The sequence below is a fragment of the Triplophysa rosa genome, linkage group LG15, assembly GCF_024868665.1.
Source record: "Triplophysa rosa linkage group LG15, Trosa_1v2, whole genome shotgun sequence".
NCBI lineage: Eukaryota > Metazoa > Chordata > Actinopteri > Cypriniformes > Nemacheilidae > Triplophysa > Triplophysa rosa.
Window position 1 is genome coordinate 15228218 of NC_079904.1, and position 121115 is coordinate 15349332.

Sequence of the window (121115 nt, forward strand, 5' to 3'; positions counted from 1 at the left end):
GACAACCTACACTGCAGTCTATATATTAAGGAATCACATCAATGTTTTACCTTACACATTAAAGTATTATATTTTGTGCATAATATGCTCTTTGGAAAATATTCAGTAAAGATTTTTACGGAAATAAACAAGTAAACTATTGGTCATACTGGTTATATAATATTTGAACCACGAGAACAGATTGCAGTGATGATGGCTAAAGGGCACAAACTAATGGGTTAATGAATGCCAATGCAGTTATTACACTGTTGGATTGTAATTGCTGTAGGGTAAGAGGTCAGGGTCTCTGTGTTCCTTACACTTCAGGTGACCTGAACTTTGTTCGGGAGGTCAGCACTTTTTATTCATGTCCAATGATTGTATCATTTGACACTTGCGTTTTGCAATGCTTTGTTTTTATCCTTTATCCTGAGACAGATGTAATTCCAGATATGTTTTAAAACAGCTTTGTTATGAGCTTGTTGCAGTTCTGATAAAATCTTCATTCCTAATTCCAGATATCAGCATATATCTCATGCCTCAAGATCAATTTACTGAATGAAAACCGAAAATACTTTTGAAACGGAAGATTACTGAGATGTCTGTATATTACAATTATTACATATAATTATCGTTTAATTTTATATATTAAGATTGCAATAACTTTGCTCAAAACTGCAATTACACAGACAAAAACTGCAATTCGAGTAATTTGTAAATTCTCCTCAATGATTTGCCTATGTGATCAGTTTCATGTAGTATTTCACATGACAAACTCAAGCACACACATGTACATAGATGAAGTCTGACAATGAGATGATCTTTCAGTGTATCCAAGCTCCTGATGAGGTCAGCGCAAGCTTGCTCCCGGTGTCAATCACACAATGACGTCATATATCCCAACGCTTCCGGTGCGAGTGGGCGGGGCTTTGCTATCCCCGGGTCTGGAATCCTGATTCTTCGTTCGTTCGGTAGCGCAGAACGATGGCTGAACACGAATGCAGCCATATTCGGCTTCACTGAGAGCCACACCGGCTAGCACGCCAGGTTTCTCCTACTTTTTTGATAAAGCACCCACTCCCAGTTTTGGGGTGCTCATTTGTGTAGGTTAAAGGTGTCTAATTCTTCATTAGGAAGTTTATTATTGGAGATTTCCAGCCGATCGGAATGAGCGTCCGGTCATCCTGAGATTCGACGGGAGAAAAAGCCCCGACACATCAAGCAAAGTGGAGAAAGTAATGTTACAGATTTGTCGGGATTAAGGCGAATGGAGCCGACAGGGCCCCGAGACTGAGGAGGGGGTGGAAACTGTGGACACCAGAGCACAACAGCGGGGTCGAGCGCCTTAGATCATCGTTTATCTGAGCACTATGTTGGGCACATTTTGCTAGCTGGCTAGCTGGATGGCTGGCTAGCAGTTGGAGTCTGGGACTTCAGAGCTCCACAGAAATCAATCACGCCATAAATACGGTTTCTGTTTGTTGCTCTGCGGGCGCACGATAATCTCCGTTGTATTACATTTGAACATCGTTACTTTTAATCGTTTCTGGATCTGGGAGTGGTGGTCGGGCCGCAAAATTGGTAGAAAATGTCTGCAAAGGTGCGCCTGAAGAAGTTGGAGCAGTTGCTGCTGGATGGCCATCAGAAGAACGAGAAGTCGCTAAGTGTGGAGACGCTGCTGGATATTCTCATATGTTTATACAACGAGTGCAGCAACTCTCCCCTAAAACGGGAAAAACACGTGACTGAGTTTTTGGAATGGGGTAAGTTTTACTATTTGAGCATATTTAATTAATAAATACTGGGCGTCCCTGTAAGACATGTTTGTCAGAATGACTGGCATGATGTTGTCTTGGGATTCTTGGCCTGGTAGATGGAACAATACTTCATGTCATGTGGTAACGCAGCGTCAATACCCTTCAGCAGATATTGATATGTTTCTAGAGAGATGCACTTCACCAATGTGAGGTTAACAACGCGTTTTAATTGTGACTGTTTCAGTTGTAAGTTTTTAAAGGGCATTTACTTAATGAATGTCTCCTGTAATCTTCAAGTGTGTTTGAACAGACACTTGTGTAGGGCTATGTTCCCCATGTCAAAAATATCAACATGGGTGTAATTCATGTTTGCTTATTTTGGTAAAGTCACCAGTAAATGCATTCGAATATGGTATATAACCAACAGGTTCTTGTAAATCTAAAACAAAGATTTGGATACATGTATGTAACATTTGCATGAGGGTAAAGCTGTTACTGTAGCTCAATTGGTAGAGCATTGCATTAGTGGCACAAAATCATGGATTTGACAGAGAACACACAAACTGACCAAAAAAGTATACCTTAAACCTATTATCCTATCCTTCATTTAAGGTGATCATCTCTTAAATTAGTAGATTCAGATTAAAGTGTAAACCGGAGAGAAACAGGAACTAAGGTGGGAAGTCCTTTTGTCCGACCCTTCCTGGTCGCATTGGTTGCGGTTTGGCCAGCATAGTTACTGGATTCAGTCCTGAGTGTTTGGTTGACGTCAGTAATGAGATTACACCCCAGTGTGTCTGCTCCTCTAAAACTGCCACTGTCCTCGAGAAACCCGTCACGAGCAGGTGCCACCTCACATCCATCCCATCACTGTGAGTGAGCTGTAGTATGACCCGCTTTCCAGTCGTAAACTGTTCAGTCTTACTACAGTGTTGGTAGGCCACACGCTCTCTTATGATTGTGGATGTTAATGATTATCATGTATGTACTGGTTAAACACAGCTCTAAGTGCTCTATTGGCAGGGTGGTTGCTCTTTCTTTATAAGTGTCTCTTAAGCATAGATCTTTAAATTACTTTTCAGCAAGCATTTCAGGCGTTCCATAGTTTAATTTCATCTGGCCACCAGATGCCAACTAATTTTGCAAAAGCCATATTCAGTTTTTAGTTATAAGCACATTTTGTCTCTAAGATCCCTAGTATGAGTTTTACACCTCATTATCGCCGACATACATATTGACCATGACACATACTGGTATTGACTGTATCCGTTAGTTCACAGTCCATTTCGTCTCGCTAGGGCAGTTTTCCAAGTTCTGCGAGGACGAGCTCAGACTGGAGAAATTCCTGGATGGTGTTGCACAAGAAATGCTAATGAATCTGAATTAGTGTTGTTGTGCATGAATCCATTTTGTTATCCGTAGGAGCATAACAGGAAGTCAAGCTCGGCTAGTTATGAATTTATTACTTTATATCTCCAAATAAGTTAGCGACCTCTTGCAAGAAGCAAAACGCTTATTAATCGTTGCAGTTTTGTTCTTATTTTGCCAGTTTAAGGGACGTGTCTGCTTTTTTGGTTTATTTAAATAGCCAGTAGGACCTCAAAGCCGTAAGCTACTTGTTAGTCTAATGCAGTTTTGTTATTGGTGGAGGGGCATTCTCATTCTAGGAAGCATTTGATTGGACAAAAATCTGTTTTGTACAGTACTTCAAGGTTCTTCTTGAAAGAGACTTTGAATGTGTTTAGGGGTTAGTGATGTAATAAAAAAAACCTATACCTTATATAAAGGAGTTATTGATGACGATATATACTTTCATTTAGTTGTATAATAAGCTCCGCCTCCTGCTTGGGATTTGTTTGATGTGCGTTTTTGTCCTTCTGCAAGATTCATCACTTCTGCGACACTCGATCTTAGGTGCAGGAGACAAGACTAGTAAGGTTGCCACACCCACTCGTTTACATACTGCCATGTACATGGAATAGAGACATCTGTTGTGATTTACATATTATACCTTTATACCGTCTGCCTTACACGCGACGCGCCTTTATAAAAACACATTTGTCAACATTTTGGATTACAAGCATATAATTTGCCTCAAAGCTAACATGAGACTTTAATATTGATTTCCTCAGGTTTTCAAAAGATCCCACTGAGTCCTATTCGTGTGAACTCATAGATGTGGCATAACGGTAGGGCTTAAACGATTCCTCGAGTAATTCGAATACAAAAAATCATTGAGGCAATTTTTGTTGCCTCGAAGCTTTGTTTAATCCATTTAACTACAGTACATACTGAGCACGGACCATTATTACTAACGCACAGCCCACTAAACTCTGTTCATGTTACAGGGCTCTTAAGTCTCACGCATTCACCATGAGACACACGCATTTTAGTCTGTTCACACGCTCACACGTATTTCTCATGCTGATAAATAAGTGATTAGCTTATTGAAATGGTGAACTGCTATTTTACTTAGTTTTAGTCTATTTTGCGAGTGAAACTTGTTTTCCGGCTGCATTGAGTCCATAAAACTAGATTCAGACTAGTGGATGACAAATCCTGTTATTTACACATGCCATCTTGCTATTCTGCGTGTCTGAGTGAATGAACTTTCCACAGTTTAACGTGCTACATGTTTGTCTGTGTCTGCGCTTTATGAGGACATGAACACATGAACTTCATCTCCAGAGTTGCTCTGAGAGTTTATTTCAGAACATTTTACTGAGTGAAGCAAACACACTAAAAAATAAGCGTCTTCCGACGACCTGCCAAAATAAAAGTCCGGTTAACTCTGTATTTTTATGTGGACAAATATATTACTATTTAATAGTAAAAAAAGAAACTAAAACTAATTTAGATAAACTAAATTCATCATGCATAAGCTGAAGTTAGCTGTTTACCTTTGAAATTATTATTTCTATATTTTATTAATGTTTCTTATTTATACATTTGTATTAGGCCTATAATGCATTTTGAATATAATATGGCAATTTAATGTACTAAATGAGTTTAGTTTTCACAGATATTAATGTGTGCAATTTCAGCAATAAATATGTAAATTTTTCTAAAAAGGAAACAAATTAGTTGTTCATTTTAAGAGACTTGTCTTATTTTCTCTTGTATATTTAGAGTTGCTCTTTAATAAAGAAAAAGTACTTATTATCCGAATACCCGATTAATCGATGGAAAATCAGTTGAATACTCGATTACTAAAATAATCGATAGCTGCAGCCCTACATAACGGTATGAGCTGGCTTGCCAAGTTCAGTGGGCGATAGAGTGAGCAGTATGCAGGTGTTTATGCCTGACTTCCTCCATGACAGCAGACTGAAGACTAATTCAAAGAGAGGATTAAGCCGAATAAACACAACGGCCAGTATTTACCCTTCTTGGCAGGTTTTGACGTGAGCGCTCAATGTTGTCACAGTTGCTAGATGCACAGACTTGCACCACTCCGACTAGTTTATATGCAATTTGATATTTCGTATTGTATTTGGCAGCATTGTTACAAGTGAAAGACATATGCTTGGGGCACTTTAATCTATTGTGTCTATTTGGACAGATTTTGCTATAGCGACTAGCCACTTTTGTGGAGTGTTCACAGGGAAGGACACAACAGCGAATGTTCAATGTTGTGTTATGATGTTTTGCTAAAGGCCAAGTAACCACGCCACGCTCCACCCTGTATAGAATAGGCAGGGCTTTTTGGAGTCCCCATATCCACCCATCTGCCTTCAGCAGATGCTTTTATCCAAAAGAACATGTTTAAAGGGATAGTTCACACAAAATGTATTTTTTCACCTTTATGTCATTTCAAATCCGTATGAGTTTCTTCTGCAGAACACAAGCAAAGATGTTTGGAAGAATGTTGGTAACCAAACAATATTGTTCTCCATTGATTTGCATTATATGAACACAAAATCATGTCTATATATTGAGAAACATCTAGGGATGCACCGATACCAGTATCGGTATCAGCCCAATACCAAGCTCATGTACTCCTACTCGTAATGACACAGCGATACCAAAGACCGCTACCTCACGTGATATACATAGAGCCGTATGTTTTCCGCAATGCGGTTTGCGGAAAACACGGACAGAAACGAGGAATTCAGGCATAAAAAACAGAATTTGCTGTGCAACACGGAATGACACGGAATCTGGCAAATGTATTATTTCCTAACAAGAAATTAGCGCTTAACAGCTAACGAAATATTCAGATGCTGTTTAAATATGTATTTTGCTTGTTTTGCGTTACCGTGTGTGAAAGGGTGGTGCGGTTGCGTGTACTGAAAGCATTGTACTTGTGGAGCTTTCAGCGCCAGCGTTTCACTGCACGAGGACACGAATACATAAACAAACACCATTTGCGGCAATCCGTCAAAATAAAAGTCCGGTTAACTTGAACAAGTTCATAATTCACTCACATTTTACCTCACCATCCCCCTTGGAATTTTTATAATTCGACCACAGAGTATTTTGTTTACTTTAGTAAACTGAAGTAAATGTGCTAGTACAATTTTGCTACTTGTCATAAAAAATAGAACTTAAATTTAAGTAGACTTAAACAAAAGAAAAAAAGAAAATGTGGCAGTAAGATACTGGTTTATTAACATAATTGTACATTATACAGGCATCGGTAGGGCTCGACATTAACGCCTGTCTGCTTGTCCGGGAGGAGTGAATGTTTTGTATGGGCAAGTGAGAGAGAATTTTACTTGCTCGACAGGACAAGTTGGAAAAAAAAAACAGTGCGACATATGTAGAATAATAAGAGTATGTGCATTAGAGAGAGCTGCATGTTTGTGTGAAGTGCGTTTGTCGTGGTTGTGCTTGTGCTTGTGCTTGTTCGTGTGTGACAATAATCAATGGCGCACAGCACTGAGTCCATGCGGACACGGAATCCTGTTATTTAAATGTCATCTGGCTGTTCTGCGTGTCTGAGTGAATTATGTGCACAGTTTAACATACAACATGAGTGATAGTCGAGGATTTATCTGCGTCTGCTCTGTATGAGGACATGAACACATGAACTTCATCTCCAGAGTTGCTCTGAGAGTTTATTTTTCGTTTTACTGTTTGAGTGAAGCTATCTGCAAACACACAAAAACTCAAGTGTCTTCCCGAAGACCCGTCAAAATAAAAGTCTCGTTAAATTGAACACTCTGACAAAAAATGCTGTAGTGCCCTTGTAGTAAATTGATAAACACTGTATACTATAGTAAAGTTCAAAAACAATATAGTAAGAATTTTTACTGCAGTTTACTATAGTAAATACTTTAGTATACTACAGTAATTTATGTGGACAAATATACCACTATTGTATAGTAAAAAAGGAAAAACACAGAACTTAGAAATATTAAAACAAATTTAGGTAATCTAAAAATGATATGGCCCTAATTTATCCATCTGTATGTAACATGAATGTCTTTTGGCAGTATCTGCCTATTCATGATGAACTACATTTGCACATTTCTGCCTGTGCTACCAAACTTTAAACCTCTCTAGCACCAGTGTTATGTGCAAAAAAAGTTAACTTACAGCCTTAACACTAATAATAATTACTGCTTGCCTTTGGTTTATAGCAGTCAAAGAGAGTAGGCCTATAACCAAATTCAGGCGGCCAAAGCAGACACTAGTTAAAATGCTTAGAAGCAAATTTGACCAATCTAAATCCGAAACAATTATATTGATTATATTATATTATAATTCAAATGAAATATATTTTTTTTATTTTTGGGTAAGTAATTTTTGTACTCGGACAAGTGAATGACAAATTTACTTGTCCTAAGGACAACCACATGACAATGCTTAATGTCAAGCCCTGCACGGTTATAGGTATCGGTATCGGTGAGTACCAGAAAAAAATATCAGTACTCGTACTTGATCTTTAAAAATGGTATCGGTGCATCCCTAGAAAAATCTTCTGCCCTAATGAAATATAAATGCAATCGAACTTATGACCTTTCCATTGCTAGCCATGCCCTATCAGTCACACCCAGATTTTCGTTTGTACACAAGCTGCAATGTACCATATACAGTTCACGCTACTATCCTAACAAAGCTGCAAAGCAGGTTATGCTTCTCTATTGTGTTTAAGCCCTTTAAAGTAGGGAGTAAGGCTGCGCAAACACTACCTGCCTTCCCAGCTGGCATTTGCACTTGAGATCAGCGCTGTTCATCAGTGCCAGCCTCAAACACCATAGCTGCCTCTAGTCAAGCCTTCTGTGCTGCAGCAGGGGTGTTAAACTGAGGATTCTGCCCTCTTGAGCTTCCTCCGTACCGCTTGATTTCAAAAGAAGGTTCTTAAAAGAATGTGATGAAAAACCTTGACCTTGTGATGTAGAATCTTCATTTTGGGCTGCACACAGCGCACTTGTGTTTGTTTACACCAGTCGGGCATTACATTCTCACTGGTGGGAGATGCTGTTTGACTAGCCTACTTTTGCAGCAATAATAACTAATACCAGCAAACTAGGGCTGCATAGTTAAATGGAGTCGAGATTGCTGTTATGTCAACTGCCAACTGTTGTGTAGTGCTTTGTGTTTCGATTAATACCTCCCCTTTATAGTCTGAATACGTAGACATATATAAGTAAGGACTTCATAGATCCTCCTCTTAAGCACATCTTGTATTAATCTATAGTGGACATGTGTACATTGTGACTGTAGAGTAACTGTCAAAGTAACTAGTAGCATGTCTGGGTTTTATGAAATGCAGATGGTCCTGATCTTGTTGGACCCATATAAGAAACCATCTTTAATGATGGCTTATCACAGGCAGTTTCTGCCAATCTCATATTAATCTTGAGTGACTATACAGTAGGGGTGTGATGAGACGCTTATCCCACGAGACGAGACACGAGATTGGGTTCACGAGAATGACACAAGACGAGATTTTTAGACTTTTTTAAAGAAATCCTCAATGATGAAATATATAGGGAAAACTAGTCTTTTATTCACCTTAAAATAACAAAATGCTAAGAATGTATTCATTATAAAATCAAATTGTACTTTATGAAACAAATTAAATTTCTTTTTTAATGAATTATATTACGCAGTAATAAACAATATGTAAATACTGCAAAATGTTTTGCCACAAACTCAACTGACAGGCAGTAATTGCACAAAAAATATGCTTTGTTTTCTTAACAGGCACAACTTTTAGTAAAGAGCTGTGGCTGTTTTCTCTACATGCTTTTGCATGGTGCTCAACTGCTCGTGTTAGCAGAGGTGGCCATATCACAATGTAAATCCTCCTTCCTCCACTGACTGATGCCTCATGGCCTTCAGAGAAACAGTTAAAACTACATAAACACATCATGTTTTATGCTTACATTGCACAGATATGTGCAATAAGAGACAGATGATCTGTTTTTGAAGAGGATTGCCGGTGAATATATTTAAAATAACGTAATGTGAACTTGCAATTTCTATACTGTACTTGTGGTACAGTCAGCTCAGATGTTGATCAGTCGCGCGCTGCGAGCTCCCAAAGTGCTGCTGGTAGCGTGAACAGCCGTAAACACTCATGCTTGTGCACGAGGCGCTGCAGACGCGAGAGAAAGTTTAGACTTCTTTAACAACTGAATAGCAAGCGAAGGTAAATTGCATACATAATATTTAAGCAAATAAATAGAGAACAGGGCTCGAAATTAACTTTTTTTCTTTTGAAGCACTGGTGCTCCCAACTTCAAGAGTTAAGGTCTTTGCACATACAGTCCGAAATTTTCGTATGCGTTTTTTCGTATTTGTCTCTCGTTTGTACAGTGTCTCTGAATTGTTATAAAAGGCCACTCAAAATGCTTGATACGGATGCGAAAATGCAGAAAATCGAACCCGGTCCGAATTTTTTTATGACGGACGAAAATATCGGAGGCAGTGTGTAAATGTGATTGACACAACGTGAGGTCGTATTTATTTTTTAACGTGCGGAAATTTCGGACGCAAATTTCGGACTCAATGTGCAATGGGCTTTAGTTGCATCCACCCAAAAATTAATAGTTGAATAGTTGAAAACAAAATAGTAACAATTGTATTAAAACATGCATGTGATGTCTGTTGTGTTTTACATAGTCACAATGGCTTCATGATTTCCTGAAATCATATTTTTTAATCATAAAACAAAGGCTTAAATTAGATATGTGAGAGGAAAGCGATCACATAGAGAAACAGTTCAAACTAAAAACACATCATAGTATATGCTTATATTGAGCAGATATGAGGGGAACACGATCGTTTTTTGAAAATGTTTGTTTGTGAGTATATTTAATATAACGTAATGTGAACTTGCAATTGTTACACTTGTGCTGCTGTTCAGCTGCGAGGTGCGTGCTCCCATTGCGACGGGAAAGAAATATGTAACGTTACTGCTCATGCACGAGACGCACGCAAACATCCAAACGCCTCCGTTTAGCGCATGTTTATACAGAAAAATTATGATAAAGTAGTGCCGCGGCATAGAAAGACTCATTCTGAATTTCTGTGTGAATGGCCGGTCACAGTGCAACAGTGTAAAGGGACCCCACTGAAACAGTGTCGCGCTGCGCCGCGTTCCGCACATTGTTTATGCGACATACACCGGTAATGCGGTATATTAAAAATTCATATCATAACAAAAATACCCACCGGTATTCGATACGAACCGGTATATCGCCCAGCACTATTGGATGCCAGGGCCAGTCACTGTTGCCCACAGTCCGCACATACATTGTGCAGTAGCGTGTTCTGTACAGTAATGAAAACAGGTCACATCACAACAAAATGTGCACTCGCACAAATGCTCCCAAATATATTTTTAGGTCACACAGGTTAAATTTAGGGAACGTATGCGATGAAATTGAGAGCATTTTAAAGCCCATCATGCCAATTGCGTGAGGATATTGTGTTCTCATATCGGGTCTCGTCACACCCCTACTATACAGTAGTATTGCATATGTCGTGTCTTCGATAAGTATTTGGTTTTATCAAATTTATAAAAGAGAGATACAGCTGTACGCACTGGAGGCACTGGAGGTGGGACTAGTGTGGAGAGTGGGATGTAACTACAACACGAGCAAGCAACACATCATCACATCATCCCTTCGTGTTTTGTACATTATGCATGTACACGCCGATTGCCACCAAAACACAGACATATGACTTAGTTTGACTTGCCGCGTGCAGTTCATGTCCGGCATCTTTTAGCACTGGGACTGTGCGATCTATCAGTTTCAGACGATCTCCAAATCCAGTGTTATATCCACCATTTATATAACATCCATCACTGAAATGCCGTGAACAAACAGACACACCTAAACTTCACTATCGCAAGAGTAACGAGCTGCAGCGCAGCCCATCTTGACGCAGTGCAGATAATCTTTATGGTAAGTGGGTCTCGCTCGTCGGTTGGCTCGTGGGCGGGCTCTTTCTTTTGCTTTGCCATGCTTTTCCGGGAGAATGTCCATTGGATCCCTGTGACGACACAATTTGATTAAAGGAATAGTTCACCCAAAAATAATAATTCTGTCATTATTTACTGACCATCTTGTTATTTCAAATCTGTATGTCTTTCTTTCTTATGCAGAACACAAAAGAAGATATTTTGAAGAATGTTGGTAACCCAACAATGGCGGTACCCATTGACTTGAATTGGTTTTGTGTCTATACAATAGAAGTGAATGGGTACTGCCGTTGTTCATTTACCAACATTCTTCAAATTGTTCAAAATATCTTCTTTTGTATTCTGCAGAAAAAAGTAATACATAAAATGACTAGATATTGAGTAAATAATGACAGAATTTTCATTTTGGGGTGAACTATCCCTTTAATGTACCATACATGGACTACTGTTTTCTCTAATAGTTTACATTGTAAACAAATGACTAAAGTGGTGTGTCGAAACAGAAACAAGAAGCTGCTACTGTGCCAGAGAAAAAGGGAAAATTTGTAGGGTCGGCAATGTAAGCTTGGATTGAACAGAGTAAGCTCAAGTTTTGGCCGTGTCCTCTTTTAATACGCCAGTGCGCTTTGCAGCTCTGCAACTCTTTAAGTCTCGCACCTGCTGAGGTTTTTTGTTTGTCTCATTTTCAGGACATTCCTGGTTGTAGTTCTGACATGCACACACTGTTTTAAAGGCCTTGCCAAGCATTTCTTTTTTGCCTGTAGGATATGTTAAATAACATTATCATCCTCATTAATGGAAACATCTTTAAGCTGAACTATAAAGTTTTTTGAGAACGTTCTGGGTTGCCTAATTTGAAACCTCATAATGTCGTGCAATAAACTGCTGCTCAGCACAGCAAGATCAGGAATTATATGCTAATTAGCCATAGTAAACAATTCAACGTTTTAGACGGTTAATTTTATAGTTTACGCACTGTTCTAGCCTCTTCAGTCTTGTGACTGAAAGAGTTTCTGGTTTGCACACACACTAACGGCATTTTAAAGCAACAAAACTATTAAAAGTCGTTCATTTTTATTAAAAGTTCAGTTGAGGGATTGTTGATGATGCATCAAAGTGGAGCACAAGTCAACTGTACGCGAATGCAAAGTTATGTGCAGTAGTGTTACTGGAATTACACGATACTGTAATTTCTAACTTCGATTCAATACTTAAAAAAATATTAATATTTGATACCACAGGGAAAACTGCCATAAAAATAAGGCCCTCAATTTTTTAAATTTTATTTAAAGTTAAATTGGACAAGACTAGACAATGAGGTATATTTTTACATTATTTATTAATTGTTAATCTAATGTTAATTTTACTAATACATTTACTATTTAAAATCAAAGTTGTATGAGATGAGTGGATGAAATCATTGATGAGCGCACATAAAGACAGAAACGCGTGCATTAAACAGAACTGTTTGCGGAGACTCTATACTAACATAAGCAATGTTTAACCAGGGCAAATGAAACGAGTGGATGAAATTATTGATCAGCGCACATGCATAGATCGCTATGGTAAACATGGGAAGCGTAAACGAGTGTGTGTCAGCATCGCTCGACGCATGCGTGTTCTGACCACACAGGCTCTACCTCAGAACCAGCATACGTCGAGCGATGCTGACACCGGATGCACTGTCGTGTGGCTCTCGGGAACGCGCGCTGGAAACTAACACTCAAATCAGGAAGTTTTTGAATATAGTCGTTAGTTTTGTTTGTTTGCGCACAAAAAGTATCCTCATTACATTATATTAATTAATACTGAACCACCGGAGTCGCATGGACTATTTTACGATGTCTTTACGCACTTTCAGCACTTTGAAGTTTGGTTGCAATCTATGGAGGAGTCAGAAAGCTTCCAAAATTACCTTAATTTGTGTTCTGGGGATAAACGGAGGTCCTAGAGATGTTAAACTACTTGAGGGTGAGTAATTAATGTCAGAATTTTCATCTTCGGGCAGAGTTCCCCTTTAACTGCCGCAAACGAGTCAAGTCTGTGTGAGAAGGCGGGGCTGTGTTGTCACTGCGTTCACGTGCAATGTGTGTCAACTCACTGTCGGAAAAAAGAGAGACAGCGTGAACAGCTGGTATCGATACGTGGGACATGCGTATTGGAACCGTTTTAGATTTTTCAGTATCTATATGTATTGAAATATCGATATTTTTGACAACACTAATGTGCAGATATTGAAGCTAGTAAGACAAATCGTCACTTAAAATCCAAAGAAGAGAGTAAATGGATTCACAGTCCAGTTTCATAATGTTTGTAGGAACGCAGTGTCCTTGTCTGTTTAACAAAACAAAAAAAACATCGAAAGTGATTTCTCAAGATGCTCCTAAATTCTAAGGCCTTGTTCACACTTGACTTCTTTTTTGACAAGAAAAAGTTGACAATGGCACTTTTTTATTAAAAAAAAAAAGCTCGCAGCGTTGTGGATACAAATAGCAGCCGGCAATGTTCAAAGAGAGCAATTGTGCACGAAATCAGCTTAGAGAGACAGGCAGCATAACGGAAGTGTATTTGAATTATAAACAGAGAGCCTCTTTTCAAAAACCAATCACATATTTAAAAACTACATGTAGCAAAGCTCAATAAAACGGAAGGAAGGAGGCGGGAACCGGCGAACATTCACAAAACTTTAATCAAAATAAATAAACAATAATCCAGCAAATAAAAGGCCGGCAGCCACCTCACGGTCGACTGCCGGCCACACGAACATAAACAAACTGAACTGTTTCCGGGCCCGGGTCCGCTCTCTCGATGGTCCGGTCGCTCGTCCTCTTATGCTCCCGAGCTCCCCCGTGAGGCCCCGCCTTACCCGCCCCATGGCTCTCGCCCCGCCTTCCTCGCTACACTACAATACTAATTTCTCACAAGAAATGCAATCAGAAGTTATTGAAAGTGAAAATGAAACTTACATTTATTAATTAACTATGCTCCATTGGGCGTTTTGGCCGCCATTTTTTTTTAAGCTTGAGCCTTCTCGACCAATCACGTTCCTCGCATGTTGTTATGGAAATGACAGGTCTCTGTCATTGGTTAGCTGTGAAAAAGATGCTTGACAGGGCATTTTTTTTCAGGGGCTTTTTTCAACCTCAAAAGTTGTCTGAGCTGCAGAAAAAGACGCTGGCGTTTAAAAAAGCGCTCGGGACCTCCATAGGATTATAATGTAAAACAGATGCTAGCAGCTTCAAAAATGAAAGTCAAGTGTGAACATGGCCCAAGTCTTCAATAATTAGGCTGAGACAAGTCCAGCCCTGGGTTACGCTTTACTCTTGAAAGGAGGAAATGAGTTGCAACTCCTATTTCATTGAAAATGTCTGGTATGTCCTCTGTCCAGAACACAAGCTTTTTCTGGCTTTGAAGCACCATATGCCCAAATGGTCTATACTGTGTGAGGCATCAACGAAGGCCACCCTGAATTGACGCATATCACTCTGACATGTACTCCGCATGCTTTAGGAGAAGAGTCAGGACAGGGCTTGTGTCAGGAATGCCTTTCAAAACAAATGGTGTTCAGCCCAGATCTTTACTGCTGGATGCACGAAAGAGGCAGAGCGAGGGGTTTTCATGCATTGCCATTCACACGCTCTCGAGCTTATAACAGTAATGCTTTAGAGGATCATACGATGTGACAATGTTGGTGTCCCTCGGGAATTGAAGTCACCTGACCTAAAGCATTGGCTGGACTGAGGAGAATTCCTTTCATTCCTGCTAATATCCTCCCCCAACACAAGGCATGTGTGGGCGATCTCCCCTCCCCCTGTCTTTCCCCGCTTTTAAACCTACGGCCGCAAGCATGACACAGATTAGCTGTCCGGCTCTCTCGTGCTTCAGTTAAAGCCTGGTCTGTGACGTCTCGTCTTGCATGCCTCACATAGCATTGTGAAACTATATATTTTCCTAATTGACTAATCAATGAGCTTTATGAGAGTCAATTAATGGTATTCTGTTTTGTGTTCACATTTTCCTGTGTCAACACATTTTTTAGTGGGTGTTTACTCGATGGACATTTCTGACATTTTTGTCTCTGAAAAGCGAGGTGTGCTATGATTGGCCAGTTTACCAGTGCGTAGTGATTGGTCGAATACTGCAAGCGTGTGACGGAAATGTAACGCCTCTTTCCATATTTGGAAAATCAGGTTCCGAAGCAATTGTACTGACAGGTACGCCCACCATACTTGCATATACATTTGGGCGGTCTTAGTCAAATCATACCACGAACTGACGTAGATTTGTGGGGGTGTGGTTACACGAGGCGTTTCAGGCAGGTCTGGGTGAGCGTTCGCTTTTAGATAGAATGCATCTTTTCTTCCGACACTTAAATTTTTGCAATTTTACGTGTCTAATACATGCATGGACAACTTATAACACACCAAAGACACAGAAAAACACATATTCGTGCCATATATGACCCCTTTAAAAGGAAGTTATTAATTCATATAATGACATCAAACTGGTGATGTTTATGAACATTTTCTATATACAGAGCACAAATCAATTGCATTTTCCTGTCCTTATTTGATTGACAGGTTATATCGGCCCTGATCATCGGCTGTTTTTAAACTTGGCCGATAACTGATTGTGTGAGAACATCGACCGATACAGATTACTGGCCTGATATATCAGTGCATCTCTAGTTTAAATAGTTCATTATGTCTCAACAATCTGTGAATGCTTATCTACTGTTTTGTGAATATTTTGTGAAAATAAACCTCTTACTATTAGAAAACATTTTGTTGGGTGTTTTAATGGCTCACAGACACTCATACATTTTAATTAAATTAAATTGTAATTTGACATTTTATTATTACAAGTTAATGATTTATTAATGGTCAGGAAAAAATAAAAATGACCATCACTAGGCCAATGTCTAGTAGGGCTGGACGATGTGATCGTATATCGATGATGTCTCGCAAATATCCCGATGTTGATTACAACAGACAGATACCAGACGATAATCGATAATAATTGAAAATACGCGTTATAACATTATCATGCGATATAGGCTTTAGCATGAACGTTAATGTTCATATGCCCATGCAGTCAGTAACAGTGACAGAATTTTGGAAACGCCATTTGTTCGGTCAGTTGAATGAGCTGCTGTTTTCTGCCGGTCGCTGCACAGATAGACCAAGAGAAAGACAAGCTGCATCGGCAAAGCAAAACCTCACACTCGCGGGGCTGTAGCGACAACATTTTCTACCGAGAACCGGTACTTTTTTGGACCGGTACATAATTGGGTCGATACCAGAGTATCCATAAGCTTCATGACAAACAATACTGTTATCGATACTTGCGTTGTTTTATCTCTGTGTATTCGGGTGTTAAATGGCGAATTAGAGGCTGCTGCCTGTCATTTTCCATCCCTGAATGATGTCCTAATGGCCGAAGTTTGCTCGACGTATGTGTGATATCTAGGGCAATATGATTTCCGCGCTGTATTTGTAATCTGCTTGTTTTGCGTGTTTATGAGTGAAAGAGTGGTATGGTTGCGCTTGTAGAGCTTTCAGCGTCCGCTCTTCACAACTAGGAAGCTTCCGTCAAACACCCCTTTGCGGCAACCTGTCAAAATAAAAGTCCTTAATTTGAGAACAAGTTATATCATTGTTTTTTATAATTCGGCGTACATTTACTTACTTTAGTAAATTGAAGTAAATGTGCTAGTAAAATTATAAAAAATTGTACATATAATTAAAAAAATATTACTTGCTTAGAAAATAGTACTTAAAGGGAACCCGGTGTATAGAGAGATGTATGGCGTAATGCATTGTAATAGCCTTACACTACTAGCATTTGTTGTTAGAAACACATCAAATATTTTCAGTTCTTAAAAAAACCCTAAATTACTCATTAAAAAATACTCATTTTAACCTAAGGAGGCAGCCATATTCTTTTTCGATGATGTAAACTGGTTGCACGCACAGCTAGGCAGCCAAACTAAACACAGACACACTAATCAGTTCTTCAGTAAATATAAGGTTCTGTAGGATAATATTATATATATATATATATATGTAACAATGTTCACAGCAAGGAAGAAGGAGGAGGGAACCGGCGAACGTTGAACAACAAAACTTTAATAAAATAAACAAACAACAAAACGAAAGTAAAATGCCTCACACATAATAAAACATAACGTAAAGTCCAGGCCTGGTTCTCTCTCGTCCTTTACTGTTGTCGCTACTCCTTTTATATAATGCTAAAAGAAGAAGGAAAGAAAATAAAGATGCTATTTGGTGTATTTTCCTACATTTTAATATTGTTTGTCAGAAACAACACAAACATGCATATTAATAACCAAAATCATTTCGAATTTATCATATACACGATGTTTTAGCCATTATACAATGCATTTTATCCAGATTTTGACTTTTTGATGTTGATTTATCAGCATCAGTAGCCTAACGTTATTGTCTCCCTCGGTCATTAGCTGACGGGGGCTAATATTCACGTGTGCTCTAATACAGAATAAATAACCAAACCGCAAGCATTATTATTGTGTTTATCAGTATATTCTCATAATGTATAAAGTATACGATTATGGTGGATGCTGATGTCTTAAATAGTCTTAAATGTCTGAAAGGCGGTAGTTTAAAGCTATGATTTAATGCACGCTCACCTTGAACAGACGTCTAATACTGAACGCGTTCTTCTTTTATGGCTGGCAGGCTGGCTTGTGTCAAGAGGACATACCGCCACCTACTGTCCCTGTGTGTTTGTATATTTGATCTTATGTTTTACGTGTCATATTTTACTGTTATATATGGAAAACGTGTGTGCTTCGCTGTTGCGAAAGAGAACAGGTTTAGGTCGCAACCATTTGACATCACGGATTCTGACGCAAAAAAAGGCGGCCTCCAAGTAAAAATATTTTTTCAAAGTTTACGAATACTGTGACAGTTACATTATTTCACAATTATAAAGTCAATGCCATTGTTCATATATTAAGCCATACATCGCTCTATACCCAGGGATCCTTTTAAATTTATGTAGACCTAAAACCAGAAAGTAAAAAGAAATATGGTCTACCAGCCAAATAACCATAGTGATGTAAAGTAAATATGTTGAATTACATTATGATGTGCTCCTATGCACATGCTAAGTGCCGTAAGTGCATGTTATGTGGCATTTTCTGTTTGCTCAGAAGCATTTGTAAACTGCAGTTCTAAAGCTCAGCTGTAATAAAGAAACTTAACATGTTCTTTTCATCATTCAATCTTTTCACGTCATGTGTTTTTACATCAAATTATAGAGCGTAGTATCGATAACAGTATTGATAAGTACCGGTATCGATGAGCAATATCGGTATCGATATCGATAAAATCTTAATGATACCCATCCCTAGTCTTGCCTGCGTGCGTGTTTGTTTTGGCACTTGGCGGGTCCGGAACAAATTCCCTCCCGGTTCGTACCCACAGATTGATCAGCATATGACATCAGTACGCCGATCGTCTGCGCAACGTTGCATGAAGTCAAATACACCTGATATTATCGGATATCGTGATGATTTTAAAGTCGATTATCGATAATTTTTTTAAACACATCGCCCAGCCCTAATGTCTAGTTGTGTTGTGTCATACATTGACACATGCACCTTTTGTAAATGTGTTTTTTTAAAGGATCGTAAGCACAAATTGTACTGGAACGTCATTGTTCTTGCCAACGGTTTTTCTTTTTGATTTAATCCAGAACAAAGGTGAACATGGCTTTTCCCATCCAAGGTCATTCCATCACACAGATTTAGATCTGTCATGCCCGAACAGCTCCAATAAATGTTTTTCTTCAGCCCCAAGCTCTTTGACTCGCCCACATACGGTGGCTGTTTTGTTGTAACCGCTAAGCATGTTCCTGCACTCCCTCAAAACATTTCACAATAAAAAGACACGGACGGGATCCTCATTAGTTACGTGCCAACCCCGGAGGATATTTGAACTCCAGCTGAATGCTGTTCATTCTTTCCTGCTCTGTGTGACATGTTGCAGATGCACTAAACTGTCAACCCACTTTTCTGAACATTTCAGAGGAATCAAATTTGCTCTATTGAAAACCTGACTTTAAGTATTGGATATAATGAACCTGCTCAAGTTTCTCCTCTCGATCGACTATGTGATCAGCTTTCTGTGTAATACGAGATAGATTTTGGTGATGTTTTCTCTGTTACAGATCCAAACATTGAAGTTGGGTTGTGTGCCGTTTTTCTAGTTTGCATGATAGTACTATTTGGACTGGACACAAGTGTTTTTGTTTCTTTTTTTTCCCTCCAAGAAACACCTTGTGGTACACGATGGATGTGACTTACGTAAATGTCTGCCTCAACAGCTGAGGAAAGAATAACACAGAGGCTCCATTCCTGAGACACCCTGTATTGTCTTTTTGGAAAGTCACTGACCCATTCATCCAATTGGTGACTGTTACCATCATTCCACTAGTGGTGGGAGGCAACAGATTTGTTTGCGCTTATTTTTGCCTTCTACATCTTCATTATTGTGTAACACAGGTCTGGAATCTGATTTAATGTCTGTAAATCATTTTGGCTCTTTTGGAATCTATTGCTGGATCAGTTGACAAATGTTGTAGTCTTACATAATGTTTGTGTTATTCTAACTTTCAATGGGGTTGAAATGATGACCCTGTGTTAAAATTATTCAAGCAGCAGAAGCCATCGTAGTTTTGTAGTGCTGAGTAATGATGGTTGTGTGCAGTCAACTGCCTATAATGCTCAGATTTAATCAGCTTGCTTTTAAGAATACATGCACCATACTGTTATGCTGAATCTGTATGTGACATTTGATAAAATTTGTTAAAGCTGCAGTCTGTAACTTTTTTTTGGTTAAAATTAGTTATTGAGCAAGTACATAAACAATCAGTGTACTTCTCTAACCCTTTCTTCTTATTTTACACAGATTCATAATAGTAACCATCAAGGTTATGTACGGAGGTAACAAAAACAGCAACACAACTGATTAAAACAAAAGCGGCTTTAGGAGCTCGAGAGAGGTCTTACAGACAGTTAAGTTAAATATGACATGTCACATGTATGAATACACCTTAGACGGATTTCAAACAGAGTTTTTGTTCCTTTGAAGGGCACTTCACGAATGGAAAAGTTGTTCCAGATAAAGAGAAATTGCTTTTCATTGCTCAATTGGGCAAGTGTGTGCGGCCACATTATGACATACAGTCGTGCTGCCCTCTCCAGAGTTCACATATCAAGGGATCTGCTTACCCTAAACTTCATCATACTGGCTTGTAACGTAAATCAACCAATTATAATTGATGGCTGGAAGTGTCCGTTTTATTTATTTTAAATATTTACACTCCAGTCATTATTTACATTCCAATTTCAATGTCCAGATATTATATTAAAAGGTCTTTGTTCTGTAAAAGGGTGCACTTGCAATATTATGTCATTACTTAATCAGTGGCATAAAATATTTCTAAAATGACAATAATATCAACTATCGCAAGTATTTCTGATATAATTAATCACCAAACAAATAGTTGCTATCGCGACAGGCCTAGCCGTTGGGATTTTGTATACACAAGACTTAAGGGCGATTTATTGTTCTGCGTCAGGACTATGCCGTAGCTTACGCAGAGCCACATACCCCACGCCGTGGCCTGACGCACACCTCTGCAAAAATGTAACAACGCTTCAATTCTATGCAGACCCTATGCGGATGGCAACCACTTGTGATTGGTCTGCTTGAACCCCTCCCTCAGGTCAAAAAAATGCTTCGTTTTACTCATATGCATTTTCGAATGAATTATCTAAATAAATGATTTCTTCTACGTATATACAGTATATAACAATTCAAGCTGTACCAAAAAGTCACCGTCTAATTTCAGCTATCACTGCTAAATGCTTATCCGAGAGTGTACGCAACAAGCCACGTCTTCTTTGGCGATTGCCTTAATAATTACAGCAACATGCCTGTGGGCACTGCCTACTGCACGTGTAATTGCATGTTGGCGTGGACAACAACGCACAAGTGTAAATAAAAACCCAAATGTTGCAGGTCTGACGTAGAACCACAAATCGCCCTTTATGTTAATTAACCTGCAGTTTTACATCTTAAACAGAGATGGCGAAAGAGAGACAAAAGTAATGCATTGCATCTTTAAATATTGATTAGATACAAACATGTAACATTGGCAGTGTAATTTAATTTTAATAATTTAAACATTCAGGGGCGGTTTCCCGGACAGGGCTTAATTCTAGTCCCAGACTAACTTAAATGTTAGAGGTGTCTTGATCGAAAACAACTTGCACTGATATATCTTAAAATCTAGCAGTGTGATTGTTTTGTCTTGAGATGCACACCAGTAATGTTTTTTTTTTGTAAAGTTTGTTTTTAAAAACGACTTTAATAACTCAATTTAACTAAGACCTAGTCCTGGCTTAAACTAATCCCTGTCTGAGAAACCGCCCCTATGTGTTTCATAAGTATATTTTTTAATAGTGACATCAAAACACATCAAAAGCTTCATACATGCGTCTGACAGCTAGATGGGTGCGGAAGGATGATGGTAATAATGTGGTTATATTGTGCTTTTCTCAGTGTCATGTAAATTTATTTTGGCACACAGAAGGAGAAGTGGATGACTAATACGAGGAAGTTGTTTAGCTGATTTGTTCTGCAGAAATCTCTACTTGAGAAAAAAGCATTAATGGAGAGAGTCATTACCGGTGACTGTGGATGCTGAATGTAAAATCAAGTGTGGATGTTAAATAAATTTCATCAGCATAATGCATAGACCCGTTACCACAAGGGTGAGATTTCAATTGGCTTTATTGGGGGAAAATTTGAGAAATATGTCTTATACCGCAATTTACATAAGATTGAAATTTCATATGGAGGAACCATAACAACATCCATGTTTTCCTGCCTGTTTTGATGCTTGATTTATGAAACCATTGCATATGTTCACTGGGTTCTTGGCTACTAGGTTATACTAGGCCTTATCATGTGTCAGATCAGATTTAGACCTAAAGCCTACCAACAACACTTATCATTGACTGGCTGACCTTTTTAAACAGAGAATTATCCCATTTCCCAGAGGAACCCCCTTGAGATCTCCACAGTCCCTAACTTTAACCTGTGTCCTCCTCACTAAATGAATGAAATCACACCAGCTCACCCCACAACTAGGGATCCAGGCACGCGCCCGCCGCTAGTCTGCCTGGCAGTGAGCGGCTCAGCAGGAAGCTGCCAGTAAATGGTTGGTTTGATGGGGGCTGGGAGCGTGTGGCAGCTGGTGCTGGATAATGGATTAACCCTGGGCGGGGTCCTTATGCTTTTACCTCCTGCAACCGGCCGAACCACCCCCACTTTTCTTCTCCTTCATCCTCTGAACGTTCATCAGTTGGAACTGTCTGGGGATGACTTCCTTATCAATGTTTAATAAGCCATTTAGGGGCTGTCAGCCTCGCTCGCTGATTGAGCGCATCAATAAAGCACTCGTTGTGATATTGACGGGACCGGAGTGTCTTCATAGTGTCATGGGCTGTGCGTTATATTTGCTTGTTGATACTTTTGGGCTGAAATGTTATATTTAATAGTATAGTAATTATATATTTATTTGCTGAGACAATTTAAGATAATGAAACAAACAACTGGTGGGTACAAAGTCCAACCCTAAAGTAAAGATCGCATGACCTAGTGCATTGGTCACCAACCCTGCTCCTGGAGATCGACCGTCCTGAAGATTTCAGCTCTATCCCAATCAAAAACACCTGAACTATCTAATCAAGGTGTTCAGGTTTGCTTGATAATTACAGACAGGTGTGCTGAAGCAGGGTTGGAGCTGCAGTCTGCAGGACGGTCGATCTCCAGGAGCAGGGTTGGTGACCACTGACCTAGTGTCTATAGGAATGGAAAACAGCCAGTTGGTAATTTTTAACTCTTGAACACATGTGCAACTGAAATGGCCTGAAAATACTTTTTATCTTCGTGTTCTGTGCCAAATAATCATCATTTCTGATTTATTGGCTTCAGATGATATTTATGAGCTTAAATATGTTATTGGAATGTGACCGTGGACAACCGTTTTGGAGATTTCCTCCAGTGCTGTACTTGTATGACTGGAAATAGCAGCCTGGGATGTGTTGCTAATTTGGCCGCCATGTAAACTGTCTTAAAGAGATTTGTAATGCCCCCGAAGTATGGCCCAGAAGAGGAGTGGGACAATGGGTGGACTAGTGTGGTCAATGCACAGATTTGTTTAATAAATGACCATTCAGAAAAATCACCCATTTTTGTAAGCTAAATATACAGTATTTCTTTGGTCATGAACCCTGTATATGTCAAGCTCTGTCAGTGTTGTACAGGAACATTGTGATTTATAGTTTTGTATTTGTAGCTCTCATAACCAAAGGCATTTTAGTTGCATTCGCTTAAGACAGCTGTTACTTTCTCTCTTTATCTTTAAATGAAATGGATATTTCTTTGAAATGGTCTGTTACAGTTATGTAAGGGATAATGTACAGGCAGCCGGTTGTTATCAGAAATAAGCCCCGACAGTGTGATCAGGTCTTGAATCACTCTGAAGGGGCTTATTTCGCGATAACAGCCGGCTGCTTGTACACTATCCTGCTTATTACACTGCTACTTGCCACATGAGAAAAAAACTAGACATAAAATGAATTTGAAATATTTTATTAGCTCATTTTTACCGAATGCAGACCTTCTGCGAGGAAAAGCCATTTAGTTTCAGTTTTAAAGTAAGAAATGACGTTCAAACGTCACGAACGGGCAAATTGGTTTAATAATTTGTAAATATAATATCATATATGTTATTAAAAGACATATTTATAATTAATTTTTGTGTAATATTAAACTGCCCCTCTCAAAATGATTTGCAGCATCCGGGTTACAGTGTGTAATTAGTTTTGAGCAGAGGTGGACAGTAACGAAGTAAATTTGCCTGAGTACTGTACTTACGTACACTTTTTGAGTATCTGTACTTTACTTGAGTATTATTTTCACTTTATCTTCACTACATTTGAAAGACAAATATCATACTTTTTACTCCACTACATTTATAAAAAGGTCCAAAAGTAGAAAATGGTTTCTATGCAGCGGGGTTTCCTGTGTGCACAATTTATCTGGCTTGCGATCTGCCAGGACCTTTTACTGTTGCCAAGTATTTCAGTTTTTCTATGCAAACTTTGTTTTCTGGCAAACTTTGAATGGCCATTTGGCAGATTTTTTTAATGCAAATCTGGCAACTCTGGGATCTTCCCGCTAAACTAATGTAAACGTAGGCGCTGCTACACCGTTGATAGCGCTCTAAAAAGACAAATAGAACAATAAAAGACGAAAAAGGCACATGTTAAAGTGTGGTGTAATCATCTGTGGGTTACGATCAGTCAAAGATCGTAGAAACATTGTCATGAAAATGATCGGCATAACGGCTAAACGGTAAATAAGCATCACATACACCTTGAGCTACGCGTGCGTGTTAACTTATGATCTGCTGCTATATCATTTAAAGCGATTTGGAATGATGTTTTTACTGAAGTAACTATAGTTGAAGTATTCCTGTATATCTGTATAAAACAATAGAATCCTGCCCAAAATACAACATAAAATGTAATGGATTTAATGGTTATAATGGGAATTGTACTATGGATACTTGTTGTCTACTTGTATGTGATGGATTCTATTGGTGGGATGGTAAATCCTATTGGAATAAAACCCAAAACACACTACAAAGAGGAATTTAATAAAAAAAATTCCTTGTTTTTTTTTCAGCAGGGATGGTATTTGCAGTAAAACCACAGTATCCACAAATTTACCATTTTCTATATATGGGAACCATACTCCAATTAATAATCTTTAGTAAAACCACAGCAACTAAAAATACCATAGTTTCATTATACTAGCTATAGTTTATGTTTGTAGTTAAATTATGGTAATACAAATGGTAATAAATCCAACAAACACATTGCTTCTACACTTTACTATTTACAAGAACCTTACTACTTACTGGTAAATTGCTTCTAAAACTGGTAAATGGAATATACAAAATAAAAGAACACTGCTCATTAATACATATAGGCCTAGGGGGCTAATGAGGATAATTAGGCTAAATGATCATGCAGGATTATATCTAAACTAAACATACATGTGCTAAACATATAAAGCTCTTAAAGGAGTTGCTCACTGCAAAATTTGCCCCCATTGACTTTCCATAGTAGGAATAAAAATTATTATGGAAAGTCAATGGGGGCAAATTTTGAAGTGAACTACTCCTTTAATACTACTGATACTGTGAGCTACTCAGTGTATTCAGTAGGTTGCTTCAGAGTCATAAGGTATACGACAATAAAACAATGCACAACTGACATAAAGGAAATTTACTTGTAATACTTGAGTACTTTTAAAAGCACGTACTTCTGTACTTTTACTTAAGTAACGATCTGTCTTTACAACTTACTTGTAGTGGAGTAATATTTGGCCAGTAGTATCTGTACTTTCACTCAAGTAAGGAAGTTGTGTACTTCGTCCACCTCTGGTTTTGAGTGGTTGTTATTTGAAAATAACAACCCTTGGAATGTCGTGACTGGCCAATCAGAATCAAGCATTCAAATGAGCCGTGTAATAAAGTAGGGCTCTATCATGACAAAACATTATAATCACAATTATTTTGTGCAATATTGACATCACATTAATTTAAAGCGATTACTTATAGAATTAAATCATTAATAAATAACTTGTCTTTTTAACACTAGATTCAATTGAAAAATGTAAAAATATATAAATGATGAGTGTATATCAAATGTGGCTAGGCCTGTTGCGATAGTCAATTTATCAACTTATCGCGCAATATATAAACTTGACGTCGCTAGTTTTTGGTGACGCAATATATCGCCATTGTTTATATATGCGTTTGTTTACATAAAAATAAAGCATAAAAAAACAGCAACTCAACTGATTTAAACAAAAGCTGCACTAGGTGCTCGAGAGAGGTCTTATGCTGTGTTCCCACCAAACGTGAATGAAGCGTTAAGCGGGAGTGATTTACATCTTAAGTAAATGCAAAGACGCGATAGGACATCCTGCGCCGTGAATGACGTGGCGTGAATTGAATGTTTCGGGCGTTTGATGCGCGTAACGCATGATTCGCTCAAGTTGAACAATCTGAATCTGAAATTCGCGCAGCGTTAACCAATCAGGAGCTTGCTCTAGTAGTGACGTGATTATGACGTAGCGAGCGGAGGCAGAAATCCGAAACAACAATGGAGGACAAAATCATCGTTACTGTATGTGGATACCCGGAGCTGTACGATACATCTTACTTTTATCGGAAAGGGAATAAAAAGGATCTTGCTTGGAAGAAAGTGAGTGAGGAGGTCGGACAATCTGGTAAGTTGTAAAAAACAATCTTTACTCAGTTTGAGCTATATAAATACGAGACTGGAGCCGCCTGGCAGAAGCCCCCTCCCATGTCGCAAATTCACGTCTGTTTTGAAGTGAATTTCACGTGCGAATGAAGCGAGTAAACTCAAAATGTTCAAGCGTCCAACTACGTGCGAATAGCGCAATTTATTCGCGCAAGTCGCGTTTGGTGGGAACGCTCAGTTACAGACAGTTAAGTTAAATATGACATGCCACATGTATGAATACACCTTTTCAAATTTCAGACAGAGTTTTTGTTCCTTTGAAGGGCACTTCACCAATGGAAAGTCGATCTAGATAAAGAGAAATTGTTTTTCATTGCTCAATTGCAAGTGTATTTTAAACTGCCACATTATGATATACAATCGTGCTGCCCTCTCCAGAGTTAACATATCAAGGGCTCTGCTTACCCTAAACTTCATCATAACGGCTCGTAACGTAAATCAACGAATTATAATTGAGGGCTGGAAGTGTCTGTTTTATTTATTTGAGATATTTACACTCCAGTTATTATTTACGTTCCAATTTTTTATGTCCAAATATTATATTAAAAGGTCTTTGATCTGTAAAAGGGTGTACTTGTAATATTATATTATTACTTAATAGGGATGTAACGATTCACTCAGCTCACGATGCGATGCGATTCACGATTCTGATCTCACGATGCGATTTATTCACGATTTACTCACGATTTATTTTTACAAAATGAGCTGAAAAATTAAAAATGAACAACTTCCCTTGCATTATTTCTTAAATGCTTCACGTTTCTTTGTATAGTAAAATTATGTTTTATTTCAAATAACAAAAACTAAACTGCAATTTTAAAACAAATTAATAATAGATTTAATAGACTTTAATATAAACAAACTAATACTGTCTGTGCTTTTCTTGGATTTTTTTGCATTTAAGAAATATCAGCATGTCTGCAGTGAAAATAGCAGCCCCTGCTGTTCAAAAAATGTATCGCGATTCAGTTCACACTTCAACCGATTTGAATCGTCACACATTATAATCGATTTTCAACCGGCTCACGGTGAATCGTTACATCCCTATTACTTAATCAGTGGCATAAAATATTTATGAGATGACAATACAATCGACTATCACAATTATTTCTGATACAATTAATCGCCAAACAAAAAGTTGCTATCGCGACAGGCCTTAATGTGGCACAATAATCGTTTTTTCCACAATCTTGATTACGATCAATTGCACAGCCCAGTTCAAAAGTATGTGAACTGGATTTGTATTCTTCAATAAAAACTAACACATGCCTGTTTGCAGTTGCCAACGGTACTGTGATGCCTTTGACCGTGCATGATCCAGGGAAAGTCTTTGAAATTCTGCATATGACCTAGTTTGTCATAGTCCCTGTTTAGAATTGAAGATGAGTAAGCATGGCTCCACCAGCATGCATCTAGGTTATGTGGCTTGAATATGTCAGTCATCTTATGAAGACATATGATTGATGAGCAGACCCAGATGTTATTTACTATCTTCTGATGTAGCTTGGTTCTAAAGGAGCTCTGTGTTCTAAATCCCTTATTGGTCCAGTGTCTCATGAAATGATGATGGCAGTCTCAGTTTTCTGCTGGTCCCTTGGCTCCAGTCTGCGATCTCTTCGTAGGTTTGCTTGTCACTCATTGAATCAAGGTTCATCTACAGCATAAAACTAGATGTGGAGCAGTGCAGTGGTGCACAGGCTTTCAAATGAATGTATAATGCATATGCTCACATACTGGTGCATTGGTTTAAGTCAGTTGTATCCTGCTGCTTTGAAATACCAGACCTAACTTAAAAAGGTGCTGGAGTATTTTTTAATAAGTTACATTGACATAATTTATGTTCAGTAAGAATCATTTAAGTGAAAGCTTTTTTTAAATATGCTAATTTATGGCACACTTGTTAAGATGTGCACAGAGCAAATTAATAAATAAAAGATGTTACTAGGGAGAATCAGCATCTTGAGCAGCACTATGAGCTCCAAAGCTGAACACGGTCCTAAAGTCCACCGTTTTATGTACATTTGTGTCTGTTGGCCTGTTAATTACACCCACAAGCAAAACAATTATCCAAATTTTGATTAGACTTCAGCGAGCTCTGTCTTCTGTCCAGTCTCTCTTTAATATGCTTTTGCACGTTTGGGATTTACGCAGCAGAATTTTTCATGACCGCACTGTTGGTTTGATAAACATTGTTTTCGCTGATATTAGTGTGGCCTCTTCTGTTCTGTGTTGTGAACAGGAGGATATGGCAAAACAGTGTGGGCTGTATTATTCGGACCCAGAGGATAACTGCCTTCCTTCTTTGACACAATAGTCTTCTCATCTTTGTTGTGAAATTTCACTTTCGATGAATGAATCTGTTGATTATGAATGTGATCGTTGCTGTGTCTGACTGTTAGCGGCATGGTTTAACGGATGGCTGTTCTGTTTCGTCTGTCATACGTTCAGGATGTTTTGAAACACTTATCTCTAGTAAGCTCAGAGGCGCGTGCTGCTGGGAAAATTTCCATCCAGAAGCCACAGTCATTCAAATCACCATTTGTTTGGAACAGAGCGGCTTTCTGTTTCTGTGGTATGCCAGCACAGAGCGGTTTACTTTCTCTGATTGATGTAATAAGTCATTGCTTGAGGTCAGTGTTTTCAAAGGTGTAGTGAGCCATTCCTGTATTACCAGCATCACCACACGGATTTGCAAAAATAAAGCCATTTTTAAAGAAGTCCTGGAACAAGCGGATTGTCATGTCCTAGTGTTAATCAATTTATTTGACCCTAATAAAAATGCACAATTGCATACTTTCTTCTCCAGAACCTAAAAGAAATTTCGAAGAACGTTAGTAACCAAACGTCATTGGCCCCCATTGACTTTTATTGTATGAACACAACTCAAAATATTTTCTTTTGTGTTCCACAGAAGCAAGAGTCTTGAACCACATGAGCAGTGCAGAACATTTCTGTGTGGCGTTAGTGAGCTTTGCTGTGACCGGTCATCATTGTTAAATATTTAATTGTGTCATATTGATCGGAGATGCTCGGCTCGAGCAGACGCATGGGATAAAGCATTCTATTTTAAACTCATAAACCTCTGAGCTTTAATATGTCAGGGCAAGCGTGTCCTCCATGAGTACATCATGCGGTGATGAGGTGTGTGAAGGTATTTATGGGGGATGTAGCGGTCTCAGTGAGTGATGGGACAGGTTTGCTAGATGGTTTTATTGCTTTTGTGGCTTCATTGCCCAGCCTACACACAGACCTCCCGCATCACGTTTGATGGACTGTTCATGCTACTGCATCAATCTCTTTGAGTTCAGTAAGTGGTATATGATTGAGAGTCAAGTTCTATATAGCTTGCAGTTACTCAGTGTTATCTTAACCCTATTGGATAACAGGTGTGTTATACTTGTATTGTAGTAGTGATGTCCTCGAAGTCTTTATTTATTCGCACCTGTCTGCTTGCCAGCTTTGGCTTATTTGTTAATGGACCTGACTTTGAAAAGCAGAAGCCACATAAGCTGTCAAAGGGCAGAAGGCGTCTTGCAAGGATCCATTTGACTTCTGTGAGTCGACAGACGTATTGATCAGTCTATTAGGCAAATGACCAGCCCATGCTCAGCTTCTTTCTTCCGATTGTTAAGTTAAAGGGATAGTTCACCCAAAATGTTTTGAGATATTGTCTCTATGGTTTGGGATCTATAAAATGGAAGGTTTAATGTTGTTTGGTTATCAATATTCTTCAAAATGTCTGCTCACCAGTCATTCAGGTTGGAATGACATCAGGGTGAGTGAATAAAATAGAGCGCTCTGCTCTCCGCACAGCATCTGTAATAGCGGTTTTAAGTCGATAGTTTTGATAATTAAGTATCATGTAATGTCAGGACTTCTATGGTACTTCTATGTGTGAATTCGATTTAGCCTGTATAGTATTAGTTTGATTGGCATTTCATTTCGTGTTTTCGTTTTGCAAAAGGTTTCACTTTCGCCTCTGTTTGTCTTGGCTGCAGGAGCATTTCAAGGAGCTTGTTTTCATCTTTCCAGTTCTGCAGCTGGTGTACTGATGCTGCCATAATCATTTAGTATATGAGAGAGTCAATGACTAGGGCTGTGACGGGGCCGTGACAACCGCACCACCGCGATGGTAAAGTGCCATGGTATAGTATGTGGTAGGCGGCATAGTGCACGTCACACACTGTGACAAATATAAGTGTAATAATAATGACAGTTGCGATAAGGATTGATATGTATAGCCTTTAGTTGTGGATGGTTTTATTTAAAAGATTTTACATTAACACAGAAATTATTTGCATAAGTTTCCATTTGCGCATTCGTGCGCGGCAAAACCCAGTTTTTTCTGCATGTTTTGGAATGGATCTTGTTGTGAAATGTACAGTTACATAATTTTTTAAAAAATATTTCACTTTCTGATATTATTTACTGATGTTTATTTAAATGTTTTATATGAAGTGTACCATTTCACTGACGGTTGTGCGCATTAAACACGGACGGATGTTTCATTCTCATTTATTTCAGATATCATATTTCAAAAGGTCTATATACAGTATTTTTCTCTTCCACTCGTTATGTGGTTGCTACTCACAAATATAATAATATGAATACTATTTTTTATGTTATTTATATATTGTTTACTTAATACTATATATATTTCCCAACAACCATATTTGTCTGTTACCACCGAAAAAACTCCCACCGTCACAGCCCTATAAATGACCTAATGACCTATGACTGGACTAAGTGGAATGCCTCATTATATTTGGGTGGGGGGGGGTGAGAGGATTATCAGATTACGTGTATGCAAAACAAAGCATATCATTTTGAATATGAAACATTGTTTTTTTTTGCCCAAGGAGTGATTAAAATTATTATGTATGCTAGTGTATAAGTTTTTGGCCCATATAGTGCCCATGAACATAACACATGGGCCATAGCAACCAATAAACATTAGTTACAATGAGCTTGTCAGTGGGAAATATATATCTGCTAAACACCTACAAAACAAAACCCAGAACATCTGTCTTCAGTTTTAATTCACAAACTTTGAAAGTATTCATTGTAGCAGTAACTTGTAAACAGTACATTGTTTCAACCGCACCAAATTATGCAGAAGTTAGTCAATTTTAGAAATTTCAGCCAGGTCTTGCCCTTTTTGTAATCTGTATGCCCCAAGGTGCTGGAGAACCACTTCTGGTTTTACCCATTGTTTGTAGAGTAAAACACTATGGAGGACTAAACCTGCAAAAATTATAAATAAATAAATGTATAAATAAATAAATATATAAACGAATAAATGTAATAATATGAAAATAAATAAAGGAATGAATGGTTTGATAAAACAAAATAATTCGCATTAGCTATTATTGATCTTAGCTTTAACTTTTTTTTCATTTTTTAAATTGATTTATTATTTTTTGTGTCCTTTTTTAATTATTTTTTATTATTATTTTTTAATTATTTTTAGATTATTTTATTTATCATTTCCTTTTATTTTTTACATTTATTTATTTATACGTTTATTTATTTATTTATTATCGCATGTATTTATTTCCACTTTTATTTATTTATTTATTCTTGAATTTATTCTTACTTTTCTGTGTCTTTTATGATAATTAGATGGGTTGGTCTTGCCTACTATTGGTTCAGCGTAGATTGAAGCGTTTGATCGATTACTCTTGACTTGTTTTGGACTAACGTCACATCACTCACTGATCGTTTGCTTCGTGTATAACGTTAAGTAACTATGGCGGGCGCACAATTAGCTAGAGAGTTACGGCATTTAGCCAATGAAGTCGATAACCATGCATCAAATGACTATGTGTCATTCAGATTAGATGCACTTATTGAGGATTTATTACAGATTGACGGCGAGATAAATGACAAAGTTCTTCAAAATCTGTGCGAGTCAGGGGGTGCTAAGGTGGTGACCAAGTTCCGGTTACAGGTCCTCTGCCAAAGAGGTGCATGAACGACCTCAGCAGATTCGTCGATTCTGAAAGCACAAGACGACTTGATATTAAGATGTCTAATAAACACAGACTTTCTTGTTACATGATTTTGACATTCTTGTTAAGATTGCAAATTATTGGTATGATCGCCCGTAACGGCTGAAGCGAGGTGAAAAAATAAATAAAGCGATTTGACACGGGATTCGTACCCATACAATAAAGCTGAGGCAGCGTGTCACTACGGTAACAATCACACTAAGCTATTTCGCAATGCTAGCTGCTGCGGATCTTTGCAATAATATCAAGATGTCACACAACAATATGCAGCTGGATGAATCAAGGGAATATGCCCGTTTTAACTTGTGACCTCTGTGTTATTTATCTCTTATGGAATGTAGTTTACGAGTACCGTTTAGTAACCACGTCTTTTTAGAAGGAATGGTTTCCATTTGATGGCCCCTGTAGTGAAAGAACGATGCTCATTACTACCGTGTTAACTTGTGACTTAAGTTCACTATGTCTCAATTCATTTACATTATGTTACATCATGTTACATTAAATCTTTACGCTTTTTCTAACCGAAAGGCTGCTTATAACTATCACTTTGACAAAGCGTTAGCTTGCGACTTCGGTTTACAAGCTCATCTGTGTAGTTAAACCTTATTACATTTTGTGCTTTATGATTTTCACCAGTTGAACTGTAACACCAGCATAGCACCCTCTGACTCGCACAGACTTTGAATGTGCTGCAAAGAGGCTAACAACCGAGGGAGAACTTTGTCATTTATCTCGCCGTCAATCTGTAATAAATCATCAATAACGCACTAATCTGAATGACACACTAGTCATTTGATGCATGGTTATCGACTTCATTGGCTAAATGCTGTAACTCTCTAGCTAATTGTGCGCCCGCCATAGTTACTTAACGTTATACACGAAGCAAACGATCAGTGAGTGACGTGACGTTAGTCCAAAACAAGTCAAGAGTAATCGATCAAACGCTTCAATCTACGCTGAACCAATAGTAGGCAAGACCAATACCCATCTAATACTATCAACAAGACTAGGGTTGGGAATCAAAATCAATTCCAATTTGGAATCGGCGATAGGCTAGGAATCGGATCGGAATCGAAAGGAATAGGAATCGGATACTTGAGATTAAAATTTGAATTCCTCTTATCAATTCCGTGTGCATATTTTCAGAAAAGTACATGCGTTGCATGATCTGCTGATATCTCAATAAAAGCCCTATGAAAATTATCGATTTTTTTACTATAGTAAGCATAGTTTAGCTATAGAATTTGCATTAAAGCACAGGAATCACAAATAAACCATAGTTGCATTATAGTAACTGCAGTTTAACCATGATGTAGTTCAACTATGATAATACAAATTGTAATAAATCAGAAAAGGTGTGTTTCTATGTGTAAATATACACAAAACGTGCTCATAAATATATAAATATATTTTGCAAACAAGTCAATAAGCAGGCTAAATGACCATACAGGTTGATATCTAAATGTTTTACTTCAACTGTGGAATCGAAACTGGGAAGATAAGAATCGAAATCGATAAGCAGAATCGGAATTGGAATCGATAAAATTAAAACGATTCCCAACCTACGTTACTGGTTAAAAAATAGTTGTCTGTCGGGAATAAAGTACTGACTCACGATGATAATGCAATATTTGATTATTCATTAGCTACATGAACTAACAACGAACAATACTTCTACAGCATTTATTAATATTACTACATGTTAATTTCAGCATTTATAAATACATTATTAAAATCAAACGTTGTCACTGTTAACATTAGTTAATGCACCATGAACTAACATGAATACTGTATTGACATGAACTAACATTAACAAGGATTAATAAATGCTGAAAAACGAAATTGTTCATTGTTAGTAATGTTAGCTAATGCATTTACTAATGTTAACTAATAGCACCTTATTGTAAAGTGTCCGAAGTTAAATAAATAAAAGTGGAAATAAATACATGCGATAATAAATAAATATAAAAATAAATAAACGTATAAATAAATAAATGTAAAAATAAAAGGAAATGATAAATAAAATAATCTAAAAATAAATAATAATAATAATAATTAAAAATAATTAAAAAATGGACACAAAAAATAATAAATCAATTTAAAAAATGAAAAGAAAAGTTAAAGCTAAGATCAGTAATAGCTAAAACGAATTATTTTGTTTTATCAAACCATTCATTCCTTTATTTATTTTCATATTATTAAATTTATTCGTTTATATATTTATTTATTTATACATTTATTTATTTATAATTTTTGCAGGTTTAGTCCTCCATAAAACACCAGCAGTTCATGAATCGATGTAATAAAGTACCCATAAACATCTTGTCAATGAATGTTATTAAAGCGACTGCTTGATTCCTGAATGTACAATACAGCTTCACTTCTTGCTATGATCCCGTAGTAGGTGACTTTGGAGTGGCGCGTCAGCGGGCTTTCCTTGCGTACGCTGGACTGTAAAGCTGTCAGTAGATGCTGCGTCACTATGAGGAATCTTCTCATTAAAAGCAGATGATGTTCTTTCCATGCAGCTGTGAGCGTGTGGTTCCGATTGAGGCGCAGGCCTGGTGTGTGCTTAGAGTTTAGGATCTTTATGAGTGATAAATGCCTTTTGTAACAGCATGAGACTCAGGCGTATGTCCTCATATGGCGAGGCGTTCTGGACGGCTCAGCTGTGTCTTGAGTGATCGCCAGCCCCCCAGCGGGGCCTCGTAAAGCAGGAGGGTGGACAGTTTACATGATATTTAGTGTACACTGTTTAGTTTGCATTGTTTGTTTTATGTCTTTTGTATCGCTACGTTGATGTCATCAGAGCCTCGGCTGTCTTCTTGCAATCTAACTCTATCAAAACCTCATCCGTAATACACACAAATACACATGTATTGTTTTATATTATTTGTTAGCGGTAGTAACAATATATCGTGGCACAATATTTTGGTATACAAATTTTTTTTATGTATTGTCGAGCTATGTGTTTTTTGAACAATGTGATGTCTGTTTAATGTCATTGATAATTTAATTAAAAATTAATAAATTGAGTATATTGTTTTAAAAAAAAAATTCTGCGTTACAAAATTCCTTTTAGGGTTTAGCTCTATTTTGTTCAAATATTTTTATTTATGTTTGTATTACTTTACATGCAAAAGGTTTTATTAAACCGTAAATAGTTGTTGAAAAACAAAAATGTTAGGGCTGTTCAACGATTAATTGCATCCAGAATACATAATAAATATGTTTACATACTAGTATATGTGCATATTTATATTTATATATATTTATATATAAACGCATACACGTACACATACATTTACATTTATGCAATTGACAGACGCTTTTATCCAAAGTGACTTACATTGCATTATACTATACATATGTTTCTGAGTATGTGAAATCCCTGGGATCGAACCCATGATCTTGGCGTTGCTAGCGCCATGCTCTAACCACTGATCCACAGGAAATATATGCATGTATATATTAATTCAATATGTATATATTAGGGGTGTAACGGTTCAAATTACTCACGGTTCGGTCTGTGTCACGGTTTTAGGGTCACGGTTTTGGTTCGGTTCGATTTGTGCCATGTTCAGGGAAAAGGGACTACTGACAAATAAAAATAAGAACAAATAATCAAGCTAGAAGTAACAGCACCAAAAAAAACAACAGAGCAAAGCAGAAAATGAAATAAGATACTGTATATTTACCTTTTAAGGTAGAAATGGATTAAAGTAATCAAATAAAACATAACATTGCATATGTACAAATTAAATAAAGACGAATCATAATTGAAGTTACAGAAGCTATTGAGTCACAAGCAGTGAGTGATTTCCTTGACTTTTAACAGACAGCAGGAATATGCTGCTGTCGCTTTAAGAGGAATGCAACAGATCCAGTACACTGATACTGTACACATGCGTTGTTTTTCGTCCGTTCACTCAAGACAACCTACTAAGTTTGTTAAGATACTCGACAAGAGGGGCATGTTGACCTACTTCGTGTGTGAATTTGTCCGTTTAAGCGCTTCAAAGACAACTCAATATTTGCGCCATCATGTCTGAGACTTGATGCGCGCTTCGGATCTTCTCACAGCGCGCAAGCGAGTTTTCTTCTGCATCATCTTGCACTTAAATGTTTAAATTGGCAAGACTTGAATGAGTTTAGTTTAAACAGCAACATGTGCTGTTCAGGTCTCACCTGCACTCGTGCGCTCACAACACCCGGGTGATGAAAGCATAAATGACTGGTCATATTACAGCATACGTCAATCCTATTGAAATTTGTCTACGTTATTTCATTTGTTGTAGGTATTAAATGTGTATCTATCGACAAACATACATTAGCTGAACTTTGTCAGTCTGTTTTATGCATTATAATTTTTAACGAACCATATTATAAATGCGTCGTCAGATTTAAGATGAGCCTCGGTCCAAGCGCGTTGGACCGTGTGCCGAACCGTTGGTGGATAACCGTGCGGTTCAATTATTTACTGAGAACCGTTACACTCCTAGTATATATACTTTCAATTATATATAAACATTGATTCATTTTTATATTATATATTTTTCTTAAATATGTATATGTATGTGTTATATATACAAAATTAATATTCACAATGCGCAGACATATGTAATGTAAACACAAACTTTTATTCTGGATGCAATTAATAGCAATTAGTCATGGAACATCCCTAAAATGTTTTATTGAAAATAATTTTTTGCTAAGTAAATACATTTTATTTTAATTTCAGTTTCATTGTTACATTTCTTTTAAAATATCATGCACATAACTCCCAATTATGTCTTTGAACTTTCTTAGGTTGAGGACTTGCTGTCTTTTTGATTGTTATTACACAATTTTTTTTAAGAAATTGATTTTAAAATGTAGATCATCATATTATGTAATTAACCATCTTTAATCTTTTGATGGCCTTAAACTTTCCTTAGAATTTAAGGGATGATGCTACTTGATATTAGAAGGTAACTCTCTCTCCCTCTCCCTCTCCCTCTCCCTCTCCCTGTCTCTCTCTCTCTCTCTCTCTCTCTCTCTCTCTCTCTCTGTAGTGAAGCCTTTCACAACCACCGTAAAGGAGATGCGCCTTCACCGAGACGACTTCGAAATGCTCAAAGTGATTGGCCGGGGAGCATTTGGAGAGGTAAGATACTCAGGACCTTTGTGTCGTCAAGCCCCCTTATTCTGCTGAACAGCCTCCCAAATCAAGCAGCCTTTTTGGCATGCTTCAAAGTGCAGGGAAATCACCTCTCAAATCACTGCAGACTTTGCCATACTGTGTGGTTTGTTTTGGTATTTCCAAGCTTTGTTTTCATGACCCATTTTGCGTGTCCAACGAAAACCCCAAAATATCAGAGAGGTATTCGTGTAGCCCTCAAGCATCTTATCGACAACCGCAAGCTAACCCCTTCCTCTCATCTTATTTTCCCTTCTCTCCCCCCTGCAAATTCTCAGGGGTCCCAGCCTGGTACTTGACTTCTATTCTTGGGCCGGCACAAATCTAGGTATTTTAGATGGAAGGTAGCAAAATGTGCTACTCGTTTTTGAAGTTAAAGGCTGTGACTGTTATCACACCCAAAGTACCTTTCTGTTTCTGTACCGCTTTGTCTTCTGTAATTTTCTGTTCTACATCTACTCTTGTTCCTTAGTTCTACATTGTTCCTTAGTGGATAACTCTATACGATGATTTTGTGCTTTTATTAAAAAAGCATGTCCTTTAGGTATTTATATTATATCGATGCTGTCCTTCTGACATTTGCAAAACCCAGTGACAAACATAAAGGGTGACTAATGATAATTATTTGGGAAAAAATACAAATCACGAAATATGGAGATATGAGGTTTCGGAAGGACAGCAGCGATATGTTTTCTGCTTTATTTCTGGGGGTTAAGATGAGTTTATCGTGTGACGCCACAGATGATCGGATATTTCCTAATTTGGTGAGATGCATTCTGCTGTGTCACACATTTCTGCCTTCATTAAACCTCCCTTGTAAATAAATGAATGCTCATTTCATGACTCATTTCCTTAGTAGAATAAATCCAATTCAATACTTCTGTTTTTATGAGCGGAGGTCAAATGATGCCTCATTTCAGATTTAGAAGCTGAATAAGATTTTATTTCAGTTGCTCCGTAGTCATGTGACCAAGCATAAGTTCCCCCATATTCAAACGTTTCGATTGTTCCTGATGCTTGCTGTCTCTAAGCTGACGATGGAAGAGGCAGGAACGAGGAGGTTCATGTGAACAGATGAGCTGCTCATCTAACACCCTTTGCAATAGATTTCTGGCAGGAATGTCAGCAGTGGCACAGGAAGCGAGGCAGGACGAAGCAGCATCCAGGAAAGGCTCAGGAAACCAGGACGTCTCTGAGGAGTTACTTTGACCAAAATAGCGTTCTGCGATTTGTGCCCTTCATCGTCCCCTCCTCAGCCACAGAGACCTCGATAACCTTCCTCCTCAGTCTCTGAACTTTTTTTAGATTGAGTCACGTGGCTCTAGTGATGACTCAGATCTTTGGTGTGTTTTTCTATTGCTCTGTTTCTGTCATCAAGCCAGACTATTGTTAGGCGTTGTTGTAGCTTGTGTTGGTTTCAGAGCGCTCATGCTATTGTGTGAACATTGTGCTGCTGTTTTGTTCCCTCTCCCAATGGTTTCCTGTTGCTCTAATGTTACAGGATGTACTTCCAGTTAAATCTCTTGCATTTCCTGTTTATGATTGATTTAGCGGCGGCCCAGCTAAAGGCCTGGAATTCAGGACTGCTTTTAAAGGAAAAGTCAACTGAAAAGTGAACCTCGACATAGGCAGTTAGGTGTAAGTTAGTAGACGTTTGTCTCCCCCTTTGTAAAGTCAGGAACAACCGGAGTACGTACCACAGGGACAGAAAAACATTATTATTCGGAGGTTATATGGCCATTTGTATAAAATGCTAACGTTACCGTTTCAGCAAAACAGTTGTTTGGTAAACATTGAAAAAGTGGAAACATTGAAAATGTTGAATTATCTTACCAGTCTAGCAGAAAACAGGCAACTTTGGCATCGCCTTGAAAACATTTGTCTTTTAACAGTGCCTTCCATCTGGTAATAGATACACCGATGTTTATCCTGGATTTCTGCCGCCGTTTGTCTCTAATTCGTCTGGCAGCATCACGTTTGCGCTTCTTTGACGACGGAGATTCACGCTCTGTCGGCGCTTGTGCACAATACGCATGGTCCTCCATTTTATCAAAACTTCTAAGACAGAACAATCAAGTGCTTCAGCTAGACGACGACTACTCCTCCTCCTCTCCGTACTACGACTTACTACTTTTGAAGACTACGTCTTCAACTCAGTGAATGACGTAAGCTGTGTCTAAAAACACACACGAAGACCAACATATACGAAACGCGCTCTGTAGAGCTGTTTGTCCGTTAGAGCTTACTGTACAAAACATGGCTGTGCAACATAACAAATTCCATGTAGATAGGCCCGCTCCCTATGTAGATACAACTGGTTTATTCTAAGGTAATAAAAACATAACTTTTCATTACGTAAGGTTTTTATACACATCTAAAGACACAGTTTTGTATGTTATATTGCATTTCTGTTAATAGATCATACAAAACATCCCGCACTGTACCTTTAAGACATGGTTAAATTGGTCCATCCGCTCATAGTGGCTCAATTGAATTTTTAAGACGCCGGGAGGTCTCAAAACATGTTTAACGTCATTTGGGCGAGTAAAAAATCTCACAAATTTGATTTTGGGATGAACCTACCCTTTAAAGTCTATCTTTTGTGGTAGTGTCATATTGGTTAGCACATTCAGTGGCACTCCTCTCTGCCTCGCCTGATGTTTACTTTGAATAATTGCTCTTTTGAATAGAATAAGAATGAAAAACATGGAACAGGGAGTGGAATCAAGGGGAACTGGAATGAGATTTTTGCATAATGTCACCGTGAGTCATTATAGGGCAGACAAAACAGCCATGTAATGACGGCTGAACAGTCAAAGCTCTACGTGTGGAGGATAAACGTTGATCTCTTTATCTGTTGTATTGAGCGCACTGAATCACTCAGGTTGTGAATGATTGGGTCAAAGTACATCATGGCCGATCTAGACCTCCCTATTGATTTAGAAAAAAGCGACAGCTACTGTTTTTTAAAGGGATGCTGATGTAATTAAAATTGGCATGTTGTATTATCAACTACAAGATTATGACAGATTCGCAGACTTCTAGAGTACAACTTTAGTAGTTGATATTACTGCAGGGCTGTCTCCAAAGCGTCTTTCTTGAATTGTTTTATTATTTGGGGCCGGCTTGTCCAATATTAAATGTAATATGTAATAATAGGTGGGGTACGATTTGTACCCCGGAGAGCCTAGTAATACATTTCTTTGTAAAATCTTTATTGGATTTTGAGATACAACCTTACTAAAATTAACCATGGTTTTTTGGTGCATTGATTACTTAGGGCAAAACCTTGGTTTTACTACAGTAACTAGGGCTGCTCGACTATGACAAAAATCATAATCACGATTATTTTGGCCAATACTGAGATCACGATCATTTAACACGATTACTCACAGACCTTTGAAACAACATAGAAAAAAATTAAAAACTTTTTCATTGAATTCAACTGTAAAAATAAGTGTAGGCTAAAGAAACAGCTGAACTGCTGTAAAGGAAAGTGTGCTCTGTGGATTTATTATACCACAAGAAAAGAGAGGATTCTTGCAAAATGGAATGCAGCACAATAATCATTTTACCTCGATTATTTTGTTTTTGTAATTGTTGAAGGCCAAAATTGACGATTACGAATAATTTGCGATTAATTGCACAGCCCTAACAGTAACCATCGTTTACTATGGTTTTTACAAAAAACATGGTTTTCAAAACCATGGTTACTGTAGTAAAACAGTGGTTATCACAAAATAACCATGGTTTTGAAAACCATGTTTTTTGTAAAAACCATAGTAAACGATGGTTACTGTTAGGGCTGTGCAATTAATCGCAAATTATTAGTAATCGTCAATTTTGGCCTTCAACAATTGTTTTTTTCAATTTTAACTGTAGTAAAACCATGGTAAATTTTCTTAAGGGAGGTCTGTTAGTGTTTTTGACTGTCACCGGTGTATCCAGGGTTTATTAAAAAAATTAACACTAAGTGTTATGGGCTTGGCAAATAAAGAAAATAGTTCCTCGACACTTTGCTGGTAACATTATTAGGAACATAATATATGGCTTAAATTAGAAAAGAAAAACAATTGTTGCTGATGCATTCTGCTAAAGTAAACAATAATTGCTACTTGCACAGTTTGAAACTAAAGATTTACCGTCAGTGGTTTATTTAAAAAATATTTTTAACTCCATGTTGACAGAAGAAATATTCCTTTTAAAAATGAGCCAAAGAAAGAAAATTATAAGAAACAAAACTACAGTGGTTAATGATAGGTCTTGATATGGAATAATTTTTCGTGCTGTCTAATAGATTAAGTAAGGGATAATGTACAGGTAGGTTGTTATCACAGAAATAAGCCCCGGCAGTGTGATCAGGACCCGACGTGAAGGGTCTTGTATGACATTGAAGGGGCTTATTTTTATACAACCGGCTGCCTGTACATTATCCCTTACTTAATCTATTCGACAGCTTATTACACGGCTACTTGCCACATGAGAAAAAAACTAGTGATGCACGATATTGGATTTTTGCTGATATCCAATATGCCGATAATTTCCACCTCAATTAAGATGATAGCCGATGCCGATATATGCTGTCTATCCACTGGGCGGTTTTACGCAGCTAAAAGCGCCAAGACGCTGGACAGCGTTTTTTCAACCAAAGGTGCTTTGGTCGCAATTATAAGCTGCATGGGAAAAAAATAAGTGCCAGCACTGAGCCAGTGGAAAACAACAAAGGGGCATAGCCCGGACACTTCAGTGACTGTGCCTTTTCACATTTTAAAATTATGATAAACAAAATAATTTTAAAACAGTTGGAAAATGAATTTGGTGAATATTAATTAAAGAAGCAACAAGAGCATAGGTGTCTTTGAAATGGAGATTACAAAATAGCAGTGTGCAGAGACGAAAGTCACAGGGTGGCGCGTTGCATATTATGCTCGCTGTAGCACTCACAAACGCGCAAATTGACATGCGCATATTAATCAACACAGCTTCCTATCGGCGAGGCATATCAGTGTTATTTTCTTTATCGGGCCGATGCCGATAATTAATTTATAAGCCATTATCTGCCGATAATATCGGCGTTCCGATAATATCGTGCATCCCTAAAAAAAAACTGGACATGAAATGTGAATTTGAAATATGTTATTAGCTCATTTTTACCGAATGCAGACCTTCCACGAGGGAAAGCTGTTTAGTTTCGGTTTTAAGGTAAGAAACGACGTTCAAATGTCACGAATAGGCAATTTGGTTTAATCATTTGTATATATAATGTCATATATGTTATTAAAAGACATATTTATATTTAATTTGTCAAAAAAACCTGTCAAAATGATTTTCTGCATCCGGGTTACTGTGTGTTATTCGCTTTGAGGGATTGCTATCTGGGAATAACGAACATGCAAATGCCGCGACTGGCCAATCAGAATCAAGCATTCCAACGAGCCATGTAATAATTGTGATTAATCGATTCCAAAATAAATGATTATGATTATATAATATATGCGTGTGCCATGTATTGTTATATGTATATATAAAGAAATAAATATTATATACATATAATATACACACTACACACATATATATTATGTAAACACAAACATTTATTTTGGAATCAATTAATCGACTTGACACTAATATAATTTTGAAATAACTGTTTTACAATGATAACGCAAATTGTTTAATAACGATAATTATTGGCAAGACATTTGTTTGGTTTGTGCAGTAAGCCCCAAAGCCTTTTTGAATTATGCTTTACTTATTTACAATGATGCAATCGGTGTGTCCTCCGTCTCGCAAGGTAGCTTACCACCCATCTCTCTATAAAGTTCTTTACATAAAAATCCGCTCTGAACCCTCAGGACCTTACAGTTTACATGCATGATCTCTGCCACGAATTAGTAGCATAACTGTGACTCGTCCAATCACGTTTTCTACACTGGTCACCCACCCTCTCTGTTTCTTCATTTGCCTCCCCTGCATTTTGAATCAGGTCAGGCTGACTGTCTTTGTGGAAACGTGTGTCTAAAAAAGGAGAGAAGGGAAAGAGAACAGGACACATGGTAGGAGGAGGAATCGGGGGGTTTCTGAGCGCTCTGGGTTCGGTTTGTTTTTGTAATGAGGTCAGTTATCTGGTGTGGTTAGAAGGCTGACTGATAAAGACACTGTGTGTGTGTGTGTGTGTGTGTGTGTGTGTGTTCATGTTTGTATATCCCGGTGGGGACCTAAACCTGAATACACACCAACACATGGGGACTCGTGTCACCGTGGGGACCAAAATTGAGGTCCTCATGGGCACAAAAGCTAATAAATTGTACAGAACAATATTTTTTACAAATCTAAAAATGCAAAAAGTGTTCTATGATCTTTAGGTTTAGGGATAGGGTTAGGGGTAGGGGATAGAATATACAGTTTGTACAGTATAAAAACATTACGCCTATGGACTGTCCCCATGGGGATAGTCAAACAAAGCCGTGTGTGTGAGTGTTCATGTTTGTATATCCCGGTGGGGACCTAAACCTGAATACTCACCAACACATGGGGACTCGTGTCACTGTGGGGACCAAAATTGAGGTCCCCAGGGGCAAAAAAGCTAATAAATTGTACAGAACAATATTTTTTACAAATCTAAAAATGCAAAAAGTATTCTATGATCTTTAGGTTTAGGGATAGGGTTAGGGGTAGGGGATAGAATATACAGTTTGTACAGTATAAAAAACATTACGCCTATGGACTGTCCCCACGGGGATAGTCAACCAAAGCCTGTGTGTGTGTGTGTGTGTGTGCGTGTGCGTGCGTGTGATTAAGCCGTTTGATTTTGTCGTCAAAGTGTACTTTTCAAATACTTTGATACGTGCGCATACACAGCAAAAGACATCAAAGGGGGTGGAAGCGTTGAAAATGCCAGCACAGCTTGTTATTTGCCGTTAGTATGCAAAGTTGCAGTTTGTACAGTGCTGAAGCAGCACATTGCGCTCAGGTATGCTGGTGTGGGTGCGTGTGCCGGTAATCACACATCATGTGATGCCTCCCGAGCTGTAAGGCAAAGTACAGGGAAGTTCATGACACCACTTAACGTTAGCACACTGACAAAAATAACTTGTAGAATTTACTTAACAAAATCCTCGTAACAATTTGCACGTATTTTTTTTAAGTAAAATTTGCTGCTATAATTCAAGTACAACTTACTATCCAGAATAAAGTAAATTCTACTTATTGAATACATTTAGTTTTTGTTAAAATATCAAGTAAATGTTACTTAAAGTAAACAAAAAAATTTTACACTGTACAAAAAATCATGTGTCTAACTCAAACTTCACGGATCACTTACTTTCATATTGAAATATGCCATTTCATTTACAACATAGATGGTCAAGTAAGAATAGACTGGTGGTCTCTGTACTGGCATTAGCACAGTTACTGCTCAAAACACACTTCATGACTAATAGTGTGCCTCCCTCAGCCGAGGCACAAGCACCGCTCTTCTGAACAATGGTAACAACTTAAAAAACCCAACTTAAAAAAAAAATGCCAAAGCTCTCCTAAATCTCAAAGATAAATCAACAAAAAACACGAACAAGTCTTTCCTTTTACTAAAAAACACTTAAAATGACAATTAAGCTTGAAAATTAATCTCCGAATGCAGTCATATACAAAGCATGCTGGGAACTACAGATCAACTGCCAAAGTAGTTATATCTACAAAAATTATTTATGTAGTCTCAACTAGGGCTGCAACTAACGATTATTTTGATAATCGATTAGTTTGACGATTATTTTTTCGATTAATCGGATAAAAATGTAATTATATCTTTTGCTTATAATAAGTAAATCAGATATGGGAAAAGTATACACAACTGAACTCATTAGCCTTCTCCCAAAATGTTGTGAATGTCTCCATAATTAACACACCTGGTAAGTTGATTCATGTGTGTCATATTAGAAGCAACTGACAATAGTCTCTCCCAAACATGGGAGCGAGGGGAGGGTCGGCCAAGGACATATTTTTTTTGTGCCATGAAAAGTGAGATATTTGTCATTCAAATGTAGTGAAGTACAGTAAAAAGTAAACAGAAAAAGTAATACTTAAGTACAAATACTCAAAAAGTGTACTTAAGTACAGTACTCAAGTAAATGTACTTCGTTACCCACCTCTGAACTAAATAAACCACCAAATCAGGGTATTTAGCCTATTATGTACTTTGCAAAGTGCAAACGCCACAAATTGTGTTTTACTAATATAATCTTTAATTTTGACATTTAAAACACCTCTCCCCTTTAAACTTTAAAACACGCACCGAGAGACACGTCTGACTTTAAAACTGCGCAACATGTGCCGCACCGAGAGACATGTCTGACTTTAAAACTGCGTACCTCACGCTGCACGGAGAGACACGTGTGACTTTAAAACTGCGCATCTCGTGCAGCACTGAGAGACAAGTGTGACTTTAAAACTGCGCACCTCGTGCAGCACTGAGAGACAAGTGTGACTTTAAAACTGCGCATCTCGTGCAGCACTGAGAGACAAGTGTGACTTTAAAACTGCGCATCTCACGCTGCACAAAGAGACGCATCCACGGAACTTAATTTGACCAATTTAAATGGGTTTAACATAATAAAATTTAGTTGGATTTACTTAATAATTTGTTCAATTAAAATTACTCCAAAAATTTTTTTTAAATCAAAACAACCAAAATTAGTAGATTTTATTCCCAAGATTTTTACGTTATTTTAACACATTTTTTTTGTTAAAAATAGGAACATAATTATATTAAGTATATTTTAATAATTTCTTTTCATAAAATATACTAAGGCACATAATCATTTTTTTCAGTGCATGCAGGCAGTCACAAATAGCCAGTTAGTGGACGAAAGCAGAATACTAAAGGTGTTCATTTGTACAATAAAAGCATGTTGTGACCAGAGACAAGTACTCAAAAGTCTTAAGGCCACGTGACAGCTTGGTGTGAGGAACAAAATTTTAAGTCATGAATCGTCCTCGCCACCTTGTTTATGCTTGCTGCAAAAAGATGTGACGCACCAGATTTGACGGCATTGGTTCTTGCATGTCATGTGGCTGGTGGTGATACAGCACATTGAAATATTTAACCTTGATATTTGTAGGCAAGGGGAGCCGTAATAAAGAGGTCATTCTTTGAATTGAATCTATTGAATCGAACTCAAATTCGTTTCCCTCTTGGGTGCGGATCGTTTGGGCAGGTGTGAATACAGCAATCTCACTCAGGTGCGGACCTAACAACCGTACAGAGACCCAGCTGAGGAGGTGGTTTCGGTCCGGTTCCAAACGAACTCTGGTACGGTTCGTTTAAGGTGTGAAGATGGCCAGTCCTCGATTCGACCAAGTTGCAGAAATCCGACTTCTGCGCAGTGCCACTGTCAGCATGCAATACTCCCTTTTCACATGACTTCACGCATCTTCCGTTCTGCCGCGAAGCAGTGTATCGTTACTTCCACTAGCACTCCAGTTCATAAGGTGGCGCTAATGCACCTATAAGCTGGTTTGCCAACCGCCAGTAAAACTCAAAAAGAAGAAGCTACTTCCGCTATAGCGCCTCATAGTTTACCAAGTCCCTTGCATGGCTAGATGATGTATAACGTCTTGCAGACAAATTTTTGCTAACGACAAGATCAAAGCTAGAGAATGATACAAATTCTTCGTTGAACAGTACCTGTTTGATTATGAAGGTAAGTGTTTTGGTTTCTTTTTGTGTTAGCGAAGGTGCTAGGATAAGTTCTTGAATACGTGTTCTGTCAGTTTTTTTTCCACTGTTGTTAAATTCCAGCGCGACGGAAAAACGGAAGTTCTTCTTCTTGTTTGTTGCAAGACGGATGTTATGATACACTGCTTTGCGAAAAGGCGGTAGTTAAGTGACGTCATTGTGAAAAGGGCCTATAGGCGCACATAAGTGCACACTCTCGCCGCCGGAACTGTCATAGGGATGGTTACCGGAACCCAGTAGGCCTATTAAACGGGCACCGGGGCTAAACACGCAGCACGGGCAGCCTGTGTCTGTGAATGCTTTTTACTTGCGCCTGGCTCCGCACTGCGCTGCGTGTCTCCTAAATATGTAGTAGGGGTGTGCACTACTTTAGTCGAATATTAGATCTGCAATTATTATTTGAAAATTAAAAACGTGTTCCAAAAACTTCCCCACAGGGTTAAGCTTCATCTGTAATGACACACAAAATATTTAAATTAGTCTGCGGTCTGAGTGAACAAAGATTTAGGAACACATACAAATTCATTTTTAAGTTTACACACCGGCCGCTCACATCACCATATCAAAATGATTTAAAATACTTATCTGGTGAGCCACAGAATGCGGTAACGTTACTTATTACGTTGGTATTTTTATACCTAATGTATTATTACATTATTAACATTCGTTTATTTATTACCATAACTTAAGAGCGGCTTTTATTTCTAAATTCATGTTCATTTGTTAAAAATACATCAACGAATGCTAATTTAAGCTTGAAACATGAAAATGTAGATTTAACTGCAACTATTGGCTTTAGAATAAGATTGGTATCTTTTTCCATACCTAAAAGCCTGTATTTTCCTCCTAAGAGCTATGATGGGGTCGTCGCCTTCAAGTTATAGCCTGCAAATGAATTTCTAACTGAAGTTTGCGCGGATGTTTTTCGTTTAAAACACGCTGTATGGTTACCTTGCAAAGCTAAATAAGGATGACGCTGACAATGAAACTCGAAAGAGAACAACATTTATATGCGGTGGGGATCAGTTGAATTAGTATCTTCCTCAAATGACGGTCACATAATAAAGATGGAAACATGCACTACAATGGCTCCGTCTGTGTTGCGGGGTATTTTTCAGGATCTTAACTCATACAGTCGGCATGGCGGTATCAAGCCCGTTGACTTTATTTATTATCAACATTATAAATGATAAAATCAGATATTCTTGTCATTTTTGGCTACTGTTAACGGGCACACGAAGAGTAGCGCGTCGTCTTTCTTTTTTACCGGCTGAGGTACATACTCTTACCAGATTAAAATAGGCCTATATACATTCTGTTTTGTATGTTTTTTTTACATTCTGTTTTTATCCGCATGGGTTTAAATGCTGTTTTTATGTAGGCTAATCTTTTCAACTTAAAAAAAAACACATATACTGGATATATACAGTATATAATATTAGTGCGTTATGAATATTTAATGATAATTAAGCTTGCTGTGAAATTTTGACTAAATAAAAACGTTAAAAATTAGGTCTTAATTAACTTAATTTAAATAAAAAATATTCTAATATTCGTTTTTATGAGCTGGAATACTTGCTCATTTATACTTGCTCATATTTGCTCATTTCATTTGGATTAAATGACGTGGCACATTTAATTTATTTTGTACTCGTTTTTAAAATAATAATACAAATGAATACAGCCAAATATACAATGTTTTATTAAATTGAGAATTTAAGTAATCCAGAATTTTATTCTAATAAAATAAACCCATTTAAAATGTTTAACTTTTGTTAAAGTAGCAGCTATATTGAACCAACCCATTTCTTTTAATGCTGCTGGTCCAAGCTAAAGACAATTTATTTTACATTTAAAAAAAATAAAGCAGTGTAAGTTTTATTCTTAATGTCTTTGTTTTGGTTTCCTTATTTGCATAAAAATATGAAAAAGAACTGATAAGTACACCGATAACAGTATTTGTAATACCATTCAAATCTATGATACCCATCCCTAGTTTTGCAGCACATCTTCGTCTTTTCAAAATCCTAATAAAAGCATCATATAGAAGACATTGTGTCTTAGGATGCTATTATAGTTTCTGCATATTGTGTTAGTAGCTGATAAAATAAAAACGGCACTACGAAAGATCTCCACAATTAGCCTATTTTTGCACTTCCTGCTTTTCCCTGCCTGACAATTTCTGTCCAATGAATGGATGACCTTAGCACACATGTGGTTTTGTTTACAATTTTGGTTCACTTGCAAAAAGGGCAGTGTGAAAGCGAACCACACCAAACCCAAAAAATCAACATTGCATTTGGTCCGGACCAAAGCAAGTGAACTAGCGGACTTTCCTGGTGCGAATACACCCCAAGTAAGGGATAATGTACAGGTACAGGTAGGTTGTTATCGCAGATAAGGTTGGTGACCTCGAGTGCCGCCCCTCCTCTTCAGTCTCAAATCTGAGCGTTCCTGTTATTTGCCTTTCAGAATCACCAAAGATCAAAAGCATCTCATTCAGAGACTTTGTTTCCCCGCAGGGATTTTGCTCTAAGTGGGCCACGGTTGCATAAATGAATAAATAAAGGCGACAAAAATCTGATTCCCCACAGCTTCTGAATCAAGCTGAGTTTTGGTTTGTTTGTATGCATTGACTAACCCCCCATCTCCTATCCGCAGGTTGCCGTGGTGAAGATGAAACACACAGAGCGTGTTTACGCCATGAAGATCCTCAACAAGTGGGAGATGCTGAAGAGGGCCGAGGTGAAGACCTTCCTGCTAATGCTCACAAATGCAATAATGAATGAATAAAATAAAAAATAATGATGCAATGAACACTTGAAATCTAGTCAACATTAGCAAGAGGATTATAAGTTTGTGTGAGTTTTTCTATATAAAGTGATTCTGTTATTGGTAGCGATGCACCGGTATGTAAATTTTGGCCGATAACCGATAATTCTTGAACACTGGAAGCCGATAACCGATATATTGGCAAATTTACAGTATCTAAATATTAATGTAACATTTTCTGAGACTGAAAACTCTTTACCCCCCTGAAAATCGTGTAGAAAGCCTACTTTACACTAACTTTTATGGTATAATGTTTATTTAATAAACAAATTTAAGAGGTTCTTCCAGAGTAACCCAGAAAGGTGTTCTCAATAGCCACGAGTCTAACAGGTCTCAAGTCAGAAAGCATTCAGACAGCAGTCGACTTCAAATAATATGACTTTGTTCCTATAATTTACACATTCATAATACTACATCATCAATGTTTTGCTAATAGCAGTAAGTGAATGATCACGACAGAAAGACAGTACTGTACTGTATTTTAACTGTGAGCAGCGTGCAACTGAAGTGGTTCAACCAGAGGAAATGATTCATATATTTGGCTATAATATGTTGGCATAAATTTTATTATCCGATATGGCCGATAATTTATCGTGCATCCCTAGTTATAGGCCTTTAAACTTTTAAATTTAAGAGCCAATAGCTCCCTGTTGAATACAAGATTTGAAAAATACTTGATATGTCAATATGTGGACACCCTACAGACACTCTTGGCTGTGCCTCCGCACACTTTAAGGATAAAATAGACTCAACGTTTTATATATGTGGCTCTTGTCTTGATCTTTCTACATGGGCTTCTGGTGCTCACCTGTCCAAATGGCCCGATACCAGTAACCAAATGTGTCAGTCATTTTCCTTTCTACATGGGCTCCTTAAGCCAGTTTCAGGCTTATGAGTTGTGAAAAGTTACCCATGGCCTCCCAGAGGCATGTCATTAATCCTCTTTGAGCTTCCCTGGGCTTCTTTTGTTGCCGTTCCCAGAAACTCCCTGGTCTTGATTCAAACAGTTATTAGATCTTCAGATCGAGGTGTAGCAGAAATATTAAAATAGTAAATGATAAGTATTGCCGAAAAGCTGAGATTGGGAAAGCCGTGTTACATCATCGCTGCAGAGGGTTCATTTATTGAGTGATTTACCAAATTGTGCTTGATCCCTAAAAACTGTGGTTGTAACATGTGGCCTTGTGTGTGCTTTTAAACCGCAAAAATGCTGTGTTTTAAATAAATATTACAGTGACATTTAATAAATCTGTTTGTATCTTCTGTAGACTGCGTGTTTCAGAGAAGAGAGGGAAGTCCTGGTGAATGGAGACTGCCAGTGGATCACCACCCTGCATTATGCCTTCCAGGATGACAACTACCTGGTGTGCATCTCCACTAAAAGCACCCATATATCCCATAACATCACTAAACACACGTAAAGGGATAGTTCAGCCCAAAATTAAAATTCTGTTATCATTTACTCACCCTCTTGTCATTTCAAACCTGTATGAAAACATAAGATGATATTGAGAAGAATGTTGGTAACCAATGGGTACCGCCGTTGTTCGGATACCAACATTCTTCGAAATATCTTCTATTGTGTTTTGCAGAACAACCTAAGTCATACCGGTTTAAAATGACAAGTGGGTGAGGAAATAGTGGCACAATTGTCATTTTTGAGTGAACTATCCCGTTAATTCAGCGCACTGGCAATGTTCAATAAAATGGTTCTATTCTTAGATGTCTTTCAGTTGAGAATGTGAAGTGCTGAGTCAGTGTCTGTGTGATAAAAGATGATTTTCTCCACCCGCAGTACTTGGTGATGGATTATTACGTGGGTGGTGACCTGCTGACTCTGCTTAGTAAGTTTGAGGACCGACTCCCGGAGGACATGGCCAAGTTTTATGTGGCGGAGATGGTGCTTGCTATCCACTCCATCCACCAGCAGCGCTATGTACACAGGTGAAACAATTTTATGTGTGTATGTGTTGAATAAAATCCGAATGGCAAGTATTTTTAGTTTCATGGAGACAGAATGTTCATGGACCATATGAAGGCAACCCCTTCCTGTCTAAGTGGGCAGTTTTAGCCGAAATGCGCTGCATTGTGCACCACACTTTATGCCGAGGGTTAAAAATCATTCACGCAAGAACAGATCCAGACAAAACACATCAAACAGTGATTCACCTCAAGTATATGAACACACACACAGAAGCAAGATCGAGTGCTTATTGGCTCTGATAGGGGCACACATCGCTCATCCGCACATAATGCATGTAATGAAATGATTGCAGATGGCGGTTTATTCTGGCTTGTACATCAGGTTCAGAGGCCTTTTCCTGGCTGCTTGTACCGGGCTGCCATCCGGTCCAGCTGAGCCTCCTCTTCCTTCTTTCAGTGGTGCTTCCCTTCTGACACCAGCAGCAGTTTGTACTATATTACCCCAGCCAATCACAACAGCCCGCCTTACTTTTTCACATTTATCAGGAATGTTCCCAAATTTTTGTTCTTGCTGAGTAAAACGCGGATCCTTTGGCCACCTCAGCAGAAGTGTGTGTGTGCGTGCGCGTGCGCGTGCGTGTCAATTAGGGTTAGGCGATACTTGGAATATTAGATATTATCAAGATTATTGTGTGTTTAAATATAATAATATCCACACGAGTGCTCCATGTATTCCACACAAAATATTTAGCAGCTGTTGAAAGAAGTCATTGAATGTGGCGTTTCTCATTTTCTCTTTCTCTGTATGGAATAAATAAGGTGTTCACTGGCACCATTGGTGACCAGCCTGCCCGGGCACAGCAGCTGACTGCAGTAATGACGGGGCTCTTAAAAACATGTGTCGGCCAGTGTTGCTTATGCTGAGCCTGTTGGACAGCCCGTGAGGTTGTGAATGGTGTTATTTGTGAGTGTGTTTGTGTTAGGGTGTGTGTTATAGCGTGATGAGTTTTGACACCGTGTTTACTCTGTACCCGCTGTGCTCACCATGGTGCCAGGATTGTGGAACAGAGGGCACTGTGTGTGTGGCCCAGTCATAGAGAGACAGGGACTGTGTGTGTGAGAAAAAATAGTGAAGGAGGGTGAACAAAGGCCGGCTGTTTACATGGAGAGCAGGGCAATGGCTGGGCATGGAGAAACAGCCACCCTGGAGAGCGGCACATTCGGGGTGCAGTGCCCACTGGATGAGAAATGCCTCTCAGCTCAGGGCAAAATCAGTTGGTCTATATGACTGCAATGTGTTCCAATAAAAAATTAAATAGTATAACAAAAATGAAAGTTACCTAAAAAAAGTAGAATAGTTATTTGATGTTTTGTGTTCCACAGGGACATTAAACCCGACAACGTTCTGCTAGACTTGAACGGTCACATTCGTCTCGCGGACTTCGGCTCCTGTCTGAAAATGATGCAAGATGGAACGGTGAGTATGGGATAAAGATTCGCAGCGTCACACTAAAACCGCACCGCGTTTGTCACCCCAACAGGGTGGTCTCCCCTCTGCCCTCTCCTCTGTGTGTTCCTGACATTGATAGAGTTGGTTTTTGCCCCTGCTGCCCTAAAAAGGGAGGGCTAATGAGAAAACCCAGCGCTGCCCACCCCTCTCGCTCACAGACTGATGAGTCACCATAGTGCACCGATAACACCACCAAGGCCAATACAGCGTTTATCTGCTGCTGTTTGCGTGCTTCCCGTGTGCCAGCTGCATGTAGAAGGATTGAACAAGACTTTTTGTGTTCCATAACAAACGCTCTCTAATACCTGGATCAGATTCTTCTGTTAAAAAACTGTTTCAGTTTTCCAGTACTGATTCTCTGGGTTTGTGGATATCTACACTTAAAGGGGAAGTTCACTTTAGAATGACAATTGTATGATTGTTTACTCACCCTCATGTCATCCAAGACGTCCATGTCTTTATTTCTTCTGTAGAAACTAATCCAAGGTTGTTGAGGAAAACGTTTCCGGACCTTGCTCCATATAATGGATTTAATGGGTGGCAAGATTATTTAAGGTCCAAATTTCAGTTTCTTCGCAGCTTTAAATGGCTAAACGCGACACCAGCCGATGAATTAGGGCGTTTTCTAGCGAAACGATTAGTCATTTTCTAAGAAAAATTCTACTTTTTAACCACAAATGCACAGCTTGCACCCAACCGTGTTGCGCGTTCACGACTTCCCATAATACGTAATCACATTGGAAAGTCATGCGTCTGATGTAAGCCGATGTACTGACCAATTGTTTACGAGTGGTGAGAACGAAGACCGTTCAGTTGTTGCTGGATGTTTTGCGAAACATATTATGTTTTTGAGGAGGATTATTGTTTAAAATGGTCCGTTCGTGTGCTTATCCGGGATGTTTAAACCTCAGACACGTGGCCTTTCCAACGTGATTACGTATTACGGGAAGACGTGAACGCACAACACGGTTGGATGCAAGCCATGTATTTGTCAAGTCAACTTTCTTTATATAGCTCTTTTTACAATTTTCATTGTTACAAAGCAGCTGTACATGAAAAGGTTCAAAAGTAGAATTTTTCTTAGAAAAGTGTCATTTTGTGTAGGATCTATTGACAGAAATGCAATATAATATACATGAGTCAAAGACGAAAAAGGGTTTAAGCAAAAAACAATAAGTGTAAAACTGCTTTAAATAGTTGTTGTTCCAAAAAAAGCTGTTTAATTTAATTGCATTTTTGTTTTTCTGAGCAAAAAATAAATATCATACATTTTCCCCTGATTTACAGAAGACGCCCTCTAAAATGTCATTCAGTGTAACAATCTTGTCAGGCATATTTACAACAAAAATCAATTCATGACATATGAAAAGACTAATTACTTTCACCCGAAATGCTAATTAATTATTATTTTTTAATTTGCCACTATCCTAAGTTTTGCCAATTTGTCAATAAGAATTTTTTACTCATTTAAAGCCCGATAAAATGTATCTCTTTCAGCAAAACAAAAACATGATGACATCTTAGTCCTGTGTCAGCCACCGTAGTGCTTCGAAAGGGAGATGTGGAGTGAGCCGTTGGTTGCAATTCGCAACCTCACCACTAGATGCCGCTAAATTTCACACGTTGCACCTTTAAGGTTACAAATTTGGAATTTCACTCATACCAGTTCTTGGAAATGCACTCAAAAGATGAGTCATGCTATCGATCACTCTGACTCCTAGTCAGTTTTAAGGCCAGTTGTTTTTCTATGATGTATTTCCTGTTAAATCAGGAAGTTGGGATGTTTGCTGTAGATGGGCACACCCTTAATTTGACAAATTATTGACTTGACAGCTGTGATTTGTTCATTCTCTTTATTAGAACACCACTGCTGCGTTCCTGAAGAGGCATCCGCCTCTGAAAGGAAGATGACAAGACCGTGATTATTGCATTTCTTCTGCACGCTCTGAGGAGCAAATCATTTATTATGAATACTATTTATAAAAAGAGCTTCTCCTATTGGAGAAACTTCTATTTTCCTCAGTGATGATTGGCATCAGCTTATCAGAAAGTTATGATTTTGACTCATTTGAATGAAAGTTTTATGCGATATTCCACTTTTGCATATAGGCTAAGCACATAGCTGTTGATAGTCAGAGGTATTGGTGGATGAAACATGCCTGTTCAAGAGATTATTTTATTGTACCAGAAACTTTGTACACACCCATGAGTGCAAGATCAATTAATCATTCTTGAAAAATAACCCGAGGTCAAGACGTTAAGAATGTTTTGAGCACTTTGTGTGTGTTTTTAGTACATCTTTTATGAGTGTGGTTGAGTAAGAGTTGGCATGGTGCGTATTTCATACCCTCAATGTTGTGAATAGTCATGATTTTGTTTTGTTTGTCTTGGTTAGTGTCTATAGCTGCCGCAATAGAATTCATTATGCTTTAACTGCAGTTCATTTGTGACCTCACTTTCTGTTTTTCTCTGTAGGTCCAGTCTTCAGTGGCTGTGGGCACACCGGACTACATCTCTCCAGAGATCCTGCAGGCCATGGAGGATGGCATGGGGAAGTATGGACCAGAATGTGACTGGTGGTCTCTAGGGGTCTGCATGTACGAGATGCTGTACGGTGAGACGCCCTTCTATGCCGAGTCCTTGGTGGAGACCTACGGAAAGATCATGAACCATGAGGTAGGCATCATTTGTTTACTTGTTATCTGGCTCAGCCCTTACATTTTCGAAGAGTCATCTTTAAGAAAGCTAAACATACTTGGTCATACATTAGAGCACCACAAACCCCCAATTCATACCTTCTCAGAGTAGCTCTCTTCATTCTTTCATCCATCGTCTGATTTCTTAACCAAGCGATTTGTGCTATTCAGGAGCGTTTCCAGTTCCCCTCCCACATCACAGATGTGTCTGAAGAGGCTAAAGACCTGATCCAGCGGCTGATCTGCAGCAGAGAGCGCAGGCTGGGGCAGCAAGGTATTGAGGATTTCAAGAAACACCCGTTCTTTGCAGGCATCAACTGGGAAAACATCCGCAACACAGAGGCTCCGTACATCCCTGACGTGAGCTCTCCGTCGGACACCTCAAACTTTGATGTGGACGACGATGTGCTGAAAAACCTGGTTGGTGTCACTCAGAAATGTTCAAGCGTTACATTATTTAACAACGTGACAGCGTTTTTTTACATTTGACCTCTGTGCTCCAACAGGACATCGTTCCGCCAGTCTCGCACACGGGTTTCACCGGGCAGCACCTGCCCTTCGTGGGCTTCACCTACACCACAGAGAGCTGCTTCTCAGACCGAGGGAGCTTAAGGAGGGTGGTATTTACAGACGGAGGTGCTGGGGAAGATCTCCAAGACGGGGGGTTGCAGGTGGAGGCCTTCGAGAAGAGGATTCGCTGCCTGGAGCAAGAAAAGCAGGAGCTGAGTCGCAAGCTGCAGGGTAATAACCCAATCTGATATCTCTTGGAGACATTACACTTTACTTTTTATGACATTAAGGAGTGTTAATAGTTCTGTGCAGAGGTTCTTAGCCTTGCAGTTGACAACTTGTACGTTGATACAGCATTTTTACTGTGAGTAGTAAAACATTGTGTAAAGTTCTCTACACGTGATTTCCTAGAATCCACTCAGGCGGTTCAGTCTCTTCATGGCTCTGGGCGCGGAGCTGGCACACTCGGCCGCGATAAAGAGATTAAAAAACTCAATGAGGAAATCGATCGACTGAAGAAGAAACTGGCAGGTGAGAGTGGCCTTTACTGTTAGGGATATTACATTATAGACTATGGTATATATATGGAGTCCATGTCCAAGTTGTTATTTAAAGCTGTGAACTTACATTCTTAGAAAGCTGACACGATGTGTTTTTGTGTCAGGATTTTAAGTCATTGACACTTTTATTTATCAGAATGTTTTAATTTGATTGTTTGGCCATATATTTTTATTTACCAGTGATTTGGTAAAATTATTAAAAACCATTGAGGAAAATCAGCAACCTCACTTTGCATAAACTGTTATTGGGAAAAGATATATTCTCTTATAATATAATATAATTTCAAAGTCAAGCGAGTATTTCCATTTCATAGCCATTTAAACTTCAAAGTCTTCAGCAAATAAGTGCACAAACGTGCCATCATTTTGACAAAATTTGTCTTATACAGTATTCACAGGTAAGTTGTAATTGAAATGAACAATATTAGACAGAAGTGCTAGATACAGTCCTGAACAAAATCTTATGACCGAGGGAAACATTACAAGTATTCGCATTTCTCGCTGGTGGATCGTAACCAGGTTGTAAGTACTGCTTCAAAATGCCAAAGCAAGAAACAGGAACAAGAGACCAAAAAACAGAGAGTGGGCAATTTCTTGAAAACTTCATTTAAACTCAAACAGGCTGTTCATCAGCTGATCAAAAGTTTAAGACCATAGCCTTAAAAAGTTAAAATCTGCACAAAAATATGGCTTTCATGTCATTGTTCTTCAGGTAGTCACACTGTAATGATCTCCTGATGGCAAAGGCAAAAAGGCTTTCTGTCTTAGAACGTGGCAGGATTGCGGAGCTGCACAAGCAAGGGCTCTCGCAACGTGCCATCGCTGCCGAGGTTGGACGCAGTCAGTCATTGCAAATTTCTTAAAAGATCCTGAGAGTTATGAGATAACAAAGTCAAGTGGTAGACCCAAAAATATTCACCTGCTCTGAGCCGGAGGATCCGACGGGCTGTCCGTGAAGACACAGGGCGATCCTCAACCCAAATGAAGGCCCTTACTGATGCTGACTGCAGCCCAATAACCATAAGACGGCATCTGTGAGAGAAGGGCTTCAAGAACAAAAAACTTCTTCAAAAGCCACGTCTCCTTCCACGCCACAAACTTGCCCTTTTGGAATTTGCAAGGGAGCACCAAACATGAGACATTGACAGGTGGAAAAATTGACAGGTCCATTTTTGACACTTTTAGTTCTGTTGTGGGGGGTTTTGGGGCTATGGTCTTAAACTTTTGATCAGTTGATGAACAGCCTGTTTGAGCTTAAATTAAGTTTTCAAAAAATTGCCCACTCTCTGTTTTTTGTCCTTGTTCCTGTTTCTTGTTTTGGCATTTTGAAGCAGTACTTAAAACCTGGTTATGATCCACCAGCGAGAAATGCGAATACTTGTAATGTTTCCCCCGGTCTTAAGATTTTGTTCAGGAGTGTATAATGCAAGTAATGATGTTTTATAAGAACTGTAATTGTAGCTGCATTAAAATAAACACAAAACATATTATATTATTGAATTTATAGAGTTAGATTTACTCATTGTTTAAAGGAGAGCTTTAGGCAAAACCTTGAAAAAAGACCTTCAATAAAATAAAAAGAGAAATCTCATATTTGATATTAATCCATCTAATTATCACGATGCTCTGTTTGTAAGCTTTTGAATCAGTTACCAATCACGTCCAAGCTCACTCTCAATGATGGGTCTCTCCTCAGACTCTGATAGGCTGGAGCACCAGCTGGAGGAGGCTGTGACTCTTCGACAGGACTTTGAAAGTTCCTCCACTAAACTAAAGGCCCTGGACAAGCAAGTCAGAGCTCTCAGGCATGAGAAAGAGGAGATTCATAAGGTATGAATAACTATGGAGTTTATCCTCTGAAATGGATAAACCTAAACCTTTTACCTTCATATTTTTTTGTTCTGTATCAAAATCTTTTATTGTCATGTGTATTATGATATGTTCCTCAAGCCTGTTACCCTTCCTTTAAATGTATAGGCTACTTTTAGATGGTTATTTATACGACATGTTTAGCATAAATTGAACACTACCTCCTGAAATCATATGTTTTTACTATAGACGGTTTTAGCTGCAACAACGTAAACAAACGTTATGTGACCCAAACTTCACTTCCGGTAGACCTCCACAAAGAATCAATAACTGTTGCGTAGTTTTAATGTAATTTAATACAATTAACATGCAATAAAATATGAATATTAATTCAATTGTTATATTATAACCAAACTTAACTTTGGCCAGGCGCGTGCGTCCGTCTGTACCAGTACATATACACGGAATATTATATGTTAATGCTTTGTATGTTGAAAGGGAACACTATCCCATCATGCAAACAATCATTCTCTCCTTTGTTTCCTTTGCGAAACAGATGAAAACTCATTTTATCTGTCTGTAACTCAAACTACATAGACAAGAAAGAGAACGAAAAATAGGAATAAATCAAACCAGATCAGTCAGATAAACTGCACTGATAGTAAAAAAAAAGGTTTTCCTCTTAAATGTTAATCACATTTAATGTCATTGCCCTCTTACACAGCATAGGTCAAAATTCTCAACACGCACTCACATTTCTAATCTGATTTGTCGGCCTGTTCCACTTGACTGTTGACCGTGAGCCCTGATTGGCTGAAGCACCTCAAGAGCAGTTTTAGCGCAATATCTGCCATGAATAAAAAGACTTTTATTTGACCAATTTTCTGTTTTAATGTCGTCCTCACGAGTGCGGGTACGCTTTTCTAGCTCACAACTCCCAATTCTCTTGACGATTTCTATTTCTCACTCAGCCTCCTTTTCAGTTCCAACTCTCTAGGCGCGGCTGTTCTTTTTCTCTCCTTCCACGACTCCTCTCTCACACTCTAATCCGCACATCGTTTTCTCTGCTTTCATCTCAGATCCCTGCACCTGTACTCGCCTTTCTCTGGCCTTCTTCATTCTCTATCCTGCTCAAATCTATTGCTCTTCTTTGTCATTCCAGCAACTTGTGGAGTCTCTGGACCGCCTTAAGTCTCAGACCAAGGAGCTGAAGGACGCCCACCAGCAGAGGAAACTGGCCATGCAGGAGTTCTCCGAGGTGAATGAGCGCATGGCCGAGCTGCGCTCGCAGAAGCAGCGTCTGTCGCGGCAGCTCCGGGACAAGGAGGAGGAGATGGAGGTGGTTATGCAGAAGCTCGATGCCATGCGGCAGGACATCCGCAAAACCGAGAAGGCCCGCAAGGAGGTGAGCTGCAGGGGGAGGGGCTTCACTAATGTGGGCGGTTTGTTCGGGCCTGTTCTTGCATGTAGAATGAATAAATCGATCTGAAGGTTTCACAACACATTTTTTAGTATCTGTATATATTAAGAAAAAAGAAAAAATTCAGGCGGATGTAAGAATGCACCTGCTTGAACAGCATGCATGCTTATGACGTACCTGTTAGCAACATAATTCAAAGGGCGTGAAAATTTAACCAAGATTGAAAGGGTCAGGGTCACGCCCCATCTTGTAATGTTATGATCTTTTTTTGGATCTGTTTTAAAAGCAAATGAAGATTAATTGTCGCAGGCTCTCAGTCATGAAGATGCATTTACGCTCCATGCGTCATCCTGGTATTCCAAACTATCGGTCTGGCTCCCGTCGAGTGTTTATGACTCGGCACCAACATGTTAGTCAGATGGAAACAAGGTTTTGGAACGCAGCACATTTTTGAACATCATCAGTCACGCTTCGCAGAGAAGCCAGGAATGCAACTCCTCCGTTTAGCTCGGCAGCTCCGGATCTCCCTAGACGAAGAGAGGAATGTCTTCACGCCCCTCTTATCGTCGGCCCTCCCCACCGCCTCCTCTCCCTGATGACCAGCCTCGCAGACCCTGTGACCTTCTTTAGACCTCGGTGGCTAACTAAAGCCAGATGAGCGACACTGACCGCGGTTCAGGCTCACTGCTGACTCTGACTACAGTGGGTTTGGGAAATCAAGGGCTTTTCCGCACTCCCAGCTGCCCGGTTATACTTTCTCATTCTTTGTCTTGTTTTATGTCTCTCTTTTAAACAAGACTTTGGGAGGATGTATCTTGGGACAAGAATTGTTGCTTTTCTTATGGGAAGTTTTGATGTCAGGAAGTCTTTCGTGGTCAAAGACCCCTCAGAATAAAATGAAACTTGACACACTGCATGCGTGACTGGATGTAAACAGGTCAAAAGTAAAGGGTTTATGGGTAAAAGAATGACCAATGTGAGTTCTTGCATCATGTTGTTTTTGTTGTGTGTGATAGCTGGAGTCTCAACTGGAGGACGCGTGTGCCGAAGCCTCTAAGGAGCGTAAGCTCAGAGAGCACAGTGAAGTCTACTCCAAACAACTGGAGAGCGAGTTGGAAACACTCAAGGTCAGGGGTCACATTTTTCACACTCCGATCATTTCCAGCCATCGTGTAGTTTTCCTGTAGCTCAGCTGGTAGTGTTCCTTTCTATCTCTGTCTCTCAGGTGAAGCAGGGAAGCGGCCGTGCGTCAGGCCTAGGGTCAGAGACCCAGCAGGAGCTCACCAAGGTGAAGTCGGAGCTGGATAAAAAGGTGCTGTTCTTTGAGGAGGAGCTGGTGAGGCGTGAAGCTTCTCACACTACAGAGCTGAAGAACATGAGGAAGGAGCTTCATGACTCTGAGAGCCAGCAGTTGTCGCAGCACAAAGAGCTGCTGGTGCTCAAAGACAAACTGGAAAAGGCCAAGAGAGAGCGGTGAGAATTATTAGTGCCCTAATGCTCTGTGAAAGCAAAAACAATTAATGATGGGTCGATATGTTAGATGTTAGCCTGTGAAGATATTTAGCTGCTTCAAGATAGTAAAAATTAGCCTGTGAGTTTGCCAGATTATAGACCGTTTCAGAGTGACAACATAAACAAACGTTACTACCCTTGTGCGCATTAGTGGGCTGCACTTAACTTCCGGTACACATTCACAAACAATAGAGTGCCTGTAGATTATTTCTGATGACAATCAAAAGAAACCGAGAAGAACCGTTACTTGGCTAAACTCGCCTCTCCAATATTTTGAATTTAGACTGCGATACCAAGCTCAACCGCTAGATGTCAACGTCCCATACGGTTTGTTTAAATGCAACCAAACTGCAGGACCCATATAACAAATTGTTTTTTTAATTAATGAACATACAACAAAATTCAACAAATAATTAATTTAATACAATTATTAGACAATAATATAATATAAAATTAACATAAATTAAATATAAATACTTATATTATTGGACAATAGCCAAACACAAACTGGAAGTTAACTGCGGGTCAGGCGCGTCCGATGAAACGGTCTATAAACAACACGTTTTCATCAATTAAGGTTTAAGTTAGTGCCGAGCTATATTGATGAAAATTGCAATATGAAGTAACTTCAATTAATAATGCATTATACTATATTTGCGATACAATGACGTTGTAAGTTTGTACAATTAGTTTAAATTATATTAAAATATATTAAAAATACTTTTCTGGGAAAACCATTTTTTCAGGGGAAAAGAAAGCATCACTAAAACTTCTGAAAGTAAACAGACACGTTTTACTGATGCAGTACATAAAAACAAATCATACAATGCTATTTTATCAATGCAAATACAAAACTTTAAAGGTCCAGGATGTGAAATTAAGCGGCACACACTGCACCTTTAAATACCACCTATCTGCTATTTACATTGACCTAACACAATTGTTTTTTGTGAAATGTTGCAATATTTGTTTTATCTTGCAGCCCTAATTTCTAAGTAAATATTGTCTAAAAGAAATTTAAAAAAACCTTTGACCGCTTATTCTCTCTCAATCCACAGGCAAACTGAGATGGACGAGGCCACAGGCACCCTGAAAGACAAGTATGAACGTGAACGCAATCTCCTGACCGAGGAAAACCGCAAACTCACTGCAGAAACAGACAGGGTATGAATTCCTCTTTCTTTTTGGCTGGTGTCAGTCTGTGTGACAATTTCGCGTTGATCCTAAAATCTAATTTTTCAGCTCTGCACATTCGTGGACAAGTTGACCGCTCAGAACAGGCAGCTTGAGGATGAGCTCCAGGATCTAGCATCTAAAAAAGAGAGCGTAGCACACTGGGAAGCGCAGATCGCCGAGATCATCCAATGGTGAGAAAGAACACGCATATAAATAAAAGAAATACTGTATTGGCTTGCCTGTGAAGCGGTTGAATGGATGTGTTTTTCAAAACGATGTATTTGTGTGTTTATAGGGTCAGCGATGAGAAAGATGCACGTGGATACCTTCAGGCTTTGGCCTCCAAGATGACGGAGGAGTTGGAGTCTCTGCGTAGCTCCAGTCTGGGATCCAGAACGCTGGTAAACATCATCATCTCTTATTTTCACATCACAACACCTTCTCACAGTTGCATGAGCAACCAGTTAAACGGTTGATCTGCTGTTATGCTCCACTTTTCCGTCTCCCGGGGAGACTACTGCTAAATTTGTCAGTCTGTGGAAATCTCTCTGTCATTCTCACTCTCTCTCTCTTTCTCTGTAACTCCTCTGAGCTATAGCACAGTAACAGCGTAGGCTGGTAAAATTAAGATCATGATAAGCATGTTCTGTTGAGTGCTTTAAATAGCAAATCTAATGGAAATTGATTGAAGGGAAGCGACATGTTAGTGTTGTAGGTGAGGGAGGGTCACATTTGATTTATTATCCTGCACTTAGGAGGTTCAGGACAAACTGTAGGAAGGAGATTGAAATTAGTATGTTTCCAAAAAAAGAAATTAATGACTGTTATTGCCATATTGGGATCTGCCGATGAGAACTATTGATTTGTCGCCAAGAAAGTTTGGCTTAAATCCATCGTCCAAAGATGTGATCAGTTTTGCTTATTCACAAGTTTACTCACTACTTGACTTCATTGTTGGGTTGATGCAAGATGGGGTAAACATAGACTTCTTTGGAGCTTTGCAACTGATAAAGTATATCATAAACTTCCCATGTATGGTGTCACTAACCTAATATGAAATTCAATTGTTGTGGTTTTGTTTATTTGAAGATAGTTTCTAGACAAAGCATTTGTTGTCTTGAGTATGACTCAACATTACTTTGTAATTCCACTAATGTCTCTTAAGGGAATCTGATGAATAGATCGGTTCAATTCTGTGTCTTTGTTCATTTTTGGTCACTTTGATTACTATATCAGCAAGGTTCTGGAGTAAACATCCCGGCCCAGAGGTCCATGGTGGCACCTCGGGTCACCAAGCGGGTGAGTGCTTCCAGCAAACCTCCAGTCAGTAAAAGAGGCGGAGCTCAAGATTGTCTTGTTGGCTGCTGGCCAATCAATCTGTCATTCATCTGTCCAGACCTGTTTCAGATCATGTGACGTCAAAAGTGAAGTTTTGTGACTTTTAGTCCATGTTTGTTAAACCTGTATGCTAAATCCTCAAAACTGATTTTTAAGCAGATTTTTCGAATTTATAGCCTTTGACGACAAAAAATCTCAAACATACTGATGACTTGCCCTACACATATTTCTATCCAATCAGATGTTCTGTAGAATGAAAATGCCCCTCCCCCATACAATTTTCCACTAACTAGCATGCAGCACATTTTAGTGTGTGGCTTTAATGTAACTAAACCTAATGGCTATTTAACAAATACAGAATAAGACATTCAGCTTCCTGTTCTTATACATCATCACAGGACAGAAACTGTTCTCATCAAACAATTTCACAGGGATTAATAGAAAAAAAAACATGAAAACGTCAAAGGGCAGATGAATTGAAGTGCTGCATCAGCTCTCTCCATTGCTAAACATAATTCATAAAAAGTCCATTGTTCTTCTGATGTCTGTCTGTATACACTCCATTTTCCGCCTGCACGCTTTTGGATGGATATCAGATCAGTCTTATTGAGAACTCCTTAACTGGACAATCTTAAACAAAAGAGTTCCTCAGTGTAAGACCAGATCGTGAGTGTTTAAGAGCCAATCTGGACAGGACCTGCAGTCTCAGAGCTCTAATGTAAAGCATTGATGAGTTCTGCCAGTAACATCCCATAAATGCCCATCACCGCTGCCCACTTCCCATCAGATGTGAAATCACATAGGCAGAAGCTACGCGCATGTGCCATCATCAGTTCCCAGATATGTTCACGCGTTTGAACAGTAAAATAGATGTAATCCTTTTTTCTCTTCACAATCTTCAGCTGTCCCTCAGCCAATTGGCTGTTTTTCTTTTGTAAATCTCCATCTTGTTGTGTAGCCACACATGTAGGTGCTGGAATGGTTTGCTGACAGCTGAGATCAATAGCTGTTAAACTGTTGGAGATCTAAGATAAGCACCTCGCGGGTCCTCGGATTTATGGCAAATGCATTTTAGGGGATTAAGTTTTATTTTGCTGGGGGGAATTTTGGTATCTGTGTTATGTGGTGGAGTCTATTTGGGTGTCATTTTTCATGCATGCTGCTTTGTAATAGAATTTAGTCTTATTTATAACAATTAAATGGTTACAAAACAGGTTTGATAATTGAAATAAGTAATATATTATATAATTAGTTTTGAAGTTACAGGATTTAATGGTCCACATATTTTGTTGGCTTTGTTGTCCTTTAAGGCCCGTTCACACAGTCCGCGAATGGTAGCGATATGATCTCATTCATTTCAATAGCAGCTTAGCTTAACTAACACGAGCGACAGTAGCCAGGTTTCCATCAAAACATGATTCGAATCTTTTCAAAGTTCACAATAACAGAAGGAAAAACAAATGCGAAATTTGTGTTTCCATCAAGTTCCTCGAGCGAACTTAGCAAAACGGTAAATAAAAAGACCCGGAAACCAGAAAGACACCATCAGAGCCTCATAGTCTCATAGCAGCCTCATAGTCTCAAGGGTTTCATTTTCCCTATGTCAAAATGTATTTGGCAAATGCGTTTCCATCTCCCATCCTATTATTCGCATTATCTGTTTTTTCAAATTAAGGGTTTTTATTTTGTGTTTGTTGTGAAACTTAAAACCAGGGTGATGGAAACCCGGCTTGTGACATGACAGGAAGTGGGTGTGTAAGATAGTTGAGAATTGACTTTTGGGAGCAACAACCAATGAGCTCACGTCATCCGTCTTTCATCGGTTACTCAGGGTTTTTCCTGGCTCGGAGGTGGTGCAATGCTCGTGTAGGCATACCGTCCCTTTAAGTGACTTAACAAAACACTTATATTAAAGTTCAAAACAAATTATGAAAATGACAACTAATAAATTATATAAAACATTCAATTAATTCACCTGAACAGAAAAGTTGAATATTTGAATACAAGCTTAACTAACTTTTCAGGTGATAATTAACCAGTCTTACTAAATGAGCAAAGTTCGTTCATATCCTACGTTCTCTTGTGGTTCACTGAGCTTTGAATGAATCGCTGATCTCTTACATTCTGTTTAAATGAATCGGTTCAAAGGAGTCATTTGAGTGCGAGTCGGTCTGATCGCAATGTGCGTTCATACTGGCGAACGCTGATTCTACGAGCCAACTTCACAGTTAAAAACATTCCAATGATGTACAGCACGTTAATTTAAGAAACCTTTTCAAAAAATTGAACGTAAAACAAATGAACCGCCGTCAAACACCGCTAATACACCTCCTAAGCTCTTCTACTGAACTCTTCGGCGATAACGAAACAGAGCCTCTTTTGTGGCGTAATGCCGCAATTGCAGTTACAAATGACAGTCTGTTTAATGCCCGCAGTGTTTTTTGTGAAGACACCCTACATAATTTTGCTGAGAGTCGGAGGCGGCATGAAATTTGGCTGAGGCGGCCACCTCAAAATTCTCTATGCAGGAAAAAACCTGTTACTGCAGTGTTTGCTTACAATTGTTAAAAGGACAACCAGAATTAGAATGCCTCTCAAAGACCTGATAGAAAGAGACGAGCGACACAGCCAAATCGCTGGCGGTGTGAACGCAACTTCAGGCAATTTGTTCTAGACCTCTACATTTTCTGATCTAATTAAATCTCGACCATCTTTAAGGAATATATGCTTCAGAGTAAAGCTAATGGAAAGACTGGCTTAGTTTATAAACTGCGTCTCCTTTCCTTTACAGGATCCCTTGTGGAAGGTGCGTCGCAGTCAGAAATTGGACATGTCTGCCCGTCTGGAACTGCAGTCGGCCTTAGAAGCTGAAATCCGTGCCAAGCAACTGGTTCAGGAAGAGCTGCGCAAGGTCAAAGCGGCCAACATCTCTTTTGAGAGGTCAGTCTTTTATTGCGCTGTAATAGACAATCTTTTCATATATTCAGAATGGTGTTGATAAACTCGGCCAAGTTGCAGCAGTTGGGTCTGTATAAGTAAACTCCGAAAAAAGCAAGAGTTCCGATGTCTTAAATCTGAAAGTTGCAGTTTTAATTCTAGGTTATGGGAACCTTTAAACTGTTGTACATACTGTGTGGCATGACATACTTTTTGGTCTCTCTTGTCCTACAGCAAACTGAAGGATACAGAGGTCAAGAACAGAGAGCTGGAAGAACAGATGGAGAACTTGAAGAAGGAAATGGAGGAGAGCCGCTCACGGACAGACAAAGGTAAAAAATATGAATGAAGATTTTTAATATTTTTTTTTGCATGGTTTAATTTCCTTCCTTACAATTTGGTTTTCTCTCATCCGTAGGCCTGAAGCTGCCAGACTTTCAGGACTCCATCTTCGAGTACTTCAATACCTCCCCCCTCGCTCATGACCTGACATTCAGAGTGAGTGTTTCTCATTATATCTGGCTGATGCATCTGGTGATGCATTACTGCATTACGAGCCTTGAACAAGCCTCTCTTTGTCCATGTCATCATTACAATGATCTCCGGACCTCAGAACATCAGAGAAGTAGTTAGTTGTTTATCAGAACGATGAGATAATGTCTAATGTAGCCACATTAAACACGGGAGATGACTGCAGCTTATAAACGTCGAGACACTGACGGGTACATACTGGTTCTGGGGATTTCTCGATCAACAGTCTTTCGGGTGTTTTACATGGTATGCTATGGGCGACACGATTGCTCCGGGCAATCTATATAGATTCGATATAGGGTCTTTTTACATAGACATACAAGCCGGTAAAGATAATGCAAGTGAACGAAATGTTCTGCATCTCTGTATGAGGCAATGTTTGTAAATATTGTGTTGCATGCAGTTAATAAATAATAAATAACTAAACTAATTAAATTAACACAATAAATATTTTAATTGATAACGATATTAATACATTTATCAAAGTGATTAATATTATTGTTATTATTATTATTATTATCAACACCAAAACATCAACAAAAATTGTAAGCAATAATTCATAATCATATTTATAATAATAAAATTAATGTATTATTATTAATAATAATATATTATTATTATTATTAAAGTATTTAAAAAAGTTCTTGAAATGTAAACAGATTAATAGAACAAATAGAATTTAAATGATTGATAATGATGATTGGAGTTCAGATGTTTGTTGTATCCACTTGTTCTCTCATTCACTATTTCTTATATAAAGAATTGGAAACCTATACTGTATAGTGCACTATATAGGGAACACAGGCGATTTCAGACACACAGGGTTCCTACGCGTTTTGGAAAAGTATGGATTTTTATTTGATTGTTTTCCAGGTCTGGATTAGTATGGAAAAAAGAAAATTGAGTATGGAGAAAATGATGGGTTTCCAGACTATTGCCCATTCGGTTTTCTAAAATGTAAAATTAAGAATTTCTGATAACACATGCATTTTTATGAAGTTTGGAGCATGTTTCGAGCGCTGCCAAAAGATCGGCGCTAAACCAAATCTGCTGGTGGACTGTTTGCTGCGATTGGATGTTACGCAGTTAGGGCTCCCCCTACTGTTTGACTAAACACGTTGAACACATGGCCGTACCCATCATTTAGGTCCCTGATGTCCGGGTAGTTTTTCCACGGTATGTAATAAAAGTCGTGAAAAAAATTGCCTAATAGGACAAAACTGTACTTAGTGCCGACAATATAGTACAGAACGCCTAGATAACGAATCTCGGATCTGGTCTACCTCAGCTGTCTAACAGCGCTCTCTGATTGAGTTGGCCAATCAAATGAAGGAAGCCGAGGATTACTGTCCAATCAAAAGAAAGAGGCCGGAAGCTCAAGGTCAGCTAATTGTGAAAGAGTGCGTAGCTAAATGTTTAATGTTTTATCATAGAAATGTTAGGGGGTTGTTCACATGTCACGTCTAAAAACACCTGAAAAACGCTGGCTGTGTTGCTTTCTCCCTCTTTCCAGAGCGCTCGGGAGTTTGCGCTCCCAATTTGAGCATGCTTGACGCTCATCAACATTTAAATAACGAACCTGACTAAATGGCCAATTGTAATATCCAATAATGCAAACTACAAAATGATAAAACGAGACAAAAACATGACCAGACCTTCATCAGATCATCCTAAACTGCATGGCTTTGACTCGGGTGCGTTTATAGGTTGTGTTTATCCTATTAAAACAATATTATTTATTCTTGTTCTTATTTAGAATTAAAGAACAAGAATTCATTGATGTGTTTGAATATTTGCAAATATTTCAAACACATCAATGAATTCTTGTTCTTTAATTCTCGTTCTATATTATTTTAACGATTTTAATAAAAAACAAGTGTCTGCAACTTTTGTAATTTGATGTCTATGTCTGTAGCACAAAAGGTCAAAGGAATAGCGCTTACATTTGTCATTCCAAACCCAAATGCTCTTGAAAGATTGATTGTACTCCAATTTGGCAATATTTGTATAAAATATCATATATATATTTTGTTTGGGACAAACTTGTTTTTGGACCTCAGTATTTCTAAAAACCCACAGCAACAGAAGGACTGGTGAAATATAATTCATTAATGAACATGAAAAGAGAAGTTATTTAACTTGGCTTCTTTCAAAATTGTACGAGGTTCAATCCGGGCCCTTGTGCATTGAACATTTCTTGGTTTGGTGTTCATTCATTTGTACGAGGTATAGCTACAACAGTCTACTTATTATTTGGCAAAATATTATAATAATATACATGTGAACAGTTTGATTTTTAAAACCACTTTTTCAGATGTTAAATATGGTCTTAGAACTTAGAATACTTTTCCTTAGTCTGGAAAAGTATGGAATTTCGCAATGGAAAATGTGTAGGAACCCTGAGACACAGCTAGATTAGCAGTGCTGTTGCTGTTCTGCTGTTTTTCTTCCATTAAAAATGAGCCGAACACTCAAGGTTACCACATATCATGTAAAACAGCATTGATGAAATCGCTCAGACTTCCCGTTAGTTCTTGTGTAGCGCGCTCGAAAGATTGCATTGGAACAGCAGCTGTGTGATGAACTTACTACAATTATAGAGTCATTTCACTTCCCAATGACCCATCATGCACTGTTGATCATCTAATCGCAGATCAAGGCAAACAGATGATTATAGACGTTCAGGGCTCTGTTTCAATAATGCCTCATCGGGAAACTGCTTCCATACTTCAGTTTAAAACAGTGGACGTGATCTACAGATTGTATGGAGAAGACCAAGTCAAAGCAAGTTCAAAACACGTAAAGCTGTATTACCTGTCATCTTATTTTTGTCCCCCTCATAAAAAAGGACGCTGTATCCTCCTCATCCGCATCATCTCTGCTTGCGCTTTGGGATGAAGTAAGTTTGAAGTAACAAAGCTCCTCCCTCTGTGACCTGTAACCTCAGGAGCCATCTGTCAGCAGACAAAAAAACACTTTTTTGACAAAAAGTCAAATGAAGTTTAGTGCTGCTCCTTGTGCTTTCTTTGTCTAAACAGCTCACATTACTTGAAATCATTAGAATTTAACTTGAGGCAAAATATCATTCGCTTTACAGTTTACTGCCTAACCAGCACGCCAACCAGTTTATTCCATTTTTTGTCTGCTGGCCATGTTTTCCTTGCCGTAATGCATCCAGACGTTAGATTTAGTTTAATTTATTTGTAGGTGCTAAAGGTTAGCGTGTGAATGCTTAGAGCATGACTCAGAATTAGCATTCATCTGTTAGCATTACCCACCTCATTGCATTCTAACCTCTTAAAGCCCTAGCGCAAATAACATCACTTTTCATTTGACTTGACTGTAAAGGCCACCAAATCATGTTAGTTAACTCTCAGAGTATTCGTAATGTGGACTGAATGATTAAGACAACAAGCCGTACAAAAAATCGAATTAAATAAAGGAAAGGTTAGTCAATTATGGGGGGCGTATCAGTGTTATTTATAAGAGTCCAAATGCAGAGATGAGTTTTGCGAGGATGTGCTGGCTTGTCAGTTAATAAAACATTAGATTGTAAAGGGAGTTTCATGTTAATTCCCTTTTCTGTCACTCATTATTGTGTGCATTCAGTTGTTACAGACGTATTTAGTTCACATTCTAATGTGTGTGCTTGGTTAAACGTTGTTTGTATGTTATTTAGAGTTTTATTGAATGTCAGCATGTTGTTTTAGTGTTTGGTTTTACAAATGCATTTGCGTTTGAGTTATACACTGCACAGGAGTTCATGTCTTCTGCCAAAAATCACAAAACCACACGTGATTAGTGGTGTTTGAAAAGACTAATGCACGTTCTTACGGTTAAGGGAGCGTCAACAAATTCCTAACTCTATACTCAGCACATAACTTGTCACACTATGCTGTAGAAAAATAACATATGGAGAAAAAAACATTCTTCTGCGGAACACAAAAGATACTTGGAAGAATGTTGGTAAGCAAACAACATTGGACCACATTGACTTGCATTGCATGGACAAAACCACAAAACAATTTCTCAAAATATCTTCTTGTGTGTCCTACAAAAGAAAGCGGTTTTACACAGGTTTTCAACGACGGGTATCATCCCTGGCCATTGCATAACAGTGTACTCCTTAGCAACCACATAGCAACACCCTGTCAACCATTCACAATTTCCCCAGAAACTGTAAAGTCTAGTTTAGTAAATTCTGTTAAATTGAGTGAATTCTATTCAGAGGTCCTGCTGAGCTATAAGATCAGACCATCATCAGTAAAACTTATGATGCGCTTAAACTTATGATGACCATGCGACCTCTGAACACTTATGTAATCTAATATCTTTTCACAATTCTGTGATTATGTATGTGTGACTTGTGTGATGTGTTAATGTCAGTTGGGGGGGTTAAAGAATGTTGTATCGTAATTGTGAGCAACAGGAAGCTGTAGGACAAAAGATGTTGTGTAGATGGAATAGAATTAGCACACAACAAATGTTCACTCCTGTCGTCTTTCCCCACAGCCAAGCTCTATTGGTGATGGGGAGACCACACCCCAGAAGTCAGAAACCTCCCCATCGGTGGCTTCAGAACAGGATGTGAGTGTCCACCTCCTCGGGCTTCCTGTTACATTCCATCACTCTTAGACTTCCTGTCTGATACATTGGTCATTGATTTAGTCAGTTCCTGGTTAATCCTCGGTGGGAAAAAGCTTGACAAATCAAAAGAAGCTGACTGAAACAAAAAAATAAACTGTTTTATATCCACCGTTTGCTTTCCTAGTAGATAGTCTGTAACTGTTTTTTAATACTCCAGGAACCAGCGAAGCCTCAAGCTACCACCCCTGCTGCTTCGTCTCCACTTTATCAGCCCACTCTCAGTGCACCAAAGGTACAGATTCATTCATCAATCCATCCATTTCCATCCTCGGCTCTGCCTTTTGGTTTCAGTTTTTACTTGTTGCTTTAACTGTTTACAATTTGTTTGTGTCAACAGCCTAAAGCTCACCAGCTGAGCATCAAGACCTTCTCCAGCCCGACTCAGTGCACTCACTGTACCTCTCTGATGGTGGGGCAGATCCGACAAGGCTACGCCTGCGAAGGTAAGCCAGCCAGCCGGGTATCACTGATGCATAAAAAATGTCTTTGATAAGAAGAAAACCAAACTGGCAGGTTTTATGAAGAAGATAAGGAGCTTTTGATCTTAACGTGTGTTGCGAGCTAGGTTTGATCAGAAGGCAATGAAAATGTTTCATTTGTATAAAGAGTTATTTCTTTTGAACTGTGCGTGGTGCTAGTGAATGTTTAATCTTCCTTATTGTATGTGTCCTGGTCTCTTTTAGTATGCTCTTTCATCTGCCACGTGTCGTGCAAAGAAAACGCGCCGCAGCTTTGCCCCATTCCTCCGGAGCAGGCCAAGAGACCTCTGGGTATTGATGTGCACAGAGGCATTGGCACAGCTTACAAAGGCTTTGTCAGGGTGAGGGTAATATTGTAGTTACGTTTGTTTTTTAGGGTTGAATGATGACAATCGAAAAACTGCATTAAAAACAAACATGAACAATAGTTAACTATTAAAGATTTGTGCATTGTTAAAATGCCCTTGTTGATCTAAAATTTATTTGGCGTTTTTCAGATCCCAAAGCCCACAGGAGTGAAGAAGGGCTGGCAGAGAGCGTACGCTGTAGTGTGTGACTGTAAACTCTTCCTCTATGAGGTGTCTGAAGGGAAGTCCACTCAGCCTGTTGTTATGGCCAGTCAAGTTCTCGACTTGAGGTCAGAATTAGTCATGTGCTCTCATCACGTACACTCAGGTCAAATAATGATGTAAAGGAAAAGTAATTCTCGGGCAGGTACCAAATGAAAACAAAATTGGGTAGTAAATACAGCAGAATAAAAGAAACTGTTCACCCAAAATTTTAAATTCTGTCTTCATTTACTCACCCTCAAGTTCCAGATCTGTATCATTTTTTTTGTTGAACACAGAAAAAGATATTTGGAAGAATGCTTGTAATCAAACAGTTCTTGGCCACCATTGACTACTAGGGGTGTGATGAGACATCCCACGACACTGGGTTCACGATAACGAGATTTTTAATCTTTTTTTTTTTATCCTCAATGATGAAATATATAGGGAAAATTTGTCTTTTATTCACTTTTTCATTTTCACTTTCATTCACAAAATGCAAAAAATGTAGGCATTTTAAAATCAAACAATATTGTAAACACTGCAAAATGTTTTTTCACAAAACTTACTGACAGGCAAGTCATTGCACAAAAAATATGCTTTCTGTATTATTAACAGCGCAGCTTTTAGTAAAGAGCTGTGGTTCTTTTCTCTATATGCTAAAATCACATTTTGAATCATAAAACCACAAACACCCAGCATGTTATACACTCAAATTGGGTGTGTGAGGGGAAAGCAGTCATATCACAATCCTGTCAATCCTCCTCCCTCCACTGACTGAACCCTCATTTTTCATTATAGCCTTCGAAGAAACAGTTAAAACTACATAAACGCATTGTTATATCCATACATTGCACTTATGTAACATATGCGGTGCTCGCAACGCGAACCGAAGTCACTGAAAAAGACACAAGTGAACGAATGTGCAAACCCCTCCGTCTAGCGCGTGTTTACATAGAAAAACTGTGGGAAAGTAGCGCCGCGGGATGGCAAATCCCGTCACACCCCTATTGACTACCTTGGTAGGAAAATTACTGTATACATTTCTTTGATCTGTTGAACACAAAAGAAGATATTTTGAAAATTTTGTTAAACAGTTTTGTGGCACTTTTGAATACCATTGTAATTTTTCCTTCGATGGTAGTCAATGGTGGCCAAGAACTGTTTGGTTACAAGCATTCTTCCAAATATCTTTCTCTGTGTTCATCAGAACAAAGAAATGTATACAGATTTGGAACAACTCGAGGGTGAGTAAGTGATGAAAGAATTCTGAAATATTTGTTGCGTCAAACCACACAGACAAAACTGTGGAAAACATGTTTTTGTGACAGGTGCCATTTCACTTTTTTCAACTTTGACGTAATGGCTTGTGTTGTTTTGTCATTAATACAAGGAAGTAACCGGATACATGTTCTAAATATTGATTCTCAAGTTCACCATTTACCAATAGTTTGTATGGGAAAAAAGTATGTTTTGAATCGTTTTTTTATTTTCGTAACAATTGTGACTGTCCCTTGTTCTTCCAGAGATGAGGGCTTTTGTGTAAGCTCTGTGTTGGCCTCTGACGTGATCCATGCCAGCCGTAAAGACATTCCTTGCATATTCAGGGTATGCTCCTAAAAATATGTATTGTTATGATTGCATGTGTGTGCATCACTCATTGATAATTGACCTTTATTTTCTGAACTGTGCAGGTAACATCATCCACTCTGAACTCCCCGATCCAACCGGTGCCTCTGCTGGTCTTGGCTGAGAGCGAGGCGGAGAAGAGGAAGTGGGTGGGAATCCTGGAGGGTCTGCAGAACATCTTGGCCAAGAACCACCTGAAGAACCGTGTAGTTCATCTCCTGCACGAGGCTTACGACAGCAGCCTTCCCGCCATCAAAACGACACAATCAGCTGCCATCGTAGGTGAGTGCCGGGGTACTTCATGTGATGCCAGTTTTACAGGTGGTTGTGTGAGAAAGAGCCCACATTCATGATCTGTCTGTGTTCTGTTTCGTTCTCTCTTGAACTGCTTTTATCTCTGAAGATCGAGAGCGAGTCGCCTTGGGGACCGAAGATGGCCTGTTTGTAGTTGAGATCACCAGAGATGGTAAAGTTCCTTCTTTTCCTTTGTTTTCCACCATTATTTTCATCTTAAACTGTTCCAGAACGTTCTGCTAAATTCCCACAATCCTCTTTCAGTCATCGTTCGTGCCGCCGACTGTAAAAAGGTCAGCCAGATTGAACTCATTCCAAAAGAGAAGATGGTGGCCCTGCTTTGCGGTCGGAGCCGTCATGTCCACTTATACCCCTGGGCGGCTTTAGAAGGTGTCGAAGGTGCTTTCGATGCCAAGCTCACAGAAACAAAAGGCTGCCAGTCTCTGACCATAGGTACCCTACACCCCGGTGGCCCGGCGTGTCTTCTGGCTGGTGTAAAGCGACAGGTCCTCTGCTACGAAATCACACGTGCAAAGCCTCACCATCGCAAACTGTGGGAGGTGCAGGCGCCCGGTATCGCCCAGTGGCTCAGAATCGTCCGTGATCGGCTGTGCGTGGGTTACCCATCAGGCTTTGCTTTGCTGGCCATGCAGGGAGAGTCTTCCCCCGTCAGTCTGGTGAGCCCCGCAGACCCCTCGCTAGCGTTTTTGGCCCAACAGCCTATGGACGCCCTGCACGCTATGGAAGTAGGGGCCAATGAATTTCTGCTGTGCTTCAGTCAGCTGGGAGTGTACGTGGACGCTCAGGGACGGAGGTCTCGAACGCAGGAGCTAATGTGGCCAGCCATGCCGCTTGCTTGCAGTAAGTGTCAGGGAACTTATTAGAGCAGTAGTTCTCAAACTGGGAGGCCCCAACATGGATCCAGGGGGCCACCGTTTTTGTGCCATTTAATGAAATATAGAAGTGTATCATGCATTTTGGGCAATCAAACATAATTAAATGAAACCAACAAATAAAAGGTAATAGTTCATAACCCTAGTAAATAATTGTATATGGTTTTGGTTTTATTAAATGTCTGTTTAAGATTATACATTTTTATTTGGGGGGCCCACAAAGGGATGCACCCTACACAAGGGGGCTTTACAAAAAAGTTTGAGAACCACTGTTATTAGAGTATCAAAGCAACTGTTTTCTAGAATTTGTGACAAGCAATATGCCGCGTCATTTACTTAAATTTATTCATTTATTTCATATTTATTAATTTTTTTGGCATTGTGTCCCACACCAAATTCCACCCATTTGACCAAAATCCCACTTCTCGTGTTTATTCTACATCATACATGGACAAGCCTAGTAAAGATTGATTGTAGAAGTTAAGAAACATTGGCATGACAAATCGGTCAAGTTCGGACAAGACAACCGTAACAAGAATCCCATCTGGAGAAACGTCACCGTAGTCATGAAAATATGAAATGTGTGTCCATATTTTTACGCTCTTCAACCGTGTTACGAGCGCGAGGAAGCGTGCAAACAGAAAACATGTCCAGACGCTTTTGTTTTGATTGGCTGTGAAATGAAAATCTTGGTTTAGACACTAAGTCAGTTTTACAGCAGGTCAGTTAGTCTTTAAGAAACACAGAATGAGTCATCTAGTGCAGTCTGATCATAAATATGAAATATGGTATATATAAATGCACATTTACTCTTTATAGGTTCAAATTCCAACTACCTGACCGTGTACAGTGATTATGGAGTAGATGTGTTTGATGTCCACACTACAGAATGGGTCCAGACCATTTCTTTAAGAAAGGTGAGTGAAATTTTCTCATTAAATATAGTTGTTTTATAGGTAATAAAGTTATTTGGGTTTTAAATAATGTTTATATTTATAATGTGAAAGCTGATTTAACTGTGGACTGTCTGTAGATTCGACCTCTGAATGTGGAGGGCAGTCTGAACATGTTGTGCATCGAGCAGCCCCATCTTATCTACTTCAGCAACAACTCCTCAGGTCTGATCCCACCCCTCCATACTCTTTTGTTTGGTTTTCTGAATGTTGTGTTCGCTTTTTAGGGATTGTTGACCCAAAAGATGAAAATTCTGTCATTTACTCACCCTCAAGAGAAAGATATTTGGAAGTATGCTTGTAAACAGTTCTTGGCCACCATTGACTACCAATAGTAGGAAAAAATACTTTATAAATGTCTTTCTTTTGAACACAAGCAAAAGATATTTTGAAGAATGTAGGAAAGCAAACAGTCCTGGGAAACTTTTGACTACCACCTTCATTTTTCCTACTGGTCAGTGGCAAGCATTCTTCCAAATATCTTTTTGTGTTCATCGGAACAATGAAATTCTACAGATTTAAAACAACTCGAGGGTGAGTAAATGATGACTGAATTTTTAGTTTTAGGTGAACTGTTCCTTTAACTGCTGAAATGATGGCTCTTACAATAGTCCACAGATAAAGAAATGTGCCCTCCATAAAGTGTCAATCATTTGCTTCCTGTGACAGGGGGGTGTATATTAGCAGGCTCACACATGCTTATACTTGACATTTCTGGTAAAGTTCAACAGTTCTTAGTTATAGATGTCTCTATAAGAGTTATGCAGGTAATTAAATGTATGGCTCCACCTTTTCTGCTCCATTTACAATTCGCATCCTACCCACACTGGCAGATTGCCCTCTCGATAAAGACGCTTTTGTTTAGTAAACCGAAATGACCTCATTCGTCACACCTCCTCCAGGCTCGCTGCCAACAGCTTCCACTGTACGTTCAGACACCCGCGGCTGTGAGCTTACGATCGCAGATCGTCTGTCGATGATGAGCCGTCTCCAGCATTGACTTTATTTACCCAACATTGGAAAATGTGTCGAAGAAAAAATGTCTAATTCATTGGCCATGTTTTTATTGCATTTGTTTTTTACAATAGCTTTCCGTCCCTGTGATAATAGGACACAGTATTATACTGTATATGACACAAGCCTCAACGTTACCTAGAAGAAAATCGTTAAGTTCCCAATTCCAGTCCTTTCTTCTGTTGTTTTTGCAGACGGCTGTGAACTGGCCATCCCCGAGACCTCAGACAACAGCAAGAAGTTGATGGTGAGGACACGCAGCAAGAGGAAGTTCCTCTTTAAAGTGCCAGAGGAGGAGCGGCTACAGCAGAGAAGGTCAGATAGCTTCAAGATGCTGATTTCACACACCACGTCACATCTGCACTTCTAAGCGTTACATTATTTTTGTTTTATAGGGAGATGCTGAGGGATCCCGAGATGAGATCAAAGCTGATCTCCAACCCCACCAACTTCAACCACGTTGCTCACATGGGCCCGGGTGATGGCATGCAGGTCCTCATGGATTTACCCCTGGTAATGTCTTTATTCTGAGAGCATTTCGATCCCATTCTCACTTTGTCAATTTGATGCGAGATGAGAGCTTAACTTGAAAGGCCTGGTAACAGGAGGTCCCTGATGGGGCGACACATCATCTAAAGAGTTTTTGAAAGTCCTAAGCACTTAAACAAAGCCCAAGTTTCTGCAAGATGTGTTGCTGAATCCTGCTTTGAGTCCCTCGGGCCTTGCAAACTTTAGTTGTCTCATGGGCAATTCCAGCATTATGGAAGTGACGTTTGCAGTCAAAGCTTGATATATAAATTCTTAGAGAATGTATTTATTACCAATATATTATACCATCTGTTTATGTTTTTCCTAACCCATGTTGATAGTCTAGACATGAGAAAATATCAGTCTATGCACAAGTTTCTATTTAAAATGAGGGAAATGAAAAAGTACGCACATTTTTGAGAGATTACATACTTTGTGGGATTTCTGTGAATTAAAATGTGCAAACCAGAAGGAATAATAACCAACAAATGGAATGGTAGAAGGTAGTCTGAACATAGTTTTTAATAGTTTGGTAAGTGAATTGTCACATCCGTAACTGTCCATATTCCTCATAAATGGACACATGAAAATTGAATTATAGCAACTAATTTATGGTCTATAAAGAGGCTTCCCTTCTCTGTTTTTCCTGCATCCCTTCTTCTGGTTTGTACATTTTAATGCGCAAAAATCCTACAATGTTCTCGTCACATCCACAACACATTAAAGGGATAGTTCACCCACAAATGAAAATTCTGTCATCATTTACTCACCGTCTAGTCATTTCCAACCTTTATGACTTTCTTTCTTCCGCAGAACACAAAAGAAGATATTTTGAAGAAAGTTGCTAACCGACCCCATTCACTTCTATTGTATGGACACTAAACAAATGCAAGCGAATGGTGGCCAGTTAACAACATTCTTCAAAATATCTTCTTTTGTGTTCTGCGGAAGAAAGAAACTCATACAGGTTTGTAATGACAAGAGGGTGAGTAAATGATGACAGAATTTTGAATTAGTGGGTGAACTATCACTTTCTCTTTAAAATATTTTTCTGATGTCTGGACTCTATCATCAGGGGATTAGTTAAATATAAACAGATGATTCAATATATTGGTAATAAATACATTCTCTGAGATTTTATATTTCGAGTTGTGAGAATCTGAAAATGTCACATCAATAACGTTGTAGATCAATTTAGTCCGGGGCTGTATAGGTCGACTCGTGGGAGCCCACCGTCCCGCAGAGTTAAGCACATCAAACACACCTAAACCAGCTATTCAAGGTCTTCAGGATTTCTTAAGCAGATATGTGAGAGCTCTCAGGTTGGTGGCATATCAGGAGTGGATTCAAATAGCCCCGGTGCAGTCCTTCAGCTCAAACACCAAATCTTAAATGAACAATGAGGATCTATAGTTAAAAAAAATGAAACCATTTTGAGACTGTTTAAGGTTTGAATGCTCTTACTTGTAAAATTGTGTTATTGAGGTCAACTTGGCCGCTGATGCTTTATATTCACCCTAACATCCTTTACTTTCATTTGACAACACAGCACCAAAGTCTCTCCCTTCTCTCTGCATGTTTCTTATTCAAAGCCAGCCAGCCCCACTCTTCCACCCTCACACCCTTTTCTCTCTCTCTCTCTTTTCTCTTGTTCACTTCTGTTTTTCGCTCTGGTCGTGGATTCGCTCTGTCCTCTGGTTGCCGTGGCAGCAGCCGAGCGAGACTCCCTCCCCCTCATCCTCTCGCCATCACGCCCTGATCTCCCCTCCGACCAACTTTGAGCACGTCTATCACATGAGCCCCGTCTCTGCCGGGCTCTATCTGCAGAAAGAGCCTTCTTCACAGCAGAGCCTGCTTCAGTTCTCCTCTTCCTCCTCCTCTCCTTCCACATCCTCCCTGGGAAGGGTAGGCTAGCAACCCCAGCCCCTCCCCCCTCCACTTCCTCTTCCTTCCTCCCCATTTCCCATCCCCGCCCTACCCATAGTTCCTTTCCTCCCTCTCCTGCTATTTTATATCATTTCTGAACTCTTTGTTTAGGTTCGGGTGAAGTGCCTGTGATTGTTTTTAGGGGGGAATTTTATAAATCTATTAGTTTAAGCAGGTGATAACGGTGCCCATTATGATGTTTAAAGAAAAGTTCTGCCATCAGAAAATATTTATTTGTGGCACGATGTTGTTTACCATATAAACTAGACAGGTTTCTCTATTTATTTACAGTTTATTTCATTTATTTACAGTAAGATTTTTTGTTTTGAACAGGGCCAAGGTACTTGATAAGTCTGCAAAGCTTTATGCATTATAAACAGCAATTACTTGGTACAGGATCCAAACACACAAATTATGGTGGTCAATAACTTGACGTTCACCCACCTAAAACAGCTTAATGCACATTTTTCAAGTGCTTCAATAAAACAATTTGAGCTTCACATTTCAGCTTTTAAACTCTTAAAAGTGAATGTGCCTGTTTACCATCAAAGTAAAAGCCTAATGTAAGCATGAGTTCCCGTTTTTTCGAGAGAAAAAAATTGTGTATTTGTCATTATGCACAAACGATGTCATATAGATCAGTCGATATCAACCTTTTTTATTTTAAAGACCCCCCCATTTAAAGGCCCCCCCATACAATTTCTAACCAATATTACAACTAGGAAGATGTTGTATTCATAAAAAATATATATATATCTTAAATTTTAAAACCTTATTTTAAAGTTAGTTGTTTTCTTCTAGATAATAATATAATGATAATATATTATTAATTATTAGATGATAATATATACATAATAATCATATAATGTAATTTATGGAGAAAATAGTTTTATGATCTCAATGAAAGGAGAAATGACATTAAAATAATCATGTTCTCTTGCTGTGTAAGTGCATAATTGACCAAACTCCATGTACCTTTTCTACAGAGTGTGATGCCTTCCCAGGATGACCCATCTGCCGGAAAGCCCCGCCCTCTGTCTAGCATCTCACGGCAACAGAAAAGCAAGACCCACATCACCCGCACTGCCTCAGGTAGGTTCAATTCCCTTCGCAAGACAAGCGACAATGTTCAAGTCAAAGACTATGGAGCGATTTTAGTCTCATTAATTATTCACGCGTAAAACAAGATACACACATGCGTAAACAGTTTCACATAAATAAAACCTAATTTACGTGCACAAAGTATAAATATACATTTACAAAAAGCAATTCACGTGCGTAAAACAAAACTATTTTCTCATAAAGTACGTTTCGCAAACATACGACTGTGCACAAATATTTCGAAAGTTTAAAATGTACACGTTTATCGTGTTATGTGAATGTGCAAATCGTCACTCACGTGTGAATCGCCTTGGATGTGTATGTGCGTTTTTTGAGACTCCTGGCAGCGCAACCCCTCCCACGTGGGTTGTCGTACTCTTTAGCCAATCAGATTCAACCTTACCATTCAACCAATCATAATCGTGGAGAGCACAGAACTCAAGGAGCACTAGTGTTTGCACTAAAGGCTCGTTTGTACAGCTTCGCTAATCTACTCTCTGAGCTGTGATGCAGTATTAAAACATAATACAGCCACGCAAATAAATCTGTTTTTATTAACTTATTTTGTAGGAAAAAAGTATGACATAGTGAGTGAACATGACCACTTAAAAACTACACAACCAGCAGTCACTTCCACTTAACTGCTAAACTCCGTCTGGGTAAGAAACTGTGCCTGATAGATGAGATGTGTTCATGTTTGTATGTCCATACAATGTATGTTTTAAATGAACAAGGACAATAAATGACTAGTTCTTGGAAACATTGTTTTGTATGGGCGCATAGATTTGTATCTAGCCGCCTTTGGAATATATCTCGCTTAATGGTGCTGAAAAATCACTAAAATGGCAATACAGGAAGTAAGTCAAACTGCGCAAAAGGTGCGCAGAGCTGTTTTCTTTGAGTCCTGTGCTCTCCACGTTTATGATTGGTTGAATGGTAAAGTTGAATCTGATTGGCTAAAGAGTACGACAACCCACGTGGGAGGGGTTGCGCTGCCAGGAGTCTCAAAAAACGCACATACACATCCAAGGCGATTCACACGTGAGTGACGATTTGCACATTCACATAACACGATAAACGTGTACATTTTAAACTTTCGAAATATTTGTGCACAGTCGTATGTCTGCGAAACGTACTTTATGAGAAAATAGTTTTGTTTTACGCACGTGAATTGCTTTTTGTAAATGTATATGTATACTTTGTGCACGTAAATTAGGTTTTATTCATGTGAAACTGTTTACGCATGTGTGTATCTTGTTTCATGCGTGAATAATTAATGAGACTAAAATCGCTCCATAAAAGACACCTAATATATTGCACTCCTGAAATATTGAAACTCAGTGGTTTCATTTTGTCCTTTATTTTTGGAGGAGGAGGAGATTTTGGAGGAGCGGGGTCGTCTCGCAGTATTTCTGATCAAGATCAAGACTACGAAAGAGAGGTAACACAGATATGGGTTTATTTGGCTCGCCCCAGATTTTGTATGCTTGCTTAATACATGATGGATGTTACGGTGCGTTGAGGTGCATTTGGCCACTGAGAGACTTCTCTTGTGTCCTGATTTTGTGGTCCGTAATAACTGCCCCAGTTCTCTTTTAAAAAAATATAACCAGCACGGCAAACACGCGAGGCCATACATTTTAAAGTCCATGCATTGTAGATTATAAACCAGTCTCGACTACTTTACAAGTTTATCAATCCTGTCTGTTTATTCCTCCTGCAGCCCGACTCTGACTCCACCAAACACTCCACCCCCTCCAACAGCTCCAACCCCAGCAGCCCCCCGAGCCCCAACTCTCCCCACCGCAGTCAGCTCACTCTGGACAGCCTGGATCAAAGCCTGGACGGCTGAGCGAGAACGGCGTCCCATTTCCCGCACTGCGCTCACATCAGGCACCACACGTATCCATCCGCTCTGCTAGGACTCCTTGTGAAGTGCCAAGACTCTCCTGCTCATCCACCACGAGGGCCTAAAGTGTACCCCCTGTTCCTGCTGCCGGGTGGATGCGGCAGAGACGACGTATCACCACGAGTGGAACGCTCTCCTATTGGTGTGTGCTGCCAGGCGTGGGCAACACATCCCTGCTATCCAAAAATCAAATCCTGCCCCCTGGTGGAAATGTTGTGGTATTATCACTAACAGGGTCAGATTTAGCAGTATGATGGACATTTTTTTATTTTAAATCTTAATTTCATGCCATGCTCCTGCAAGTTTTTTTTTTTTTGTTAATTACTTTAGGAAATGAACAGATGCATCTGCTGTGTCAGAATTGCTCTTGAACCGATCTGTCGTAGAGGATTATTAGCTTCCCTTCGCAGAGAAGGAAACGAGACTTCTTACGCTGTTTTTAAATGTTTTAAATGTATATTATCAAGAAGTTCAACACACATCAAGGGGGCTGAAGAGAGAAGCAGATTGGAAGAACGAACTGTGACATATAGTGACATTCGTATACAAACCAAGTGTAACAATTCCTCACTGCTCTTCAGGGACCAGTGGAACGGCTCGCCTCATCTCACGAGCAATAGATCAGTGACACAAAGACAATGATCTGCGTCTGACTTTGTGGGTTTTAAAACAAACCAGAGGGCACTTTTATTGTTCTAAAAGTTCTCTCTCCAGTTCAGCATTTTAAACCAGCCTTTATAATATTACAGTTTTAACTTGGATGTTTCCCACCAAAAATATCTAGTCGGTGCGACACTGCTTATCACCAGGAGGAAAAGAAAGCAACAAAGGAACAGACTTTACATAGAGATAAGTGTTATAATAATAATAATAATAATAATAATGACTAAAAAAGAGAACGGCACACTGCTCAGATTATTCATAGGATTTCAGTAGTTCTCAAGCTGCTGCTTTGTGTGCTCTATTTAAAAAGAAACGTTTAAAAAATATATATGTGATAAGGTTATCTCATCATCGCCACGCTCTGACTCTGGTTTATGATGTTTTATATACGTCAGCCTCTCAATGGGACATTTCACTGTTAGAGGCTCCTATCGGGATGCTGATATGAATATGTTTGTTGATACCTGAGGAGGACGTAGGAAATGTAGGCATGGCTGGCATACCCATTATCACTCGCGTGTGCCTTCTGTGCCAACTTTCGTTTCGGTTATAAAGTGTCCACTCAAGCATTTCAGTGGTTTTATTAAGGCTGATGGTAATGTATTATTTTGTCCCCTGCCCTTCTTAAACACTGTAAGAACCTTGCACACGTTTAGTCCCAGGAATTGATTTTGTGTGAATGTTTTTTGTTTTTCCTGACTTCCCCCGTAAATCCCCCGTACTTCACTTGTCTGCTCCATCGGATGAAAGATTATCCTCAGAACACTACTGCTTTTACTTTAAAAGAGAAAAAAATCACAGGTTGAAATCTTTGTCATTATTGACTTGTTAGTCACATAAATTTGAACAAACAATAAAAGAGTACCTGTTGTGCTTTTTTTGTTGAATCTGTATGTTTTTGGAAAATGTTCTTGTTGATATTCATACCTGCGCTATAGTAATAGCGATCTATCTGTTTTGGATGAGTTGAAGTCACATTGAAGTGTCGGTCCCCTCAACCTTACAGAGAATAAGGCGGGTTCAGAGAACAGATGGATGGATGTCAATTTGGAACATAAGGATAGTAAAACTTTCAGATCGTGACTGCTGCAAAACTCCCAGCTGATATTCACATTATTAAAGAAGAATTTTTGATAATTGGTATCTTCAAACACAACTGTGGTGGCACTGTATTTTACTAATGAATTACATACAAGTAATATGACACATTGAATTTTTAAGGTTTCTTTATGAAGTATAACGTGCTGAATACAAAAATCACATCTTTTTTTGCCATTGGGTGTTACTCACAAAAAAACAAACAAAAATATTTAAACACATTTATACATTTCAGTATTATTACTCGTACACTGAATACAAGGTACTGGCATAACACTGAGCTCAAAACAACAGTTTAACATAGGAGTTACTAAAAATGAGTCGTTCAAAACTTCAGAAATGTACATTTGATAGTTTTTGTTAAAACTGTCCTCATGAACCAAGTTCCAGACGTAGTCACCCATGATTTTGCAGCAGTGAAAATGCCATGTCACGTCAACGACCCATATACAGTATATATATATAATGTGTGTTAATGTGTTATTATTTGTCTGTTTTAATATATGTATACATAAATGTATATATAATAAGTGTATTAAAAAACTATTAAGGTATAAACATAACTATTTCCTTTACATTTGCTCAAGCCACGGTTCTTTTGTCAAGGTCTCTGTAATTGGGCAGTAACTAGTGCCTTTGTACCGGCTGTATCCAGTCTCTGCTGTTCTTAACTGACCACATTTTTTTTTTACAAGTGTTCGCCTCCACTTTTCTGTGCTGTGGCCGTTTATGCTGTGGCTGGAGTGTTGCAGAAGATGTTGGGGCAACGCTGGCCTGCGGAGTTAACAAAGGGGTGTGGCCGAGGGTGTAGGGACCACAGAAACTGAAAGCAGGGGTAGTAGGGTAGCAAGAGTGGCAGAGGGGTCCAGTTGGAAGGTCATGGGCTGGCCCCACAATGCCTTGAGGGTGTTGTGGAAACTTTTCTGAGAGAGGAGACCAAGATTTGTCTTTAAAAATATTTTATTGCTTGCAAGCAGGATCAACTCAAAACAGAGTGACAATTACATTCCTCAGCTCCACAATATATTCTGGGTCTACCCTCTCAATTGGCTTTCCAGCCAATAGTCCACTCCAATAAGCTCTCCTAAAGAAAGCAAAATATAAATCATGAAACTAATAGTGATGGTTAAAGTGGTTATCGAATGTTTTAAGGCTAAATTGACACTCTTACCAGTGCACTTTGGTAAGGAATGATTCTGCTCGGTCCTGATTCCACCTGTTCAGGCCTTCCGGTAGATGCATCAGAAAATGCAGTGTGTTTGAGTAACTAATCTGAATAAATCTACTAATTGCATATTTAAAACAACCTATTTGTATGTATGGATAGATACAGAGCTGGACACTGTCAGATTTTCCTACCCCAGGGCAAAACTTAAAGGGGTCATATGGCGGAAGTACGTGTTTTTCTGTGCTTTTGGTGTGTTATTAGTTGCCCATGCATGTATTAGACACGTAAAATTGCAAAAATGAAAGTGTCGGAACAAAAGATGCATTCTATCTAAAACCCAGACCTGCCTGAAACTTCTCGTGTAACCACACCCCCACAAATCTACGTCAGTTGGTGGTATGATTTGACTAAGACCGCCCAAATGTATACTCAATTAAGGTGGGTGTACCTGTCAGTACAATTGCTTTGGAACCTGATGTTCCAAATATGGTAAGAGGCGTTACATTACCGTCACACGCAGTATTCGACCAATCACTACACACTGGTTAACTGGCCAATCATAGCACACCTCGCTTTTCAGAGCGATGAGCTTTGTAAAAAATCTGCTCTTTTCAGAGAGGCGGGTCAAAGAGGAGATACAAACATGCACTGTATGTGGAAAATACAGCGTTTTTTAACCTTAAATCGTGTATAGACATTGCATTACATCTAAAACAAATGATAATATTTGTTTTAGCCATGTCATATGACCCCTTTAATATAATCTAAACCACAACGACAAAATAAACAGTTAGGATGATTTTTACAATGCAAATACCCTGTCAAATAGTCCTACCAGCTTAAAATAAACACATAAAAAAGTTTACAGTATCCTACTACAGTACAAAATAAACCGGGAGGATTCATTTACAGTGCAAAATACCCTATCAAATTGTCCTACCAGTAATAAGTAAATATGTAGAATGATTTAACAACTAAAATGCCCTATCAGATTGTCGTAGCAGTATAACATAACAGGTAGGATGATTTTACAGTGCAAAAAAAAAAGATGTAATATTGGTATGACGCGTAGGATGAAATTTCAAGACACATTGTTTGCAGAGGTGGAATCCATATTTAAATATATAGGCTGGTAACTGAAATCCCCCCAATCAGCTAAATTAATGAAATACACATTTAAGTTAATAGTAGCCTATAGCCCAGACTATTGTTTTAAATTACTTTTTACTTTTACTTTGAGTAACCAAACATTACTGTAAAAATAAAAACATTGTAAATGTGCAACAGTGAAATCATTTCATGAACAACTTGAAACATGTTTAAGAAATAAAACAGATTTCAAAATTCAACTTGAATAATGGCGCCATCCTCTGGACGAGAGGCGAAATACATAATATTCTCTAAGGCACGTGCATTATAGGAGCAATGTGGGATTTTTAGGAGTATTTATTAACAAAACTGTCTTCAGATGTGTATAAAGACTTTATGTAACGAACCGTGTTTTATTTAGCCAGTGAGCTCAAGCTATCATTTTATATTTAAATTATATTTGTAATGCATTTTATAGATCATTGTTGTTTTTCAGATATATTTGTCACACAGGAATTAAAGGTCAAGTCATTGTATGATGACATCCATTGTCTTTTACTTCACATGTTGTAGTTTATGAGCTTTGTGTGATATAGAAAACTGTTTTTCAGCAGCAGCTCTTGTGTAATCTTCCTCTGAAAACGGAACCCAGACCTAGCAATGACCTACCTCGTTAATTATTCAAAACAACAGCCAATGGCAAGTCTCCAACGGCAGATCAAGCAATATTTTCATCATTAATATTATTGTTTGTAGTATATTAGCAAACTAACATATTCACATTTGTAATAACCTTTTTGACATTGTAACGTCAATAGTGGAGAAATCTGGAGACATTAATGTGATCGTATAGAGAGGACAATTGTCGCGATGAGACCAGGTTAGGCTATATAAATTATTGTATAGAGACACGAGAAGTTAACAGGAAGTAAAGTGTTAAAATGATTTGTTTGATGTATGTACTGTATATGGGTGGTTGACAAATATGCAGTAAAATATGCATTTTTGGTAAAACACCATGTTATGACGCAAAGTGTTTTTGTGTTTGTCTGCTAGATGGCGATGTTCCGTAGTGAGGAACGAGCGTGAAGCTGACTCCGAGGGTTACCTGTGAATCACAAGTGCCCCAGAACTGTTTGCTGTCCTACATTCTTCAAAATATATTCTTCTGTGTTCAACAGAACCAAAAATTATAAAGTAATTTTTATGCGAGTCAATGGGGGGCAAAATCTGTCTGGTTACAAGCATTCTTCCAAATATCTTTCTCTGTGTTCATCAGAACAAATAAATTTATACAGATTTGGAACAACTTGAAGGTGAGTAAATGATGACAGGATTTTCATTTTTGGGTGAACTGTCCCTTTAACACTTTTCTAGTGGTTCCAAAGAAGTTAAACATTTGAACAAATTTGAGGCAAAATCACCATACATAGGACAATTTTGAGATTTGGCTAAAAAAATAATAACAAAGCAGTTTGTATAACAAGAGGTCCATGTAAGATAAATATTTGCTTAACCATATGTTGCATTTGAAAAGAATACTAATTATATTTATTTTCATCGCTTCATCCCACCTTCCCTGTGCTACAGAAATGTATAGAATTTTCTGACAGTGACAATTGGGTAAAAAAAATAATATGTGAAAATTTGTACAGTTTTTGTTTATTTGCAATATACAGATATATCGTAATTAATGCCATAAGCTCAAAATTTGCTTGCGCTTATACACTATACACTATTGATACACTAAAACATTGATGCTACATGAAAATGAATATGACCACAATAATTAGCACCGCAGAATTGTACAAAACTATAAAAAAAGGTTGGGCGAAACAACAATTTGTTACACTTGTAATTAGTAATTGGTTTGTAAAAACATTTTAAAAGTTTTTTTTAAATGTTTATTTGACAAACATTCTTTTGTGTTTCATTTGGCTCAGTGAAATATTGAGTTCTGATTGGGCAGTTGCAGTTATGTTACCCTTTCTAAATAGTAGAAAATGTAAATAATCGTATTATACTGTACATGCTGTACAAGTTACTGTACATGCACAACGCTATTATCTAAAGGAGTAAGGGGAATGTCTTCTTTCAACAAGGGCGATGGATGCCAACCCCACATCTCTTCTCAAATCAAATAGTTAATGTAATAAATTACAGCACAATTTTCTTAATTTTTAAGACAAAACTTAGGCTTTAAGCTAAAGGTTTTTGCCCTAAAAGATACTACACAGACACTGGGTAAAGGGATGAGTAGTAATTAATAATAGGCTAATATTACCTTTTATATGTATATGTCTATACTGTGTGCAGAATTTCAACAAAAAGTTTAAAAGCGATTGTATATGCTGTTTATAATTAAAATACTATAGTAACTAGTAGCTATGCTGTAGTGCTTAGTGAACTGTTAAATTGTAGTAAGTGTTTTGAACTATTACTACAGGTTTTTAATTGACTATAGTAAAAATATAGTGGACTAACTTATTTTAATTATATAATAATTGTAATATACTATAGGTTACAACAGTATTTTATGTGTCTAAAATTTCAACAAAGAAAATTTGAATTTGAATATTTGGTAAAAAAAAATAGGAAACTACGCAGCAGACATTGTTTACGATATTCCGCGTGCTTTTATGTGTCAGACTTTTATTTTGGCGGCATGTTGGTACCAGGAAGTAACAAGACACAAATCTGACGTTTCGTGTGGAAGAAGGTTAGTCTGTTAAATATCAATCATATCATGCTATTTTGACTATTTATGATCAAATGTGCAAATAATGATAATTCCGGTAACGTTAATTAATACTGCTTAAAAATTGCAATGTTAGCGAATCTCCATATAGTCGTAGGTGCAGTTTGAGATGACGGAATCATATCTGTATATAAAATGTATAAAAAAATTAAGACAACTGGAGGATGATTTTGATTTTCATGTGTCGGTGTTTGCATGTCACGTAACCTAAACACTTCTGAGTTTGGTCATTTCAGAAGGGTCACTCGCTGTGAATAAACAGTGGTGTTTATGTTTTTTAGATGACACGAGCCAAACCAGAAGATGACGAGTACTGGAACAGGTCCAAATTAAAAGCTTTCACATTTGATGATGAAGACGATGAGTTTTCACGGGTAGGTTCATGGTGATTCTCCGGAGCCCTATGAAGACAGTCCACCGCCCCGTTTACTGCATGACTGGACACAATGGCCCGTGGCTCTAACACCTTTACACGTGCTCTATTATTCAGACAATGTTTTGTTCTCGTTTCACAGCTTAAAGAGTCCAAACGGACCGTCAACAGCCTTGTGATGGATGATGATGATGAAGAGGATGATTTTGAGAAAGTCAGTTGGAGTGGAGAACCTGTGGGAAGTATGTCGTCATTTTGATATCTGTTTTTGTCGATATTTCATCTGCTTGGTGTTTAAAGCTCATGCGTGTTTGTTTGTAGGTATCTCTTGGTCAGTTAAAGAGACTGCCTCCAGTAACCGATCAGGCAGTGAACAGGGCTTTCCCAAAATAGACACCACCTCTTCACTGTCCAAACAGGGATCTGGATACTCGCTGAGCTCTCTGTTTAGAGGTAATCTACACTGGTCATGAATGTTTTGGTTTAATGGTTTAGTACACTCATGTAATTCTTCTCTTATCTGTTTTTATTTTCAGCAAAAAGTAAATCTGGTGGTTTTCCGTCCTTCTCAGAGTGTGAGTTCAAATCACTGAAGTTTTTTGTATGATTATAGTCTAAATTCTGTATTATATTAAAGTGTGTGTGTGTTCGTTGTTTTCTAGCTTTTAGTGAAACATCAATAAGAACATATGCACCAGAGCTGCGAAAACCCAAATCTGATAGAAAGGTAATTACAAAAATGCATATAAAACGTCTCAAGTCTGGTTATGTTAAGGATAAAGTAGTTGAGAGATTTTCCATTGCGCAATTCTTGTTTTTCATTATTATGTTTGTTTCATTTGATTCTAACATTGATTTGTTTTCTAAAAAAATGATGATAGAATTTTGTCAGCGACCTGAGTCCTGAGGAAACAGTGAGGAGAATGCAGAAAGGACGGGTAGGGGGCAGTAAATATGTATAAATTGTAGCTATTGCACTAGAAAGTCATTTTAGCAAGTTTGTCATAGATATCCAAATGTTTTGTTAATTTTGCTGTCTCAACAGGCGTACTCGCTGGAGAAGTTCCGCTCCCTGCAGGACAAACTTTTGCTTCTGGATGAAGCAGTTGCTCTTTATGATGGCAATGTCATCGCTGCTGTGAGCATCACATGACCAATGACATCATCATCTTATATAGAGTACTGGGAAAACACTATTTGTTATTTAGTTCAATTATTCACATGCTTTTTGCATTTGCGTTTTCCTGTTTCAGGTCTTGATCTATTTAAAAACGTCTTTAAATAAAGGTGAGAAATATTGCAGTATATGCTCACTAGTTTCTCCTTTTTTCAACATGTGAAGAATTTCTTGAAAATCTTATTCGTTATTAATGCAGAAATCCTCTTTCGAGAGTTAATGTCCAGAGATGTGGCTCTGCGTCATTACGTTCACTATTTAAAAGAGATGGGAGAACAGAAGCTTCTGGTGGAGTTACTGAAGTAAGTTTACTTTTGATCTGACCTCTCAGAATGTAAAAACGGTTTACAATGCAACAATTTATTTGCATGTATTTGCATTTAATTGGTTGATATGATGAGTTTTATTGTTATATGGGTTGTTAATCGTACATGTGTACTATGGTGTGACATAATTTAGAAAGCAAACAGTTAATATTACATTGTTTTATATAAAATAGCAAAAGAGAGATTTATCTTCATTGTTGTTGTTTTTTTTCCCAAAATTTTGCTGTCACACCATAGGATACATTTGCACTTAAATCTGTCAACAACCCTCATACAGTATATTTTATTTGAATAATTGACCGCTTCTTTATCTGTGTTGCTTGGGTCATTGTTTTAGGGCTCTCGGCAGGACGGAAGATATGGCGGTACGTATGGTGGTGCTAACTGGACCGACAGTTGTTACTGATTTAACAACTTTCACTATTCTCTTTGCTTGAATGCATGTCAATATTCACATAACAAATTATTTTATTTTAATTTATTTTAATCAGAGTTGAAATTAGTTTCTAAAGCTTCCAAAACATAAAAAAGCGTGTAACCTTAAATAAATAATCATAATTTATCTTTTATGGTCTTATTGCTGAAGTTCTGTTGATACGTTACAAGTTTGTGTCTTCTGTAAGTTGTTATGGCTTTGCTTTTAGATTAAAACTGTCTGCCTTTATATTTTAAACAGTTAATGCAATACAAAGAACACTTGGGTATTAAGGATGAAGGCAGAAGAAGAGATTTCCTTAAAAGTTGCCTCAGGTAAAGATTAATGACGCCGTACGCTGTAGTGATCTGTCAATGCAGTGCAGTAGAGTTCAATATTACCTTCCCCCTCTGACAAACAGATCTGTTTGATTTTTGTTTTTTAGCCTTCCTTTTTCTCAAGACGATGCCACTCATGTTCAAGACCACTATGAACTCCTCGAGAGACAAATCATCATCGAGGTGAGGGATCTACTTCATGTATTTGGTATAGACAACCATACAAATTCTTAAAAACACCTACTCATTTTTTATTTACCTTTAATATCTGCTCTATAATAATAATAGTTTAATAAGCTGGAGAATAAACTCTAACCTTCAGTGTATACTCTAGACTATATACAACTTGGATAAAGGCGAGTAAAATATGGATTAAATAAAAAAAACATTATTGGGTGAACTATTCATTTAAACAGAATAGGAGAAAGTTATTTTAATTCATTAAAAAAGTCCTTTATTGGGTTTCTGTTCCTTTATTGAAAGCAGGAACAGAGAAAAGCACCCCACCTTACTGCACAGTTTAAGCGGTATTTCCTCTTTACCTCCCCAATCTTCCTCTTTTCTACATGTGATGTGCAAGGTTATGGGTCTCTCTCTATGTACAGATGAAAGTGGATAGGATAGGCTCCTCTCAAATTGGGTTACAAAGCAGATGTTTCCTTTATGTATTATGGGTTGTGATCTGAAAGGCTTGGACACTTTTCCTATGGCGCAGTAGAATTGTAGTTTCCAACTGTTGGTTGTACAATATCAACATTTGTTACTTTGATGTCAGGCTGTTGGGTAACACTTTATTTCACAGTGCCCTTGATACATATGTTACGTGTATTTACTTTAGTATTAACTATACATTTTGCATAAATACATGCAGTATAACTAGCCTTACACCACACCCTAACCCAATAGTAAGTACATGTAGTTCATTATTATTACTCAGTACTTAAATATATAATTACACTGTAACACAAGACATGTAGAATAAAGTGTAGCCGGCTGTTGTTTAACATGCAGGTACATATTCTTATCTTCCAAGAAGATTTTTTCCCATTGCTGAAGTTCTGAAATGTATGTAATAGGCATGTTTGCTTTTCAGGCTAGTGACAAGAAGGCAGATGGTGAAATCTTTAAAAAGTTTCCAAGGAAAGCATCTATCTTAAATATGCCAATCATCACCACACTATACTACTCCTGCTTTTACCATTATGGAGAGTCTGAGGTACATTCTGCACTTCTATTCAGAAACTACTGTTATTTTCTGGAGTGTATATAAAGTATACAGTAGTAACCAAAAGTGATGTCCGTTGTGCATATTTGTACAATATTTGCTTTTAATGCCCCTCTGGGGACAATAAACCATCAAAATATGTATGGTACAAGATGGACCCACTAAACATAAACAGAATATTGGTTTTATTCAAATATAGCAAAGAAAATGAATAGAAAAACGAAAGGCATACATTGACTGCAGTTTTATCTGTTATTAATATTTGTGTATCCTCTCTTGTGGTATTATAGTCATTCTCCTAGTCTTTGTAAACTTTGTTCATGTATTGTGTGTTATCTTTTGCCAAGCCTCCTAAAATTCTTCTCAAAGTTGAGCTTTAGTTTATAGTCCAAACACAACTAGGCAACATGAATACAATTTCTTTAATGAGTCTTTCAAAATACATTTGAATAAAGAGTAAAGATGTCAATTGTCCAGAGTTGGACATCACTTTTGGCCACAGCTGTATATATACACATTCTAATGGATCCAATTTGGAAAATGAGTTGATATTCAAATGTTTGTTACATTTTCAGTTCTCATGGCATATGTACAACAGCTTTTAATCAGTTTGTCTTTTTTTAACTTTAGGGAACTTACAGCAGCCCAGCAAACATTAGAAAAACCTTCAGGGTGAGACAGTCCTATTATAATATCATTTTACCTGTACTATTTATTATCTATTAACCTGCCGAACTTCTTCACATTCTTATCTTTACATTGACTATTTTCCACATTTTAGAATAATATTGAAAACTTTCATTTTAATCTTTCATAAAGTAGCCACTCTTTGCATATATCAGCTTTTCACACTGTCATTCAAAAGTATTGAAGGACTTCCCATGAGTACTAGCCACTTGTTGGCTGCTTTCTCTCCAGAATATTTTTTTACTTTAGTCACATGTTTAATTTGTCTGCTGAACTAATGTCATGTATTTAAGAATAAGCAGTGTTTAGTAGCAATTTTCCTTCTGAGAAGGAGTTGCTTTCAGTTTTTGTCAAACACTTTACCATGACCTTTAACTGCTGTACCATATTTTCTCTTGACAGATTTCAGAAAAGCAGTACATTCTAACAGCTCTTGGCGCGAGAGCTAAACTAAAATTATGGTTTGATGTGGATAGTTTGTTCAACACCAAAAACTGGCTTGGCTACACCAAGAAGAAATCCCCCATTGGCTTTCACAAAGTGGTTGACATCCTCCACAAAAACAACGCACCTATATCGGTACCTCAGTTTCTATACTGAGTTTCTGCTCAGTTATCTCCCTGCCCTCCACCTTCCCCTGGTGCCATGTGACAACTGAATAAGCAATGTTTTATGATGTCGCATTATCGCATTATGATGCAGTTTTGCTTTATGTGCAGGTTCTGCAGGAATATGTGAACCTCATCGATGACACAGAGGTCAAGCTCAGTATGGCTCTGAAGTATAAATGCCATGACATTGTCATCAATGTGAGTTTTTCATTCAGTTCTTGATTTGTCGCTTTATGGGATCTGAAGTGACCTACTACGCATTTTATCCATCAGACGTACAGGGACCTGAAGGACCGACAGCAGCTTGTTGTGTACAGAGCAAAGCTGGAGCGAGACTCTGTTGAGTACAGGAAGGTCCAAGAAATCCTCAGCAATGGGGTAAGAGGAAGAGAACAGCCACTTTTGAATCATTTTCTTGTTCATGATTTCAAAATAGAGCTAGGCTGTTACATGACAGTGTGCTTAAGAGGTTTCTGGATGACAGGAGAAGAAATTACAGTAATATGATAAATCCATACCTTATAATAGGGATCATGAACGTGTTCACACATGTTCTTAAAAATATCTACATTAGTCTGATTATGATGCCTGACAAAGTGCTTTGTTACATTTGAGTTTCACTTTTTTTACAAAAAAATAAACCTACTGACCCGAAGACTTTATTAAATAGCATATTCTCACTTCCCAAAGTCCATTTTAAGTGAAAAATACTTCTCTGGCAAATGTGAAGATTAAGTTTTATATACGAAGAAGGTATGGTAACACTTTACGATAAGGTGCTATAGTTATCATTAGTAAATGCGTTAGCTAACATTAGCTAACAATGAACAATTTATTTTTTCCTTTTTAATGTTAGTTCATGTCAATACAGTTATTCATGTTAGTTCACGGTTCATTAACTAATGTTAACAGTGACATTTGATTTTAATAACGTATTGGTAAATGCAGAAATGAACATGAATTAATATTAAATGCTGTAGAAGTATTGTTAATTGTTATTTCATGTTAGCTAATGCATTAACTAATTGTTAACAAATAGCACCTTATACGCCCTTTTCACATGACGTCACGCATCTTCCGTTCTGCCGCGAAGCAGTGTATCGTTACTTCCGCTAGCACTCCAGTTCTTAAGGTGGCGGTAATGCACCTATAAGCTGATTTGCCAACCGCCAGTAAAACTCAAGAAGAAGAAGAAGTTACTTCCGCTAGCGCCTCAGAATGGAGTTTACCAAGTCCCTTGCACATCTGCCACAAATATGGCTAGATGATGTACAACGTCTTGCAGACAAATTTTCGCTAACGACAAGATCAAAGCTAGAGAAAGGATACAAATTCTTCGTTGATCAGTACCTGTTTGATTATGAAGGTAAGTGTTTTGTTTTCTTTGTGTGTTAGCGAAGGTGCTAGGATAAGTACTTGAATACGTGTTCTGTCAGTTTTTTTCACTGTTGTTAAATTCCACCGCGATGGCAAAATGGAAGTTCTTCTTGTTTGTTGCAAGACGGATGTTGTGATACACTGCTTTTCGAAAAGGCGGAAGTTAAGTGACGTCATTGTGAAAAGGGCCTATTGTAAAGTGTTACCAATATATTTTGTTATTCTGTTCTGGCTATTAACATATATATATATAAGTAATTTTTTAACATTGCAATTAAAATGACACATGCCCTTTTATTCGCTTCAGCAAATCAGATGGAAAAACTGACATGGACGCTGACACAAAGCATGCAGCGATGTGCTGTTAAAGACCGCTCTCATAGACAATATTTCACAAAAACTTCATACAGCTGCTTATTATGAGTCTTACAGTTAAGGCGAGACCAACAGGACTGAGATCTTCAGCTTGTTCAGCATCATCAGGGCATCAACATCTGCTTTATCAGATGGAGTAATTCTCTCGCAAATGTTTAAAAGTGTGCTCAATATGATTGTGAATCTGCCAAGTGTCCTTCTGCCAACTGTACAGGTGAACACTATTTAAACACAAAAACATAAAAATGTTGCTTGCTTGCCAGTGTGCAACATATTCTTCATCTCTCAACCCCTTATATCTCTCTATTCAAACATGTATTTATTTATGAACATTCCTCTTCCTCTGTTTTTTAAATGTATTAAAAATCTAATACAATTGTGTATGCTGTATGAATATGTGACTGATTTGTTTTAATAAAAAAAATGTAAAGATTGTGTGTTTGTTCATCAAGTTTTCTCAGCGATGACAGGTTGCCCACACAGTTACAATGAATGTTGAGTGAGGTCAAACAACAAATGTGTATTTTTAGTCCGGACATTTCCTGTGATGTCATTTAAGGGGGCTTTGAATCATAACCCGTCAACTTAAAATGTTAAATATTTTAGATCAAATGCATATTGTGAAAAATAAGTTTCACAATATTCCATTTCTTACATGCCAAACTGTGATCTCCCCTCCCAAAAGATCTTTAGACATTCTCAGCTATACAGTACATACTGTTCATTTCATAAGGGCAGTCTTTAACTTTCAATGATTGACCCTTTTTATGTTGGTAGTATGCTGGTACAGTACTTACAAACTGCTCTGTATATTTTGCATAATGTTAAATGATCACTCATGTGTAAGTCGCTTCATATAAAACCGTCTGCTTAAATGACTAAATAAATGCACAAAAACTACCCACGATGCCTGAAAAGCTGTTAGACTTTGGAGATGAACTGATTTTTTCTTTCTTTTCACTTATAAAATCTGGAGACAAAGGGAGTTAAAATCAATGAATTTGATTCATAATAGATTTCACATGTTGGAGAAAGCAGAAGTGTGCTGATCACATGCAACCTCAGTCTCATCTTCACGCGAGCCGCAGTGAGTGACAGTGATGTTCTCCACTCCGCTGTGTTTCACTATGATGGACAAATGTGGCCAATAACTCAACAGCATTTAGAGGTAAGATTTGGGTCACAATTGTATCGCTCAAAAGTTTTTTATAGAAGATCAGAACAGCCAATAATGAGTTTTTTTTATCGTTTTGCAAAACGTGTGTTTCGCACACACATTTTACGAATTGTTGTACACTTACACGTGTGTTTTAAATGCCTGATTCGTGTTTGTGTTTATTAGTTAGGGTGTGACATGTTTTGTACAAAAGAAAAAAAAAGAATTAAAATGACATGAATGTTTTTATATGTCGGATTTTCGTGTCTTGTCATTAAACAAAGAAAGTCGTAAATATTTAATGTGGTTGTCAGCTTACTCAACGAGTACATTTTTCTGGTCTGACGTGTGTTAGCTCGTTTTGTTTTATATATTAGACTACTTTATTTAAGATAATAAAAACAGAATGCTTGGCATGTTTTACTGTAAGGAGCATCTCATTTCAGGTCGTGTTTGAGCTTGTGAAATCTGGAGCGCCTCTTGGCTGATGTGTAAAGGGCTCATAGAGCATCGCCACTGCTTGACACTAATGTAATGGGACAAGAGAAAAAGCATTTAATCTTATCCAAAACCATCGTGTTTTTCTTAACATCGCTACAAGTGTTTTAATGAACGAAGTAGGTCACAAAACACAATGCCCGTAGTCTCCTTCATTCTCTCCGTCTTTCGCGTCTTTCGTGACAGGAAATCAATGACAGTTTGTCAATCCAGTGACCCCGCTGCATTGCGTGCACTATTTGCACAATTCTCGGCAACGTTTCGGCTATCCTCTTCGAGGAAAAGGAGTATCTTTAGTCAGCTATATTCTTCGTAAATGTGGGTGGCTTAGCGGTTTAACTGTTTGAACTGTGAAAACCTCTTTCTCAATAACTGTGCTTACTGCATTTGGTCGTATTTACCTCTCAGTTTGAACCTTTATTGATAAGACCTCAGCATGATGCTCAAAGAAATGAGATGCCATCATTTAGCAAAGGCTTATGCCAACATGTTTCCAACTACAAAGCACTTTATTTTCTCCTTCCTCCCTGCTGAAAAAAAACAATAGTCTACAAATTCTAATGGTTTCCATAAAAATACCATTATAGAACATCAGCTGTTTGCCAATAAAATCATTACAAAAAAGGCTTTATGGGCTTTATTCCAGTAGGATTTCATTTAATGTTCTACTGATTTCCATCTGCCAGATATCTTCCCACCGATCCCAAGACATTACCACTACCTCGGAGACCATTATAGTTTCCATTAAAACAGTACTATTCCCATTGTAACTATTAAATCCATTAGAATTTCTGTGATTGTTTCTACTGTCTAGATGTTTTGTTTGGTATCCAATTGTGCGATTTGTCCACCTGCTTTTGTCTGATGGTGAAGTTAAAAGGGTAAATGCTTTTGTCAAATGAATGCTTGCATGAACATTGGACATACTGTATTTGACATCATTAAAACAAAACAGAAGTTCTAATATGCATTCTAAGCTTTGACAAATACAGTACTCTAAATACAGAATTAAAAGGGATACAATTCTTTCATCATTTACCTGCGAGTTGTTCCAAATCTGTATACATTTCTTTGTTCTGATGAACACAGAGAAAGATATTTGGAAGAATGCTTATAATCTTGCCCCCCATTGACTACCATAGTAGGAAAAATTACTTCTGTTGAACACAGAAGAAGACATTTTGAAGAATGTAGGACAGCAAACAGTTCTGGGGCACTTTTGACGCATTGTATTTTTTCCTACTACGGGAGTCAATGGGGGGCAAAATCTGTCTGGTTACAAGCATTCTTCCAAATATCTTTCTCTGGGTTCATCAGAACAAAGAAATGTATACAGATTTGGAACAACTCGAAGGTGAGTAAATGATGACAGAATTTTCATTTTGTCTGAAGTATCCCTTTGAAGAGAACCAGTGTTGTTTTATCAGAAGTATAACTAGCTTTTTATTAAAGTGGCTCTTACTGTACTTGTTAAAACATGGAAAAAGATACATGGGTCGTTCTTACAAAACCCTTGAAACACATGATACCGATATCTCATTACCGTAACACGTCCAGCTATCTCTGAGTGCATGTTGTAATTTAAAAATGTCAATATTCAGAAAAAAATCATTGCTTTAGATGTTCTTAAATGACTGAAAATACACTGCCCGTATATTCATGTACTGTACAGTATAATAAAAATGAAGAAAGTGCCAGTGACATTCTCATTTTCTGAAATGTTTTAAAGTATTTGAAGTAACACATCTGCCAGCCAGTACCTATATGGCTACCAGGCAGTGGCGTATCCAGGGGTGGGGCCTCAAATTGCCTGCCGGGGCTGTTGATCACAAATTCAAACATAACATGCGCTAGATGGACGTGTTTGGCCATTCTCGCACGGCTGAACAGCAGCTGACTGTACCACAAGTATAGCAATTGCATGTTCGCATTACATTATTTTAAATACATTCACGAGCAGATCTTTTCAGAAAAACGATCGTGTTTCCTTCACGTGCAGCATATAACCTGATGTATTACATTATAATATAGGCCTGTAGCCTATGCCTCTCATTTAGATGTGAAATCTATAAATCACAAATGTTCTTGAAATTGTACGCAGCTGAACAGTTTCAGATCTCCGCCTTGTAAACGATGTCTAATTAATGTCATTAGTCTGGCAAGGTCGTTTACAAGCGGCAAGAATGGCTTATATTTTCAAAAACCTGCAGCACTAGGGCCAAACAAAAGTGCGTACGTCTGCTCAGACCCTGACGTGGAGCTAAGCACTTTTCCACGTCAAAGACGTTGTCGTGGATTTTTGCGTACGCACACTCTATGATCAAATATGTTCGCACATTTTGTAAATGAGGCCCAGGTTTAAGTAATCTGCATAGATTTTATTTATTGCAAATACTCAACACACTCATCATTGGCACATCATCTGCGCATGACTTGAATATTCCCGTCACTGCGCTACAATCAACGGTGTGCTGGTTCGGTCACACACCGCCTGAGAAACGCAACTCCGTGTCTGGGACAACTCAGCCACACACATACTGTACAGTGTTTTTTTTCTGTAAGACTAGTCTTATGTTTTGGCAGTAGTTGTGAAGCATTGATTTGTGTAAAGTTTATATAACTTGACGCTCTGTGTATTTTTTTGTGAATTGCCCAGGATGGAAAATTATTTTCTTACAGTATTAAAGTTAATACAAATTGTACTTGACTGTTCCTATTTACAACAGTAAATAAATGCCATTAAAAGTTTAAAAGGTTTCACGGTTTATTGCTTATTTTAAAGCTTACTGAACTATAATGATACGTACATATCATTGATGGTTGGCCCCTCTGTTTTAACTGCGGCCCCAGTTGTGCCCCCAGTCAAAAAATCCTAGAATCGCCCCTGCTACCAGGTTAACAGATTTCTTTATATTTTTGTGGTTAAAAGTTAAATTTTCTCTTGTCGTACTATTTACACGACAATATCGATCATCATTACCTTAACAGGTTGTTTTTAATTTAAAAAATGTTACATTTATAATTTTCTATATAAACACTTTATTAATGTCTAATTATGCATGATGAATAAAAACTTGCTTAGGCATCATGGCTTCTCTTTTTTTAGCAAAACATGCTACGGTATTGACATTTTTACAGTGTTACGGTAATGAGATTTTAAGGTCTTGTTGTAAAAAAAACTTTGAAAAATGTGTGTTTAAATTAATGCTTTTAATCTTGTCAGAACTTGTTTTTAATGTCTAAAAAGGCAAATTGTTAATGCAAGTTTCTGTAAAAAATCATATTTGACATCTTGGAAATCGAGATTTTGTGAGAATCACCCACCTATTCTATTCAGAATAAATGTCTGTTATGTTATTATTGTGTTTGTTCAATAATACTCATCGTTAATTCTGGTCCCCAGAAATGATGCATGAATCCAGTGCCACACAGAGCATTATGACAACCATGAATCAGTCTGTGATCATGCCCTGCGAAGTGCCATACATGGAGGACCGGATTCCTCTACTGGTGCTTTACATCATGGTTTTTATCATCGGTCTGCCTGCCAACCTGGTCACCGTCTACCTCACCTTCCACCAAGTGTGTCGAAAGAACTTTCTTGGGATCTACCTGCTAAGCCTATCCGTGTGTGATCTCACCTACCTGTTTACGCTGCCAGTGTGGGCTGTGTACGTCAACGAAAACCACGTATGGCCCTGGAGCTCTATGGCTTGCAAAGTGACCGGCTTTGTTTTTTTCAACAACATGTACATTAGCATATTTCTGCTTTGCTGTATTTCCATCGACCGCTACGTGGCGGTGGTCCACGCTATCGAATCCCGGGGCCTTCGCCATAAAAGGGTCGCTGCTCTCATAGTGTTTTCCGTCTACCTGGTGGTGGGCTTGGGTCACCTGCCTGTCTTCATGATGCGGGAGGGCGATGCCGCCGAGGGCAGTCGCCGCTGCTTTGAGCCGGGCCAGAACACAGCGACGGTAACAGGATTCAACTATGCCCGCTTCTGCATTGGTTTTTGCGGTCCTCTGGCTATCCTGATCTTCACCAACAGGGCTATTCTTACCAACGTGCAGGCCAGCACCGGACTCCAGCCCCATCAGAAAGTGAAAGTTCGCTATCTGGCTGTGGCGGTCGTGGCGCTGTTTTTGATTTGTTTTGCTCCTTATCACATTATATTGCTTATACGTGCTGTTACCTACCACTTCCCAGAGCTGCAGAAGGAGTGCCACTTTGAGCATCATGTTTACACGCCCTATCAAATCTCTTTGGGTTTGTCTACCGTTAACAGCGCTATTAACCCCTTTCTCTACGTCCTCTCGAGTAATAACATCCACGAGGAGGTAAGAAAAAGCATGGCAGAGATGTGTAGCAAAATTACCTTGATTCCACCCTCAACACACAGTAGCCAACATAACATGCACAGTTCCAAAAGCAATTCTGGACCTGCTCTTACAAAGGAGGATGAAATGAGGACAGCTTCTCCTGTTTCAGGCTAAAATCGTAAATGGATTTATAGTCATTTTTTCACTTGGACTAGTTGAGGAAGATATCAAGGTTGTACAGTAGCACTTCATGAGGCAACTGGAAATGAGACAATAATCTTACATCACTGTGGTATTTCACTCCTCATTTTCGACTTCCATTTAAAAGTTGTCTCAACAGTTTGTGTGACAGATACCTTACATTTGACTCCTGCACTCATCCTTTTGTCCTTTGGAAATTCTATTGACTTTGTAATTCACACAAATACAAATAAATGCATAATACAAATTTATAAATAACAGGTTTTTAATTTTTAATATTTTTAAATTGTTGACTGGATATTTTTATAGGGGCCCAAAAAAAATCTGGTGAGGGAATTCTCCCATAGCACCCCACCACGACCCGTTTTGTAGTTTCCTCTGACGAAGACTCCCACTTAAAGAGAATTGGGCCATGCCACTGAAATGTCATGTAGCTGCAGTTGGTTTCATACTCGGAATAGATGGTTATATTATTTTGGTTAGTCAACGTATATTTAGAAAAAAACAAAAAAAATTAATAGTAAACTTGTGAGACTTTCTGTCCATCTAAAGGGGTACAAGTGTCAATCACTGTAGTAGGGTATGTTTTCAGTGTGTGAATTGATTTATTGAAAATGTTTAATGCACAAAAATGTTTTTTACTGTAAATATTATTTATTTATGTTGAGAAGCATTAGACAGTTCTTAGACAGCATTATGTTGATGTTTCTAAACTTTTTGAACATTTTAATAAGTCTGAAATCTTGATTTCAAATGTAACATATTATAACCCAAAAAACAGTTTTATATATTATATTAGTCTCTCATAATGTGGCACACTTACCACTTTTTTAAATAACTAAATAAAATTGAAAAATCACAACTTTGATACAGTATATTCATATGATTCACACACATGCAAAAGATAATCACTGAATATTATCTCTGTGTTGACCTCTTTTTTGGTTACGGAATTTATGACACGTTTTCATAAAACAAAGCTTTTGTGGTCAATGCACCAGTAGTCTATAGACAGCATCCTGCCTTTGACATGCTTATCGTGCGCAAAAATGTGTTTGTGTGTCTGTCATGCCGAATCTTCAAAAGCTAGACAACCACATAGTCATCCTGTATGTCTGCTTTCTCCTTCCATCATAAATGTCTAGAATAATTAACCCTATACCGAGATGGGTTTCTAATTGGTTCCTCAATGAATCTTTAAGTAGCCAGCAGCTGTCCTCAGCCAATAGAAAACAATTACCCCAGCTGTACCTGCCATTGTTGGAAGGCACTGGGCATCTGTCTGAGATGTGTGGGGTTTTTTTTTGTAAATATATATAACAACAACAAACTGCCCTGGCATATATTTTGGTTATTTGTGCATTAGATATAACTAGTTGCCTTTATTTAAAACGGGAAGATTAAACAAAATGTCCCCAAATGACCATGGCACTGGCTATGTAGTTTTGGCTATAAATGGCTATAAACTGTAGTTGTGTTCAGTATGTGAGTGGGTATTTCATGTGGTATCTTTAAACTAAATCTTTCCTTCTGCTGTAGTGTGCTATCTCTCTTAATGTTTCAAGACATGTGAATTATTAATGATTAAACAAAGGGAGGCACAAAGTATGTACTGTATACCATCATTCTCTTTTTATATCTATTGATATTTATTTCACTTATCTGAATGTGTGTGATGAATGGTCCGACAGTTTGAAAATATTTTGGTTACATGCTAAATCCAATGTCTTTTATCTTGCTCCTGTGCTGTCATTTCCACATTTATTTCAACCTGCACCTCAGTGTGCACAATGTGACACGCCTTTATACCAAACACAAATAATGGAATGCTTACATTAAAATTAGGTTAAAAATATATATTTTTAATTTGTCAAAGCTAACTGCATGAACAAGAGCCTATTTGTAAATACATTCGCAGCGCCACCTGCTGGTATTGATAGTGATATGATCACCTGATCCGTACAAACCTTCATTTGTTTTATTTTTATATATTTTTATCCTTCACGCTAAAGCGAAAATTAGTTCATGGCTACGGATGTTTTTTTTGGGGGGGGTAACACTACATTATTTTAATTTAACTTTATTGTACTCATATTTAGCAGCAGCATCGTAAATATCACACTAAGAGGTATTTGTATTTGTGGGCTATTATAACTCATAAGTAGCAAACTAAAACATTGACTAAATCATCTATAAAACCAAAGAAATCCAATATGTTCACGTCATTCACGTAATGGCCAGTAGAGGGCAGTGTTGTCTAACTCACTTTTTTACCTTAATTCATGACAAACAAGCAATCTTTAAAACTGAAGATCGTTACCGATTTTTCGGTAAAAAAAGATTTTTCAACTTCAGAGACCAGCAATGCTAACAAGCTAAACACAAAACAGGTGCACAATTTCTTGATAACTTTCACATTATCAATGTCAAACTACAGTACAGCATGTTCAACCGCAGGACTGTGTGCTGCATCAGTGTTTAATCTGTGTAGAAGACACTGTAGCCAACAGCATGCAGAAATACTGTTACGGTTGAAAGTGTCAGCGGTGCACACTGCATTAGAAGTCATTAGTTGCTGACATTGTGGTTTGAACCACTCCTTTAGAACAAACCTTTTACCCTAGTTTCCATTCAGAGGCAGGATATCGACATGATGTAATATTTAGAAGTGCACATGACAGCAGGTCTGATACCCAAAAACACGTAAAGGAGTCAACTTAAATAACGATTAAATATGATATACAAGTGTTTTAAGTGGTGCCACCTGCTGTGTAGACAGACATACAGTGGCAGAAACGAATAGGAAGAACCAGGGAATAATACAGAGTCTGTCCTGTGCAGGGTATAATCTGGTCTAATTGAAGATGGTCAATGAGAATGGGATGCTGTCCTAATTTACTTATAATCATAGATAATCCCTCTCATCAGCAACACATTACCTTGCAACGCTCACAACAAGTGTTGACATTAAATGCTTTGGAGGAGCTGACAAGCAAAAAAAAAAAAACGTATTTAAAAACCACATTTCTTCTTTCTTTCTTTCTTTCTTTCTTTCTTTCTTTCTTTCTTTCTTTCTTTCTTTCTTTCTTTCTTTCTTTCTTTCTTTCTTTCTTTCTTTCTTTCTTTCTTTCTTTCTTTCTTTCTTTCTTTCTTTCTTTCTTTCTTTATTATTATTAATAGTAGGCTAATATGTTATTTTTATGAGCATGGATACACAGAGTACTTTTACCTTTTTATTTGTCACCCCACAAGATCATGTAAGAAATTGATAATGAAGTTAGGAAAATCATAAAAAGAAAATACTTTCCCGTATACAATAGAGTCATTGATAAAAGGTGTAGGAAAAAAAAGCTAATCTTTACGAATGTTGCTGTATGCATCCACTACCCATATGCAGAGTTTAGCAACCTAAATGTTTTTACTCCATAATCCTGTTGAAGGATGTGCAACTTCAAATATATTGAATCAAATGAAACCCATTCTAACAGCTCCATATATTTTGTCACTTCTCCACATTCAGCCCACTCAGGAGACAGGTATTGACAGATGGTCCGGGCATTACCCAGAATCATGTTTTCACAGTCGACTTTATCTTGGCTTAATGCCTGACACACACAAAAGGAATACCAAGTTGCAGATAAAACAAAATGTAAATGTATACAGGCCTGCTATCTTGTTAAGTATATCTTTCTGAGTATACTGTATATATCTATGTTTCATTTGATTCCGCCTCTTGAAGTGATGAATATAATCACTTTTTGTAATGCAGTTATGCAAAGACAGAAGTATTACTAGACAGATGCATACTGAAAAGTGACACAAGATCAAACATTGGGTGTTCAGCAGGAACATCTGAATACATAGACTGTGGTAAAGTAAATTTACAGAATTTTGTAACACCAATCTACCAGATGGAGTAACTGGATGTAGTAACAGCATTTACACAATTTTCAGACAAATGTTTTAACAGGCGTGTCCAAAATGATGTTGCTTTTCCTTCCTGTGGTCAAATCACAGCTGCTGTCATGAGGGTATTTCCAGACCAGTCAGCAGTGTGTCTTTAGTGGCTTCCAGCTCCATGACCCTACTATTATCTAATTTCCCCTTTCAAACATATACGCACACATGCACACGCACACGTACACCCACAACCACCACCCCCCCCTCACACACACAAACATGTCTGGTTTACTATCTCCGTGAGGACAGTCCATAGGCATAATGTTTTTTATACTGTACAAACTGTATATTTTATCCCCTACCCCTAACCCACCCCCTAAACCTAAAGATCGTAGAAAACTTTTTGCATTTTTAGATTTTTTAAAAATATTGTTCTGTACAATTTATTAGCTGTTTTGCCCATGGGGACCTCAATTTTGGTCGCCACAGTGACACGAGTCCCCATGTGTTGGTGTGCATTCAGGTTTAGGTCCCCCACCGGGATATAAAAACATGTCCACACACACACGCACGCGCGCGCACACACACACACACACACACACACGCACGCACGCACGCACGCACACACACAGACAATTAAAGTGATATCTCACATAAAAATATACACTTTGTCATCACCCAAAGAAGATATTTTGAAGAATGTTGTTAACTGGCCCCCATTCACTTGCATTGATTTTGTATCAAGACCATAGAAGTGAATGGGGGCCAGTGCTGTTCGGTTACCAACTTTCATCAAAATATCTTCTTTTGTGTTCTGCGAGAAAAAGAAAGTCATAAAGAAATGACAAGAGGGTGAGTAAATGATGACAGAATTTTCATTTTTGGGTGAACTATCACTTTAATGGTTTGTCCTTCAATCCACCTTTTTAACGCAGTTTCTACAGACAAAAAGGTAACTAAATAATCAATTGTGTACAGGTGTACTGCTATTTATTAAATGAGAAAATAAAATAATAAAAAGAAGAAACACCCTATGTGTGAAAGAAGTAAAAACCTCCTGAATCTTGTAAAAAAATATCAAGCAAAACCTGACACTTAAAAAAAGTGAAAAAACATTTCCTCTTTAGGTATATGAATTATGAATTAATCTATTGCAACATCAAAACATTATTACAATTAAACACAAAATGCAGTTTTGTAATATCAATAAATGAATTTTAACTGTTTTAATGAAAACAAGAATATACACACAATGACTCAATCGTACTAATATTGAACTGCGTTGATTCAGATTAATCCAGGGTGTTCTACAGTACTGTAGTTTACAGACATACCACAGTCTTTTCATCTATAATGAAGATCTGAAAAATACAACACATGCATGCCCATTTACCCATAAGGACAATTTACTTCTATACAGTAGAACATATACAGTGATACAATACATAACAAGACACAAATATAAGAAAATAAAATGAAAGCATTTGACTAAAAATATGTTATAAAAATGCTCAATAAACACACTGTTTTGTGATTATTAGATGTCATTGCCCAAAAGCCCTACATCTAATCCATAAAGTTTACCAAGAGGGATGCTCAGATTTCAATTAGATAGAGCCTTGCTAATGACTCTCTCCCTCAGAACATCAAGTCCCTCTGCCCACATTTCATCCTCTTTCCTGCCCCTCTGTGCATCTTCAGCTCCAGTCATCAGCAACAACTCATTACTGTCTGGATAGCCAAGATCCACCACAGATCCACTTCCATTTCTTAACGCAAGGATTTACAGTATCTCAAAACGTTATGAAGAGAGAGGAAAGAATCCGAATCTGGCAGTAAATCTCTCTTGAAGAACCCCACAACTATCCAGTGAAGATTAGCCTTGCACTTGGGAGAATGAATCTTTGCTAAATGTTTCCAAAATCGCAAACAGTGAAACACTCTCCTTTTTTCTTGTTTTCTTCACACATGTATGGGTGTCACAATATACTAGTATTGACAATAACCTATATAAAAAAACATGAATATTGATACTGTGTTAATAATCTGATAATAAAACTCTTTCTGCCTCCCTACACTTGTATTTTGAGTCTGATTTATTGTCCAAAAAGACAAAATAACAAAATTAAAGATGAATTGACCAATCGCATTCTTCAAAATTGTTCATTAGATACCGTGATAATATTGAAACCGCGAATGATTTTTCACATGATAATCGTGTATTAAAAAAACGTATATGGTGACAGCCCTAAACACATGTATGGCTTAAATACAAACACACAAATTAGAGTATATTTTATAGTCCAAAAACCGACTCAAACTGTTGTGGTCTGGGTTAGAGCGTTCTTATTAGTTCTCTCCTCTGGAATGAGAGCCGTTGCCGAACAGCAGTTCACCACAGACACATTAGTCTTACTCTCTCTAAATCTGTGTTCAAACGTACTCACATTCATACTCAACGTTTCCCGCCGAGCACCACTCAAGTAGATTTTGAGGTCAGGATTGGGGTCGAAGGGTTCTGCGCATCCATTGGTCATACCATCCCCCTGCACCTTCTGCATGTGGAAGGTTCCGTGAATTTTCAGCTCAATAGTGGAGGTGACAGTCTGCATGCACACTACGCAGCGGAAGCCCGTCAGCGAGTTGTGCAGGTCGGGGTGCCTCTGACAGTGTTCCAGGAAGTCTTCCTCACTGTGAAGAGGAAGCTTGCAGATGCGGCAGTTGCCTGTGTCCAGGCTCCTGCTGTGGGTGACCTTGTGTTCAGTCAGAGTTAGCAATGAAGGGAAACGCTCTCCACATATGGGGCATTGGCAGTGCTTGGTGGGGCCTAGATGAGTCTGGACGTGCTCCCACAGTGCCATCTCTGTGAAGAAGGTCTTGGAACAGTCTTTGCATTTGTGGCTCCCTTGGATGGCCTCCACTTTGCGTTTGACAGTGCCGCTCTCCCCAGGCTGGATGTGGTGATCTCGCAGCTGGTGGTTAGCCAGCAGGCTCTGCATGGTGTACGAGGCGCCGCAGATTTCGCAGGCGAACATCGGATCGTTCATATTCACCTTCCCTTTGCTTTCAGGGCTGAACAGCGATTCCGTCGTACCATCTCTTATTTCATTATCCGCTGGCAGCGTTCCAACGCTGTCCTTGGCAACTGGTTTGGAGACAGGTGGAGGGGTCACGTTGCTACCTTCGGTGCTCCGGCTCTTGGCACGGAGTTTCTCGTGTAAGGGCACCTCGAGGGGAGAGCTGGTCTTGGTACAAACGCAGGGATCGCATTTGTCGCTATGTGTGGTGATATGACACTGCAGCTCAATGTCGGTTTTGAAGGTCTCCATGCAGAAGATGCAGCAGTATACCTTGCATTGTTTGTCTAGATGTTTCTGTTGAACGTGTAGGTGCAAGTCACGCTCGTGCTTGAAGTCCCATTCGCATGATGTACAGTGGAACGTTGTTCTCTTGTTGCTGTGTTTGGAGGCCAGATGAATCTGAATCGACACCTTAGAGCTAAATGCCTGCTGGCAGATGGAACAGCGGTAAAGCATGAGGGTGTGCATCTCAAGTAGGTGCCCGTGTAGGTCTTTGACGCTGGTAAAGGACTTACTACAGCTCTCACACGTGTAAAGAGTAGATGTGTGACTAAAATGAGAAATTGTATGCTCGTTCAAAGATTCCTGATTTGGGAAATCTTTGAAGCACTCTGAGCAAGTGTGCTTGGGAAGTAAACCTTTCAAATGAGAGCTCAAGTGAGTCTGAAATAGATCCAGACTGATATATTTAGCCCCACAATAGTCACAGATAAAATCGGTTGAGGGTTGGCCAGTTTTTTCAGCTGGACTCTTGATTACCTTGGGGGAAGTCAAACCCAGTGTACTCCTCTCCTCCCGAAGATCCATCTTGTGCATCTTTTTGATATGCTGCATTAATTTTAGCTTACTGCCAAATGTAGGTAAATGTGTGCAGTGGGGACAGAAGAGCAAAGCCCTTCCTTCTGTTGTGTCTTCTAGAATGTCCGGATCAGGTGCCCGGCTCTGGTTCTTACAGTGAGTCTGTTGCACATGAGTATCTAGTGTTTCCTTCGTCAGGAACCCTCGGAGGCAGTGTGAGCAGAAGAAGACATTGCTCTCGATTACAGCCGAGTTGTGTGACTGCCGAACATGTTCCTGAAGTTCCTTCAGATCTTTTAAAGATGTGGGACAGAAGCTACACTGAAGGACCGTCTGAACTGCTGCCGTGATTGCTGCTTCAAGCAACACAGAGTGACCCAACATGACATTTCCCTCTTTTTTGTGTTCCTTTTGTTCAGATGGAAAATTTAAGATCTTCTTGTCCATGGTCTGTTGGTGTGCTTTGGGGTCTATGTGGTTGTGAAGATCAACACAGTTATTGAAAACCTTGAGCTTTTTAGAGGATTGGATTCCGTAAGCATTGTTTGATACAAATGCTGGCTTTCTTTTCTCTCCACATGGTGCCATTGGTTGAAACGTCAATTCTGCAGTTGTTGGAGTGGCTGGACTGGAGAAGCTGGAATTTGGGGTGGCATACGATGCACAGGTGCATGCTGGTGAGAGGGCTGATAAACTGTTATCTTTAAAAGCACAATTTTGAGTTTGCTTGTCCTCAAAGTTCCCCATGCTGTTCTGTAGATCATCTAGAACTGTGAGGTGATCAGAGGCCATTGCACTGATCTGCTCATATTGATCACTGAAGGCTTGTTTGCTTTTTACGGTGGTTTCACTGCTGATATGTGATTTGGATATTTTCAAAACGGTGTTGACCCTCTCACACTCACTAAGAATCTGATGATCCTTAAATGTCTCTCCTCTGGTGCATTTAGGCGGATCTGCCACTTTAAATCCAAGGTCACGTCCATCTTCATGGTCAGCGAAGGTGTGATCATTAGGCTTTGCTATGAAGAGAGAAACGAGGAAAATGTTTGTGCAACTTTCAAAAATGATTTGCGTAAAGTATAGTAAACAAATCTTCAAAACACGTCTGCGATTGCATTTGAAATGTTTTCTAGGCTGCTAAAGTCTGGCAGGTCAAAAAATAAGCCAGCCTCATAAGGGTCGACTACACACCAAAAATATGAATTGGATGCTCTTTTTCACACTTCTTTTTAATGTAATTAGCTCAGTATGTTGTCACATAATGAGCAGTCCCACTGTGACCAAAATTGCTGTCAGTGTGAGCAGACCGGCTTCCCATTGTGAACAAAAGGAGTGCACCTACTGTACCTAAAAGTACCAAACATGTGAAAGAGAAAAAACAAATCCAAAACATGATACCACATAATACACTGACTCGAAGCATTTATGTAGCCAAACATATAAAAAACATGAACTTTACAAGATTTGCAATTCCGATGTTGTAAATCCGAAATCACTTGTAAAGGCATGATTCATTTTCATTTGTGTGCGAAGAGGGAATTGCAAATATACCTAATTCAAAGGTCACACATTCGCACAGGAACACTAAAGCCTGAATCTAACACCCTGGCGGTCTCTCTTCTTTTTAATCTGGCTGTCTAGGGAATTCGGAAAGAAGAGTAAATATGCACAGTAAATATACAGGAGTGAATGTGGGTAGTTGACGAATAAATCGTACATGTGTCCTATGGTGTGACATAGCAAAATGTAGAAAACAAACTGTTAATATTACATTGTTTTTATGTTATGTCATTTTTATATTTATCATGTAAAATATCATAAGAGATTTATCTTTATCATTATTTTTTTTCTTAATTTTTGCTGTCACATCATAGGAGAAATTTGCATATGTTATGTACTGTATGCAGTAAATAGTGTACAGACAATATACAGTCGATTAATGTAAAGTAGACTGAAAAGTGATTGTTGTTCAAGACAAAGAAAATGTAAACTACTAAGGGACAAAAAGAGAGATTTATGTATTTATAAAGAGTATACTTATGTATGCCTGAACTGTGTCAGAAATGTAGGCTTTTTCGCACCTTCATCTTTCTCTTGCTCATGTCTTTTCTTTTCCTCATCCGTTTCTTTTCTTTTCTCACAGTAGCACCGTTTTTTCCCTCCGCACTTGCTGTCATCCATAACATGTATTCTGCCATCATGACCTGTGAAGAGGCCAATCACAGATTACAATGCAAGAAACACCCGAAAAAACGTACGACAATGTAAAACCGTGATAAAATCAAGTGCTTTTGGGTAAATAGCTTTGGGTACATTTTTTATCGCCTCTTGTGGACCATCTGGTAAACTATGGCACACCTGTGCCCTGAAAAAGGCAAAGAGTAAACAAATATCAGTATCTTGATCTATTTTTCATCCAGCAGGGGAGCAGACTCCAGTGTGCGTTTGCTCTTTAAATAGAGGGCGCAGAAGACATGACACAGTGTTTGAAATACTCAACTTTCGTTAGTTTTATATTTATCTGTTTTTAGGTTTGGATAATAACAAGCTCACCTGAGTGCAACATTCCTATAGGAACAATAAAGAAACAAATTATTGTGCAAAGATAAAGACTTATACACAAACGATGCGCCTATTTGAATATATTTTGATTATTTGATTACAAATATTTATTAATCTGTTTATTATTTTATGAAAACAATATAATGATATTATTAATAAATGTTAAATATACAGTATATCTTATATTCCTTGTGCTTCATATAAACACATATTCACTTGTGATTTCAGGTGACAGATAACACATCCACATGAGATTTTAAAGAATATGAAAATCGACTAGCCTTAATTCACAGGTATGAAAACCATTGGGAGTTGTCATTCAAAAACTCTCTCAGACATGCACACAAACACATACTGTATACACACGTGTTGGGTTTATATTGTGCGGACTTTACATACACATTGACTTTTATACTGTACATACGGTAGGCTATATTCTATCTACCTTTTTGCATGTTCATATTTTCCTTTAGGTGGATCAGACTATTACCACCAAAACGTACACATTTTAGCTTCCACAACTTCATTCATTTCTAGACCAAACACAGAGAAAATCACACTATAACCTATTTGGTTACTAATTTATTGTTGCCTAATTGCCACCAAACCACTGTACTTTTTAAACTTGCTTTAATGACCCAATATTTTAAAAACACGCTTATTATGGACAATGCATCTGTATCAGTCTACATTATTATGCATCACGTGCGTGAGTGATATCAAATCCCTCTCTGAAATGCAATAAAAGTGAAACTAAAGTTCTGTCTCTAAAAGAACAACAACCTTTGGTTTTAAGTTCTTTGCCGCAACATTGATCCGAAGCCACATGTAAAGTAATGAAGGTCAATAAATCTATTGTGCAGCGGTACGATTCTAATAAACACACATAGACATCATGTGCTTTTAGCCGAATGCAATAAAAAAGCCTTTTATGGTTTCATACCTTTCAGAGATCTGGGCTTCGCCTGCTTTCGACGAGACATTCTAAATGACTTCAGCCTTATTCAGTATAAACCCGTTAAGTTGCCGCCCGCTGTTTGCAAACGCCGAAGAAGAAGCAAACGAGACGCGAAACAAGCGAGTTGTTTTTAGGGACTGGAATAGCGGAAAACCACATACTAATATCACGGGCAAAGGGGCTCGCCCCCGCCTATACCAGCGGAATGACTCTATAGACGCTCTGCGCCACCGGGGACGCACGGGAGATGCGTAATCTCTCTCTCTCTCTCTCTCTCTCTCTCTCTCTCTCTCTCTCTCTCTCGCTCGCTCTCTCTCTCTCTCTCTCTCTCGCTCTCTCGCTCTCGGTCTCTCTCTCTCGCTCTCGCTCTCGGTCTCGGTCTCTCTCACTAATGCAATGCACAATAAAATGCATGTATTATATAGATAAGTAACTTAGCGTTCTTGTCGAATAGTTACATTGATTATGGAAATGTCATTTTTATGCTAGTAAAAGAAATGACATATTCAGGGAAAAATGCTCCTGTGATATTCTCTCCGTATACCATCAGACATATGGTACCGTCTTAATGAAATCATCAGAGGAGCATCTCCATTCATAATGACACCTCATTTTAATTTCTCTGTGGAAACGTTAGTTATGAGCCGCCCCGTTGGATGGGCTTTGCAGTAGGGAACATTGATTAGAAAGCTGTATCCCATTGGGAGTGCAGCTCTGCAATTGCATGTTTCTAATGAGTTTTGAATTAGATGCCGAGACACTTGCCTGTGACTGTTTTGTGAATAAAAGAGGGCAGGTTGTACAGACACAAAAACATAAATCTGTCATGTTCTGTGCTGCCAGCAGGAACTCTTTTGTGTAGGTCAAACTGACTACATACTGTATGTATAGGGAATTAAATCGTCATAAGAATCAGATGCTTTAAAATGCACTGTCTACCTTAAGGCTAACAGGAAACGAAAGAAACTCACAAGACTGAAGATTATTTGTGAATGTGGACGGATGTATGTGTGCGTGCATGTCTACTGTAGGTCGGCAGGTCTATAGTGTAGCTGTAAATAGACAGTATTGACATGCAAAGGCAACCTTTGCGCTAAGGAAATCCTGAAGGAAATAATGTATCAGCCAATCAGAGCATCTCTAGAGAAGAGAGCTGTTAGTTCTGATTCATATCTTCAAGCATCTCTTGGTTTTATTATTGTTCTAAAACAAATAGTTTGCTGTGAATCTGCAAAGTCAATTATTTCCCTAGATTGTTCTTTTGATTAACATCTGAAAAAATCTTGAACTCAGAACATTGCATGTCTTTCAAGAGAAAGACTGACAGCTTTTCTTCTGAGAGTCATGTTCTGGGATTGACTTTTCTGACATTGCTGTAAAATAATATTTTTATTTATTATTTTTGTGGTGTAAATCCAGAAAACTGCATTTAACGGCTGCACAATGTAGTGTCCAGGATCTTTGGGACCACAAATATGAAGAATATACATTGTTAATAAACATTTAAGCGTGTGTGTGTGTGTGTGTGTCGTGCTATGTGTGTGTGTAATTGTTTTTTATTGTAGAAACAAACATCATACAGTTTTTTACACTGAAAAAACTGTATTATTAGTTTCTACACTGTAAAAAACTGTAATTTTACAGAATCTTACAGTTTTTTAAACAGATTTTTCATGTATAATATAAAAACCTGAAAATAAAAAGGAGGATGACTAACCGCACACTGATCCACTCATCAAGACATATTGTTTATATTATTTATTTTATAAATTGCATCGTGCAAAAAGTGCAAAGTGCAAGTGAATAAAAACAGACACACGAGCAAACGTTTCAGCACATGGCTATCTTCAGTGCTCCTTAATATAAAAACCTGTAATTTTATAGAATTTTACCGTTTTTACAGATTTTCCACATATTCTTGAAACACTGTAAAAAACTAATTACAGGCAAACTGCAAACTAACAAGAAAACCACAAAAAAACATGAAAACTATTATTTTAGGGTATTTTTCTGGCCCCACATAGCTGCCAGAATGTTTTTCTGTTTATTTTTTTTACAGGATTTTTTTACAGTTACAAGACCACAGTTTGTAAAAATGAATAAATTAGCTATATTTGTTATTTAATTATTATTATATGCAAATATATAATGTCAAAAATATAAGTACAAATAAATAAATGAATAAAACGAAAAATAAATAAATAGCAGATATAGACCAATAGCACATAGACCTACTGCTCCCTCTTGCTTACTTTTAAAGCACACGAATACCTTCTCTATCGAGATAGTATTCAGAAGATTTATCAATAAATTCTGTCCATAGTGTTTTTGGTTGGCCTTATAAATTATCATCATTTAAATGGGTTTTCAAGTTTCAACGTTTTTTTGTTTATAATCAGCTCCTCAACATTATAGCGTCTTGAAGTGTCAACCTCAAAACCTTAAATGTTCCTACAGAGCTATAGAAACATATTCAGCCTCAGGTACCAGTATCTCATAAAGCACACCTATCCCAGAGGACTGAACTGCATTAGACCAACGCAGCATCAAACACCTAATGGGTGTTATTAAAACTTAAAAATAGTTTCCTCGAGAGATTCCATAACGTATTCCATCAGAGGGTGCTCATCAGGGACAAAATGATTATCCGCACATAATCTACAGTGTAGGCAATCTCAAGAGCCAATTATCTTTATGAGCATCTCACCACAGCAAATGAAAAAAAAAGAGTTGGGGCATTTTTTACATCAGGACATCAAGATTAATTATTGTGTGATATTAATGAACTCTGAAGGTTAATTTTTATTAATCAGCTAATTACAGAGACAGAGATGAAGCTGATTTCTTGGATGATGATCCTGCAGCTCAGTGTATAAACCGTGCGGCCTGATCTAGACCGAATCGGAAATGAAAAGGAGACTTTACATTAGTGGTTCTGTAATTGAGGTCAAAGTCAAGCAGTTTAAATCGGGTCATGTGGTAACAAAGGTACTTTTTACCTATGTTGTACCTTGGTGGAATAATGTTTTTTTTACTTTTAAACACAACTCACATTTACACACAACAGCAGAATGTTAAAGAAAAACTTTTTTGAATGAACACAGATACACTTTATAACCCCACAACCTGGTTTAGTTGAGAATAGTTGTGACATGTTATTAGAGAGCCTCTTGTGTCCCGCACAGGTGACTCCCGTAAGAACCGCTGAGGTTGTGAGCATTAGCGAGCGCTACAGAAGGTCCTCATTAGTTTGGTTTGAGGGAATACACAGCTAAGGAACATTAGTGGGTGGGCATTTCTATCTCTTTGAACACTGCTCCATGGTCTCGGTACACAAACCCCAGTATTCCCAGTTGTATCATATTTAGTTTAATGTATTCTTATTTGTTGAATTTAATTAAAAGGACATTTTTAATAAGGTGTGGGAGACGTGTGGTTTGTCCTCTGCAGGTTTACCTTGCTCTTGATGAAGCATTGATGAGAGGTTTGGTGGCACCATAATGGCCTTTGATGTACAAGCATGAAAGTGTTGGTACTGTAGGTACTTCTACAAGTACTTGTCAAAGACAACATGCTGTCTTACATGTTTAAAACTGTTCAAGGTTTGTATGATATTAAAGTACATGACCGTGAGATGGTTGAATAGCTTTAGGGTGACATCCACAGCGCAAAATGTCTCAAACAGATTTTTACAACTTGTCTCGGTAAACAGTTTCATTAAGACTGCATATGATGCAAACCTTAAATGCAACACATATTCCTTTAAGAAATGTAATCAGTAATAAAGCTCAATTTCCAGCAGTCATTAATATTATGCAATGACTGTTATTGCATCCTTAACAAACCATACTTCTTCATTCAGGGCCGTAGCTAGAGAATTCTGGGCCCCCTGAAAAAATATTGATGTGGGCCCCCACCGCCTTCCAACTAATAGAGGGACATTTTGTGTCAAGTTTTATATCATATCACTTTGACGTAGTCTTTACATCTAACAGAATATAGTATTGTTGTTGTAAACCCTATTTTAAAAGTTAAATGTTTAAAAATGTTATAGAAACTTGGTCTTAAATAAATGCATGAAGACTTTTAACAAACTAATAAAAGAATAATACAACACAATACATGATTAAATCATAATAAATAAAACAGATGTAAAAATGACCAGCAGTACTGTATAATAGTCTTATCAATCAGTCTGCTATCAAATAAATGAAGTTAACATTAAAGAATTGAGAAGAATACAGTCATGTAAATAAATAAATAGACCACTTAAATGTTTATAAAGTCTTAATGTTTGATGAAAATAATATGGTATTGCATAATATATAATTAAATAAAGCCAATAAATGTATCTACATATACAAAAGCCCAACAAAATGATTCGTGCAGAGCCCTGTTTAAATTTAAAAAAATTCTCTTCAAGTCTATTTTTTTCTATTTTAATTATTGTAGATGTTTTCTAGAGTACTGTTGTATATAGTATAATGTTGTTCTTATACTATACTATACCCTCACTATGACCTATACACTAATAGTAATTTATACAGATTATGCTACAAGTGTACTACTGTGCTTTTTTATGTGTGGGTCATAATTTGTTCAAATTAACCGGACTTTTATTTTGGCGACCTTTGAGTTTCAGTGCGAGTATCTTTTCTCAAAGGAAACAGTGAAATGCGTGTGAAGTAAACTCTGAGATCAGCTCGGAGATGTTCATGTGTTTACGTCTTTATATAGTTACAATGTGGTTTTCATTAAAATCTCATGTATGCAATTCATGTATTAAAATTATTTACAAAACAGGTGGCTTTACAGTATAACTGTTGGATTTTGTGAGGCCCCTGGGCAGTGGGGGCCCCTAGAATTGTCACCACCTTTCACCCCACTAGCTACGGCCCTGTCTTCTATTAACAAAATGTAAAATCTTTGTTCTACTTTATGAAGAGAATTTGTAATAAAAAAAATTGAAATGTCCAAGCATTAAGTTTCTGAAGTTTTATTTTTTAAGGTAGCCTAACATTTTTTTATTATAACAGCCAAAAATAAACATACACTACTGCCCTGAAAGAAGAAACCAGATTAAATGTAACCAAGGAAAAAGGAAGTTAACTGCATCACACACCAAAGATCAGTTTCATCTGCATTGGGAAGACTGAATACTTAACAATTGACTCTAAATAAGTCAGTAAGTCATGACAGATTTTTCATTTTTGGGCGGAGTATCCCTTTAAACAATGTTTGTAAATAAAATGGCTTTGTCCTGCATAAATTTACAGGTTTTAATGTATCTTTATTTTTTTTAATCAAAAAAGAAAAATGAAGACTAGTTAGTGATGCTTTTCTTGATTTTATTTGTCTTTATCTTGACACATATCTTTACTGGACCCCTGTTGGCAAACATCCCAGTTAGCCCACTAACCTTTGGGGGAAAGGGTTTAGAATTGTTTGTAGTAATATGTCTTTGAAGTAAAATAAGATAAATAAAAAAACAAAAAATTAAATCAAAATACATATTGAAATTATTTCTGTTTTACATATAAACATTCATTGTTATTAATTAATATTTTAAGCATTTTTAAATAGTAGTTTAGGTAAAATGACGTCTTATTGTCTTAAAGGCCTAGTGTACGAAATTTAGCAGCATCTAGTGGTGATGTTGTGAATTGCAACCAACGGTTCACTCCACCACTCGCCCCTCGCTTACGAAGCGATGGTGGATGACACAGGACAAATAGGTTAGTTGGTTGGGGCAGTCGTGGCCTAATGGTTAGAAATTCGGACTTGTA

The 121115-nt window shown here is 38.2% G+C and overlaps 4 protein-coding genes across 10 annotated transcripts; 3 read left to right on the top strand and 1 right to left on the bottom strand.

The window, feature by feature from the left end:
- The first annotated feature begins 931 nt into the window (after positions 1 to 931).
- On the top strand, positions 932 to 85723 carry cdc42bpb (CDC42 binding protein kinase beta (DMPK-like)). 7 transcript variants are annotated; one of them, XM_057352310.1, is made up of 39 exons: positions 932 to 1742; positions 37644 to 37735; positions 50160 to 50243; positions 51599 to 51694; positions 52126 to 52274; positions 53637 to 53730; positions 56239 to 56439; positions 56631 to 56879; positions 56966 to 57200; positions 57381 to 57500; positions 59226 to 59359; positions 60501 to 60743; positions 61775 to 61885; positions 61984 to 62231; positions 63329 to 63434; positions 63513 to 63637; positions 63742 to 63847; positions 64683 to 64745; positions 67576 to 67724; positions 67956 to 68053; positions 68140 to 68219; positions 71101 to 71151; positions 72765 to 72839; positions 73057 to 73131; positions 73237 to 73342; positions 73583 to 73719; positions 73876 to 74015; positions 75453 to 75534; positions 75621 to 75837; positions 75959 to 76021; positions 76114 to 76710; positions 77562 to 77659; positions 77776 to 77860; positions 78904 to 79024; positions 79105 to 79222; positions 80948 to 81142; positions 82150 to 82255; positions 83635 to 83705; positions 83988 to 85723. In XM_057352310.1, the coding sequence occupies exons 1-39, from the start codon at positions 1568 to 1570 to the stop codon at positions 84114 to 84116; spliced, it is 5424 nt and encodes a 1807-aa protein (XP_057208293.1). In that variant the 5' UTR covers positions 932 to 1567; the 3' UTR covers positions 84117 to 85723. The 7 variants fall into 7 exon arrangements, with proteins under 7 accessions (XP_057208293.1, XP_057208294.1, XP_057208300.1 ...); XM_057352311.1 differs by having other exon boundaries at positions 80951 to 81142; XM_057352317.1 differs by lacking the exon at positions 80948 to 81142.
- A 5097-nt stretch (positions 85724 to 90820) lies between these two features.
- On the top strand, positions 90821 to 98278 carry vipas39 (VPS33B interacting protein, apical-basolateral polarity regulator, spe-39 homolog). Its single transcript, XM_057352803.1, has 19 exons — positions 90821 to 90910; positions 91231 to 91323; positions 91465 to 91564; positions 91644 to 91775; positions 91859 to 91897; positions 91985 to 92049; positions 92204 to 92260; positions 92368 to 92460; positions 92576 to 92609; positions 92699 to 92801; positions 93163 to 93190; positions 93502 to 93575; positions 93686 to 93761; positions 94672 to 94794; positions 95434 to 95475; positions 95893 to 96069; positions 96210 to 96299; positions 96375 to 96479; positions 97786 to 98278. Exons 2-19 carry the CDS (start codon positions 91231 to 91233, stop codon positions 97804 to 97806), a joined length of 1452 nt encoding a protein of 483 aa, XP_057208786.1. The 5' UTR covers positions 90821 to 90910; the 3' UTR covers positions 97807 to 98278.
- Positions 98279 to 98893: 615 nt separating this feature from the next.
- On the top strand, positions 98894 to 105682 carry gpr132b (G protein-coupled receptor 132b). The gene is made up of 2 exons (XM_057353230.1): positions 98894 to 99021; positions 102911 to 105682. The coding sequence occupies exon 2, from the start codon at positions 102913 to 102915 to the stop codon at positions 103999 to 104001; it is 1089 nt and encodes a 362-aa protein (XP_057209213.1). The 5' UTR covers positions 98894 to 99021; positions 102911 to 102912; the 3' UTR covers positions 104002 to 105682.
- Positions 105683 to 108817: 3135 nt separating this feature from the next.
- On the bottom strand, positions 108818 to 115575 carry znf521 (zinc finger protein 521). Its single transcript, XM_057353915.1, has 3 exons — positions 115315 to 115575; positions 113891 to 114013; positions 108818 to 112828 (listed from the first exon to the last, which is right to left on the bottom strand). The coding sequence occupies exons 1-3, from the start codon at positions 115352 to 115354 to the stop codon at positions 110244 to 110246; spliced, it is 2748 nt and encodes a 915-aa protein (XP_057209898.1). The 5' UTR covers positions 115355 to 115575; the 3' UTR covers positions 108818 to 110243.
- Positions 115576 to 121115: the final 5540 nt, after the last annotated feature.

Excerpts from the sequence above, each read along its gene's own strand:
- vipas39 (XM_057352803.1), top strand. The coding sequence starts at position 91,231 with ATGACACGAGCCAAACCAGAAGATGACGAGTACTGGAACAGGTCCAAA. Across the intron at positions 92,461-92,575 it reads ATGGCAATGTCATCGCTGCT|GTCTTGATCTATTTAAAAAC; the intron begins GTGAGCATCACA and ends TTCCTGTTTCAG. Across the intron at positions 96,300-96,374 it reads GCCATGACATTGTCATCAAT|ACGTACAGGGACCTGAAGGA; the intron begins GTGAGTTTTTCA and ends TTTATCCATCAG.
- cdc42bpb (XM_057352310.1), top strand. The coding sequence starts at position 1,568 with ATGTCTGCAAAGGTGCGCCTGAAGAAGTTGGAGCAGTTGCTGCTGGAT. Across the intron at positions 63,638-63,741 it reads ATCGCCGAGATCATCCAATG|GGTCAGCGATGAGAAAGATG; the intron begins GTGAGAAAGAAC and ends GTGTGTTTATAG. Across the intron at positions 76,711-77,561 it reads AGCCATGCCGCTTGCTTGCA|GTTCAAATTCCAACTACCTG; the intron begins GTAAGTGTCAGG and ends TACTCTTTATAG.
- gpr132b (XM_057353230.1), top strand. The coding sequence starts at position 102,913 with ATGATGCATGAATCCAGTGCCACACAGAGCATTATGACAACCATGAAT.
- znf521 (XM_057353915.1), bottom strand. The coding sequence starts at position 115,354 with ATGTCTCGTCGAAAGCAGGCGAAGCCCAGATCTCTGAAAG. Across the intron at positions 114,014-115,314 it reads GAAGCCCAGATCTCTGAAAG|GTCATGATGGCAGAATACAT; the intron begins GTATGAAACCAT and ends GCCTCTTCACAG. Across the intron at positions 112,829-113,890 it reads TGAGCAAGAGAAAGATGAAG|CAAAGCCTAATGATCACACC; the intron begins GTGCGAAAAAGC and ends CTCTCTTCATAG.